Source organism: Leguminivora glycinivorella, chromosome 3 (assembly GCF_023078275.1).
Source record: "Leguminivora glycinivorella isolate SPB_JAAS2020 chromosome 3, LegGlyc_1.1, whole genome shotgun sequence".
Taxonomy (NCBI): domain Eukaryota; kingdom Metazoa; phylum Arthropoda; class Insecta; order Lepidoptera; family Tortricidae; genus Leguminivora; species Leguminivora glycinivorella.
Genome location: NC_062973.1, coordinates 14552366 through 14675243, shown reverse-complemented (window position 1 = coordinate 14675243; position 122878 = coordinate 14552366). Strand labels below are relative to the sequence as shown.

At 37.7% G+C, this 122878-nt stretch overlaps 7 protein-coding genes across 11 annotated transcripts; 3 read left to right on the top strand and 4 right to left on the bottom strand.

Moving 5' to 3' along the window:
* Window positions 1-3256: 3256 nt before the first annotated feature.
* LOC125242649 (bifunctional purine biosynthesis protein ATIC) lies at window positions 3257-17407 on the bottom strand. 3 transcript variants are annotated; one of them, XM_048151488.1, is made up of 12 exons: window positions 17268-17407; window positions 15556-15659; window positions 13321-13537; window positions 12742-13011; window positions 11071-11183; window positions 10060-10283; window positions 9089-9337; window positions 7772-7993; window positions 6804-6981; window positions 6165-6235; window positions 5860-5948; window positions 3257-3897 (listed from the first exon to the last, which is right to left on the bottom strand). In XM_048151488.1, the coding sequence occupies exons 2-12, from the start codon at window positions 15575-15577 to the stop codon at window positions 3774-3776; spliced, it is 1779 nt and encodes a 592-aa protein (XP_048007445.1). In that variant the 5' UTR covers window positions 15578-15659; window positions 17268-17407; the 3' UTR covers window positions 3257-3773. The 3 variants fall into 3 exon arrangements, with proteins under 3 accessions (XP_048007445.1, XP_048007444.1, XP_048007443.1); XM_048151487.1 differs by lacking the exon at window positions 5860-5948 and having other exon boundaries at window positions 3257-3423; window positions 3739-3893; window positions 6072-6235; window positions 17268-17404; XM_048151486.1 differs by lacking the exon at window positions 5860-5948 and having other exon boundaries at window positions 3257-3893; window positions 6072-6235; window positions 17268-17403.
* On the top strand, window positions 16316-45693 carry LOC125242650 (cell wall protein PRY3-like). 3 transcript variants are annotated; one of them, XM_048151491.1, is made up of 10 exons: window positions 16316-16683; window positions 23394-23476; window positions 26795-26950; window positions 28314-28413; window positions 36697-36829; window positions 37551-37644; window positions 38236-38395; window positions 39605-40111; window positions 40205-40594; window positions 44779-45693. In XM_048151491.1, exons 2-9 carry the CDS (start codon window positions 23444-23446, stop codon window positions 40540-40542), a joined length of 1521 nt encoding a protein of 506 aa, XP_048007448.1. In that variant the 5' UTR covers window positions 16316-16683; window positions 23394-23443; the 3' UTR covers window positions 40543-40594; window positions 44779-45693. The 3 variants fall into 3 exon arrangements, with proteins under 3 accessions (XP_048007448.1, XP_048007447.1, XP_048007446.1); XM_048151490.1 differs by lacking the exon at window positions 16316-16683 and having other exon boundaries at window positions 23215-23476; window positions 40205-40609; XM_048151489.1 differs by lacking the exon at window positions 16316-16683 and having other exon boundaries at window positions 23216-23476.
* Window positions 17997-20141, top strand: LOC125242651 (putative methyltransferase C9orf114). The gene is made up of 3 exons (XM_048151493.1): window positions 17997-18687; window positions 19192-19458; window positions 19733-20141. Exons 1-3 carry the CDS (start codon window positions 18134-18136, stop codon window positions 20121-20123), a joined length of 1212 nt encoding a protein of 403 aa, XP_048007450.1. The 5' UTR covers window positions 17997-18133; the 3' UTR covers window positions 20124-20141.
* Window positions 20133-22259, bottom strand: LOC125242652 (ribulose-phosphate 3-epimerase). Its single transcript, XM_048151494.1, has 4 exons — window positions 22012-22259; window positions 21320-21427; window positions 20691-20912; window positions 20133-20335 (listed from the first exon to the last, which is right to left on the bottom strand). The coding sequence occupies exons 1-4, from the start codon at window positions 22249-22251 to the stop codon at window positions 20222-20224; spliced, it is 684 nt and encodes a 227-aa protein (XP_048007451.1). The 5' UTR covers window positions 22252-22259; the 3' UTR covers window positions 20133-20221.
* Window positions 41362-47646, bottom strand: LOC125224653. The gene is made up of 4 exons (XM_048128081.1): window positions 47438-47646; window positions 47165-47341; window positions 45553-47067; window positions 41362-41375 (listed from the first exon to the last, which is right to left on the bottom strand). The coding sequence occupies exons 2-4, from the start codon at window positions 47328-47330 to the stop codon at window positions 41362-41364; spliced, it is 1695 nt and encodes a 564-aa protein (XP_047984038.1). The 5' UTR covers window positions 47331-47341; window positions 47438-47646.
* Window positions 47647-47732: 86 nt separating this feature from the next.
* Window positions 47733-56613, bottom strand: LOC125224839 (venom allergen 5-like). Its single transcript, XM_048128317.1, has 6 exons — window positions 56482-56613; window positions 54634-54792; window positions 53645-53741; window positions 50926-51055; window positions 49714-49798; window positions 47733-47890 (listed from the first exon to the last, which is right to left on the bottom strand). The coding sequence occupies exons 1-6, from the start codon at window positions 56584-56586 to the stop codon at window positions 47873-47875; spliced, it is 594 nt and encodes a 197-aa protein (XP_047984274.1). The 5' UTR covers window positions 56587-56613; the 3' UTR covers window positions 47733-47872.
* Window positions 56614-56692: 79 nt separating this feature from the next.
* Window positions 56693-58059, top strand: LOC125224979. The gene is made up of 2 exons (XM_048128497.1): window positions 56693-56834; window positions 56913-58059. Exons 1-2 carry the CDS (start codon window positions 56708-56710, stop codon window positions 58043-58045), a joined length of 1260 nt encoding a protein of 419 aa, XP_047984454.1. The 5' UTR covers window positions 56693-56707; the 3' UTR covers window positions 58046-58059.
* The last annotated feature ends 64819 nt before the right edge of the window (window positions 58060-122878 follow it).

Sequence of the window (122878 nt, the reverse complement as noted above, 5' to 3'; positions counted from 1 at the left end):
GAATGCATTAAAATAAGCATCTTTTATAAATTAAAGTTTTTTTAAAAACCTACTAATTTAGGAGTTAGAGTGGTCGTGCAAAGTTGCAAAATTTTCCCGTAGCATTACTAAGGCGCCAGAGACAGAAAGCGATATCGACGGAGCCCCGCTTACGCGGGGCTCCTATTCTGTGCAGTTTGGCCTTCGGCCGTTTGAAGATATCTAACGAACCTAACCTATACCTATATAAAAGTCGTCATTTTGTATCCTAGACCGTTTGCGAGACACGCGTTAATTTTATTAAAGTGCTAGTGCCTAATATCTCAGTAAATATTAATGGAAAAGAAAAAGTTTATATAACAAAACATCCTTATTTAAACGTGTTCTATATGATTTATCAATATTAACAAAGGTTATATTGGTAAAAAAAATCATCGTTTAGCTATGCTATAGACTAATAATAGTTATTTGTTTTACAAGGGGGCAAAGTTGTTGTTTAACCGCACGTGCCACGCACGCACGTGCGTGGTGTTGATACCCGAGCAAGCGAAAGATTCCAATATTGAACCGCGAGCGTAGCGAGTGGTTCAAAACGTGGAATCTTGAGCGTTGCGAGGGTTTCAAGGCACGAAGGTTAAACAAACTTTGCCACCGAGTGAAACACAAAATTTTTCACCACAACTACACTATGGAACTATGAACTGTAAAACATCAAAATAAATAAAATACTTCAATTTATTTAACGTTTAGGATTCAAAATCATCATTTATACGTGAATTCAAACACCCAGCTTTAGACATCAAGTTAAAATTTGTATGAAATTACTTTGCACTCTTGTGGATAAAATGAAATTTTGCTATCTGTTTTCAAATAGCAAAGAAAGCCTTTATCAGTTGGTGTGGTGAAAAGATATAAACGAATTTCAAGCGCGGATCCGGCTCCATGCCCAGGGCGGGTGGGGGTGGGGGGGTCACGTGGTCTTTTTGTATGGTCCAACCTAGGCTGGCTCCCTGTCACCCCGCCCCCCCCCCCCCTGGATCCGCGCATCGAATATCGTCCTCATGGTAAGCGAGAAATTTGGATATTTGACTAGCCTTCAACATAGACAGCTTATTCCAGCAATTAAGGAAAAACTAAATTTCGCGGTAGGCCCTCTGCCTTATATTATATCCTTTGTACCAATGTAAACAACTGCGTCAACTAACAATACATTAACATATATCTAGAAGTAGGAACAAAAACTTAACAGCAAGCTAGAATTTAAATTAGGCCCTTGAGGAGTTGTACCAAGGATGCTGGCGACTCCTCGCTATATCACCCCGCCTCGTTATTCAAGGGATTAGCAAGCTCTTGGTCACCAGTTACTTCTCCTAGAATACGAGACTTGAATAATAAATGTTAGTAAATTTGCTTACAACTGATTAAAAACAATAGAGGTCTACTCCTTTTTTGGGCAGTTATGTAGATCTTAAATGGTCGCAAGTCGCAACCGATAGGTAGTTTTTAAGAGGGCAAAGCTTGCAAAATGATCTTAACACCTAAGCATCATAAACCAAATCAAATTGTTCAATTAGTGCGTGTTTGCAGATAGTTTTCCTGTATGATTTAATTCCTTTGTATGATATCAATGTCAAACCGACCTTGAGTATGAACTTTTCCAATGCCATGATGATTCAACAATCAAAATAAAAAAGGAAGTCAGACACTTCCTAGTAATCCTAAAATAATTGTACGTATTATAAAATATGTACATTTAGTGACACTTTTCTATCCTAGAATTCCTAGGAACAGTGTTAGGTATTTTTCTTTCCATCACACTTACTGGTAAAGGCGCTCTTGATACTTCAAAATAGTTAATTGTTATACAAGGGGGCAAAGTTGTATTTTAACGCCGAGTGTGGAATTGAAAAACGAGCAAGTGAAAGGATTCTATAGTTGAACCACGAGCGAAGCGAGTGGTTCGAGAATAGAATCCTGAACTTAGCGAGTTTTTCAATACACGAGAAGTAAAATACATTTGCACCCGTGTGTAACACAAAACTTTTCCCCTCACTATAGCGAGGAAACTACAACGCAAAAAATGCGTTTATCACTGCTTCCAGTAGTTCCACAGGTGGTAAAATCATCTTCATTACTAGATTCACCTACTTTTATAAACTTTAAAGCAGTTAATTTGACAATATTCAAGGTCAAATTACTTTACCCACTAGTGGATAAAATGCGTTTTTACCCGCTGACATTAAAGGATAAAACACGTGTTTGCGAGGTAGTGAGGGGAAAATAAATAAACATGTTGCATTTTATCCACATTGTGTGCATGAAAAGTAAATAAAATAAATAAATATTAAGGACATTCTTACACAGATTGGCTGAGCCCCATTGGTAAGCTCGAGATGGCTTGTGTTGCAGGTACTCAGACAACGATATAATATATAATATACAAATACTTATATACATAGAAAACATCCATGACATGACTCAGGAACAAATAATATGTTCTCATCACACAAAACACACATAAATGAAAAAATAATAAAATTAATAAAATAAAACAAAAGATAAACGTCATACGTTTATTGAATCCTTAAAGTCTAACAAGGCACAATGTATACTTTTAACAAATATAAGAGATTCACAAAATACATTCTCTCAAAAAAATCTAACAATTACTTAGGTATTTAAAAAAATAGTAACAATAAAATGTGGAATGATTACTTTATTGTCAATTAAACTGATTGTATTTTAGTAAATTGGTTGGTCTCTTCTCTTATTGAACGCTTCAAATGTTGGTCCTTACGTGATCACAGTAGAAAACTCATTTTCTTAAATAGAGCTTAACCCTAACGGCTCAGCCACGACATTGGTCTAAGCGCGGCAGCGGCGAGCGGCAGTCATACGAGTGAATGAAAAGTCCCATCGCTGTGTCTCGCTCCAATGTATGGCCGCCGCTCACCGCTGTCGCGCTTAGACCAATGTCGTGGCTGAGCCGTAAATCCCAAGTTTTTCAGCCAACAGTTTTAAAGTTCAAAAAATCGATTTTTAGGTGGCAACAGTTTCCTGTGATTCTGAAGGGTAAAATGGCAGAACTATTATGAACAGCTGACTGAGGGCCGCCATCTTACCGAGCAAAATGGTGCGCGCATGAACACGGAATATTTGCGTGCGGGGCATTGCCTCGCGACGCTGTTTGGCCAGTGTGGACCCGGCTAATATCCAATAGGCTACCATCCTACTAGTGTTTCAGTGTCTTTTTAAGAATTGTCAAAACGATTTACTAATTATGAAATTAATATGGTAACTAACTTTATTTTTTTTAATATAGGAAAGTAGCATATTCGCTATCATGCAGTGCGAAACACTGAATGCGTATATCGCTATCGAGTTCGATGACAATTAAAACTCAAAGTCAAATTGAGTGGTTAAAGGCACTTGTGATTCTACCGGGTATTATGGTAGGTTTTGTAATAAAAAAAAAAATAGGGAACTTGATTGTAGTTAAAATAAAAAAAATATACCATGCACGAAATAAAGCATCAGATAATTATAAGAAAAACATGGACAGAAGTTATTTTTAAATGCAATTTCTATTTAATAAGTCAGGTAGAAATATATAAAGTAACTGAGTTGACCGTGACGTCACTCAATTCTATTTCATTTAAATTCTATATTAGCTAGTCGTTAAAATTCGTTTCGACAGTTATTAAAAAGAAGCTGATTTGACTAGGAGGCAAGAAATTGAGTGGCAAGTGATCCTACCGGCCATTAGGTAGGTTTTTTAATAAAAAAATAAAAGTTTAATGATGGAACAGTCTGAGGTTGGTGTGTGCGAGCGTGATCTTGTGCTCGTTGCAGGCGGAGATGACTTCTGCGTCGTTGTTCGAGCCTGACGGGCTGCCGATGTATTCTACGCCGCACTGTGAAACAAAATAGAAAACGGTCACAACAATGGTACAGGTTAACTCACAAGAGCATGTACCTACGGATAGCACAAATGAGTGAAAGAAAATATGCAAGGTACAGCGGGGCAAATCTCAACTGGGGGGCAATTGTAACTAGTACACTTTTTCCATTCTTATAGTATTATGTTGAGTTCTACATGTATCCACTGAACACGCTTACCATATATAACCGGTGGACACTCTATTTAATAATGCAAACATTCTGAAACATGGAAAAAATGACCAGTTACATTTGCCGCCCAGTCGAGAATTGCCCCGCTGTACCTCATATGAAATATATGGATCTAAATTCTGAAAATACAAATAACTAGAAACTAAAACTGAAAATGCAAAAAATGGTAGCTCAAAAGATATGACATGTGATAACACAATCTGATTAACTAACGGACTAACTTTTTTTTATCAAGTGATTAATGCATTTGTTTGTATCGGTACTTTACTTTCCTTCTTTATTATATCTAAAAAGAAATTAATGATATAAATATAAGCGACTCTTTATGATACTAATCTCCGCATCACCCACACTTAGGTTGCGTTTTACGTTCCTGCTCCGTTAGAAGAGATCTTTCAACTTGAAATAGGCAGAGTGCCTGGGAGGTGGTTGATAGATAGATAGATAGATAGATAGAATACTCTTTATTGGCACACCTCAGCAAGAGATACAGAAAAAAGACACAATATTATTATAGAAACATGGTAATCAGTGGTTGTGGATCAGGTGTAATCTTCTTGTAACAATCTCCCGGAACTGGAAGAAGGCAGATGCCAGGGCAACTTTGTCCAGGTGTGTGAGAAACTCATTGCGTTCCTAGTCCCTTAGGAGATAATCTATAAACTGTCTTTATAGACTGTCCTTAGACTTACCTTAGGAGAGCCAGCACCAGTCTGGAGAGACCATTATACTATCTGTGTAATACTGTCCTTAGACTCACCTGTACAGCGCCACAGTATAAGGATATATCAGTAGTTAATCTCCGGCAGCGGCGGCGCGGTCGTTACTACTGCGCAAGGTCACGCAGGGTTGTACAACGTTACTATAATCGACTTCGTACAATGTAAGTTGTTGTAAATCTAATAGGTACTATTAACTGTAAGTAGGTTTTAGTATAACAATACCACGTCATGACACCACATTAGTCAGTATTGAAGATACAAAAAATCATTATAAATATATTACTCTCATACGCGCAATAGTAGATTGTGTAACAATAATTGCAAAAGCGTTAATTTAAGTGTTCATTTTATATGTTTTCTCTAGAATACACCCAATCCATCACAATAAAAAAAAGATTCGTTTGAACTAGAAACGTAGGTACCTACTGTCCTACTCGTATTAGTAACTGTGTATGGCGCTATGCTAGTACCAACGCTCTTTCTACCTTTTTATCTAATAAAGATTCAAGTACGTATTTGTTTCTTAAATACTGACGAAATCATATTTACATAAAATGTTTGAATAGATGTTTGCACAATATTTAAGTAGGTACCAAACTTTCGAGCTAGATAGATCGCAGCATCTACCTAAATGTCGTTACAGATAAATCCTTATTGATTTTAATGTGTCATTCTAGCTTTAAATCTCACTTTTACGCCATTTACGTAAGCAATAATGTACCTAACACTGCAAATATATAACAACCACTTACTTTTCTGGGTGTCTAGGAATTCTAAAGAATGACATTTCCGCATTTTGAGAACTTTCCATACACCCATAAACACTACAGTAACGAAAATATGTCTTCGGTGCTGACGTCATTTTCTCCCGAACTCAACACGTCAACACAGCGCGCAAACGCGGCCCCGACTGTCCAGCCCAATAATCACCAGTTTCGCATGTTTTCGCCGCATGCGAGGGGAGGGAGGGGGACACACCGCGCGGCGTGAAGTTTGTAAGAAGAGTTATTACTGGTTTTATACTGTGACAGCGCGGTCGATGTTGTCCCGGAACGGGAAGAAGGCGTCAGAGGCCAGGGCAACTTTGTCCAGGTGTGTGAGCCACTCATTGCGTTCCTAGTCCCTTAGGAGATATCTATAAACTGTCTTTATAGACTGCCCTCAGACTTACCTTAGGAGAGCCAGCACCAGTCTGGAGAGACCATTATACTATCTGTGTAATACTGTCCTTAGACTCACCTGTACAGCGCGGTCGATGTTGTCCCGGAACGGGAAGAAGGCGTCAGAGGCCAGGGCAACTTTGTCCAGGTGTGTGAGCCACTCATTGCGTTCCTGCTCAGTTAAGAGTGCGGGCGCGGGCCCGTCGAATAGCGACTCCCATTGTGCTAACGGCATGTCAGTACCTGGGAGTAATCAATAGTTTTAGGAGTTAGTTTTTATGCATGGAAATAACAACACATTTAGCTGTGAGAGTAGTTACAATCAACATCAATCGTGACGGCCAAAATGATCACATGGAATATTATTATTTATTTTTAAAATCGTGCACCAAACTAACTGTTTCTGTTTAGCCCTGATGGTTGACTGGTCGAGAATGCCTCAAGGCGTTAGGTCCGCCATTTGTACTCTTTTTTTTTGTAAATGTGTGCAATAAAGTTTAAATAAATAAATAAATAATAAATATTATAAAAAAAGCTTAGTTTAGGTGTGTTACGGATGTTACGATAAACCAGACTAGAATTAGAACAGAACAGTGCAACTGTGATCTCTCCACTCGGCGAAGAAAATACTTCTTTTCGAATATTTGCAACGTGCATGAAGGCGTGGTTTTCAGAAATAGGTATCTTACTTAATCTTATGGGCATGATCAACAGTAACGCAAGCGGCCGTTGTAACTAATTTGATTTCATAAGATCCGCGAGAACAGCATCAGTCATGCCCGTAGCGAATAAACTTTGAAAATACACTAACCAATGGTCCCGTTGACGAAGTTGTCGATGGCGTTGGACTGCACGGCGCGCGTGACGCCGTGCTTGAACTTGAGGTCGCGCACGCGCGGGTGCGCGCGCGCCCACCACAGCGCCGCCTTGCCGCCCGCCAGCCGCGTGCAGTGGATGCGAGACTGCTGCCCGGCTCCGATGCCGATAACCTGGAAACAATCCACAATGTAAAAAAAAAAAGTAAAAATTGACACCTACGTACTTCCGACTTGACTTTCGATATGCTGCAATGACGTATTGTAATACTTTACCGCCACCGATCAGGATCAGTAACTTCATTTCGTCTATTTAATAGACTCTATTACACAGTACAGTACGTCCGCTTTTAGCGGCAGCTTTAGATATGTTGCAATGAGGTGTTGGAACAATTTACCGCCACAATTTACCCACACAAAAACAATTTAAAAAATTAAAAAAAAAAGCGCGCAGCGCGTTCGCTTTTAGCGGCAGCTTTAGATATGTTGAAACGAGTGTTGGAATAATTTACCGCCACCAAACAGGATCAGTAACTTCATTTCATTTATTAAACAGTACCTACACAAAAACAAAAACAATGAAAAAAAAATACAATTCGTAAATTGGCACCTACGTACTTCTGACTTGACTTTCGATATGCAGCAACGAAGTGTTGGAACAATTTCCCGCCACCAATCAGGATTAGTAACTTCAATACATCTTACTCTGCCTGTCTTAATGCTCTAAGGTTAACTGGAAGAAATCCCTTGATGGGATAAGTTCGCCTGTGGATAAGTTCGCCTTTGTACAAATGAGGCTATTCTCCTTATACTGATCAACATTTGTGTGTTATTTTTTTTTTCCTGTGTTTTTTCTAAAAGGTTATTATTGCATCCTATTCGACAAAGTCAATGTATTAGTAAAGTACTTGTTGCTTTTATGCCGAATAAATATTTTATACTATATGAAATTAGTCGTACTAACCTGTCCATCCCTAGCGAAGCACACAGAGTTACTCTGAGTGTATTTGAGCGCAATAGTAGCTACGATGAGGTCTCTCACAGCGTTTTCAGGCAACGCCTTCTTGTTGGTAACAATGTTCTTGAACAGGTCCGGGGAGATGACGGCGTCGTTCCTCTTTTGTTCCAGGGTTAGACCGAAGATGGTCTTCTGTTCTAGGAGAGCAGGGTCATAGGTGGGGTCCATCTGAAATAAATATATAAAATTAGTACATGTAATGTCGTCACTACAATGCAAAACGTTTGGCAGTACAGGTCTTGCCAGATCACACGTTTTCGTAACATTTATTTTATTTCTTAGCAAAGAGGATAGAGTATTATAGAGAGTTACTGTCAAAGTAAAATGTGTAATCACAGTGCATAGACTGCCATCTCTCGACACAGGCTTAAAACTTTTGAACCTCAGTTTTGACAATTTGGCCCATATTGTTAGCTTGATATGTGTTAAAATGTCAAATATTAATATTAGCGCTATCTAGCCGAGCGTTCCCCAAAGGTGTAACGCCATCTAGGCCACCGTACCTTTTTTTCTAGGGCTTTGAGGTACGTTTTTTTCTTAGACTTTATCCGTCTATAGGAGTTACATATGTCTTTGGTACATTATAACGAACCCCAGGCTCTCATGAGCCTCTCATAACGCAAGGAGGAGGAGTACATTATTGTATGAAACACAGATGTCATATAAACCATAGATCAAGCAAACGTATCTACTTAGCGTGTCAAATGAACTCAGTGAAATCCACTGAGTTGTCCGTCTTTAATCGCAGCTTGCAGCTTTCGGGCGTCAATTTTTGTAAGTTGAAGTCAACAAAAACATTAAAAATGCCTCGTTACATGATATTTAATTGCAACAACATAAAACTTATCAACACTCAAGGGCCTGAGACATATTTAAAATCACAGGCAAGTAACAACTTCAGTACAAAATCTGACACGCTCGGCCGCCATACAAATAAATGAACTCGTTTCTTCTATCTAAATCTAATTCTGTGGTATGAAACGAAAAATAGTGAACTTCATCACACTCAGCAGGCAAACGAAGTCTCCAAACCAGCTTTATTTCGATTTCGAACTTTATTTCAGTTACGCTTTTAGAACAAGACACAATAGCTGCCTCCCTTCTTCTTATTCAACAGTTCCAATGCTCCCTTACTGTAACCCGGAGCGATGACACCATCAGACACCTCCCTCGATATAATCCTGACAATAACTTCATCATACTCATCAGATAGTGCAAAGAAGTCTCCGTCTCGACTAGCCACTGATTTATATAGTGACTGACCTGTAGAACGCAGTAGCTGCCTCCCTTCTTCTTCTTCAATAATTCCAACGCTCCCTTGCTGTAGCCCGGAGCAATGACACCATCCGACACCTCCCTCGAGATGATCCTGGCAGTGACTTCATCACACTCATCAGACAGTGCCACAAAGTCTCCGAAAGAGCTCATGCGGTCCGCGCCGCGGGCGCGAGCGTAGGCGCAAGCGAGCGGAGTGAGCGAGGGGAGCAGGTCTGCTACCATGCATACGGCCGCCTGGAACATTTCAATGTTTAACGTGTACCACAACTGGACAAAATCTGGACGAATACTTTAATAGGCTAGTTTCTAGTAGTCAAATCAGCTTCTTTTTATGAACTGTCAAAACGATTTGCTAATATGGAATTACTATGAAATACTGAGGAGTGACGTCACGGTCAATTCATTTACATTATATCTTTCCCTTTGACTTATTAAACATAAATTACGTTTAACATAACTACTGTCCATATTTGTCTTCTAATTAGGTGGTGCTTTATTTCGTGCACTGCATAATTTTTTTTTATCTTAAGTATAGGAAACTAGCCTATTTTTGTTTCATAAAGAAAAAAAAAATATGATAATGACTTTTCTATGGATAGTTGACACTAGATCTATTACCAACACATGCAACATTGAAACTATAGCTGCCGGAACTCCAAGGGTTTGCTAAATTCTTGAAGCAGGACTTGATTCAGCTCTGGCACTAACTGCCACGCGTTCAGCGCGCCACAGAGGTAGATGCAACCAGGGAACATAAGGCCTGATTTAGACGGCGTGCAAACTCGCATGCGAATTTAGTTACACTGCGGGCTGTTTAAGTTACATACAATTTTGCACAGCCGTCAAATACCGCAATGTAATAAAACTCGTATGCGAGTTCTTGTACCGTCTAAATGGGCTCTAAGGCATCAACTACTTACTTACTAACAAAATGTCTATCTATACTAAGTACTAACCTCCTGCTCAGTAAGAGGTAGTCCAATAGCCGCGCCAGCAGGGGAAACGTGCTTGAAGCTGGTAGCTGCCGGAACGCCAAGGGCCTGCTTCAGCTCTCGCACTAACTGCCACGCGTTGAGCGCGTCGCAAAGGTTGATGAAACCGGGGGAACCGTTGACGGTTGTCAGGGGCAAGTGGTCGCGGGTTGTGAATACTTGGGCTGGTTTCTGGTGGGGGTTCATACCTGGAAGTTTCAATTTATATAAGTTGTATTATACAGACAGCAGAGATCGAAGAGTTTAATGTTTTTTTTTTTTCATACTACGTCGGTGGCAAACAAGCATACGGCCCGCCTGATGTAAAGCGGTCAGCGTAACCTATGGACGCCTGCAAATCAAACAGTTTCACATGCGCGTTGCCACCCCATTAGAAACTTGTACATTCCCTTTTGCTGTGTTAAGTACACAGCAAAAAGGAGTGTACAAGTTCTAAGGAGGGTTCGGGTTGCCGACGACTCAAAGGACAAATGTGGTGTGCACAGGCTTGAAAATGTAAGCCAAGTTACTTGGAAAAATTTCTCGCACGCTAGTATCACATCTCGGACACAGGCGATCAAATATATGAAAGAGGCGTGTTCCTAGCACACATTCTAAGCTCGTGTAGGAGAACGCGTAACCTGCTTGCATGAGTGAGATATGACAGGTCGAGAGGGGATGGGTGGCACTTTCAGCGGGGAGCGGGAGTGGCCATACTGTATGATAGTACTCTTTATTATAGTGTTCTAGTATAGTACCATCTGCAACACTGTTGTACATTTGTAATCCTTATCACAAGGGCATAAAGTCTACCGGTGGTTAGTTAAGAGTGTGTTAGTGTTACAAGTAGTACCACTTATTAAGATTGAATTAGCCATGAGCTTGGTTAGAGATTCAAAAAATAAGACGTAGGGTGAATTACTTATCGACTCCTCTCTATGCTCAATAGATGATTCCTACAAAGGAGTCCCTGACATTTATCAGTTCATCACTTACCATAACGCAAGGTCATCTGCGCCTTGCCGGCTGAATACTGCTTGCGGAAATAGTCAGAGATCGCCGTGTCGTACTCCGAGGTGTGGGTAAAAGCCTTCAGGGCCAGCTTTTGCCTGCAAACAGAATCTTTCTTTAGAATATTCGTTTAATTATTTGTTTGTACACTGTATAGCCACACCACGGACAGTGACGATCAAATGTATGAAAGAGGCGCGTTTCTACGCACACAGTCTAAGCTCGTGTAGGTGAACGCGTACCATGCTTATATCAGTGAGATAAGACAGGTCGACTCGGTCGTTTTTGGCGAAACTTTCAGCGGGCAGCTGTGTGGCCATACTGTACGCTAGTACTCTACTCTTGGGTTTAGCCACAGATTTCGGGAGATAGGTCATGCCGGGCGATTTGTATAGAATACGCCTGTCGCAAGGTCTGCGCAATCCACACAAAGCACCAGTAATTGTAAAGATAATGCACGCACACACCTAATCCACACACACTTGTAGCTGGACGCTCCTATTGCGCAATACACGCGCATCATTTCAATGTATGTGTACACGCGAACGATAAGCGAGCGCGATCGCGCACGCACACAATGATAAATAGCGGGAACGCCTCGCCTCGTTTCCGAGAAAAATGTCTCACTGAGTGAATCGTTTTGTACACCGTTCATTGCGGCGCAAAACACTACACTGTTTACAATATGTTCCTTGTGTAGCCGCAATGTATAATGAACGTTTTAAAGCACAAGCAAACGTAAGGTTACATGGTACAACTCGGAGTATTACGTTGAATTCGTGTTTTATGTGAAATAAAAGGAAATAAATAGTATTTACCTATGAAATGTTATCCTATCGGCTTGGAAATTATTCAGGTCACTGCGATGTTTGCAAGTTATTATTGCACACTTCGGCATTTTTGATAAAACTCGTTTTTCGTCGGTGAACAGCGCGCGTGTACACTCGATGACAGCGGACGGCGAACTGGCGGCGGTGTAGGCCCAATGGGCCTACATCTGCGACCAGGCCGCGCGCGGCTTGTCCTCTCTATAGAATTTTTTCCTCTGAGGGTTTAGCCCATTAAACAAAATCAAAGTTTGTTTTTAAAGAGTTCATTGTATGCTTTAGAAATTAATTCAATAATTAATGGTAAATTGGTAGTTAAAAATATTATTTTTAACTTATAAGAGTTATTAAATCACGTTGTAGAACATACATTTTACTTTATTTTTACGACATTTATTTCATGCATGCGTCTCGTGCGTTGTGTGCGTTTCGGTTCTGTACGACCGCCGCTCAACGAATAAATTACAAAGTAAAAAGTAGGTACATCAAACTTGTATAATTAATATTTTTTTGACACGCCTTCTAAGTACGTACTTTCTACGTACGGTACGTAAGAAATCTATTTCAGTCAGTAGAACTAGAATCCCACAAGACGACTTACTTTTACTGTACTTACCTAGTCTCCAAAGAAGTCTGTTTCTTCTGTTTCAACTCCTCAATAACACTGTTATAGTCACTAGGATCGCATAAAATCGTAACACGGTCGTGAATCTTTGCAGCAACGCGGAGGAGTGTCACACCACCGATATCGATGTTTTGAGCAGTGTTTTGAGCCACTTAGCTACATATAAAGAACTCTACAAGCTGTCTTTACTTTTACTGGACTTACCTAGTCTCCAAAGAAGTCTGTTTCTTCTGTTTCAACTCCTCAATAACGCTGCCGTAGTCACTAGGATCGCATAAAATCGTGACACGGTCGTGATTCTTTGCAGCAGCGCGGAGGAGTGTCACACCACCGATATCGATGTTTTCCACGGCGTCTGCGATGGTCACGTCGGGCTTAGCCACGGTGTCAACGAACGGGTACAGGTTGCACACCACTACGCTGATCATGTCAAACTTCTGGCGCTTCATGTCAGCCTGGTCGGAGTCAGTTAGCCTGGGGGAAAAATTTATGAGTACGAAAAACAAGGTTTGTATAGAGTGGTCAAAAGGAAACTGTAGGTAAATTTAGTTCGCCTTATGAACGCCATGTATTGAACTTACACGCTAATATATTTGGCACAAGCAGTACTAGAAATGATACCTATGATTGCTTCTTTAGCACCAATAGGTACTGTAAATATTAAAGAGTACTTTGACAACATTAACTATTTAGTAAGCTGCAGAGAAAACCACCTACATAAAACTTGGTTGATGGGTTAGAGTACCTCTACAGGTTTCGGACCAACACTTCAAATATATTTACCTTGCTAGGATCCCACCATGCACCGCAGGATGCAGAGACTTGACGCGCCCACCGAGCATCTCCGGGGCTCCAGTGATGTCTGCCACATCGCGAACCTGCAGCCCTGCGGCGCGGAGCGCGGTCGCTGTGCCTCCAGTACTGACGAGGCTTAGTCCGATCTCTGACAGACATTTGGCTAGAGGTACCAAGCCGGTTTTGTCGGAGACGCTGAGGAGCGCTGGAAAGTAACATTTTGTTGAATGACTCTTGAAGCGCAATATATAATAATATAATAGACAAGTCAATGTCAACAACACAAGCGTGAGTGAAACGTAAGCTTGAGTGATTATAAAGTAAAATCCATTTTGAGGTACGGATCCCTAAACAATATTGATAACAATGTAGACAGGACAATGACGCTCCGATAACTAATGCGGTGCTACGTCATAAGCGCCGACCACCATTATGGTACTTTTTAACCGACTTCAAAAAAGGAGGAGGTTCTCAATTCGACTGAATGTTTTTTTTTTTTATTTTTTTTTTATTTTTTTTTTGTATGTATGTTACTCGATATCTCCGAGAATCGTGGACCGATTTTCAAAAATTTTTTTTTGATCGATCGGGTATAACCCCGAGATGGTCCCATTGGCACCAAGTCAGGGTCTGATGATGGGATCTTGGAGAAATCGAGGGAACTCTTCAAATGTTATAGGCACATTTAATCGTAAACTAGAACTTTCCTTTGCTAATCCGCGAATAGATAACGTGCAAGTCAATCAGTGCTAACCTGTTATAATTACTTGCGTATTTTTTACATGCAATTAACTTTCCCACCCTCCCACCGCAAAAATAAAAATAAATACGCAAATAAATATAACAACCCACCACCAAAAATACAAAACTCGACACGTGTTTCGCCTCTCTACGAGGCATCCTCAGGAGATACTCCTGAGGATGCCTCGTAGAGAATACCTGCTTGTTTATTATGAAATATATTGAAAATTATGAAATATAGGAGATACTCCTGAGGATGCCTCGTAGAGAGGCGAAACACGTGTCGAGTTTTGTATTTTTGGTGGTGGGTTGTTATATTTATTTGCGTATTTATTTTTATTTTTGCGGTGGGAGGGTGGGAAAATTAATTGCATGTAAAAAATACGCAAGTAATTATAACAGGTTAGCACTGATTGACTTGCACGTTATCTATTCGCGGATTAGCAAAGGAAAGTTCTAGTTTACGATTAACATGGATTTCCGCAAAGTAACGCCTGATTCCATCGATTATTTGGCACATTTAATGTTTTTAGTGTATTTTTCAAAGGTACACCAGTATTTACGCCTGACGGTAGTAATTTTATGTGGCTGAGCTGATGATGGAAGGTCAACTCCTCAATGGTTAGGAGTTAAAGGATAATTCTTTCACTACTGTACATATATTCGGACTGATACATATAATATCACTAGGAACCACTAAAAATCAACAAATAAATTAACTTTTTAACAAAAAATAAAACCGCCTTCAAAAATAAGCGCGTTACAAAACACGGAAAAACTAAAAAGCAAAAAATAATAAACCTTTCAATTCAGATTTCTTATCGTATTGCAATAATCTAAACATCCAAATTATAAACAAATCAATTATTTTTGGAGTCGGTACCAGCCTGTGTATGGTTGGGTGGGGCAAACAGGCAATAGCAAGGCGACGAACAGGTCTGGTACCGACCACAAAAATAATTGATTTGTTTATAATTTGGATGTTTAGATTATTGCAATACGATAAGAAATCTGAATTCAAAGGTTTATTATTTTTTGCTTTTTAGTTTTTCCGTGTTTTGTAACGCGCTTATTTTTGAAGGCGGTTTTATTCCCTTGGAAAGTCCTAATTTCTCTTCCAAACAATAATTTTGGAGATATAATATTTTATTCAAATGTAGCTATTTAATTGATACTTGTTTGTGTCCAAAGGTTATGAAGCCCAGATGAATTAGGTAACATAACCAATTATTTTTTTAATTTATTAATTTAATTTTCTTAACAACCAGAAACATCTGCATCATATCGTATCAAGAGACCGTGAGTTAAAGTCTCAACAAAAGTTATATTATAATTATTTACAAGTGCAGTATTAACAGTTATAAATATGATACAATCATACTTTTCTTTTTTAAATTAAGTCCAATCACTTGATGAAACTGTCTTAGGGACTATAGGGGCCATTGATTGACTTATGTAATGCAAATAAAAAATATAACTTACCTAACTTTCCATTGGCAGCCATGTCTGTATGTTAGAAGAAGCAGAAATCAACTGGGAGTCCACAACAGTCTGTGTTAATATGGGATGACCTTTCGCAGGGGTTCCTGATAACAAGAGCTTGTTTATTACTTATTCGTAGGGTTGAACAAAATCTGTTTTTTAAATTTGTAGTTATATTGAATGTTTGCTAACTTTAACAAAAGAGTTTTGAAATTTTGCTAAGTTTATTTGTAGTTACTGTTTTTTATAAGGAAAATGAAGTAAAAATCATTTAATGAAAAAGATCAGTTCACAAATGCATTACTTAGACAATTTTTAATTTTAAAAGCATGTAGGTTTTTTACAATATAAAATATAAAACAGACCGAAATGTTATAAAAACAACTAGGTATAAGCAAAAAAAGAAACCTAATCTAGGATGCCAATGCTACAGCAGCTAAACAGCTAAGTATAATATGTTTTGTCCCATGGTTGACTGGTAGAGAATGTCTAGTGGCATCAAGTCCACTTGTACTTTTTTCATGTGCAGTAATTTTTAAATAAATATGCATTTTATTATCATAATCTACTGACTGCTTCATATAAATACTGATAACAGAGTTGCATTTTTGCCTCCACCCGAACCACAAAATTAAAATTTTGAAAAAACCCCTGACCGCAACATAGTGGTCTGATTTTCATGAAACATGACTAAGAATACTCCCGACTCACTCAGCTTTCAAACAAAAAAAAACTAAATCTAAATCGGTTCATCCGTTCGGGAGCTACGATGCCACAGACAGACAGACATGTCAAATGTATAACAGTTTTTTATCAAATCAAAGATTGATTGAAAATTATGAAATATTGCATGCATGTGACAACCCTAGCTGGTTTACGTCAAGTAACATTGTGACGAAAATATTATTGTTGTTGCCTTATGTCTGTGATGATATAACTGACAAATATTTCACTTTCCGTCAGTTGATAACTTAGAGCAAACAACATTATTACCGATTATCAATGTGAGCTGATTCAGTTATAACATTGGATATTATGGAAGATTCCCAAAAGGGAAAGATATTATGAAAATAATTTGAATTAGAGTTAGCTTAGATTTACAGATATATAAAATTTTATTATAGAAAGGTGAGAAAAGTATGTTGGTAATGGTAAACAAATGTATGTTATATTGAGCAACACCAGCTTTATGTTGAGAAAAAGGCCCAGCTAGACGTTATTAGCATCCAAATCAAATCTGTGAAAAGGTTATTTTCAATAATATGTTGAATACCTCCTTTGTTAGCTGATTATTTGATTAAATTGAGTAAATAAATATTGTAGATAAAAGATTTTAGACGGATGTTTTTTTCTTTAAGCCATCACCATCAATTAAAATAAGTTTAAAAGTTATTTCCATAGGTTTGTTACTTACACAAAATTAAACAAGACCATCTAAACTTCAATATTTTAAATTCTGTTGAGATCCTTAACATCCAGTAAAAAAGCACACTCACTATAATTTTAGGATAAGAACTGAAAGTGAAATAAACTCCGAAAAGAGTGTGAAGTTTCAACACTACAAACTTAACCACAACGCCTTACCACGAGGAACTTGATAACCCTTTTGTGGTTTAATATCTGTCGAAATCGAGCAGCAATATCTTCAATAACACTGTGCATCGACAAACTACTAAAATAATAAACGTATTATAATAGATTAATGAACTTACCTAGTGTTTGAAAGTTACTATTAGATAGTTTTATTAGTTGAGCCGGGTTTCACAGGCCAAGCAAGCTGATGCAAATGGAATCTGATAACAAATTGTGTCAATAAAGTACTGACTTTGCCATCATCCAAATAAGGACGAATATTGTTTGTCAGTTCGATACGATTTTGTTATTGACATTAATCAGGTGTTATTTTCCACTTATTCTTTTTATTAGAGGAAATTACTTTAAAAAAAACACCGCAAGGTCACACAAAAAAAAGTACTTGGTGATACCAGACCAAAATTATGAATTCCCGAAAAATCCAGATAATATTAAAAACAGTATTTCATTTTCGTAATTGATTTGAACTCAATAATTCCCATACACTTCTTTTATACAACCCTTTACAGTACGGAATTAGCAAAGAGGGACTCTAGATCATCTAATAATTTAAACCATATGAAACAAGTTTATCACGAGAAAAAGGGCACTAATTTAAAATTTTCTTTGGGACTATAAAGGCTCGAGCCTGAATTTTTTAATATTGCTGATTATTTGAAGTGACAAAGGTGGATTGGCTTAAGATGAAGTGGTGTTCGAAGTTTCTACTTATTGTGGTGGCTCCCAGGAAATAGGGAGTTTTGTGCTTTCCTGGCCACCCAGTTCTGTTTGAGTTGAGTAAAGTAACGCCGGATTCCGGTTATTTTACATGTCCAGCACGAAAGTACGAAAATACAGCTGCCAAATGTCTATACGTAATGTCAGTGAAACGTCAAAAATAAACTTCAAGATCGCGTGCGGTCATGTGCTGTAAGAAATTGTTTTGATAACTAAAAGTTCACGTGTTGCTAATATCGCTTTCCGATAAACTAGATTAATAAAGGGAATGTCCCAGCCTACCGTTCCCATAAAGCCCCCTGGGAAAACATGGCGAGAAATAAACCAGGAAAGGAAAGCTTCAAAGCGCCAGCGAAACGAGGAAAAGATTGTGAAGCGAGAAAAGCGTCAGGCCTTGGAGAAGGAGGCTGAAGAGAAAGTGCGAGAAGAGCAGGAAAAAAAGAAGAAATACGCTGAAATATCGACAATTAGCATAGCGGTGCCAGGTTCTATTATGGAGAATGCCCAGTCGGCCGAATTGCGAACTTATTTGGCTGGACAGATCGCAAGAGCTGCGTGCGTGTTCTGTGTTGACGAAGTTATAGTATACGATGACATCGGGGACAAGATTGACACAAAGAAATCCAAAGTTGAGGATTTGGATGGTGTAAAAGTGGCTCGTAGAAGTTGTGTTCAATTAGCGAGGATTCTGCAGTACTTGGAGTGTCCTCAATATTTGAGGAAACATTTCTTTCCTCTCCATAAAGATTTGGAATTTGCTGGATTGCTCAATCCTTTGGATGCACCACATCATTTACGATCATCAAATGACTTTACATTCAGGTATGTTTTATTTACATTCTAAGGTTGATGTGGCAATTTCAAAAAAATTCTTATACTTTTTTATTATTTCTAATTTGATGGTGTTATTCATTATTATTTATAGATTTCGCTGTTAACTTTTACCAAAATTCGTTAAAGTGACAGTCACACTGACAGATGACAAATGATTGACAAATTGTGAATGCTCAACTTTCATTACAGACTTAGCATTTGACCCCCATTTTAGGAAAATTGTGGAATGCTACATACAAACTTGCACCCCCCATTTTAGGGAAGTGGGGGGTTAGAAAGAGATAAAAAGTAGCGTATGTCATTCTCCATTCCTTCAACTATCTCCACTTAATTAAATCACTTAAATTTGTTGCTCTGTTTTGCCATGAAAGACGGACAAACACACACACACACTTTCCCATTTATAATATTAGTATGGATTAGAGATTATTATATTAATATAACTTTTGTAAGTCTATAATGCAATAATTATTTATGCCTTTAATTTTCCAGAGAAGGCATAACAATGAACAAACCAGTAAAACCAGGGAAAGGTTCTCAAGTCAATGTGGGCTTGCTGAAAGATATCTCTGTTGATGAGTTGCTGAACCCCGGGATCCGAGTAACTGTGAGGATGCTGCCAGAAGGAGGCAAGAAGCTGAAGGGGAAAATTGTGAGTCTTTCTACTCCAAGGGCTGAAACTGGCGTGTATTGGGGCTACACTGTGCGGATTGCACAGAACCTCGGTCAAATCTTCTCACAAAGCCCTTATAAAGATGGGTTAGTATTCAGAATATTTTCATCCAATTTGGCATAGGCTTTATCTACCTGCATAACATGTGAATATGTATATGAACAGGTTAAGACTAGTCCAAATTTTCTGCGTAATTCTTATGTACAAGTACACTTCATGAGTGTGTTGTCTTTTAACTTGTTTATAGATATATTACAGAATTAAGTTTGACATGGTGCTACATGTTCTTTAGAATAATTCCTGTACTGTCTCTATTGTAAATAAAGGTTAATTTTTAATTGAGCTATCAACTGTTTTCAGATATGACCTAACAATAGGAACATCAGACAGAGGGGAATCAATAGACAACATTCCCAACAAGGAGCTAAAATACAACCATGCACTCATAGTATTTGGCGGACTGCATGGTATCGAGGCAGCATTAGAAAGTGACGAACAAATGCAAGTGGACGATGCCAGTTTACTCTTCGACCACTACCTGAATGTCCTTCCTAACCAGGGCTCCAGAACCATCAGAACGGAAGAGGCTATTTTAGTCACACTTTCAGGACTACAGGGCAAGTTACAAGCTAAGAATGAACCCATGGTGTTCAAAGGGGAAGGTGTGGCTACAAGTTCTATATTTCCAGCAACAAAGCCAGAGAATACGCAAAAAGCTACAGAAAGTGATGATTTAAGCAGATTTGATTAAAAATGTATGTAAAAAATATTTTTTTATTGTATAACCCTTATAAAAATATCCATTTGGAAGGCTTAGTGTACTTTTAGTAGGAATGTGTTTAACTCTGACTATTGCTTCTTAGAAATAGCCTCTTGAACAGAGTTACGTAATAGTTTGATGGTAGCAGCCTGGTCTTGAGCACCTATCACAGCAGTACCAGACACTATCATGTTAGCTCCGGCCTGAAAAGTAAATAGATAGTTATTGTAAAAATACAAATATTAAACCATAGATTAGATATAAGAAGATCATATCAAAGCTACAAGACATTTTTTTTTGGCACCAACTATGTGTGGTGTAGTGTATGCACGTTCTTAGGCGGTCGCATTTTAATGTATGGGATGGATGGTATGATCTTATATTTAATCTATGATTAAACTGATGTTTGTTTTAGGAGCCAGTAGACAAACTATGTGTTTGGTGGTTATGTTATGTCACCTTTCTAGCTTAAAGTAAGTTTATTATGTAAATTAAGTAGTCTTCAACTATTTCATTATGATCATAGTAACCTGTAATATCATGTAGAAAATATCTAACCTTAGCACAGCAGTCAATGGTCGAAGGTCCGACACCGCCATCCACCTCAATGTCCAATAATGGATAGTTCTCTCTCAAATATTGCACTTTAGCCATTTGGTCCTGCATGAACTTCTGGCCCCCAAACCCGGGCTCTACTGTCATTATGAGCACCATATCGGATATGTTTATGTATTTCTCCACTTCAGCTACTGGTGTACCGGGTTTGATGGCCACACCAACCTGGAAAATAATAAATAGGCTTATAACCTTCAATAAATAAATATTGGGGACACCTTACACAGATCAACTTAGCCCCAAACTAAGCAAAGCTTGTACTATGGGTGCTAAGGGGCAATATATAAATAGAATAGATACTTAAATAGATAAATACATACTTATATACATAGAAAACATCCATGAGTCAGGAACAAATATCTGTATTCATCACACAAATAAATGCCCTTACCGGGATTCGAACCCAGGACCGCGGCTTAGCAGGCAGGGTCACTACCGACTGCCAGACCGGTCGTGAATAATATGTAATCTACCTATAAATTAATACTGCTGCTGATCTGAGCTTATCAGATAGCACAAGAGAACTAATTTTGGAGTAATTGACATATCAGTGTTAAATTCTATTTACTTGCCTTCATGCCACTTTCTTTAATTTTTCTGCAAACATCTTCTACATTTTTGACTGGCTCAATATGGAATGTGTACTGGTTGACTCCTGCATCAGCCATAGGTGCTATCCACTGTAAATTTTAAATTTAATTTGTCATATTGATATCAGAATCTTATTACGATATGCCACATGATATTATATTAAAAATTAGTTTAATGGCTACTATACTGAATTTATGTTGTATCCACCTAACATGTTGAACAATTGATATCAGATCTGGTTGAAAATAGGTGCGTAAATTTTTTTTTTGTTTACTCAGAAAAAGGTTACATGATATTATATTAAAAATTAGTTTAATGGCTACTATTATTCTACTTATTGTAGCGTTTTTTTTTTTACACAGTATTATTCCTTATTGTAAATGTATGACAGTTTGTTGGCGAATGCAAGCACTCACTATTATTTCCGTATCGTCTACTGTGTAAGGTAAGTAGCAACAGCAACACACTTGTCCGTCCAGCTGGTGGCCATTATCTAATTACAAAACAAGTTTTGAAGGTGGTTGGAGAACTGTGAAACCGTTGCACAATTTTGATGCTATTTCATATTTAAACTACATTACTTAGGTACTATAATTCTAATGTCTAATTGATACATTTACGATAACCCGTTTTCTGATAATTATGTTATTTGTGTTGGCATTGGCATACTCACTTGTTCAGGATTAGACACCATCATGTGTGTCTCGAAAAATGCATTTTTTATCTTAGAACGAAGGCACTTGACTATAGGATGGCCAAATGTTAAGTTTGGAACGAAATGCCCGTCCATTACATCCAAATGCAAATAATCTGCACCATTATCAAGAAGTTTTTGAGATTCTTCGTAAAGTTTTGATAAATCGGCGTTTAATATTGAAGGTCCAATTAACGCTTTCAAATTACGGGACGTCATGATTTTTAGTACACTTATAACTGATTTATTGTAGTAAACAGTACCCCTAAATAAGTAAAACACGATGAAGACCTAATAAAATATAGGTTATTTTTTTATCGGTGGTTGATATGACATTGACCTGACACTTGACAGGTCATGGCTCCGTTCCGTTTCGTTCAACGATTGGTGTCTAAAATCGCGTTCGGTGTTATTGAAAAATGTGTACCATTGTGGACCAAAAAATAGAAGGTTAAATATAATCATGAAGATTATACATCCCATACATTAAAATGCGACCGCCTAAGAACGTGTAAAAAGTAGATGGCGCCACCAAAAATGCTTTGTTGCCATCGGTTACTTCTAATGATAAATTGATAATACTCACTGACTTGTTGTGGACGCAATCGCAAGGGAATGCGTCGTTTCCCGACGAAAATCAAAACTTTAAGATGGCTGAGATTCTACACGTAGCTGCTTTCTTTCTTCTTCTCTTATCGTCTCAAATAAAATACCCCATAGTCCCCATAATTACCTCACGATAGGTAGAAGTTTTACGTAAGATAGGTAAGAGAGCTGCAAAAGTGCATGGCGAATTTATCAATGAATTCATTCATAATTTCTTTATGCAATTTCGCAGCTCAGGCCCCGTAGTCGAATGGCATTTCTGCGACGCTAAATGCAATACAGTCTGGCTCTGTCGCGCCAATACGCAAGATTGAAGCTAGGAACATACTATACGCGGACGTCCGCGGTCGCGCGACCGCGACCGCGACCGATCAGTGTTCACGGTCTTCAGGACGTGGCTTCGGCTGACCAAAACATCCAGCGTGCCAGATTTCGATCGGACGTTCGTGCGCTCAAGGCCACTTCCACGACCGACGACCGATATCGCGATAGTTTGCACGGTTAAGTGTATATTCATTGTCTAGATCCGCGTCCGCGGTCGCACGACGGCGGACAACCGCGTAATATGTTCCTAGCTTGACAGAGATAATATTATTTGTTTGTGCTAAAAGCGCCAAAAGGCTGCGTTGAGTCCCATAGCCACCTAGACCTCATTTTATACATTGTATACAGTTTTTGATTTGTTATGGTTATGTTTTATCCGTTATTTAATAGCCGAATGTGGTCTCATATATTTCTTTGTGTTTTGTTTTCAGCAGTGTTTCAATCAGACTGTGTCAACAAATATTGTAATTCAACCTTGTGCATGAACAACCAACACACCTTATGTAAATTTCAGGTAAGACAGACGTTTTAGAATCATGGACTTTGTTTGTATTCATATCCCGTTAAACTTTGTCCTTGGCAAATTAAATAAATAAATAAATATAGTACAATATTATTAACACACATTGTGGAAAGGGAATGGGAAACCTTAAAATAGATAGGTAATCTACCCACCTAACAGAAAAATACTGAAGCAGAAACTTCAATTTGAAGCTGCTCACATCTAGCATGCATTTGAAATTTGCGTCTTTATCGCTACTCAGCTCAACGAATCCAAATTGGCAAATGAATATATAATCAGCATGGAATGGGTTTCTTAGACAACTTGCTACTTTAAAGCCTCCGCCACATAAAGCGTTTTGATAGCGTAGCGTCAGCGCAGCGCAATTATAGAAGTGTGCCGGTGGAACGCTGGCGTTCCGCTCGCAATCCGCGCTCGTTAGTTCCCGCCAGCGTCCGCTGGGCGCAACGTCAGCGTTTCGTCCGACGCACCGCTATCGTTGCGCTCCGTTGACGCTCCGCTACCGCTTCGCCTACGCTATCAAAACGCGCATGTGTGGCCGAGCTTTAATCATACTTCTTAGTGTGGGTACACAGTTAAATAAGTAGTTTGAGTATTAAGGCGCAGTATATTCTGAACACGGATTTTAGAAAAGCTTTTTTGCATCATAATTATACTGCCTACGGCTGCCATAAATTTAATTAGAAATCTTGAAACCTTTCTCAAGGGACTTCGGCGATCGGATCCTGTGTTTGAATTTCGCTTTTTAGAATTAGATTAAATTATTCATTTCATTCCTTAATGCACAAAAGCAAGGATATTTTTTTTTAATATAAGATTTACAATGTTCATAGAATCGTATATATACCTCGATCTTTTAGCGCCACCTATTAAATATTATCATAACTAGTACACTTATGATGCCTACTAATTAATTTTTTTCAAAATGTGTATTGACGTGATATCATGATAAAATATTTGGGGAAAATATGATTTTGACCACTTCCAGGCTGCGAAACAGCGCCATCTATAACACTTTAAGTTCTCGCGCTTTGTACACATATTTAAAGTGACATCGCGCCACAAGCGCCATCTAGTTTTAAGCCTAAAAGGCGCATACATTTCAGGGGTACGCTTTTTTGTATGGGCTTTGTCTGTCCCGTATTATGTCGTCCTTGCACAAAAGCTAAACATATGAGAATTGCTCTTAAAAATCGAACCCACTTTTAATCTACCTATACCTTGTACTTTTGGCTCTTGAAAAAAGTGTAAACAAACCGGAGCTGTCAAATTTGAGGGTTGTTTATTAGGTAACGTTTGGTTCCTGATTTTTTTTCTCTATTTAAAAATAAATTGAGTTCACTACTATTTTCCATTTCATTCCACTCACATGTAATTTCGTTAAATTTGACGAAACATAATACACCTTCATGAATACAAGCTTATCGTCATTACATTTAATTAATATAATTATTTTCTTCAGGAAATCTTCAACCAAAAGGTACCCAATTTGGCAGAGGTTTAAAACTCATGGTTGCATTTTAATCTGGGTGTAACACTTACGCGATTTTTAATTTTATCTGACATTTTGACATTCTTGTTATCAATCATCATCATCATCATCATCATCTGTTCCAAATTTGATATTTGTGTTTTCGAGCTTCCGTTTCTCCGTATGAGATGATGATTGTTATATTTCTGTATTTTTTTTATACTAGATGGTAGTTTAGTTGATTCAGTAATATTTATAGGTACCACACTAAATTTTGATGAAAGACAGAGAAATATAAAAAAGCAATAGAAATATAATTAAGATTATCTGTGCATGAAATAATAAAAAAATATGAAAAAAAAATATGTCGTTCTATTCTATGTGTTTAATAGTGAAAACATATGTATATTTTTAAGTAAAACGCAATACTTTATATATACGTTATTTTATTGTGGTGAGGACGATGACGATGATGAGGATGAAGACGAAGATGATTCTGTCACATTTATTATTATTCTGTCGGCCAAATCGTCAATCTTGTTGTCTAACTCTTTCATTTTCTTCTCTTCCTTTATGACATGTTCTTCGCATCTTCTCCAGTTTTCTGGTTTCACATTAGCAATGTGCGTTTGCCGACCCATTATAAACTTGTAATTACACTCGTCTTGTCTAATTGTACATGTGTATTTGGTAAAATTAAGCGAAAGTAGGTATATGTTTTTGGAATGGAACGGACTATAGTAGTGAGCTCAATTACTTATTTTTAACCGCCTTCCAAATCTCAAAGGAAGGGGTTTTCAATTCGTCTGTATTTTTTAAATACGAATATTTTAACAGGAACCAAACGTTACTGATAAACAACTATTTGACGGTTCGTTAACAGTCTTTTAAATACCTATAAATACAAGGAATCGCATTGTTACTCTCACCTTACTTACTATTTATGCGTTTATAATCATTAAAATTGGCTTACCATGAATAAAAAGTACCAAGTAAGTAGCGACCTAAAATTTTGTTCTTCGATCTGGCCTTAAAAGGTTCACTACCCCTGGAACTGTCAAATTTGACGGCTCCGGTTTGTTTACACTTTTTTCAACAGCTAAAAGTACAAGGTATACTTTTATTCTGCATTTGTGTTTGCATTAGCCAAACGGCATGATGGTTTACATTGTACATACCATACCTAATACCTGCCTACTTATTATTTATTACTTTTTGATCCGGAGTAATTAGCAACACGAAAACTATTCCAATGAGGAAGGATGATGAATTGATGATCTGATCAAGATTGCAGGGGAACTTTTAAAGCCTGACCAGAAATATAATTATGAGTGTTGTTCCCGGCTTGTAGAATTGCGGAGCCCCCCCCCCCCCCCTTGTATACTATTAAGTAATAGTATGAAGAAAATAGTTCTAATGAAATTCTGCAACATGTCGCGTAGTCATATATATATGCACGGGAAGCATGGTCGCGCGATAGACGATAAAATATCAGGCCGTCCCTATCGCACTTACAAATAGTGCGATAGGGACGGCCTGCTATTTTATCGTCTATCGCGCGACTTGATGGCCGCGGGAGTATGTCGCCGCGAGATAGATGCCACGTCTTCTTTAACTGTGACATAGACGGGGTCGCGCGACACGCGTCTGCGTCTGGTGTTTAATCGTGCCCGGTGCATAGATAAGTTGCAAATGGATCACGCATTCACGCATCTCTATCGTTCTTCCGTATTAGTGCGGCAGTCTTTCGCGTCTAGTTACTCACAAAGCGATTGTGACTGGCTACACAAGCTAAAGTAACTCTTTCTTTAATTATTAGGTTCAATGTTCCATTTCAGACTCCAGGCCCTGCCGCTCACTGCCTCGACTACGAGCTGACGATAAAAAGCGACAACGACAAACAGTTAATCCTCGACAAGATAAACGCCCGACGCGATAAAGTGGCATCAGGCGATATCCGGTCATTGCCCGCCGCCGAGGATATGTTTAAAATGGTAATCTTTGGAAAGGGTAAATTTGGTACGTCCCTGGAGTATGGATGTTGACCTAGCGAAGAATTATGTTTGCTATTTTATCTGTGGCCGTACGATATCGAAATATAAAAAAGGGAGCACGCAAAGTCACTTTATCACGATCTCATAAATATATGTGCTTTGATCCCCAAAATTGGGATTCCTTGTCTCTTCATCAACGGCGCAACGGAGAGGTTGTACCTACCGTAATGCATAATTGGACGCAGAAGGAAAATGATGCGGATGATGAGAAATCTCTCACTCTAAATTGAATTAGCTGCCAACAGGAAAAGTCATTCAATATGAATGATAATTAAGGGGATGGATCTTTTTCCCTAAACTCTACGCCCAATTACCCTTGAAAAGCAGTAATTTACTTCGTGATTTAAGTACATCTCTTAGCTCAACGCGGTATAACAACTACTAACTAGCAAAACAAGTTAGTCGTTCGTTTTAAATACTTAACAAAACATGAGCTGAGTTGCAGTATGAAGTGGAGTTATTTAGGAATAACCTGTTAGAATTCCGTTCGTTCCGTTTGGAAACTTCTTAATATGCAGGCGTAAAACGTCTGTTGTCCGTCGTAAAATGCACTCTAGATCACAGAGCTAAATCCTTTGAGATAAGAATTTAGAAGTATCCAATAGTTACTATTTAAGTGTTTTTTATTTTTTTTATTTATTTTCCCCTCACTAGCTCGGAAACACGTGTTTAATCCTTTAATACCAGCGGGTAAAAACGCATTTTATCCACTAGTGGGTAAAGTAATTTGACCTTGAATAAAGTCAAATTAACTGCTTTAAAATTGATAAAAGTAGGTGAATCTAGTAATAAAGATGATTTACCACCTGTGGAACTACTGGAAGCTTTGCGTTGTAGTTTCCTCGCTATAGTGAGGGGAAAAGTTTTGTGTTACACTCGGGTGCAAATGTAGTTTACTTCTCGTGTGTTAAAAAACTCGCAAGTTCAGGATTCTATTCTCGAACCACTCGCTTCGCTCGTGGTTCAACTATAGAATGCTTTCACTTGCTCGTTTTTCAATTCCACGCTCGGCGTTAAAATACAACTTTGCCCCCTTATATAACAAATAACTATTATTTGGGGCACCAACAGCAATACAAGAAAAACAAATGCTTATGTTAAAATACAATACAGTAAGCCAATAAAAGATGTCCACAAGAATACAATGAATACTTTACTAGGTGAAAAAAAAAATAATTGAAACCTCGATTCTGGCCGGCCTTACAAAGTTCTAAGTCAGAATCTGAATTCATTGTAGCGACGTTAAAACTTACTAAATTATCTAAGCTTTATTATTATGTACTAGTTTATTTTGTTGATGCAGGAGTGGAATGAAGAGCTGGCCCAATCTGCCCAGCGCTGGGCCGACCAATGCGTGTCCAACAAAGATGTTGGAGAGATTGAAGATGACTGCCGAGATTTAGGTACGTAGATAGGTTACCTACTCACGTCTTCTGGGATTTTCAATCAATCATTTCTTATTTATTTCTCGGCTAGCGGCCGTTGTGGCTTTGCATGGGTAAGCTTAATTTATTTTATTTTAATTGTAGTATATTGCTATAAAAGGAAATGTACATAAAATAAGTAAGTCATTCCATGGAATAGGTATGTTTAGGGGGTCATTTGTTAATATAATTTTAATTATATGGAAAACCATGAGATCGACGCTCGCTCCGAGTTCCGTCTGTTCGATGTCGAAGAGAAGCTTCACCTTCGACCTCACTTTAAAACATACAAGGTACAATTATAACAATATTTTTGAAGATATTCGGTACAGATTTGTGCCGTTTTCAACGAATTAAAAACGTACTTATAGTCAGTTGTCAATAAGGTATTTTATTCCTAAAACTTCAAATAAATATCATCCTTAGCAACAACTGATAATGTGGAACCTTGTAACCTTGTAGCTGAAAACATTTAATGCAAAATATTGTTCCGTTTAAGATAATTGTTCATTGCCGTGATTTATAATAGAGGAGGAGGAGTAGTGTGCGTAGTCGAATGCACAAACGCTCACGATAATATCTCTTTCGTAGCTATCTATCTCTATCGCTCTTGCGAGTCTTGCGTATTGGCGTGACAGAGCCAGACTACATTTCTCCGGCGTTTCGGTGGCGTTTCGTGTCGCAGAAATCCCATTCGATTCAGTTGTAACATCCATTCTTGATAAAATAAGGCCTCGACATATAAGTCAGCTAACCCTCTACAGCACTTGGCTGGTCCATCGCATCTGAACCTTGTCCAGGATACTCTTAGCTTTCTTCTGCACCCCCTTTCTAGGAAATCTATCTTCTATTCCCTTGAAATCCACGTCTCAGCACCGTAAAGAAATATGGGAAAATTGGGAGATACTAATGCCCTGACAAGTCGCATTTTAGTGGCATTTGTGATGAAGATTCTCCATATTTTGCCGCGCCGGTCCATGGCGGACCTGGCGATAGCCAATGTGCCGCTTGATATCATCCACCTATCCTGTTATCAGTGCCCGGAGAGGGCCGAGAGACCACTGCTTCATGCCAAAAACAGGACAAAAAACCAAAGAAACTTGTTCCTTAGAAGGAAGTCGAGCGTCCAAAAAAATACCATAAGGAACCTTGCCTAGAAATTAAATGCCACGTCAACTAGTAATTTTTTTAAAAGAACTTGCTTCAATATAAAAACTTTTCATTAAGGTGGCTCGCCTAGGTTACCCGAAGCTCAGGCTGCGTTAGATGGCGTTAATCTGCAAATTACCAGTCTTATTTTTTTTGTGGAGTCGTACAGGCATTTATATACTTTCAATTATGCTTCGCGAACATTTAATATTAAAATTGACGTATTACAACAAACATTCAACTTCTCATTGTAACGTTAATCCCCTTAATGTAGATAAATTTACTATTTTACACTATTTTTAAGTACCACTCACACATACAAACAGTGTTTTTGTATTCCTTCTAGTCGATAATTTCACGCGGCGACAGCTTGTTTAAATAGCCTTGCGGTAAATACGTGCCATCGCATGATTTGCATGGAAGTACTAGGTTCGAATCCAGGACTTTTTCTCTTTTTTTTATACTACGTCGGTGGCAAACAAGCATATGGTCCGCCTGATGGAAAGCGGTCACCGTAACCTATGGACGCTTGCAACTCAAAGAGTGTCGCATGCGCGTTGCCGCCCCATTAGAAACTTGTACATTCCCCTTTGCTGCGTGTGCACAGCAGGAAGGAGTGTACAAGTTCAAGGGAGGGTTTGGGTTGCCGACGACTCAAAGGACAATAGACGGAACAAATTAGTTCCGTAAGTCCTCCCGTCGTCGGCACCCCGCACCCTCGTTGAGCTCTGGCAGCCTTACTCACCGGCAGGAACACAACACTATGAGAGACTATTTTTTGTTTTATTATTATACATACATGTATATGTAATCGTACAGTAGTTACTGAGCGTTTTCCACAAAAAAGATTAAAAACCTATTCTCTTACATGGTAAAAATTTTTGGGTTCGTCGAACTCAGCATTTCTAACATAATTATCCTAATCTCGTGGATACCATAAGTCTTTTGCTGTCCGTGCAGTGAAGCTATGGAATGAGCTGCCCGTCTCGCTTAGACAGGCACAATCGGTTGCGTCGCTCAAGGAGAGGCTAAAGAAGCTGTGGTTATCTGACTAAATTGCCTTTGTTGCTTTTATATGTAAATGTATTTTGTGTTTCTTTTCAACTTAGTGTATTTTTCTCATTCCTTTTTGTGTGATATAGTTATGTTTATCCTATAACTATATATAGATTTTTATCCATTGTCGTTATGGTACCTTGTTGTACAAATTGCTAGATTTTGTTACCCTCTTTAACTCTTTCCTCTCATTTACTCAAAGGTTAACTGGACTGGAAGAAATCCCTCTATGGGATAAGTTCGCCTTTGTACTTCGCATCTCAATGTATGTTATTTTTAATGTGTTTTTGTACAATAAAGAGTTACTACTACTACTACTACTAATCTGATATTAAAAAAAAAAATTTTTTTCTAATTGTTTATTTTCGATGGAGCAAGGGTATTCAAATCGCTTTTAAAATCTTAAATTAGTAATAACCTAACCACAAAATTAACATTTTGAAAAACCCCCGACTGCGACCTAGTGGACCGATTTTCATGAAACATGGCTAAGAACACTCCCGACTAACACAGCTTTCAAATAAAAAAAACTAAATCGAAATCGGTTCATCCGTTCAGGAGCTACGATGCCACAGACAGACACACACACAGACAGACAAACAGACAGACAGACAGACAGACAGACAGACAGACAGACAGACAGACGTTTTTGCGTCGGGGGTTAAAAAATGCAATAGTTAACTGAGTAACGTAATGCTTTAAAAACTCAAGTGGACTTTTTTTATCTAAGGAGTAATTTCGATAAAATATTATATTTAGCGAGGGTATTAAAAGTTGTGTTTTATATCTCAACTTAATAAATAGAAAATCAAAATGACAATAAAAAAATCAATATGTTCTCTAAGATAAAATTGATACCTTCGGCTCTCCATTCTTGCTCGGTCAATAAAAAATACGAAATTTATATCCAAAAAAATACAAAAAGTTTATAGAATCCTGGGAATCGAACGCACCTTCGCGGCGTGGCGGGCGACTGTTCGCCAGCGACGCCATTACATAACACGCTGCACAGATCAATACAACAAGATGGCCCTTACAGGGCGACTCGCGGTCACCAAGCATACGACAAATCAGGTTTATAAAAGTTTGAACGCGTGCGACACCGATCAGTAGCGCCCAAGTATACGACCCGCTAACAGTGTCCGTGTCCGCTCGGGAAAAAATCTTAAATAATCAATTTTGGTTGCAAACAATGGTCTCTTACAGCATAAAGTGGTGTGGCAAGTCTTCTAACACTTCTACATGTAAAAAAGATGGAACAACATTCCACAGTTAAGTCAAATTAATTATTTTGTTGAAGATTGTTTATTGTCCGCGGAGTTCATTTATACTGGTCAATATGGTTGTGCTGAGCGGCGCCGAGGCGCGTCCATCCCTCTTTACCGAGTTAACAATGTGATATGCTATCCCTTTCACGTAAACGACTAGGCATGGGGCCATGTTAGTTTATGTCTGTTGCGGGAACTTCGTACTGCCGTTCGTACCATGTGCTACCATTTTATGAAATATAAAAGAAAGCAGATTTGTAATAGTGAATAATTATCTAGAATCTGTAGAGTCTGTAGTGGTATTTAGTTCATTGATTAGTTTAGAATATTTAGTTGGTTACTTAACTTAGTAAACGTAAGTAAAAATGCACAGTTTAGTTATTAGTTACTAGAATGATTTTTATTGAGATGCTATCACAATTATCATCCTCCTTGCGTTATCCCAGCATCGGCATTCGCCACGGCTCATGGGAGCCTGGGGTCCGCTTTGGAAACTACTACCAAGATTTGGCGTAGGCACTAGTTTTATGAAAGCGACTGCCATCTGACCTTCCAACCCGAAGGGTAACTAGGCCTTATTATAATTTAATTATAATATTATAATTTGTTGCAAAACAAATTCACCACAGTACTGGTACCGGTACCATTGTCTATAATAGACATGTCCCATTCCCATCCCTACTGCTAATCATAAAGGCGCGCCATTATTTGAAACGACCAATGGCAGCACCGTGCGCGCCCGCCTCACCCCGCAAGGATTGGTGATTTGCGTCTCGAACAATATCGCTTGCATTTGGCTTCTAGTGGGGTGTTCTGTGCATAACACGCTGTTACCGACGAAATTGGGCTATACCACAGAACTTTATTTATATAGAAGAAACAAGTTCATCTATTTGTATAGGGGCCGAGCGTGTCAAATTTTGTACTGAAGTTGTTTCTTGCCTGTAATTTTAAATATGTCTCAGGCTCTTGATTGTTCATAATTTTTGTGTTGTTGCAATTGAATATCACGTAGCGGGGCATTTTTTATGTTTTGATTTGAAGTCAATCAAAACATAGAATATGCCTCGTTACTTACAAAAATTGACGCCCGAAAGCTGCAAGCTGCGATTAAAGACGGACAACTCAGTGGATTTCACTGAGTTCATTTGACACGCTTAGAGATGGGTAGTGAGTAAATACTCAAGAGTAAATATCGAGTAAATACTCAGTTTTTACTCAAAATACCCGTATTTACTCGTTTTTACTCAAATTGGTGGGTATAAACTATTTAGCGTGCTGAAATGGAAATACAAATTAGAAATAGTGGTGTATTTTGTTATCGGCTACTAAGTTAAGTAATCAAATTTATATGAATTTTATTTTATAGACGTGCTCTCCATACATGTAACTATTTTTCACAAAAATAAAATTCAGAAATTACCAGTGTGTTATACATCATCTGATAGGTCTTTAAAAATTAATTGAATGTTTCTAAAAAAGTTTTTTAATAATATGAACAGTTTTGGAATAAAACGATAATTAAGGCCGAAATAATGTTTATACCTTTATAACTTTCGAATTCGTTGTCCGAAAAATATCCAGAAACCGTCAAATTATTGTCCATATAATACAAAACACAAAACTTTTACTTTAAACGTCATCAGCTGAGCCATGTTTGAGTTTTCTTTAGAAAACCCTTAATAAAAGGTCGTAAGTGCCACATTAACAATCACTTCCGAACGTCATGCCGTTATCTAGAACATCAATTTAATTTAAGTCTCATACTTTTACTGTAAATACCTGCTTTTATAAAACAAAACTGCTAACTAAACATTATCACTATTTTTTTCTCACAATGTTTACCTCTTTTTCGACAAACTAAGACTCCCTTAAGCTTCTAATAATAATATTATTATTATAAATATTATTTAAACATGTCCACACAGTTAAAATAAACACGACTAATTACTTAAATCTCATTTTTTAAATTATTTTTAGGTAACAGTTTCTACTCACCCAAATGAGTAAATACGAGTATTTACTCGGTGCTTTGAGTAAATTACGGGTAAATACTCAGTATTTACTCACCCCTACCCATCTCTACACGCTAAGTAGATACGTTTGCTTGATCTATGGTATATATGACATCTGTGAGCTATACATATATAATTATTTAAATATAAATAATAATGTCAAATCCATACTAATAATTATTACAAATGGGAAAGGGTGTGTGTCTGTTTGTTTGTCCGTCTTTCACGGCAAAACCGGAGCGACGAATTGACGTGATTATTTAAGGGGATTTAGTTGAAGGGATGGAGAGTGACATAGGCTACTTTTTGTCTCTTTCTTACGCGAGCGAAGCCACGGTCAAAAGCTAGTTTATTATAAATGGGAAAAGCTGGTTACTCTATAATCTGAAGTGGAAGAATTCGTTGTTTCACCAAAGATAATATGTGTTTGTTTGTTTGTCCGTCTTTCACGGCCAAACGGAGCGACGGATTGACATGTTTTTTAAGTGGAGATAGTTGAAGGGATGGAGAGTGACATATTCTACTTTTGTCTCTTTCTAACGCAAGCGAAGCCGCGGGCAAAAGCTGGTACAGCACGGGTAGCATGGTCGCGCGATGGACGATGGAGTGTCGGGCCGTCCCTGTCGCACTATTAGTAAGTGCGATTATAGGGACGGCCAGATGTTTTGTCGTTTGTCGCGCGACCATAATTGCCTGCCTGGACCAGATTATATTGATGATAATTATTATTTGTAACCATTTAGTTAATATTGTCTTCAGTTACCGCGATAGTTACTCATGAAATAAAAACTATGAAAACGGATTTAATCGCGTATAATGAGTTTAAAATTCATCCCGATGTTTCGAACACTTTACAGCGTTCGTGGTCAACGGGTGACTGAGAAAAAATTACAATGTGCAAAAGCTACCCATATTCTTGTATATAACCATTTAGTTGTTGAAGAAAAACATTCACGCAACAATAACATAGGTCAACCAGCTCAGTAAATGCAATACATTACTAATACTATGCCCACACTATGACCTATGTATAATGTATTATACCAGACGTGTAATATTTTTAACCCCCGACGCAAAAACGAAGGGGTGTTATAAGTTTGGCGCGTCTGTCTGTCTGTTTGTCTGTCTGTGTGTGTGTCTGTCTGTGGCATCGTAGCTCCCGAACGGATGATCCGATTTAGATTTAGTCTTTTTTGTCTGAAAGCTGAGTTAATCGGGAGTATTCTTAGCCATGTTTCATGAAAATCGGTCAACTATGTCGCAGTCGGGGTTTTTTTCAAAATTTTAATATTTTATCAACAAAGGCATAATAAAGGATTGTATTGTATTTTTGTATGAAAATAAAAAATAGGAAAGCGATATAGTAATAGTCAAATATTCCATTTAAAAAATAAAAAAATTCAAAAAAAGTTCAAATGATTAATTAAAAAAAACTGCGGGATGGAACTCAGGATCTCCTGCTTCATAATCGGTGCATTTGACCAAGACGCCATTTCGATTTACAATAGCAGTGCCGAAATATACGATATGTATCTTTATTGACAAAATGCGTCATTATTTCTGAGTCTGCTTGAGTTAACTAAACCAATATCTTTAATAATTACTTGTCAAGAGCCAAGTGTCACTGATGACAATGTCAATTAAAAATGCGCGAAATATGACGGCTCTGTGTCTGTACACAAAATTTGGTACGCACATTTACGTAAAATTAATAAAAAAATCACATGGATTTGTCCATGATTTCTGTATGGAACAATGTATTTCATTCACTACCGCGACGACTCTACACAAAAAAGGCCATGATTGGTTACCTCTTGGCAGGATAGGCAAAAGTTCAGGGTCGAGCTCAATTACATTGAAGGCCTTGAAACTTGATCTTTGAATTGTCTACAAAACGTTTTCCTATACACCCTTTCAATGATTTTAATATCACATACGAGTCTCGCAAATATATTCTCCCAGTTCCCGGAACCATGGAAAGGGTAAGTCCGCTCGAGACTACCTCAATTGGGTATTAAGAGCAATGCACGGATTGCAGTACATTCGGGTTCAAGTCCCGCCGGAAGCGTACATTTTTCCATTTTTTCCTGTAATATAAAAAATGTGGAGATTCGTTAGCAGACTTTTCTGCTTAATGAAAATAAAAATTAATCTAATAGTAATAAAGTTGGTTCAAGGAAAGCAATATGAGAAATCCTGTTCATGGAAGCAGCTTATGACTTTGTAATCTTGCTAATGCTAATAACTAGTAATGCAACAGTTTCTTCGAAATAAAACTGTTAGTTTTTTGTGTACCTAGATTGCCCCGCGCTTTATGATTAGATTTTTCCGCGCTTTGAGATAAAGATATAAAAATAAGCTAATTGGTTATCTATTATATCATAAAACAAAAAGAGCGTAAGTTTTCTTATAGATACTTATAAAAAGCTAACATAATATTAGTAGGTACGAAGTAAGGTTCAATGTCAATTAACATCTCTTAAAATTGCAACTCCCTTCAGTTTCACCATGATTTAATTTATCACCACTCGTTTCGGTTACCTACTTTTTCTTTCCACTACTGTATCGTAATGTATCGTAAAACGTGTCTGTCTGTGTGTGTGCCTGTCTATGGCATCGTAGTTCCTGAACGGATGAACCGATTTAGTTTTTTTTTGTTTGAAAGCTGAATTAGTCGGGACTCGGGAATGTTATCCATGTTTGGTGGAAATCGGTCCACCAGGTTTTTTTTCATTTTAATTTTGTGGTTATTCTTGGGTTATTCTATTTCATAGAGAGCACGCGGGTCGGTCAAAACATTGGCACAGTGTACGGCGAAGCTCCAGGTCTCACACCGTCTGGTCTCGTCGACGTCTGGTACCTACAGCTGTTGAATGTGAACGCAAGCGTCATATCCAGATATCGCCCGTAAGTTGATATTATCATTATCAACTTATATTACTAATATAGTAATAGACAACAATTTATCTATTAAACATGTAAAATCGGGTCACTCACGTAAAATTGTCAAAGATCGCTCGACTCGTTTCGCTCCGTAACGAGGAGCATTTACATTGAGCGCGCGCGATGTTGATGGTATTCCGATGCAGACTCGCAGAGATATTACGTGAGACCCGATTTTACATATTTAATATGTCAGTGTCTCACGGTACTTTTATTAAACTTATATTGACCGGGATATAGACAGCGGATTGATTGTTTTTTAATAGGTAATCGCGCTCGCGGGTTATACCCCGGTCGGATTGATTGCAAATATTTTTTAATAGGTAATCGCGCTCGCGCTTAAAGGATATGCTTGTAATCATGGCCTATATATGCTCTCAAGAGTGAACGGTCAATATAAGTTAAATGAAACTAATCGTCAATCATTTAAAACTCTCACGGTAGTTTTATTATTAAAACAATTTATCTTTAATTATGTAAGTATGAATTGTCGCAACCTTGTATGGATTTTGTGGTCCGAAATAAATGATTTTTATTTTATTTATTTTATTTTATTTCGCATATCATAATAGCTAAATTAAATTATTTATGATAATTTGTAGAGATGTCATGAAATGTGGTTTTGGCCGAATACGCAACATTCGATAGACCAAGGTGCCTGTGTATTAGTACTTGTAATTTTCAGGTCAAATGAATCCGGACCCGCCAGTTACAACCAGTTCACACAACTAGTGTGGGCAGCGTCATACCAAGTGGGGTGTGGCGGGGTGAAATTCAAAGTAAGATAAAATACGGTCCAGAAAATCTTGATTGATCTATGGTATGATAAACCTTCAGCCCTTTTTCCAAATTTGCCGCCTTTATTTAGTACCTACCAAGATTTACTTGACTGTCTATAAGATTATTGTAGGTAAGATCTTAGAGCGTGTAATTCACATTACGAGTGCTCTGATTTGTAATGTTATGAATGACATTATTTACACATTTACGCATGTAAAGCCAGGTTTTTGTTACTGTGCGTCAATCAGAGATGGACATTAATCGAATAACTTTTTAATCGACTAATTAATCGATTAAAAAAATATCGTCAAATTAGTCGACGATTAATTTATTCGCGATTAAATTAGTCGACCTAACATACGAATGAAATTGATTTAATCCGTATCTTAAAAGAATGATTTCACGATTCATTCTCGATTGAAATATGACAGGTAGTCAATTTCTACGAAAAGTCAGGCTAAGCTGACTGGGTTTCAAGTTGGTCAACTAATTAATCGTCGTTTTCAATCGATTAAAACTAATTAATCGTCTTATTTTAATCGTTAGTTGATTACTTTTTGGCCAACTCTGGCGTCAATCTTTATTCGCAGGAGTATATACAGGATTCAGAGGAGAAGAAAGATCGAGTTGTATACAGATTAGTATGCAATTTCGCTCCATCAGGGAACCAACTGAATCAACCAGTTTATACAGCTGGGCAACCTGGCAAATGTACCTATGGTACCAGTGAAACATATAAGGCATTATGTAGTAAGTAATGTTAAACCGGTTTTTCTAAGAAGGAAATAAGTTTCTTGTAGAAGATAATATAATATTTTAGTTATTTTTTATTAACATAATATTCTGGTCATTTAGGCCCAGTTGCACCAATCACTTAACTCAGGGTTAGTGGGCTGTCATCTGTCAAATTCCATACAAAATGGTGGGTTAACCCTCGGGTTAATCCTCTATTTTCGTTGGTGCAAGTTGCCCTTAGAAAAGTACTTAGCAATTGGACGAATCAACTTTTTGACCGACTCAAATCTGTCCTACTCGTAGCTGTAAAATTACACCTTTAAATAATGAATATTGCTGGTATTTTTCACTTTATCCTGTATATTAAAACATAACCCTAACTGGTAGATCCAATAAACTGAAACTTGTTCATTAGAAGTTCGATTTCTTGGTAACTGCAGAGACATTTTGAGTAACGCCAGACACCAAAAATGTCGGTCAAAAATTTGATTCGCCCAATTATGGGTGAACAACGTCTGTAGGCGTCGTCATATTAAACTACAATTTAATTTGTAAATTAAATTGTACAGACGTTGTTCACCCATAATTGGGCGAATCAAATTTTTGACCGACATTTTTGGTGTCTGGCGTTACTCAAAATGTCTCTGCAGTTACCAAGAAATCGAACTTGTATACCTCGCACGAAAGGTTTATATCGAATACAAGGGGCGCGCCAAGTGGATGCAGACGTTATCTTATTATGGGACGCACGCAGATGAAGCACCCGGGCCATTTTTTTCAAAGTTGTCCACCCCACTTTTTTTTAGATTTGGAAATTTTTATGTGTTTTCCACTCAGAATTGTGAGCTCTTTCAATCCTAATAAGAGAAAAAAAGTGTCCCAAGGTTTTTTCCCATTCCGTTACCACTTTTTCATATATTTTGTATGGCGGTAACGGAACGGAAGGCTCGAAAAATGTATGGAAATCTTGGGACATTTTTTTATCCTATAGGATCGAAAGAGCTTTCGATTCTGAACATGAATCGCGTAAAAAATACCCATGTTACAAAAAAACTGGGGTGGACAACTTTGAAAAAAATGGCCGGTCCACTAGGCTGTTGAGACTGGGTATTAATAATTTGTGGCATAGGAAATTGCGTGAAAGCTATTGAATAGAGTAGTTTGTAGGATATAGAATTAACCAGCATGCATGCAATGAAATAAACATTTGGAACTTTGTTTTAGATTCTCAACCAATCAGTTTACATGGGATCGGTAATACCGACTTTGATGATTCTGAATCTGAAGATGCTGAAACTACGACAGATATTATAAGTGTAGACGAAGCAATAATAAATAACCAAACAACAAATTTGACTACAGATGACCCAAATCTGTACGACGACAATATGACTTTCGATTATTTTTCACATTTGTTTGAATTAACAAAAGAACATTTTTCGACGAGTACTACGCCAGGGATAACTAGATGTAAAAACGAATTAGCGGTGGACGAAATTGTTAAAATTGTAAAAAATAAACTGAGCGACGATCCAGCGTTGAAAGCTATTCTTGCAACAACTGTATCTACTTCGTCTGGAAATATTGTAAAAGATGAAAAAGTAGCTGAGTTTTTAAACAAAATTTACATAAAAGCAACTTCAACATCCAAACCAGAAACCTTCAGTACAGATTACGTTAATTCAACATTACTTGTTAATCTGGTGGAAGCAGTTATGTTTAGGCACACAGGTTACAAAACATTTGTTTATATTTTATCCGTTGTAATTTCATCGATTAAGAATATTTTTGTTTTAAGTCTACAATTTTTATTTTTTTTTGCAGATGGGGTAAATGACCAAGTGACGCAGGAAATACTGGGACCATTTGTAAATCCTATTAAAATTCAAGCGGTTTCTGCAGTTAGGCCAAATTATGACTTTACTGGACATTACTTTTTCCCTGAATACTATGGAGAAGAAACCACTAAAATAAGTAGCGAAGCTGATTACGATATTAATTATAAACCTTCGGAGCAGGACGTTGTAATGGAAATTGAAGAAATAAGAAAAAGTAGACCCACTCGAGATTTTATAGATGAAATACTTGAAACTGAATCTATCGTCGAAACTACAACCAGAATGAAACCTCTGTCACCTGATGACATGAAGGCTACAAACTAGTGGATATAGCAATATGAGGAATTTTTGAAAGATATCGCTGAAAAATCTGAAAGTAAATAATAAGCAAGTAATTACAATAACATTTTTAAAATTGTAATAGTTTATTAGCAGGGACCAGCCTCGACTTACAATTAGGTGCAAGCCGCCCGAGGTAAAAATCGGTATATTCGTAGTAAGTTATCCTTATTAAAAGATAGACAATTAGACATAGGTACCATATCTGACTTTTTTGTAGACCAATGATCGAGAGAATTTCTGTGATTCTCAGTTAGATTAAGCCAGCGTGATTTTTCCGACTTGGTTGGGTAATTCCATGATAACTTGCGTTACATTTAGAACGCAAAGTTGTCAAACAACGGTTATTTAATTCATACTTAAATATCTTTTTTTGCTGGTGCACCATTTAATACAGTTAAATCTCATTAAACTAAAGTGGAAATTATTTGAAACATAACCATTTTCTGGCCTCAGTACACTAAAATGAGGTGGTAACTTTCGCTACAGAAATTGGATATGGGTTTTTAAAGCATCATTTAAATACGATTTTTTTATTTCCATATTGGTTTACGAATTTTCTTGTAACTTAAATCGTGTCAGTCAAGAGTACAGGTATGTTTATGTAGCAAAAAGGAATCTTAATATTTTTCAATTATGAAAATAAACATGCAAAACATTGGTAACTTGCGTTTCAAGAAATCAGTAACTTTTGTTACGTCCGAATGAAACGTATTTTTTTATAGTTAGTAATCGAAATATGAAATAAAAGTTACAGAAGTAAAAAAAACAGGATTCCTTGATTTTCAGGGATATGAGGGAAGATTATATTATTTCCCCTAAAAAAGATATTCAGTTTTTAATTATTTTTTTGATTTTTTGAATATTATGTTATTTTAGTATTTTTCTAAAAATGTCAGCTACTTTTTATAATTAGAAAAATCCCTTGAATATAATGTGAGTCTTAATTAGTTCAGTTTACGCACGTAATTATCTTAAAAAGCACTCATTTTAAACTTTAAAAAAATTGGCATACTTAGTTAAACTCAGTTTATTAAAAAAAAAGTCGGTTCAAGTAAGGTCTAGAGCCAAAGAACATTACCCCATAACCAGATTTTGAAAATTATGACCTCAAAAAATTATTTTTCTCAAACATGCAATGAAATATTGTCTTTACGTTCCTTAAAATGGGCTGGGAAGTATCGCTTTTTGGGCGCAACAACTCGAGAGGACTGTAAAGGGATTTCATATTATTTTTCAGGCCTAGGCCTGCAAAGTAACTTTTTTTTATAAAATATTGTCCTTTAGAGCATTTTTTTTTATTTCATTGTATGTTTGAGAAAAGCACTATACATGCCTCGGCGTGAAAACGGATTCCCGGCCTCGTATCCCTATCCGGCCTCGCTCGCACGCTCGCTCGGCCGTATATACCCACTTGGCCGGAAATCCTCATTTTCCCGGCCTCTGATGTAATGTACTATTTTTTCGCTCTCTGACATGGAATTACCGGTAAGCACAATATCGCCATATCTCAACTAATTTACACATAACATTGACAACCTGCATTTTCCAAAATGGTGTCGGGCATTGACGTAAGTTTCCTTATTGTACGAAATTGCAAATGAATTATAACTCTTTAAACGGCAGAAATATTTTTTCTCAAACATGGTATGAAATATTGATGTTATACATGTGCCTTATAATTGGCAGCGAAGTATGACGTTGCAGGTGCGGCTAGGACGATTGATAGATAATGGAATTTCATACAAACCTTGCAGGCCAAGGCCGGCAAAGTCTTCTTTTTTAATTTCCAAACACAGATAATTGTGACATAACATCCAGGTATTTAGCCAATTAAAAAAAAAAACTATAAGGGGCTTTATAGACGTGCCAACTGCAACTGGTACGGGCCCTAGACAATATTTGATTTTGGGTGCGTTTTCATACAAAAAAAAATTTTTTCGTTTTTTTTTGAATTTTTTTGTAACTTTTCGTTTTTTTATAGGCGTATACGGGGTATCAAAGGGGAACGAAAATTCGATTATTTTTGCGCTACGACGCACCGTTTAGGAGATACAGCCATCCAAAGTTACTATTTTCAGTAGACTTTATTTATTTCATACCATGTTTGAGAAAAGCACTATACATACCTCGGCGGGAAATGGGGTTGCCCGCCTTTGTCCCTGCCTCTGTAGTAATGTACTATTTTTATACGTTGCCTTAGTTAGAGCAGACAGGTCGCCTGATAGTAAACTGCTGCCGACGGACACCCGAAACATCAGAAATAACATTAATCTCACCAACACTGGAATGAAGTAGTCTTCTAGGGTTGTAAATAGAAAAAAAACCAAATGTTTTTTTTTCAGAATTATGAAAAAAAAACATGAAAAAAAACCGAGCACCATGGTTTTTTTTCTAAATATGGTTTTTTTCAGATGAACAAATAATACGACAATAACGGTTTTTCGTGAGTTGTGTTTCAATAACAATAACGTACATTTTAATTCAATTAACATTCAGTATACAAACGTTTATTGGGGAATCCCCGATGCTGCGTGTAGCGTGGAGAGGCGGTGGTGTTGCCAACAGTAAATAGTGATAACTACCAACTACAGATTTCGTAAATGTTACTTTTATAAGACCAGAAATTAAAGTTATTTGATTAAATTCGTTTAATAGTTAACATTAAGTCTAAAAAACCGTATAAAAGTATTAGCTACTTTGCAAATTTTGAGATTTCGTACTTTAGAAAAAAAACATACTCCAGAAAAAAAACTGTTTTTTTTCACGGTTTTTTTTCATGTTTTTTTTTCAAGCCAGAAAAAAAACCGTTTTTTTGCAACCCTAGGCTTAAGTATAACATTCTGAATAATCATGATTGACGATTTGTAATTTGCACCCATCTCTCGAACAAGTCTACATTGTTCTGCTCGGTGTAGAAATAGTGTTAAGAGGATACGGTAGCGAAAATGCTAAAATGGAAAGAAGCCCCTCTTTCAACTTGGGAATTTTAGTTAAGTATACAAGTGTTATATTAACTAGATTTATCGAAAAAATATTGTCCATTAACAACAACTCAGTCAAAAGATGATCATTCGCTTGCCCTTATCCCAGTCATTTGGGGTCGGCGCAACATGTCCTTCTCTTCCATACCTCTCTATCACCCGTCATCTCATCAATCTCATCATTCACTTGTTTTCGTTTCATATCATCTTTCACACAGTCCGTCCACCTTTTCCTCGGTTTTCCTCTCCCATTACTTCCTTCAACATTCATTCGTAATACCTTTCTCGTCACATGAAAAGATATTTCAAAAAATTCTTTAAAATCGAGGTTCCGCTCTCGACTCTTTCCTCCTTCAAAACTTAATCAATCGGAACGAAATTTGAGAATCTGAATAATAATGAAATAATCTATGTCGGACCGTTTAGCTGTTTTGGTTAATTGTTACCAATCTTGAGTATCACACCTTTTTTTGCGCCACAATGAAAAAGGCTTTTTTTGAAAATTTTTGATTGGCTCTAGAGTCTTTAAAAAGCAGAATATCAAAAATAATCAAAACGGTCCGACACACATAAAAATAATAACAATCTGTGTTGAAAAAACATTGCTTTATCTTCAAAAACCAGGGAGGAAACAGTCGAGAGCGTTTGTATGGAGAATTGACCCCTACCGTATCGTCTTAACAACAACATTTCCATCTCCATCATTTAGATGGTTGGCAGTCCTCAACTGTGCGTTTCTCCAGAAACTTCCTGCCTCGCACAGCTAAACTGTGGAATTAATTGTCGCCAGCAGTATTTCCGGACCGATACGACCTTCAAACCTTCAAGAAAAGAGCGTACACCCATCTTAAAGGCCGGCAACGCACTTCCAACACTTTTGATGTTTCGGGTGTAAAGGCGACCTGTCTGCTCGTTTGCCTCCTATCCCATATTTAAAAAAAAACTGGATACTTAGCCAACGTCACAATCGCTTAGGCTTCGTAATCGTATCGTTGCTTGCTCTCCTTATCGCTCTTCTGAATTCTGTATTGACGCGACAGAGCCAGACTGCGTTTCGGTCGCCCCGTAGCGTCAAAGATTGTCATTTCGGCTCGGCTAGGCCGGTTGTTATAATTATAGAAACGGGGTGTTTAGTAGATATGTAGACATTATCAAAACCTATGCCATAGACAGAGAGTCACTTCAATAATTAATGTATTATGTACCTAACCTAATAATCAAACATTTTATATTTTAGGCATGAGTCATATGACTATGAGAAAAGAAACGAATCCATCAAAAAGGAAAAAACGAAGAAACAAAAATGTTAAAAAACATAACATTTTTGGGGACTACGATATAAGTATGATGTCGCGATTTTATGAACACCCTAATGGGAAACATATTTCATTTCATAAGATTCAGTCACCGGTAAAATATAACAGTGAAGTGGAAACATTTGTATTAGAATATAATAACATTTTTTCCCGCAGTAAATGTATTACATTGGCCCCTCTAGTATCAATGCTTATATTTCCCGTTGTAAATTGTTTATGTTATAGAACACAAATAAACAAGTACAGGATTTATAAATTTGTTTAATTTAGTAAGCGTGAAAAAACATAAAATATAAATATGAAACTTCTATACACACATGTCGGTTCTGCAGTTGCATTACAATGGCACGCCGCACTACGAGTCTTTTTGTGCTTGTTATTACGAATATTTTCCCACGATTTTAAGATTTTACTAACAGCTAACATCAATAAATTTTCAGGGACCTCTTTTTTCTTCGATTTATAATCTTTATCTTCTTTTAGTTCCTTGTGTATACATGACATGACATTGTGGCTCCTTTTTATTCTTGGTTTTTGATCGGTGCATGGGCAATAGGCATACGGTTCTCCAGTAATTCCATGTTTCATTGAAGGCGTAACCAGAGAAGGCTCAGAGTGTTTAAAACGATGTAAAGGTTGCAGAGTTTCGGTCTCGTGCAAATCTTTTTGTCTAACGTCGAGTGCTCGTCGCTCACAATAATCTTCGTCTGGGAGAGTGGTGTCCCCGGCAGCAGTATCGCTTGCTTGTACGTTGCGGTCGTAGAACATGCGACTACAAGTGTACCTGCGGGTACAGTTCTCGACGTGTCCCCACGGAGTCCTGCCGTTCGGGAAGCCTCCGCCTCCGCCTCCGCCGCCTCCGCCGCCACCTCCTCCGCCACCTCCTCCGCCACCGCCCCCACCACCATTATTAATGATATTACCATTCGCGTCAGTAATTTTTGGCATCGTCCACGTACATGTAATTCTACGTGTACATGCGCTTTGCGGAGAAAAACTACCGATTATAGTCATTTCTATACTTGGTGTAGTTGGTATGGATTGAGTTGTATTTGATACATCAGCGAGTTTACGTTTGGATTTAGTAGTTTTGGGTTTAGTGGTTTTAGGCTTCGTAGTTGTAGGTTTAGTGGTTTTAGGCTTCGTAGTTGTAGGTTTAGTAGTTTTTTTATCGTTTTTTCTTCTTATGCTGAAGTTAAATTCCCCACCGTAGTTTTTTCTAAAATTCAGTAACTCCTCAAACGATAAAGATCTGTCTGTACTTTTATGATGATGTTCCTTGAAATCTTTTCCTGGTATTGTTATGGTTTCTGCAGTAGTTTCAATGTTTCTGAATTTCTTTTTTAGAATGTTTCGCAGTGTCGTATATCTTGGATTTCGTTTTGATCGTTTTGCCGAAACATCTATTTTCCAAAATTGTGAGAATTCTGTTTTCACGTGTCTTTTTGGCCTAACTTTAGGATTTACAAAATAGAGATGGTGGTTACGATAATTCTTTCGTAACGGTTTTTGTGTATTTGTTATTTGCTTATGTATATTTATGTCTTGGGTAAAGTAATCTACTTTATGGTGGCCAGTAGTTTGGTCATTAGGCAACGTCGCAATTGAGTTCCTATGATACTTTACAGGTACTTTACCCTCGAAGTCTTCCCCACCTCGAAGAGCTAAGCTGGGAAGGTAATCGTAGTACATATATTCTCCTGGAATTCGTCGACGATTTTCTAAGCCTGGATTCTCAATGTTAAGACAATGACAATTGTAATTGCAATTACTTATAGTGGTGGCTGGATTCAGCAAGCAAGTAATTTTTTGTGAGTCACATTCATTCATAGTTGCATGGTCTTTTTTCTTGCAGGAAGGTGGAGATGTTAGTATGTATTCATTTCTTTCTTTGGCTTTACGACTACATTGCGGTTGGCCTGTTTCACTGGCATAATGGCACGCGTTGTTATTATGATCAATTCCTGCCTTACGAGTACAATGCGCATCAAAATAATTAGGGTTATCATAATAATCAGGATTGACCACGTCTTTAATGTAATAATTCCTTCTGTAATGATCTATTGGAGGTCTCGTCCTATAGAAGGCACCGTAAATGTTTTGAGAATGTCCTAAAAGATTTTGACGAGCTATAACATCATGCAAAGGAACTCTATTTGATAGTCCTTGAATATTTGGTTGCTTTACTGCTGTTATATGGTGTATGAGTCCTGGAAACGAAAACAATTATATTCTTTTATTACAAAAGCAATGAAAATCATGAGAAGAAAAATAAACCAGCAGGATCTGTCTCTAAAATCTCCTTACCGCGTGTGCTATTGGGGATATGTCTTAAATTCTGATGTCTCATAAAATTCAATCTCTCTTGTTTCACCTCTCGGTTTTTGTAATCTAGTCGAAGTGGGTCGATATCCACCTTCACTGGATTTTTAGTTAAGTTAATGATTCTGAGCAGACTTTCTTTTGGTGCCATTGCTCTCTTAGCTAAAATAACACAGATGCATTATTTATTATCTCGAAATGCTCTTACTCATGCAAATTTAAGCGTCAACATTTATATATATAGTTAATGAGATATACTTAAGTTTAATTTATTTTTAGCCTCGGTTATGGGCCATGGGCCATACACTGTAAATGTACAGATGCCCCAAATGATACTTTTGTACGGAAAACTCGGCAAAAAGGCCGAATAGGCCAAATATAATTAAATAGTTGTTGAATATTCCGGACATCTTTAATACTTTCTGAAATTCCAAAAGAAATTCTATCTCCATTAAGGACTCTTTGACCAAGGAACGAAACATTTAGACCAAGTAAACTTTTTCTGAGACGCGTTCCAAGAATTAAGTAAATATCTGAACATTTTACGTGTTTCGATCACAGATTTACAAAGGCCGGCAAATGTTTCATCTTTATGAGAGTTTTCTTTGCATTGCGTGGCCGGGTATCCAATTGTGTACACTGGTTTCCCTTGTACGTTTCCTTTGGGAGCAAAGTTACAAACGAATCTGTCTATCATCGTGCCTTTGTCGTCTATCTGAAAAGTATTATTATGTTAGTTTAATGGCCACATTCACAATTTATTCCAGCCTTGTGATCTTAATTTTATTGATTAATAATCATCAAATATTAGATACATGATGAAGTTTTAAAAATCTTGCAACTTTCTCCTTTTCGTCGCCAATGGCTTGGTATAAAAAATAGTACAATACGTGCCTCATATTCTACTACTTGATATGTTATATACATTATAACGTTATAGGTTCTTACGTTGTTTAGGTTAAATTTTTGGCATGGTTTGATGAAACTATGTGCATCGTGCAAGGAGTACGGTGATTGTAACAAATCGTCACAAAGTAGGTACTTTGAAAAAATCTCGTATAAAAAATCTCGTTTTTTTTCGTACTCCTTCTCAAAGTTAAAAAGCAGTAAATCTAATATGCATTCCATACATACTTTCAAAGAGGATCAAGTATTATAGAGAGTTACTGTCAAAGTAAAATAATTATGTAATCCCAGTGAATAGACTGCCATCTTTCGACACAAGCTTAAAACTTTTAAACCTCAGTTTTGACAATTTGGCTCATATTCATACCTTGATATGTGTTAAAATGTCAAATATTAATATTAGCGCCATCTAGCCGAGCATCCCCCAAAGCTCTAACGCCATCTAAGCCACCGTACCTTTTTCTATATGGTTCTAAGCTACGTTTTAGGGTTCCGTACCAAAAAGGTACAAAAGGAACCCTTATGATGCCGCTCTGTCCGTCTGTCTGTCTGTCACATTACTAAATATCTCGAGAACTACTTATGCTATCGATTTGAAATTTGGAATAGTTAAAAACATAGTTAACCTCTACAAATTGAAGGTATATTTTTTTTAATTTATTAATATGAATTATAGAAAATTGCTAAAATGGAAGGGGCAAACTGCAAATGTAGAGTTACTAGATAAAGTGGGGTAAGTATCGTTAGAAAGAGCTTAAACTGTACATATCAAAACAATTTTTTATATATTTTTTTGTTGTGGGAAAAAAACAATTTGAAGGAAAATGTGGAAAAAAATACCGCCCCCCCGCTTATCTCCAAAGTTTACCAACAAAAATTATGAAAAGTTTACGAAACATTGGTCATAGGGCTAAATATTACAGGAAAAATACAATCATGTCTGTATTTTGAATTTTTTTTCTTTTATTAACAAAAAGCATTTCAAATATTAACTTTCAATTTAAACACTCTTACGGATGTATATCGTTCTTGAAATTAATACGAGATTTAACGTAAAATATCTTCTTTTAAAATAAAATAAAAACTGCCGAAATCGGTTAACATTATAAAAAAATATCCCTGAAAAACCAACATACTATACAGGACGCGCAAATTAGTTAGCGAATTCACCGAGAGATGGCGTGTACACAATAATACTTATCATTAGTACATACTGTATACAGTCTTTAGAGTTATCTGAGAAACTTGAGATTTTAACCTATTGAAAGTATGTACGGAACCCACGGTGAGCGACTCTGACTCGCACTTGCCCGGTTTTTTTTTCTTTAACTGTAGCTGTCTATACGGAGTTACATTATGTCTTTGATACTTGTTAGGTACATTTTTTCTTCATTGACAGAAGAAGATACAAGTTTTTTCAAATTAGTGACGAAATACAGCTCAATCTTATGGGTAATTATGCTATAGCGGCGGCCATTTGAAACTAATTTGACGCCATAAGATTTGCCATAGGAAAGGCAACAAATTGAGGCCAGCATCAGTCATGCACAAAGGTACCGAATAATATTTATTTAAGGGGCATATTTTGAGAAACTGAATGATAAATTGTTCAGTGTTGCTATACTCACACTAAATCTTGCTTTACCACAACCAACAAGCGTCGTTTCTGCCCAGATTAGTTGTGTGAAATCATCAGTTTTTCGACCCTCTGACCTGAAATTTCATATTTATATGGTTTCTTAAATCAATTAGGTGCCCAGGGTGCGTAGCCGAATGGCACAAACGCTCACGAAACGAAACGCTCGTATCTATCTCTATCACTCTTGCGTATTGGCGCGACAGAGCCAGACTACCTTTCGCGGCGTTTCGTTTTCGTGTCGCGTCGATGCCATTCGGCTACGGGGCCTGTTATTGAAAGTTTTGTGTATGTAATAAATAAATAAAAATAAAGCAAACACAGTCAATTCAAAAACTTCAGCCATGCAGACAAGATCAAATAAAGTAGTAAGAATGATTTGGCAATATTTTGTTCCTGAATTTTAGTCTTTTAAAGCTTCAAAATATGTGGTAACAGGAGATTTTCACTACCCTCTTTCCCCCTTGATGTTGTAGAAGTCTATGATAGTACTGTGGATAGTTATGAGTAGACTACTATATAGTACTATCACAATGTTTGCTTTCTTTCAACCCCTTAGTTGCTAGGAATAACAAAGAAATTTGATCAGTTTCATGTGATATGTCTATTCCTTTTGGGAGTGCAAGTACGACTACAAATTATTAATAAGTTACTAACGTACTAGATCCTTCACTCACCCGCAAAACGACAAATACCTACACTTTATTTAAACTAATACTAAAAGTAACTTTATTTAAACTAATACTAAAGTTACTACGTAGGTAAAACTTAACGCACGACCGCGAGCGAGTGACGTAGGTATGACTTTATATATAAATGTAATAGTTATTTGTTATACAAGGGGGCAAAGTTGTATTTTAACGCCGAGTGTGGGATTGAAACACACGAGAAGTTTTTTTAACACACGAGAAGTAAAATACATTTGCACCCGAGTGTAACACAAAACTTTTCCCCTCACTGTAGCGAGGAAACTACGACGCAAAAAATGCGTTAATCACTGCTTCCAGTAGTTCCACAGGTGGTAAATCATCTTTATTACTAGATTCACCTACTTTTATCAATTTTAAAGCAGTTAATTTGACTTTATTCAAGGTCAAATTACTTTACCCACTACTGGATAAAATGCGTTTTTACTCGCTGGTGTTAAAGGACAAAACACGTGTTTCCGAGCTAGTGAGGGGAAAAATAATTGCTACATACTTACTGGTTGTAATAGGTGACGCTTCCGTTGTAGTCTAAAGCTTGCATGTACCACATTTCCACGAAACTTTTTACGCTTAAACCAGGCGATAGACCCATCACAGTAGCAATACTTTGACCGACTTTGGAATCCACTGTAACATCAGTAATTTTATTTATTTTCTAAATACATTACTTTGTAACTAAGACTTAATTTTGCTTGTTGTATAACAATGCTCACAGTCGAGCACAATTTAAAAGTGTCCAATTATCGATTCCTCGAATGAATAAGTACCTACTAGCAAGAATGATTTAATACTGGACTGACAAAGCCCATACAAAAAAGCGTACCCCTGAAATGTATGGGCCTTTTATGCTTAAAACTAGATGGCGCTGTCCGCAGCCTGGAAGTGGCCAAAATCAAATTTTCTCCAAATATTTTTGCGTGTTTTTATGTTTTATAAGAACAAATGATATATTTCTTTATTTAAAATCTGTAACACATACAAAGCATGCAGCGAACGCAGACCTACTAGCGTCCAAGACGCCGAGCGGAGACACCGGTTTAGTTACCAAAGAACCCGCTAGATGGCGCTGACCGCATCCCATAGAATTCGTACATCGCGGTGTTAAGATTTTTCCCGATTTGGTTAGGCTCGCCGGTTGAAACTTGATATGTATCAACCAGTCCATAAAATGACTGGTAACGCCCGGCCCATGGTAATGGGACCGCGCCAGCCACCGCCTCAGTGGTGATTAATGCACCAGGGAAGGCCGCCCCGTCGCTTTTGCGGCAGAGGAAGAAGTCGAACTGATATGTATCGAATCATAGTTACGGACAATACTTTTCTATGGTCCCCTGCTTCCCTCGTGGAACTACGCACTATAGAAAAGTAACGTCTAGCAAACGTGCTTCCGCTCCAGTTCACACTCTCACACTAACTGGTTGGGGAACGAGCCGAACGCGTCAGTTTCGTCGTCATTGTAAAGGCTCTAACAATATAAGTCTTTCTATACCTCGGTTTGGGTTTCCCTTCACTCCCCGCGCACCCCCGCTACAAATCATGATTTCACGTCAATACACATTTGAAAAAAAAAATTGTAGGCGTCATGTGGCGCTAAAAAATCGAGGTACGATTCTTATAGTATGAAGTATGTAAATCCTATATAAATGTTCCTTGATACTGGGTAATGACAGGGGCGGCTCACTCCGCGATTCTATAGCCGCGCTACAAGTACATGCTGGCGGCCGCGAGTTCGCGGCCTAATCAGGGGTGACGCGCGTTCTCACAGAACGCACGTTCGGACTTTCTATTGTTACTTTACATCGCGATTTATTTTTTAAGGTTCATATGCGACGTCCGCGTGTGGAATGCTTAATGCTTAGTGAAATAAACGTCATGAATAATAAAGGACAATCTTACACAGATCTACTATTGATTAAGTCCCACGGAAAAGTTCAGTAAGGATTGTGATGTTGGGACAAAAATATATAAATACTATATATAGACGTAGAAAGTACCCAAGACTTGAATATAATAGTATAACATTTTATTTGAGTATTAATTCGTTTTAAACCATAGGCAACCCTATCGTCCGACGCAGCGCACGTGCGGCTCGTTTCTTTGTTAGAATTTTGTAGGTATTTAAAAAGGCGCCATTTCGTGAACATCAAAGCAGTGGGCCTTCTGTACTTGTACTATTATATATTCTGTGGTAATGATTCAGTTTGACACAATTTAAAGATTTTAAAGTTATTATTAACGTTACAAGAGACAGCTAAAAGACTGACTCGACTGGAAGTCACTGATTTGAGTGACTATTCAGTGACTAAATATAAATGCGTTTTGATCAATTACCAGCCAGGATCAGGAAAATAATAATAATAATTAGAAAAGAAGAAACTGACTGACTGACTGACATATCAACGCACTGCCGAAATCGCTGGTCCTAGTTTCCATGGCACGTAGGTTCCGTATACATGCGTTTTCACATTATCCGATCCGATATCGGATGTCGGACCGATATCCCATACATTACAGGCGCCATCTTGGATTTTTTCTATTGAAATCCTTCCGATATCGGATTGGATAATGTGAAAACGGTCTTAGGTGTAGAGGAGCACTAAGACAGGGTTTTTCAAAGTTCACATCCTAAGAGAGTGGGGATCAAAGTTCAACGTCTGAACGAGATTACTTTTAGTACGCGAGCGAAGTCGCGGGAAAAAACTAGAATAGTTATCTACGTTCGACTGTTGTGTACAGGGTACGTAGCCGAATGGCACAAACGCTCACGAAACGAAACGCTCGTAGATATCTGTCTCTATCGCTCTTGCGATTGGCGCGACAGAGCCAGACTACCTTTCTCCAGCGTTTCGATTTCGTTTCGCGTCGCAGAAATGCCATTCGACTACGGGGCCTGGGTACAGTCCAGTTCATAAATATTTGTACATTTCTTCACTTTAACTCGTTGCAATAAGGTGAAAAAATGTACACATATTTATGAACTCGACTGTACGTAGCCGAATAGCTCAAACGCTCACGAAACGAAACGCTCGTAGACATCTATCTCTATCGCTCTTGCGTATTGGCCATTCGGCTACGGCACCAGGCCTCCTCTCACGCATGAGAGGGCTCGGTCTAGTCCTTCGTAATGTCTTCGCAGAAGTTTGCAGCTTTCTTTACGATGTTTTCGTTCACCGAAATAAATAGGTACTTATCTACTTAATGTAAATTATTGTTTACCCAAATCACGACAGAGGTCCTTCCTGTCAGGGCGGACTGCGGAGTCACACTGGTCTGCCCACCGTTGGGCAGATATGGCAAGCTCTTCAGACCAGCGCTGTAATAAAGAAAATAGTTACTGATTATCCCTTAAATGCATGATCTTGACAAAGATTGATTCATATATACATCAATACACTTTGTAACCGCTGAAAAAAGTGTTTGAAAATAGTAGGTAACTAAGTGGAAAAATTAAATTGGGGACGCTTTTTTCTGCTTAGTAGGATCGAAAGGGCTCGTGATTCTGAGTAGGAAAAACATTAAATTTACCTAATTTGGAAAAATACGTTTTTGAATCTTTTTTCGCGAAAATGCCTAAAGGTATGTGAAACTGCCGTTTGCAATTTTAAATGTGTATAAAAATTGTGAATGTTTAAATCAGTGTTTGATATGAAACTGACTTCGTTTCAGTCCCACTCTTAGCAATGAAGGTGTTGAAAGAAAACGAAACCGAGATATTGCAGTGACAGGTTCCTAGCCCAATTTTAGCCACTAATCGTTTAATTTTCTCTATTTCTAAATTTCCGGTTATCGGAAGATGAATCGAGAAAATATTTACGTGTATGCTTCCGGGTTAAGAATTTAAATTATCAGTATGCCGCATACAGGTGGTGCGGTTTGATCGCATCGCATCGCTTAACATTCGCATGTTCATCGCTAGTTCGTCGCGTCGCATCGCTGTGGCGTGCCCGTCGCCCACCTAACGCCGTGGCTTGCGTCGATGCGTGCGATGGTCGCGCGATGGCGATGCGACGCATACGAAATCAAACCTTATCGATATGGAAGTATGAGACGTAACGGCGACGGTCGCGCGACCGTCGCCCACGCAAGACACGGCGTAAGACACGTCCATAGATATCGAAGGTTTGCTTTCGTCGCGTCGCCTCGCATAGCATCGCCATATATTTTATTTATACAAATAACCCGCATTTACTGATGTATGGACTGACCATGTGATTCATATTGGCCGCACTAGGCAAGTTCCTGGCCAAGCCGAGAGCGACAAAATTCCTCCTTTGGTTGATTTTGTTGATGATCGTTTCGACATCTTCTTTTGTTATCAAAGCCGTCTTGTCGTACGATCTGCAATGTGGACCGGGTCCGGGTCTCTGTGGAAATAAATAAATACGTATAGGTCAGGAAATGAATGATTGATAAGCGGTGTAGAGGGAAATGTTGGGAACAAAACTTCTGACCGTAACTTTGTTTAGATTAGTTAGAAGCTCCCAATTTATACGAAAGTGATACTAAATACGGCATGGAAGCTTGAATGGTGTAGATATCAACATTAAATTTTGACCCCCAATAAAATTTTCAATAGTAGATATCTCTTAAACTATACAAGGTGCTCGCGAGGAACCCGCATAACTTGAACCACACGTTTCTGAGGCCAAAAGAAAGAATTTTAAAAAATTTCGCAAATTTTTTTTTTTACTTGTTTGGACGTATTTTCACATATAAAGTATTTTTTATCCATGAAGTTGGCAATTAAAATGAGTTCCTTAATTTATTTTTCTAAAAACCAAATTTTTTTAAGTTTTTCTTGTCACATTTTGACATCTATCAATGACTACTGTGAGACTATGCTCCACAACTGCGCATCAGCGCCGTTAAGAAGACCTTTTCTGAGTAACAATATGGAAATGTTTTTTTTTTATTGGCAATAACTCTGAAACTAGACGAAATCTAGAAAAGTTTATATGAAATTTTAGTCTTAAAATGTGACCAAGAATATGCCGTTAAAGTTATATGGGTTCCTCGCGAGCACCTTGTATAAGATATCGAAAATTTTACAGAAACAAACTTGTAGCAAATTCAATCAGCTTTCATTCATTTATTACATGTCACTAGAATGCATAGTTTTCAAGATATAAGCAAAACTCGAAGAATGGAACCTTCAGACCCGCCTCTCGGCAGTCGACTTGGGATATGTTACGCTCCCATACAAACTTACAAAGTCAAGTTTTGTTCCTTGCCCTCTAAACCTTTTTATTGCATGGCCTAATCTGCATGAATCAACTTTGACATCCGGAACCTGAATCTGAGTCAGCACATCCATACTAATATTATAAATGAGAAAGTGTGTATGTCTGTTTGTTTGACCGTCTTTCACGGCAAAACGGAGCGACGAATTGACATGATTTTTTAAGTGGAGATAGTTGAAGAGATGAGAGTGACATAGCCTACTTTTTGTCTCTTTCTAACGCGAGCGAAGCCGCGGGCAAAAGCTAGTTGTTTATAAGACGAATGCGGGCATATAAGAATGCAGAGGTTTTTGCATCTATTCAGTGTTGATGAAAGATAAATGAAGAAAGTGTTCGTTTTGTTTGGTTTCCAAATGAAAACTTTCTTGAAAAGGTTCTTCAGTACAAATTAAAACCACGAGTCTTGCAACGTGAGTTTTCTGAAAAGCCAGGAGATTAAGAAAGTTTTCAGTTCGGGAAACTTGAGGTACCTACCTACGAGAGCGTGGTTGTGTTTCCTAGTTATTTTTAAATATGTTTTTTTTGAATCAATAAAAATCAAAACATTGCTGCTCAACAGGTGAAACACCAGAAGAAAATGTTTAATTACGCTATACATTTTACTGTAGCATACTTACATACTCGTAAATCGAATTTAACTGTAATTTACTTGACTTTCAAACATACCTACAAATATTCATATGCATTATGTTAACTGTTACGTGACTGCATGATGTGCACATGTGACGTTATATGAAATGCAGGGTTTGGCTGATACGGATACCCCGACAAGCCACTACCTATTTAATCAAGTAATTGACCCAGTTGACCCACCTTATACATGCACAGCGTGTGACTCGGACATACCCTGCAGTAGTCACAGAAACACCCACCAAAATTACTAACACAAAACAACACGAGTAATTTTACATTTATCATAATAAAATATCCTAAAACCAAATACCTTATCCAAAAGAATTGTCAAACACGGCCTAATAGATTCCCTTTATAACGACGTGCCAGCTTTCAACTGGTGTCAGTAAAATGTCCATTTTCTGTTATGTTTTTTGTATTCTATTTTTTAGTGTTTGCATATTTTACGCATTCGGAGATAAACTGTTTTACCCACAGATCCATAAAGAGTACGAATTATGTAGAAGAACACGAAGAAATTTCCAACTCAAAAGGTAAACTTGATGTAAATTTCCTCTCACGTTCCACATTTATTAAAACGTTACACGGTCTGTAATATGCGTATTTTTCAGTTGCTGCTCAACTTGAAGGAACGATCCATAAAACAAGCAATCTTCATAATGATTTAAAGTCCAATTTTTTTGATAAATTACTTAGCGACGAAATGCTACTTTTAGCGGAGCACAGGCATGACCAAAGAGACAGTTCTAAAACGCCTTTAACCCATTCAAGTAAAAGTCATTTGATTACTCCTGCTCCCGAAATAAAACAAAAATGGCCTATCTTGAAACACATAAATAACGTAAGGAATGTTGACATAATAGATCAAAATAAGCTCATTAGTATCGAAACAAAAAACAACGATGAATCGGATGAATACTTAGATCCATCAGCGATATCGGACAAAGCACTGCTTAAATTGAACGCAAATCAACTGGCTGAATATAACAGACCAAATCGAAATAAAGCGGGGTTAAAAAAAGAAATTAATAAATCTTCAAAAAGTATACCAATTAACAGCAAAGTCAACGGGATGAGAAGTTTATCTGACCCTGGAGTGAAAGAAAAGCGTAAGTGTAAAACTAATCCATCAAGTCCATGCAAATGCGCGGGCGCCAGCAATAATAAAAAGAGATGTACCCACGCGACTCCGAACGCCAAAGCGCACGAGTGTTCTCGCTATGGCACTGCACCTGTAACGAACCACTCTTGCAGTCAGAGTCAGCCATTGCCAGACTTTATAACGTCTAATCCATACAGCTTCTACCCATTTTATTTACCCTATACATATTTTGCTAGTGAAGCTCCGTTGGTTCCATATACAATTAGCTATCCGCAACCGATATTCAGCGATTTGAAAATTCCCCGCAAATACAAACACAAATGCCGTAAACTCACGACGCGTACAGACGACGATTTATATTATGAAGATAACAGCCGTGAAAGAAGACCTTACGATGATAACGAGTATTATCACGACAGTAAGAAAGATCCTACAAAAGGGATCGTTTATGATGTTAATCAAGATGCACTTATTAAAGAAATTGTAAAGGATTTGAAAATTCATAATGATAAGGATTTCATCAAGGAGTGCTACTGTGATTCTTCTGTAAGCTCGTGTAGATATAATATTTTTATACTCACACTCATTATATCACTTTTAAAATTGTTATCGACAATGTCGTTATGTTTTGGCTTGGAATAAACTTTCTCTACAAACGATTTTTCTTATATTGAGATAGGATAGGTAAAACCTATAGACGTTTTTCGATGAGTAATTTTATTATAATGCTGCCTCGCTTTGGCTTTTATCTTACGGTGATTAAAAAAAACTTGGTTTAATGCAACGGAGAAAAGTGTCTGTTTTAAAAGGGCTTAAAAGCAATGGCAAAAGCTGTTCCAAACTTACAAAATGGTGCTGAAGTAAGTTAACTTGAGTTAATAACATCCACAATTACTCCATCCATCACAAATAGTCATAAACTGGTTACTGGTAATGAGTCGCATTGTATCAAACACGCACGAAAATCATGTACCTAAATTATGTTATGATCATATGCCGGGATAACGCAAGGAGGATGATGATTTTTTTATGATAGGCGTCTTTGGATATTTTTGTTCACATGTATAGATGTAACTGAACGCGACCAAAATCCAATGATAAAACGAGAAGAAGCAAAGGGGCAACATTATTGCCACAAGCCTATGAAGAAGGTGCTTGAATAATTCAGTGGTTCCTGCATAGATATATCACACCGAGGAAAGAAACAAATTGAAAGTGAATACTCTGCTCCCCTGCCGGTCTAGCCGAAGAGACAATCGTTGATGCTACGTAGTGATCGAAACGCAGTCTATCTCTGTCGTGCCACTTCAGAAGAGCGATAGGGAAGTCTACGCTTATAAAGCGTAAGCCGAGCGATGTTGACGTTGGCACACCTCGGACACTGGCGATCAAATATGTAAAAGAGGCGCGTTCCTAGCACACAGTCTAAGCTCGTGAGTGAACGCGTACTATGTTTGTATGAGTGAAATATGCCAGTTACACTGTTCGCGTTTTGACAGGTAGTAACTGTGAGGGTTGTGCGGCACTTTTAGCGGGGAGCGGGAGTGGCCATACTGTACTATAGTATAGATAGTACTCTTTATTATACTGTGACGTTGGCTAGGTACCCTGGCATATTTTCACAATCCTTTGGCTTTATTTATTGCATGTCAGTGCGACTGAATGCTATTCACTATATAAATCTTTCGTGTCACCACTTCGCGTGAATTATATTAATAAAAAACAAGTTACCACGAACACCGCATACAAAAGAGTTTTCGTTTTATTGTTTTGTAAACTATGGAGCTTTTTCTCCGAATGTTCATAAAGTACAAAAAAAGCAGACTGACTTTATTATTTTTTTCATCACATTTGCTGTTTAAAGATCTCATTGCGTCTACGTGTACTGAAGAATAATGTACTATTTTATTCCCTAGGGAGTAATGGATTTAGTTTTAAAAATTAATACAATCCGAAAAATACTTCAGACAAAAGATATGTCAATCAGCCAAGGATTTTTTTGCACAACTAAAATTGACTGACTATTAAGCTATAAAAAAATCTTATATGGTATGAAAAATGTATTTTATTTATGTTTTACAATTATTTCAGTGTATTTTACATTTATTTTGTAAATTTCACGTAGATATATTTTTTTTTTGACATGTTAATTAATTATATTTAAGCTATGTTTACCTAATATTGTTCAATACGCTGTTTTAAATCTGTTATACATGTGTTTGTAAAACATAAAATTATCTTACAATAAAACTAAACTATTAAATCTAAAATTAAACTTAAAATAAAATTAAAATTAAATTAAATAAATCGTTATAATTTGCAATCTGGCAGAAAATTGTGACGGCCATCTCGATTTGCGCTTGACCGCGTTGCCATAGCAACGGGCAATACAACACCGCCATTCATTGAAGGTTTTGCCTTATGATTTTTTTTCTCTGTGTTTTCCTCTCAAATGTGATGAAAAATATTGTGTGTAACTCAGGAGGTAAAGATTTTGTAAACTCGTGTCTATAACTCTCTCCAGCCTGCGGCTGTCGCGAGTTATTAACACTCGATGACAAACTCCCCCTTACCTCCCTTGTTGCACAATATACTATTATTATATTATAACATCCATGCCTATTGTCATATATTAGCATGTGGAGGGTGGTTGCATAAAAAATAATAAATCAGTCTGAAAGTGCCAGTGCTCGTCTTTGATTCACGTTCCCTAAGTGCGTTTTCACATTATCCGACCCGATATCGGATGTCGGAACGACATCCTATACATTACAGGCGCCATCTTGGTTTTTTTTATTGAACTCCTTCCGACATCCGATATCGGATCGGATAATGTGAAAACGGACTTAAGCATGGCGCAGCCGGTAGGATCCGAACCCAAAGGGAATCTGATTTCCAATCATTTTTAAATTAGCCATGATAGATGTCACACCAGCCATCCATATTAATACTAAAATTATCTATAAATGGGAAAGTGTGTGTGTCTCTTTCTAACCCCCACTTCCCTAAAATGGGAGGGGGTGGAATTTTGTATGGAAATTTCCGCAATTTTCGAATTTAACTCGAGCGAAGCCGCTGTCAAAAGTAGTATGTTATAATATTTATGATACTCGTATTTTTGGAAGCGAAAAATATTACCTTAACCACTTGACAGTCCAGCCCGCGCGACCATATTCCGGTCAACCGTCCGGGTTTTTAAGCGACGCGCGCAGCGCGCTGCGCATTCACAACTTTTTACAAAAACGTCTGTAACTTCTAAACTACACGAGGTATAGTTCAAAAAAAAATACTTCGGTATAAATGAACGTACAGTACTTGAAATAAAATTATAGTGATAGTAAAATATGTATGATCATATACTATAAATCAAGGTTAAACTTATGTAATCGAAAAAAAAATGAAGAATTTTTTTATTTGACTATTACTTAAATTACAGGAAATTTTGAGCGATGACCCCCTTTTTTTATTACGTATTAGAGAAATATACTATTTTACCTTTATAATGATACCACAACCAACACATACAGTTCTCATGAAGATATCCAAAAAAAATTAAACAAATTCAAAATCAAACACAAACATGCGGAGTTTGACAAGGCACTGCCGAATTTATTTTTTCATTCACTAAGTAACGAGCGTACACTGCCATCTATACTTTTTGTAGCAAACTATGTAGTTAGGCTACGTTATTGTATCAAGAAAATAAGTAAATAATGCCGAAATATTTCGCTAGATGTCACTTTAATCAACTGTGTCTCCATCCCCTCTTTTGGATAGTAAGGTATCGTAGGACTGTCTACCGGAATTTTTTTTTGGATACTATGCTATCGTAGTAGACTGTCAAGTGGTTAATGACATTTTCAGTACAGATGGTGTTTTTTTTACGCACTAGTGCGAGGAGTGGTTCATTAATTTCATTATATGTCAGGTCGAAACTTCGGAGGTCCATCTGTACTGAAAAACGTCGTTCGATACACGTGCGAAAAGGAAATTCGTAACTCGTGTCGATTTAAAACACTCCCTTCGGTCGTGTTTTAATTTATCACCACTCGTTTCGAACTTCCTCTTTTTCGCACTTGTATCGAAATGTACTATTTCGGGGAATTACAATAGGTCTTTAATGCTATTTGTAACATTACAATACTACATTTTCGGCTGTCGATAAAATCCATTTCATATTGAAGTTATTTCTTATTGACAACCGAAATTATGTACCCTTTTGATTGAAGATGCCATATTTCTAGAATTTTTCGGTACGACTGATATGTGAATGCGACCACAGAAAAAGACAGAAAGACACGGAAGGACATTGCAAAAATTTGGCTAACATTTGCGGGCTGGACGCAAGTGGCTATAGGCACACAGTTGACCAAAAAAAAGTACAAATCAAAAAGTCACAACATCGTTGTGTCGTCCCGTTTTCTCACACATATTGTTTAGAAAGGGATGACATTACAATGTTGCCACTTTTTAATATCTACTGTTTTTGGTTACACTGTACGTCACGACAAGCGCCCAGCCACTCCAGCCAGTACCGATAAAACTATTTATTCTCTTCTTTTCTCGTGTGCGTGTGGATTGAGTGAGCACCTTCCGAAAAAAAAAATATGCTGATCATTTAGTAAAAGTTCTAAAACAATTGTAAAACAAATCCCTGAATTTGTAAAAAGATAAATCAAAAGATACAGTCATTAACATGTGCTCACTCAGTTCTCACAAACTACCAACGAAAACAGTGAATGTATTCATTTAACATATAATATTTATATACTAACATTTAGTAAAAAATATACCAACTTACCCCTATACATTTTAGATCACCTAGTGACGTATTTAATTTTTTACAAATAGTTTCTTATGCTCACTCAATCCTCACATTTTTGAAAAGCCGAATTTTGATGAAAAACATAAGATTTAGACCGCTATTATATGTGTATAGTTTAGTAAAAGTGTTTTCGTTGGTAGTTTGTGAGAACTGAGTGAGCACTGTATCTTTTGATTTATCTTTTTACAAATTCAGAGATTCGTTTTACAATTGTTTTAGAACTTTTACTAAATGATCAGCATATTTTTTTATTTTCGGAAGGTGCTCACTCAATCCACACGCACACCTTTTCTCTTCTCGGATTTCTACGCCATTTAAAGAAATAGGTACTGTTGTGGTCCTCTTCATACGTCATCGTTAGTGAAAGAGTGTCTAAATCAGTTTTTGGCATTTTACAACAGGTAGGTTCCGCGACTTACGTACATTAGCAAACGAATGGATGGAAACGAACGATGTAAAGAAGTTGAAAAGTTTTCCGTATTTTTCTATGGTATTTCATGAATTAATAATAAACGTTTGTATTTTAACTCCAAACACCAAACAAATAAGCGATCGTCAACTCTTGAGAACATTATATTGTGTAATTAACAAATCATCATCATCATCATCATCACATTGTTCGACAACTTGTTTATTGCTAGTTCTAACTAGATGGCAACAGGGTGGCTAGCCGAATGGCACAATCGCTCACGAAACGCTCACGAAACGAAGCGCTAGTAGATATCTATCTCTATCGCGCTTGCGTATTGGCGCGACAGAGCCAGCGGCGTATCGCTTTCGTTTGGCGTCGGAGAAATGCCATTCGGCTACGGGGCCTGGACACTATGAAATATATAATTACGATAAGTACCAGTTTTCACGTAAAATATTTGTTTTCGCAACAATTTGTAGTACCTGCTATTTCTTGAATTGATTATTGCGCGAAAATAATTGAAAATTGTTGTAGTCCACTACTCCACCACTTCAAAAATATTGTTATTTATTTTAGGCGACAATGTTAGTAACATCGGCAATATACATCATAATTTGTCAGGAGAAGTGCCAGAAGGTGGAAGCCATATTGCTCGCAAGACGTTCCTTATTGTGATAAGTCACTTCCATTTTATCGGGCCAATTTGGCCGCCTGTTTATCACTGTCACACTGTGTGTACTGTCATATAATTACATTAGTAGTCTCCGCTCTGCTCGCGATTTCGTTTGCGTCTTTATAAATATTGAATGTTACTTTCACCCCAAAAGGAGGTAAACTAACAAAGTCAGTGGATAAAAGCGCGGAACTAAAATTTTGTATATTTAGCTAAACCGGACCGTCGCTCCTACATTTATTTTTTTCTACTGAAAAATTTATCGCACTCTGTCATTACCTGGCAGAGTTCTTTCAGTTATTAGATTCCAGCTGTTTCAAATTTTTACCATTTACGGCCCAATTTAAACTGGTTAATCTTTAACATAGCTTTAGATTTTTTTTTACTTTTACAAATTTTTTCAATACTAGTTTTTGCCCGCGGCTTCGCTCGCTTTAGAAAGAGACAAAAAGTAGCCTATGTCACTCTCCATCCCTTCAACTATCTCCACTTAAAAAATCACGTCAATTCGTCGCTCTGTTTTGCCGTGAAAGACGGACAAACAAACAGACACACACACTTTCCGATTTATAATATTAGTATGGATATGGATATAAAAAGTTACACTAGAGTCTGGCTAATGAAAGTTGATCCCGAAAAAACGTGGCAATTTCAAAAAAATTGGAGCTGGCAACACATTGATAACATGGTTTCTTTTTTATTATGTATTTCTAATTTATTTACAGCACTTACTTTACAAATTTTTATGGCGTTATTAATTATTATTTATAGATTTCGCTGTTAACTTTTACCGAAATTCGTTAAAGTGACAGTCACACTGACAGATGACAATCGATGATATGACATCCAGAGTTGCTGTTTAAAAAAAATACTGGGTTTAACTTTCATTAGCCAGACTTCTAGTTTAGATTGGATATGGATCGGATTTTTCAGGGGCAAAAATTACGTTTTCTTTCTTTCGATTGCTGTGTTTTCCAGAATTACAACGTTGTATGCCTGGTTTTAATGATTAGTAATTTTCTGTAGATATTTATAAATAACTGTATATTTTATTTTTGTCGCAATTGGCACGTTACCAAAAATTCGGTACTCGGTAGGTATATCTGCGGAATATCTGTTTTTTTTTATTTAAGAAAAAGTGAATTCACAGACATAAAAATCAGCGATTAAAAATTATAATGAGGAGTGCTTTCTTAATAATATGAAAATAAAAGGGAACCCAGTGCGTAATGTAAATTTTACTTCAGATCTTTTGAAGTCGTTTTACATTGCTTTGTCTTTGAACTTCTTTTAGGACGAAACCTTACTTGGGCAACTGAGCGGGATTACCATTATCTTGCATAATTTTTTTTGTCATATTTTACCTTTGCATAACAACGCTTGGCAGAATCCTCTTTTCGCAGAATGACTTTTTGCATACATTTCTTGGCGTACTGTCATTTTGCAGAATTATTTAAAGCAGAGTAATACAATGGCATAATGGTAAATTGTATAATATTCGTATAATCGATTAATTGTTTTGTCGAAAATTGTGTCGCATTCTATTGACTTGGCATTCTGTCATTTCGCACAATTGTCTTAGGCAGAATAATACATTCGCATAATTTTCATGCGCAGAATAATGTCACTTATGTTTTATTTATTTTTTACATTAAAGAGGATTTTCTGGTTTACTCACTGTCAACCTAACACGCTCCTCCTCGCTTCGCTCGTCGTCGCACCTAAACCGACTCTGTGACATATAAGATTTCTGTGTCGTGTGAGTATTTATTCTGGATAGGGTTTCTAACCTAATCTACATTTCTGGCAACATTTTTTCTGAGTAACTATATAGTGGGTGATAGACGTACGAGCTAGTACGCGTACTTAAAGATTTCAAACCGGTCTTCGAACCATACATAAGTACGCGTGATTGCTTATCAACATAATAACATAACACTGTCAACTTAACACGCTCCTCCTCACTTCGCTCGTCGTCGCACCTAAACCGACTCTGTGACATATACGATTTCTGTGTCGTGTGAGTATTTTGTCTGGGTGGGAGTTCTAACCCTACAATGTACATTTCTGGCAACATGAAAAAATAAATTCTGCGGAAAGTCTATTCGGTGCAAAATTACAGTCAGAAACATGAGTATTATGCGACATAAAATGCTGCAAAATTAAAGTCGACGATATTAGCAGTATGCTATTACTAATTCGGTGAAATGTAATGTATACTATATACAATTCTGCTATATTAAAATCGACAATATTAGTATTCTGCTATCCAGAATTCTGCCAAATGAATGATATGCTATATGACAGTTATGCTATTTGTACAATTATGCAAAAGTATCATTCGAGTAAAAATGTTTCTGCGAAAGCTGCTATGCCAAATGTATTTCGGACAATCGATATTCTGCAAGATAAAGGGAACCCAACTGAGCGATCCTTGGTTAGTAGAACTGTGCGGAAATGCTTATGAGTAAAAATAACACAAAGTTGACTGAAAATTGCACTTGTTCGTTAATGGGAAGAATAGCTTCTATGTAGTCCGTGATTTTTCATGTAAAACCTTTTTTTAAACTATCTAAGTGCTATAAACTGAAATAGATAACATACACTAAAGAAAAAGCGATCAAGCCCACTGGTGGCGAAGCCGGGAATCGAACCCGGGTCTCTAGGTCGCTATCATCTAAGTGCTTTTATGACCTTGATGAAAATAAAGTTTTTTGTTATTTACTAAATTCTTGAGATAGGTACTCACGCAAATCATTTTTATGAACAAATATTTCATACTCGTACGTAACATTTGGTAGGTGGGCATTTTCAGAATTTGGGTCCCCCCAATTAGCGTAAGTTGTTAACAAAAATTCTCGCTGTCAGTTATGTGACGACAGTTAAGCATAAAATATGTTTGAAAATTTACTTGTTTTAACGGATTATGCGACGTTCTTGCCAATGTCACTTCTTCCTGTTCGCAATTCTGGACAATCTGAATTCTACGCAATTAGTATTTCACCTCATTCGCTATTGTGCACAGTTATTACTTGTGGACAGTGGCGATTCTTCCTGTTAGCAATTCTGCACATTCTGAATTGCACACAGTAGTTTTTGACCTCATGCGCTATTATGTGCAGTCATTATTTGTGTACAATAGCGATTCTTCCTGTTCGCAGTTCTGCACAATCTAAGTTCCACACAATAGGTATTTCGCCTCATTCGCTACTGTGCACAGCCATTATTTGTGTACAGAATAGTTTCTTCTTATTCTCAATTCTACGCAATCCGAATTCGACGCAATAGGTATTTCACCTCATTCGTTATTGTGCACAGTCATTATTTGTATACAGTATAGTTTCTTCCTATTCGCAATTCTACACAATTCGAATTCCACACAATAGGTATTTCGCCTCATGCGCTATTGTGCACAGTCATTATTTGTGTACAGTATACTTTCTTCCTATTCGCAATTCTACACAATCTGAATTCGACTCAATAGTATTTCACCTCATTCGATTTTATGCACAGTCATTACTTGTGTACAATCTTGTTCTGCACAATCTCAGCTTCGTCAATCCCCGCAAACACGTACACATAGAAACGCAGAAATCTCCTAACATGAGCTATACGTCGCGGAGGAGTTTCATTATAATCTATTATCAGCAGTTGTACTTCATGAAATATCACAATGTGAACTATTATAGCATGACAAATACGAACGTTTCCCGAAAAATACTTAGTAAATAGTAGTAGTAATTATTTAGCAAATATTGGCCTATACCTATAGTCAGCAAAGGTTCGATTTTAACATTTTGTTTACAAGATATTGATATGGTGACTGGTTAGATTTAAATTATATTGAAATTGGGTGTCAAAATTGAATACAGTGCCTGTAACAACGCCATCTGACACCTAAATGTTATTTTTGCTGAATATGTATAACGGTATAAGTTAATATTAATAATGCTATTTGAAACTTTGCCTACTCTAGTGCGCCGCGGAAATCACTTTCTGCGTTTCTATGTGTGCTTATTAGCGGGGATTGAGGAAGCTGAGATTGTGAAAAACAAGATTGTACACAAGTTAGACTGTGCATAAAATCGAATGAGGTGAAATACTATTGGGTTGAATTCAGATTGCGTAGAATTGCGAATAGGAAGAAAGTATACTGTACACAAATAATGACTGTGCACAATATCGCATGAGGCGAAATACCTATTGTGTGGAATTCGAATTGTGTAGAATTGCGAATAGGAAGAAACTATACTGTATACAAATAATGACTGTGCACAATAACGAATGAGATGAAATACCTATTGCGTCGAATTCGGATTGCGTAAAATTGAGAATAGGAAGAAACTATTCTGTACACAAATAATGGCTGTGCACAGTAGCGAATGAGGCGAAATACCTATTGTGTGGAACTTAGATTGTGCAGAATTGCAAACAGGAAGAATCGCTATTGTACACAAATAATGACTGCACATAATAGCGCATGAGGTCAAAAACTACTGTGTGCAATTCAGAATGTGCAGAATTGCGAACAGGAAGAATCGCCACTGTCTACAAGTAATAACTGTGCACAATAGCGAATGAGGTGAAATACTAATTGCGTAGAATTCAGATTGTCCAGAATTGCGAACAGGAAGAAGTGACATTGGCAAGAACGTCGCATAATCCGTTTTAACATTATGAATGTAGATTATAGCTTAAATTTTATGTAATTAACACAAAAACAATATTTTCATTGAAATTTCAGGCTTAAGACGATACGGTACGATACGATTCTCCATACAAACGCTCTCGACTATTTCTTACCTGGTTTTTGAAGGTAGAGCATTGGTTTTTTCAACACAGATTGTTATTATTTTTATCTGTGTCGGCCCGTTTTGATTTTTTTGATATTCTGCTTTTTCAAGACTCTAGAACCAATCAAAAATTTCCACAAACGGCCTTTTTCATTGTGGCGCAAAAAAAGGTGTGATACTCCAAATAGGTAACAATTAACCGAAAAAGCTAAACGGCCCGACATAAATTATTTCATTGTTATTCAGATTCTCAAATTTCGTTCCGATTGATTAAGTTTTGAAGGAGGAAAGAGTCGAGAGCGGAACCTCGATTTTAAAGATTTATTTGAAATATCTTTTGACTGAGTTGTTCTTAATGGACAATTTTTTTTCGATAAATCTAGTTAATAACACTTGTATATTTAACTAAAATTTTCAAATTCCCAAGTTGAAAGGGGCTTTCCATTTTAGCATTTTCGCTACCGTATACTCTTAAATATCGTCATAAAACTGACAGTGAGTTAATTTGTGTTAACAACATACGCTATTTGGGGGGTCCCAAATTTTAAAAATGCCCAGTTACAAGATACCTTGACAATTTCCTAAATAAGAAAAAAACACTGCCTTCAAAGAGAACCATGCATTGCATTTGATAAAGTTTTGAATGAACTTTGTGCTTCTCTTTACATCACAGAAAGCCAATTAACTTCACGAGGGTCTTTATGATAGACTAATTTACTCTGTGGATAAAACACCTGCGGGACGAGTCACACAAATAAATGAGCTCTGACATATTCAGAGCTCTATATTGTATCAAAACCCTTAATTACTAAGAGTGGCACTGAAACTTTAACAGTTGGATGTGGTCTGCGTATTTAAGACGAAAATGCTAAAATGGAAAAGAGCCCCCCTTTCAATTTGGGAATTCTAGTTTAATATACTAGTGTTATTAACTAGATTTATCGAAATAAAAAAATGTCCATTAAGAACAACTCAGTTTATTAATAGTTAAAAATATTGCGAAAAAATCTTTAAAATCGTGTTCCGCTCTCGACTGTTTCCTCCGTCAAAACTTAATGAATCGTTACGAAATTTGAGAATCTGAATAAAAGTGAAACAGTCGGTGTCACACCGTTTAGATTTATTGGCTATTTACCACCAATTTTGAATACCACGCCTTTTTTTACGCCATAATCAATAACGCCGTTTTTTAAATTTTTAATGTTTTTAAGTAGTAAAGTAACCCCACTTTTTTTTGCTGGCAAAGAAAAGTTGATTCACCCAAATGGTCGGACCGGCGTTATTGATTATGGCGTAAAAAAAGGCGTGGTATTCAAAATTGGTGGTAAATAGCCAATAAATCTAAACGGTGTGACACCGATTATTTCATTGTTATTCAGATTCTCAAATTTCGTTCCGATTGATTAAGTTTTGAAGGAGGAAAGAGTCGAGAGCGGAACTTCGATTTTAAAGATTTATTTGAAATATCTTTTGACTGAGTTGTTCTTAATGGACAATTTTTTTTTTCGATAAATCTAGTTAATAACACTTGTATAAATATACAAGTGTTATAAACTAAAATTCCCAAGTTGAAAGGGGGGCTCCCTTCCATTTTAGCATTTTCGCTACCGTATCCTCTTAAATATCGTCATAAAACTGACAGTGAGTTAATTTGTGTTAACAACATAACAACATACGCTAATTGGGGGGTCCCAAATTTTAAAAATGCCCAGTTACAAGATACCTTGACAATTTCCTAAATAAGAAAAAAACACTGCCTTCAAAGAGAACCATGCATTGCATTTGATAAAGTTTTGAATGAACTTTGTGCTTCTCTTTACATCACAGAAAGCCAATTAACTTCACGAGGGTCTTTATGATAGACTAATTTACTCTGTGGATAAAACACGTGCGGGACGAGTCACACAAATAAATGAGCTCTGACATATTCAGAGCTCTATACTGTATCAAAACCCTTAATTATTAAGAGTGGCACTGAAACTTTAACAGTTGGATGTGGTCTGCGTATTTAAGACGAAAATGCTAAAATGGAAAAGAGCCCCCCTTTCAATTTGGGAATTCTAGTTTAATATACTAGTGTTATTAACTAGATTTATCGAAATAAAAAAATGTCCATTAAGAACAACTCAGTTTATTAATAGTTAAAAATATTGCGAAAAAATCTTTAAAATCGTGTTCCGCTCTCGACTGTTTCCTCCGTCAAAACTTAATGAATCGTTACGAAATTTGAGAATCTGAATAAAAATGAAACAGTCGGTGTCACACCGTTTAGATTTATTGGCTATTTACCACCAATTTTGAATACCACGCCTTTTTTTACGCCATAATCAATAACGCCGTTTTTTAAATTTTTAATGTTTTTAAGTAGTAAAGTAACCCCACTTTTTTTTGGATTTGGAAATTTTTATGTGGTTTCCACTCAGAATCGCGAGCTCTTTCAATTCTAATAGGAGAAAAAAAGTGTCCCAAGGGTTTTTTCCCATTCCGTTACCATTTTTTCATACATTTTGTATGGCGGTAACGGAATGGAAGGTTCGAAAAAATATATGGAAATCGTGGGACATTTTTTTTCTCCTTATCAGGATCGAAAGAGCTCGCAATTCTGAGTATTAATCGCGTAAAAAATACCCATGTTACAAAAAAAGTGGGGTGGACAACTTTGAAAAAAATGGCCCAGTCACACTACTATATATAAATTAAAAATCGAAATAAGATGCCATATGTTAAAGAAAAAATGACGGACACCACCAGTGGCGAACGCCGGATTCGAACCAGCGCCTTTAGCAATCCGGGCTAACACCATGAACCCCTAGGCCAACCCGTCACCATATTTTCGGGTCTAAACTATATTCCTATTTGGCAGAGAACTATTTCAAGGTAGTCGTGAAATTATTACCACCATTGTAGACACGACGGTTTTGTATGTGGCAGACTCGATTAAAGGAGTTTATTGTTATGAGGCCGGGTACCGCGTCTTTTCACAGGCAACCGTAAAGCCTGCGGCAAATGGCCAATTCGGGGTGATAAAATTAGGGTGCGTATCGATCGATATAACTTTTTTTGATATATTTTTAGTCGTTATAACGATCATTTGATATAATTATTGAATCATATAACAACAAATAATATACTAACAAATTGTATAATTGTTATTTAATATAACGATCGTTTTTTCGAATAACATTTATTATAACATACTTTGAGTATAATCCTTATTTTCGATAATAAATAAATTGTATAACACAAATTCTCTAAAGCACAGTTAGAATAAAAAAAATGTACAATAAATTAGATCCATCATTTACCAGAAAAGCAGATTAGGTTAGAACTGTGTGAACCCCTACACACAACGCGCTGCTACCAGAAAAATAGGTTAGGTTAGGTTAGAACTGTGACCCTTAAACATTTGTACTGCCATCAGAAAAGTAGGTTAGGTTAGGTTAGAACTGTGATCCCTTCAAAAAATAATAAAATTAATTCATGAAATGTTTTATGCTGTTTGCTAGTTATATTATACTAGTCGTATATCAATATATAGTTATATAGTCGTATACCTACCATATAAGGGTTATAATAAATAAATGTTATACAAAATAATGATTATACAAAATATAATTTTTAAGAAAAAAAAACCGTCGCCTTTCGGGTTCTGGTGAAAGCTACTTGCGAATGTTGGATTATGTAGAAATGTGTAAGTATTTTTTAAAACTGCTTTTAATGCTTTAATTATTAGATGGCAACACAAATGAATATACGTATAACGTTAAGGTTTGAGGAGTTTCCTCAATTCCTCATGAATCCGATTATATTATAAGAAATCGAAGCTTGACAAACTTTGACTTCAAAATTTATGCTTAACAAACATAACTAAATAAATGTCACTGTTCTGAACTTAAATGCATGCTTTTCTTACAAAAATACCAAAGTCACTATGAGTGTGCCGTTCAGGTTTGAGGAGTTTGGTTCTGGCCATCATCAGCAGTTCCACTGCACCAAATGTCACTGTTCTGAACGAAAGTGCATGCTGTTCTTATAAAAATACCAAAGTCACTATAAGCGTGCCGTTCAGATTTGAGGAGTTCGGTTCTGACCATCATCAGAAATTCCACTGCACCAAATGTCACTGTTCTGGACGAAAGTGCATGCTGTTCTTATAAAAATGGCAAAGTCACTATAAGCGTGCCGTTCAGATTTGAGGAGTTTGGTTCTGGCCATCATCAGCAGTTCCACTGCACCAAATGTCACTGTTCTGGACGAAAGTGCATGCTGTTCTTATAAAAATACCAAAGTCACTATAAGCGTGCCGTTCAGATTTGAGGAGTTTGGTTCTGGCCATCATCAGCAGTTCCACTGCACCAAATATCACTGTTATGGACGAAAGTGCATGCTGTTCTTATAAAAATACCAAAGTCACTATAAGCGTGCCGTTCAGATTTGAGGAGTTCGGTTCTGACCATCATCAGAAATTCCACTGCACCAAATGTCACTGTTCTGGACGAAAGTGCATGCTGTTCGTATAAAAATACCAAAGTCACTATAAGCGTGCCGTTCAGATTTGAAGAGTACCGTTCTGGTCATCATCAGCAGTTCCACTGCACCAAATGTCACTGTTCCGTACCTAAATGCATGCTGTTCCTTTAAAAACACAAAAATCACCATATGTATGCCTTTCAGATTTGAGGAGTTCCCTCGATTTCTCCAGGATCCCATCATCAGAACTGGGTTCTGAGAAAAATGGGACCAATCTGTATGCATATACATTCAATCAAAAAAAAATTTTTAAAAATGGGCCCATAACGACGGAGATATCGAGGAACAAACATAAAAAATAAAAATAAAAAAAATAAAAAAAAACATACAGACGACTTGATAACCGTCCTTCTTGAGATATGAGGCGACGGTTAAAAAGTAGAGATTTTGTGGTTATACCAAATGTTAATTATGTCAAATGAGTGATTATATTCTTTGAATGTATGCCTAATGTTGTTATATCAAATGTTACTATACCAAAAAAAGTTATACCAATCATTACACACCCATAAAATTAATAGGGGCTTTTGGCTAAAGAAGGAATTGAGGGCGGAAAGTGAAGGATTACGAACGAGAGGCTGTTTGAAGCCCGACGCCGAAGTAGTAACACAATTTTTAAATTAAATGACACCTACACTGACATTTCGAACATTCTTCCGCCATCTTGTAATTTTTGACAGGTCGTGGAAGGCCCCACCCAGGTATTCATTATACCGCCCTAGGGCGGTAAAATGGCTCATTATGTATCAGTATGCAGTCATTTAATAACACCGTTTACGAGCGAGTGTGATGAAAATATGTATTTGAAAATATTACAATTATAAAGGACCTTAAAAGGTACGTGCATAATTTTGAATTTTTTTAAATGTTTTTTGCTAGTGATTTAATTCATATTCTTTTTAAGAACAGAGTACCTAATTAGGACATAGTATTTGATGTAGATAAGATAAGATAAGATATCGTTTATTCAAGTAGGATTTTACAACCTCTTCCGAATCGTCAAAATTACATTCGATGTAGTCGAAGCAACTACTCTACTCTCAGAGATTGTGTTCCCCGCGGAATGGTACCTCGTCCCGAAAATGTTTAACATTTTTCGTAGCAGTGGTTGTATGTACATAGTTGGATACCTACTGAAGTTCTGGCATTTCCGACGAAGGTCGTGTAGACATACACTCACGCCTGTATTCCCAAAAGGGGAAAGCAGAGCACATGAAACATCTCAATCTTCAGTGCCACTTAAGCCACTTTTAGCATTGAAGGGGTTGAAAGAAAACGAAACAGCTCATGTAAAAACAGTAGAAGATTCGTATTCTTATATGCACTACACGGTAAATATCTACTTGTTTCTTCGATGTAAACAATCATGTTGTGTTTTAGATATGATAGAGTAGAGCGGCAGCTTTTCAAGCCTCGATCAATATATAACCCCCTTTAAAAACATTAGACCATTGAGCTAAATAGTGCGGCTGCCCTACGCAGAAATCAAGTATCTCAATTTTTTCCAAAAAATGGTTTTTTACATCATTCGATTCATTTTTTCAAAATACATCTTTCAGTATTTTTTTGAAATTTTTATAATGTATATTTTTCAAAATACAGAACATTAAAAAATTCAAGTATCTTTTTTTAACGGGGTATTCTACGCTAAAGTCAAGTATCTACCCTATTTCTATCTTGAAATCGAGTATCTTGCGAAAGATACTTGCAATTCATATTAGATGGCTAAGTTACTTGACTTCAGAGTTGAAATATTGATATTGATTGCGAAGTTACTTGACTTCAGCGTAGAAATATTGATATTTATTGATAAGTTACTTGACTTCAGCGTAGAACTATTGATATTGATTGCGAAGTTACTTGACTTCGGCGTCTATCATTTTGTGATGATGTCAAAAGCTTGTAATTACTTATACATGTATTAATTTGGGTTTAAGGTAGAAATTGTCTTAGTATTAAAAACAACCAGATGTAAACAGTAAAAGCACGAGGAACTTGTCTTTTTTAATATGTAACTTCTTTTATACAAAATACGAAAATACATATAACGAACATACTTAATAATTATTGCATGTTGGTTAGTTGATCAATAGGCTACTTGCCTCCTAGTCAAATCAGCTTCTTTTTAAGAACTGTCAAAACGAATTTGAAGGACTTGCTAATATAGAATTTATATGAAATATAATTGAGTGACGTCACGGTCAACTCAGTTACTTTATATATTTCTACCTGACTTATAAGTAGAATTGGATTTAAAAATAACTGCTCTTCTCATAATTATCTGATGCTTTATTTCGTGCATGGTATAAATTTTATTTTAACTACAGTTCCCTATTATTATAATTAAGGAAGACTATAACTTTCATTATTTTTTTCTGTCTTCGAGTATTTAGGCACCTACCTACTTAATTAATATTGTGCGTTCCACGGGAAATCGCTTTCGACGTTTTTTTTTTGTTATTGAAATAGTCTCCTACAACGTAAGTAATTCATTAAGTTTAATGAGTATTTTTGAACTCTTCGTGATAAAAAACCTCTTAAACCTATACCTAATCTTAAGACAACTTGCATTCAAACACAACCAGAGCTTCTTTTCCGTGGATTACTCCAATTTTGCATTTATATTAAAACCTAATTTACACAAGCATGACATACACTACATTAAAGGCATCTATCTAAAATGTATACATTGTATACATATACTAGCGGTCCGCTCCGGCTGCGCACGGGGCTATCATAAAAATGGTTATAGTAATTTATCCTTAAAAGATAGACATATGCTATTACGGACTTTTTTGTATGTCTATGAAAGATACACAATTTTGCCATACATTGTTTTGATATAGCTCAAACAGTTTGGGCAGCGTTTTCGATTAAAGCTCTCAGCCAGCAGAATTTTGTCCGACTTGATTAGCAAAAATTGACATATTTCAACCAATTCAAACATGATCTCAACAAATTATATATCAAAACCTTTCCCAAGAATCATTCTATTCATTGGTGAAAACCGCATGAAAATCCGTTCTGTAGTTTTTGTTTTAGATACAGTTAAAAATAACAAGCCTACCAAAGCTAAATGAAAACAGTCCAAGATACTTGCTTTCTTGTAGAAAAGCTTTAAAATTTTCTTATCGCATTCTACGCAGAAAGCTGTTTTTGTATTTTAAAATGACTGTGCTAATATTTTTGAAACAATAATTATAGTACACTATTAATGATATCTAGTATAATAAAGTTCGTCTGTTTTAAAGGCTATCAATTAATTAATAAACATGTAATCAGGAAAAATAAAAAAAAATCGTTTTTTCGCTCTACTGTAAAATTTGACAAAACCCAGATACTTGATTTCTGCTTAGGGCAGCCGAGTGGGGTATGAATAGATACCGCCTGGCACGGTTGTTACTCGTACTTAGTTAAAAATAAAGCTGATATAGCTCGGTAGGGCATTTTCAGAATTTGGAACCCAAAATTAGCGTAAGTTGTTAACAAAAAAAAATTAACTCACTGTCAGCTTTGTGACGATAAGTAAGTAAGCATGAAATTTCAATAAAAATATTGTTTTTGTGTACATTACATAAATAATGGGAAAAAAGTCAAGTTTTACACAGATTTTATGCTTAATTGCCGGACAATTTTATTTTTCTCCCCACCAAAAAGAGGGGTGGGAAGCAAAAAAAAATGTCCGGCAAATTGGTCATCTGTGCCCCTTGAGGACCCATTTAGACGGCGAGCGAACTCATATTACGCGATTTTATATACATTGTGGACTGTTGAGGTTATATTAAGTTCAGCTCATCAATTACCGCAATTTAATGAAATTCGCATGCGAGTTCCCGGACCTTCTAAATGGGCCCTTAGAGATTTCTGTTATTCCCGAAATAATAATACTGTCAGAGTCACGATTTTATCACATAGACAAGTCATTTATTGGTCCATTATAAGGTATACGGGTCTCCTAATGACTTCCATTCTTTCTTGATAACGAACGAATGTCAGGGGCAAGCATACCTTTGACGACCGTGCCGAAGGCCAGTGATTAGATTTGCGGAATCATTAGTGATAACATACACGACAGCGAACTAAGGTACATATAAAACAAAACTCAGCCAAATAGACTATATCTATTTCTAATTCTACTGGTAAGTATGTGTTGTTCTAATTATTGTATATTTATTTATACGTATATACATAGGTATATGTATCGGCTATCTCGAAAACAACCCTGACAATTTCGCAAAAATTTTCAGGGTGAATTTTAGAGTTTTCACTAGTTTTTCTTTGTATAGTACCTATATCATTTAAAAGGGTAGACTCTGGATGGAGCAAAAAGCTAGGGAAGCTAGGCAAAAGACAACTCCAAATTATAACGGGGGTGTTCACAGGCCATTACGGGGTCAAAGGAATTTTGGCCAAGATGGGACACGCCGACAACACTGATTGTCGCATGTGTGGCGAAGAGGAAGAGACCTCTCTCTCTTGGCCTAGCCTTATCCCATCATTTGGGGTCGGCTCTCCTAGTCCTTCTTCGCCAGGACGCTCTGTCCCGGGTTGTCGCAGATGTGACATTTGCATCCTTCATGTCCTTATTTATGGTAGCTATCCATGTTTGGGGGGGTCTTCCTGGTCCTCTTTTAGGCGCCGGAAACATTTCGAGTACTTGTCGGGTCATGTGTTCGGGTGGGCGACGCATTACATGCCCATACCACCTGAGTCGGCCTTCCACTAGCTTTTCTTGAATTGGTTTTACCCTGAAGCTACCACGGATGAGGGTATTCCGGATGCGATCTAGTCGCGTTACACCCCCGGCCCAGCGCAGCATTCTCATTTCAGCGGCATGTAGCCTATCTTCTTGTGGTTTTTTGAGAGGCCAGCACTCGGCGCCATACGTTAGAGCTGGTCGTACAGCGGTTTTGTAGATTTTGCCTTTAATGTGTACAGGCATTCTCCTGTCGCACAACACTCCTGACAGCTCTTTCCATTTCACCCATCCTGTGTTTATTCTTTGGGTTATGTCAGTGTCGACAGTTGCATCGGTGGTAACGACTGAACCTAGGTATTTGAAACTATCTACTCTATTCAGGGGTGTGCCTTCAAGACTGATGGTGCTGGTGTTATTTTTGCCGCTGAAATTGCAGTAAACATATTCGGTCTTTTGTTTGCTGATTCGTAGACCGGCTTCCTCTAACGCGGCTCTCCATTGCTCCAGAATTTGCTGTAGGTCTTCCGCATTTTCGCTGACGAGTGCTATATCGTCAGCGTAGAGCAGGTCCCGGGGAGGCGGTCGTTGTAGCTTTGCAGTCAGATGGTTCATTACCAAATTAAATAGCAGGGGACTCAGCGCTGACCCCTGGTGAACACCAACCCTTACTTCGAATTCATCACTTACACCGGCCGGGCAACGTACTCTTGTTGTAACGTCCTTATACATATCTTTGACAACGCTGATGTAATATTCTGGTACGTTATGTCCTCGTAATGCCCGCCAGATTAAGTCTCTTGGAACTCTGTCGAAGGCTTTCTCTAAGTCGATGAACACCATATGTAGATCAGTTTTTTTATCCCGATATCATTAAGATTCTTATGGTATGGATGGCGTCTGTGGTAGATTTTCCTGCAACGAAACCGCACTGGTTTTCTGTGACCTCTGTGATTTCAAGCAGTCTCCTATTTATTACCCGTTCCCAGATCTTAAGGGTGTGTGATATTAGTTTGATTGCGCGATGATTTCCACACAGCCTAATGTCTCCCTTGTTTTTGTAGAATGGGATTATGTAGCTTTTCCTCCACGCCTTTGGAATACCATTGACCAGAAATTTATTAAACATGTTAGTCAGGAGCGCTATACCACCCAGTCCTAATTTCTTCCACAGCTCCGCAGGAATATTATCGGGTCCCATAGCTTTGTTGTTTGCCATTGCTTTAACAGCTGCTTGCACTTCGGCTGGTGTTATGCACGGAATTGGTCCTGCTGTTTCAGGCGTAAGTTGGGTGGGTTGTTTACGGGGATATGTTTCATTCAGGAGCTGACAGTAGTATTCCTTCCATCTTCGTTTAATGTCCTTATCTGAGGTGAGTAGCTGGCCGGTTCCATGGTAAATGAGCTTGTACTCGTTTCCTATTTGCCTAGCCTTAGACCCCTTCCATTTCGTCTCTTGTATACAGCAGATGTTTATGCGTCTTCTACGTAAGGCTTCACCCAGTTCTGCGCTGCGTCCTGTCATCGAGCCTACGTTCCAACTAGCGATTCGCAATTTATGATTTTGGGGCGTAGACTCGCTGCTTCTTCCGTCGCTTTTGGGGGACGCCCTAGTATTTCTTGCTTCCATATTTTTGATGCCGTCGCTTACGGGGGACGCCCTAATGTTTATACTCGGTTCTTTTTGTGACTTTTTCATGACTAGGAGTAGTGTTTTGGCTTTAGTTTTACGGCCGGCTGCCACCAGACGCCAAGGATGTAGCCCTCCTGGAGGACCTGGGCGCTACCGTTGACCTTTTGGGGTTCTTCCGCTACCGTCCCTTCTGCATACTCCATCCTGAGCACGCAGCACATCACCAGGCCTCACTACTGGGTCCCTGTCCGAACTCCGCCACCCACACACCCCGGCCTACTGAGATGTGGAGTGCCCACCCCCGCGGCTAGGACGCGCCGAACAGGAGTTACCCCAGTGGGTTGCAGAGAAGGTGACTCTGCCTCCCCTGGGGCCGGGTTAATGGTCTTGTTTGGGGCCAAGACCAAGGGCGAAGAGGAAGAGACCGTCAGACATTTAATATGTGAATGTCACGCCCTCGCCAGACAAAGAATGAAGAACTTTGGAGCAGGCTACCTGGCACCGAAGGACTTCAGAGAGCTACCCATGAGCCTCATCATCCGATACGTGGAGATGGTCGAGAAGCTCCTGAATAGCTGAAGGATCTTAGGATCGTAGGGGGTAATTGCACAAAAGATCCCGATGGGTCGAAGTGTATCCGTAAGGGCCCCCGCAGATTTAAGATAAGATATCATTTAAAAACACGATATAATAAAATAGAACTCTACTGCTATTTATAAAAGACCAATTCGCGATTTCCCAGTTCTCATTGTTGATTTTGTTGATATAGCGCGTGACTTTCTCTTTCACTATCTACTAATATGTATTTTTCACGTGCCATAAGGACTTTTCCATCAATAATTCCAACATAAATTTAGTATATAAGGTTCTTATTTCACATGACTATGTATGTATATGTAGGGTCCTTAAAATAAATAGCAGGTCACAAATGCCCGTTTGAAAATATTTCATGATTAGTTTAAATTTTTTTTCCCCTCACTAGCTCGGAAACACGTGTTTTGTCCTTTAATACCAGCGGGTAAAAACGCATTTTATCCACTAGTGGGTAAAGTAATTTGACCTTGAATAAAGTCAAATTAACTGCTTTAAAATTGATAAACGTAGGTGAATCTAGTAATAAAGATGATTTACCACCTGTGGAACTACTGGAAGCAGTGATTAAACGCATTTTTGCGTTGTAGTTTCCTCGCTATAGTGAGGGGAAAAGTTTTGTGTTACACTCGGGTGCAAATGTATTTTACTTCTCGCGTGTTAAAAAACTCGCAAGTTCAGGATTCTATTTTCGAACCACTCGCTTCGCTCGTGGTTCAACTATAGAATCCTTTCAATTGCTCGTTTTTCAATTCCACACTCGGCGTTAAAATACAACTTTGCCCCCTTGTATAACAAATAACTATTAAACGCATTTAAATAAAAGCTTGTTTTAAAAGGTTCTTTTCTTTTTCTTTTTTTGGCTTATTCTCAGCCAGCCCTCTGATTTGATACCCATATTGCAGGAATGAATTATGAGTACAATCCAGGTATCTTTAAAGCAAGAGTAAATAGGTAGGTATCTCATAGGTAAGCGTGCTCCACCGTAGACCGCATCATCACTTACCATCGTGTGATCGTGGTCAAACGTCTACCTATTCAAAGTAAAAAAATAATAATTAAAAGAAATATCCGTCATCTCGGCTGTTCCGCCATGTGGGACTTAGAATAACTTCACAAAGTTTACCATGCTTTGTCATCCAAACTGTCAATACAGACAAATACATATACAAAATTTTAGTTGAATTAGTTAAGAATATACTAATATGTACTTCAAAAATACTTCAAAATTTTAACCATGCATTCAAAATTGAGTTGCAAGCTTACAACCGTACATACTTTGTATTGCAAGTTAAAAGCTTGTAAAAATAAAATAATAATAATACTACCTAGGGCCAGATGCAGAAGGCGGTGATCTTGGACACGGCGCGGATAGTCCGACGGTTCCTCTCTTTGCAGCCCTAACCACCGGCAGCTTGGGCCCTGCCCCGCTGCTGGCGGCACCCTAGGTTAAATAGGTTTTTTATAATGTGTTTATATATTTTGTATTGTTTTGTAAGTGGTTTTGTATTTTACTTTTATAATCATATTATAAAATAGCCTAGCCTGAGAGTTAAAATAAATAAAGAGAATACAGCCAAGCACATGAATTTGAAGCCAGATAAGTGTGTAATAAAAATTCTTCGTTTTATACAATAATATCTTTGTCTTGCTTGAATACCTAGGTATTCAATAGAACTTGCTCCGAACACCTACCTGTAATATGGGTAAGCAACATAAAATAAACGGAAAATTATTATTAAGATAAATAATGATTTCTTTTGAGATTGATCCATTGAAATCGTATCAATTAAGGGGTGTCGCCTTGCATCAAATGAGGTAGTTCTAATTTGTATTATATATTATTAGAGATGAAATAGTGATGTCAAATCCATGTTTTCCACCTCGAAAGCCGATGGGGTCGTAATTAAATTCATGAAAATCCATAAAAGTTTGGGACCTTTCTAACTTTTGTTAAATTTTACCACCAAGAACCTTTTTAACGGCAAAAGTGGCTATGAACAATTTGATGTCTACTAAATTATCGTAATTATGAATATAATTTTGTCTTGGTAAGCCATATATTTACTGAGATACGGTCATTGAAAGTTTTGTACAATTTCGACAAAAGGGAAAAGTAGTTGTAGCTGTTCGGAGGTGTATAATCTTTTTTTCCCCTCACTAGCTCGGAAACACGTGTTTTGTCCTTTAATACCAGCGGGTAAAAACGCATTTTATCCACTAGTGGGTAAAGTAATTTGACCTTGAATAAAGTCAAATTAACTGCTTTAAAATTGATAAAAGTAGGTGAATCTAGTAATAAAGATGATTTACCACCTGTGGAACTACTGGAAGCAGTAATAAACGCATTTTTTGCGTTCTAGTTTCCTCGCTATAGTGACGGGAAAAGTTTTGTGTTACACTCGGGTGCATATGTATTTTACTTCTCGTGTGTTAAAAAACTCGCAAGTTCAGGATTCTATTCTCGAACCACTCGCTTCGCTCGTGGTTCAACTATAGAATCCTTTCACTTGCTCGTTTTTCAATTCCACACTCGGCGTTAAAATACAACTTTGCCCCCTTGTATAACAAATAACTATTAATCTATACTGAATATGATTTTTTACGGAGTCCACAAGGCTTCATTTCTGAACCGACGTTGGAACCACCAACTCCTCAGGTTCTGCTTAAAATGAACAATTTTCAGTACTTACAAAGAAGGTAGTACCAGCAGTTGTGGTTGCGAGAAAGTAGGTGTCAACAGCTCAGCTGTTTGCACGTACTGCAGTGGACAATTCTGCGGTAATGTACCAGGTCTGGTGTGTGCCAATGTTGATAAACCACTCGGTGATGATCCACCATCAGATGACGATTTTGACCTTCCTGATCAGTTGACGGAGACATATTACCTCGGTAAGCTTTCTCCTAAAGGAGTGCTGTAGATTCGAGCCCAGTTTAGTTCATTTATCGTTAACTATGTTTAGTTCACTAACTAACCCTACTTCATATTGCAAACCTTTGAGAAGCCGAATCTTCGAAACTATTTGACGTACCAAGACCAAATTAGTCTCATTTAATTACAAATTTTGTCTACTTAAAATTGTGCATAGTTACTTTTGCTGTACCATGGGTCCTTTGTTGAAAAAATCGTAAATGCTGAAATTTTCTATGGTTTTTCGTGTATTTAATAATGACCCCATTGGCTTTCGAGGTGGAAAACTTAGATGCCGCATCACTATTGCATATACAACAATATGAAACACCAATTAGAACTACCTCATTTGATGCCAGGCTGAATGTACGATTTCAATGGATCAATCACCAGACCACACAATTTCGGAAAGGGGCTTTTTCTTCCCTGTTAGAAAGTGACTGTAGGCCTAGCACATGATGGCCGCGGGAGTATGTCGCCGCGAGATAGATGACACGTCTTTGTCTAATTGTATTAATGACATAAGGACAGGTAGTCTATCTCGCGGCGACATACTCCCGCGGCCATCATGTGCTAGGCCTGCAGGTGACACTTTTCTGTTTCATATTTTTTTTGTTTCAATAAATTGTCTTGTAAGTGATGTGAAAAGTAGATGTGACATGATTATGAGTGACATGATAGCAAAATATTTTGATCTCGGGCGTTTAGATTTCAATCCAAGGGTTGCCAGATCAAATGGTCCCAATTAACAGGTCAGGACAAGTATTTTTTTTTGCGATTTTTGGACTGTTGTCGGGAAAAGCAAAATTAAATCAAATTAAAGTTTTTTTTTCAACTCGATACCTCAAGATTGCAGTTGAGTAAAACCTTCAAGATTGGAACACGTGTTCATCACAACTAAAACTTAGAAGAATATTGGAGGGTTTTTAAAATATGTAAAATTGATAATGATTAACAAATTTAGTTATTAATCTAAGCAGTGTACGTGTTATACTTTCCATTCATAATACACTAGCTATTGCCCACGGCTTCGCTCGCGTTAGAAAGAGACAAAAAGTAGCCTATGTAACTCTCCATCCTTTCAACTATCTCCACGTAAAAAATCACGTCAATTCGTAGCTCCGTTTTGCCGTGAAAGACGGACAAACAAACAGACACACACACACTTTCCCACACAATCTGGCAACCCTAACATTAACTTACAAGTAGCGGCACATATGTTTCGGGCTGGGTGAAATGTTTCATTTCATTTCATTTATTATTAACCAACTTACACTAACAGATAAACGAAACATGTAAGTTATAGGTTACAGGTAAAGATTACAACACAGGGCTTTTTACAAGCCAATTTACAAGCTAGACAGTACTACGGAACATAATACACTATTTAAACATAACAAACTATTACGACATGTCACTTACATTATATCAAATAAACTTATATCTTTAATACATAATAATATTCTTAAATGCTATGACTATATTATAATACTTGTGGGAGTAGAGATCGACTCCAAATACCGAGTAGTAGTGGCTAGAAGTTTCGGTTCCCCCTGTGAGAATATGTCAGCCTGGGGGTCAAACAATAGAATATTATGAATGTGATCTAGTGCTACATACAGATGGCTGGTATCTAAAGATGCTGAGTTGGTGCTGGGGACAACAAAAAGAGGTGTGGGACGAGGCCTAAGAGTAGTTCTCACAAAAGGCGGTGGTACTTTAAAAGAGACATTTATGTGGAGGGGATAGCTGCGCATGGGGACGCATACGCATACCCTTCGCCCCCTGTAATTCCCTGAGAGGCCTGTTTTTAACCCCCGACGCAAAAACGACGGGGTGTTATAAGTTTGATGTGTCCGTCTGTCTGTCTGTTTGTCTATCTGTCTGTGTGTGTGTCTGTCTGTGGCATTGTAGCTCCCGAACGGATGAACCGATTTAGATTTCGTTTTTTTTGTCTGAAAGCTGAGTTAGTCGGGAGTGTTCTTAGCCATGTTTCATGAAAATCGGTCAACTATGTCGCAGTTACAATACAATACAAATACTCTTTATTGCACACCTCAATACACGAAACAACATAAACAACAACTTAAGAGGTAAAACATAAGAGGCGGTCTTATCGCTAAAGAGAGCAGTCTCGCAGTCGAGGGTTTTTTCAAAATTTTAATTTTGTGGTTAGGTTACTGACTTCTGCGCAATAAAGGTCAGCGCTAAACTTACGTGCCACTACTTGTATTAATGACACATAAATACTTGGACTAATTCCAATGAGATCTAGTTTACCCTTTGGGTTGGAAGGTCAGATGGCAGTCGCTTTCGTAAAAACTAGTGCCTACGCCAAATCTTGGGGTTAGTTGTCAAAGCGGACCCCAGGCTCTTATGAGCCGTGGAAAATGCCGGGATAACGCAAGGAGGATGATGACTTGTATTAATGACACACCAATACTAACGTCGACGCAAGTGCCGACCGCCATAACTTACGCCATATCTTTTTCCCTTACATTTACAAATTTTATGAATAGCATAGTAATCACTGCCTGATATTCATTTGTCTCAATTCTGCGGGAGACAGGATAATTTATTCCCGGTCAATAAAACCAAGGCAAAGGCACCACTTTTTCGGCTTCGTGCTGCCATTTAAATTAATAAATTTATTACGTAAGCCATGCCGCCAGAATAGCTAAGTCTTCGTAATTACAAAATATTTTGATATCCATTTACAGTAAATTGCTGTTTTAATGTCCGGCTCAATGTTATAATAGATGTATTTATAAGATACTAAAATTTAATATGGCGTAATGGTCGTGCAGCTCACGGTGTTTTCAGTCAAAGGAAATAGTAAATCTGATGTACTTAGGATATGTTTAGGAAACTCAACGATAGAGGGCGTGACAAACAATTATTATATGCCGTAGTGCGTTGTTCGCTAGATATCACTGTTACCCCCGCAAACTGGTTAACGACTTGTTGTCGTAAAATGTGTAAGTATTTTTTGATGTCCAAATTTTAGTTACTTTTTTAGGAAAGTTAGTGTTAAAACCTTATAGCAAAAAAATAGCCGACGGGCCGAACTAGGTAATATGCAGACATTAAACGTCGATACGAACTTCTACATGGTCCCAAAGTTTCATTCTTGAGAATTTGAGGAAGGTCTGGCGGCTCTGGGCTCTTGTCCAACACTTTTAATACCCAAAATCTATAAATATTGTTTTTTTTTTATGTCAAATGTTACAACAATCATTTACTGTGTCAAATTCGATATTAGTCTAGTAGCCTATTGAGCGTAGGTAGTCTGTTAAATCAGTGTTTTCATCAGTAACGGAAACAGCGATATTCCAGTAATGAGAATACGCATATTTCGTAAGATATTCAAAAAACGCGTATCCGGATACGTGAGCTCGTTCGTACCTTCCAATTATTTGACATGTTCGTATATGCAAGAAAATACCAAAGGCATATCATTACCGTGTTCGTGTTCCATTTAACAATTTTCGGATTCTATGAATATCACAGGTACAGTCAGCATCATGGTCAGATTCAGATGAAACAACGCAAACGTAAGCTCACTATCTGAATAGGTTTTCCATATACTCGTACATTACATACCTATGCATATATAAACTCACGTCGGTAATACCAGAAGGGGACAACAGAACACATGAAGCTGCTCGTTCATATTAGCAACTATTTTTGGGCTTGGAAGAAAACAAAAACTGTGATATTGCACTGACAGGTTGATAGTTTATGGCCCACTCCACAATTAAACCCATATCCCACAGTTGACTACTACGCCACCCACGGGAGGAAGGGGTAGGTTAAATTCGTAACCCTAAATACACCGGCCTAGCGCAGTCGGTAGTGACCCTGCCTGCTACGCCGCGGCCCCGGGTTCGAATCCCGGTAAGGGCATTTATTTGTGTGATGAGCATAGATATTTGTTCCTGAGTCATGGATGTTTTCTATGTATATAAGTATTTATATATTATATATATCGTTGTCTGAGTACCCACAACACAAGCCTTCTTGAGCTTACCGTGGGCCTCAGTCAATCTGTGTAAGAATGTCCTATAATATAAAAAAAAAAAAAATAATAATAATATGGCACTAGTTTCCTATAGTTATAGTTAAAATAATTTCTATTTAATAAGTCAAGAAAATGAAAATGAAATGAAATGAAAATGAAAATGAAAATGAAATATTTATTTTTCAATAGGCATATTACAATGCGCATATTTTTGAACGTCAAATAAAGCTACGCCGGCTCTAACCCTACGCCTCAGCCTCAAGAAGATTTCAGAAGAGAAAGATATAGTAAATGAGTTGACCGTAACGTCACTCCTCAGTATTTCATAGTAATTCCATATCAGCAAATCGTTTTGACAGTTCTTAAAAAGAAGCTGATTTGACTAGTAGGAAACTAGCCTATTGATATATGTGATATAATATAAATAAATAATAAATAAATATCGGGGACACCTAACACACATCAACTTAGCCAAGCTTGTGCTATGGGTGCTAAGCGACGATATACATACTTAAATAGATAAATACATACTTAGATACATAGAAAACATCCATGACTCAGGAACAAATATCATCACACAAATAAATGCCCTTACCGGGATTCGAACCCAGGACCGCGGCTTAGCAGGCAGGGTCACTACCGACTGAGCCAGACCGGTCGTCAATATGACAATGGTTTTATGACTCTAGGAAAAATAATATAAAAAATATTTTACATAGATTTGAATAATAAATCAGCGTAAGATGTTAAATAGGCTAAATCTTATTTATATAAATACATATATCATTATTGGTAAAATGTATACGAAAAGTTTGACTACTATTATTAGAAAGGTACACTATTTGTGAAACCCCTAAAATAAAATGTTTAACATAAAAAACTACTAACAATTCTTAAACGCATGATTTTTTATTTTTCGTTGGAAATATTTAAAAATATATACCTTGTATCCAAATGGCAACACTATGCATTTAAGGGTTAAGGCATCATCACATGGGAAACTTTTCTAAATATGGATAAATGTGTACACTACCAGAAGTATAATATTGTAATTATTCCATTACATATATTATTTAAATTTATTTATTTATTATTTTAATTTTATATTTATTTATTTATTTTATTTTTATTCTGTATACATATAACATGTAAAATGGTGCCATAAAGAATATTTACTTACTTACTTACTTAAATTTAATAAACTCAAATCTGTTTTTGTTAACCTTTTGAAGCGTTGTTTGATACTCTGACTGTACACTCGTTACCACAGAATGTATGCCTGAGGAATATATACAGGATGAATTTAAATTAAGGGCCAGTGCCTCCCATTGCTTCAATTCTTAGGCCTGTGAATCCTGTGACGTTCCGAGAAACATATCCGACCGATTTTTGACGACCGGTCTGGCGCAGTCGGTAGTGACCCTGCCTGCTACGCCGCGGTCCCGGGTTCGAATCCCGGTAAGGGCATTTATTTGTGTGATGAGCACAGATATTTGTTCCTGAGTCATGGATGTTTTCTATGTATATAAGTATTTATATATTATATATATCGTTGTCTGAGTACCTACAATACAAGCCTTCTTGAGCTTACCGTGGGCCTCAGTCAATCTGTGTGAGAATGTCCTATATTTATTTATTTATTTTATTTATTTATTTATATGTACCTAAGCCCAGTTCGTAGACTTCTATGAACTGGCCCCGTAGCCGAATGGCATTTCTACGACGCGAAACGAAAACCAAACCTAACCTTCAAATCTTCAAGAAAAGAGCGTATACCCATCTTAAAGGCCGGCAATGCACCTCCAACACCTCTGGTGTTTCGGGTGTCCATGGGCGGCGGTGATCGCTTACCATCAGGCGACCTGTCTGCTCGTTTGCCTCCTATCCCATAAAAAAAAAAAACGCCGCGTAAGGTAGTTTGGCTCTGTCATGCCAATACGCAAGAGCGATAGGGATAGATATCTACGAGCGTTTCGTTTCGTGACCGTTTGTGCATTAACGCTGGTCTTACATACGTCAAGCGGCTGATTCTTCTAAACTAAACCATGCGTCGCTGTCTGTTTTGATACGACCATCATTATTGGCGATTGAATATGTATCTAAAATACTTTAAAAAATGTTAAGCTGCAGAGTTGCAATCTTAAAAGTAGTTCAAAGTAGTTCCAGTTCATCTAGGTCCTAGATGAACTGGAACTACTCCTAGATTCTAGGAGGTCTAGTGGTCGGTCTCTCCCGCTCGGGGATTCAGGTTCTATTGGACTAACATTGCTACGTAGCAATTATTATGGTTAGTACAACTTGACGTTCTTGTATTTACAGTACATGCTACCACTGATAAGACGTCGAAAGAGTAAGAACTCTGTACATTAGAAAGAGACAACTCGATTCGACCCTGAACTGTTGTCGAACTTCGGTTTTGTAATAATTAATAAATGTCCTTTCTGTAAGTTAGTACTAGCAAGAACGATATAATACGGGACTGACAAAGCCCATAGAAAAAAGCGCACCCCTGAAATGAATGGGCTTTTTAGACTTAAAACTAGATGGCGCCGTTTCGTAGCCTGGAAGTGGCCAAAATCATATTTTCCCCAAATATTTTTGCGTGTTTTTATTTTTTATAAGAAGAAATGACATACCTATTTCTTTATTTTATTCACTTATAGTGACTTTCGTATTTTTATAATAACAGCAAGCATTTAAGTTCAGAATAGTGACATTTATTTGTTAGGAGATTTGTTCTCTTTGTTATCACGTTCGCGGACGCTCAGTCACCCCTCTGGGACACCAATATTTTGTATGGGAATTTTTCGACTGCTATAGCATACCTGTCCTTAGACAGTTTATATTAGGGTTATTATGTGACGAGGAACGCTATAGCATTCGGATGCTATAGCATACCTGACAAAATACAGAGGTAAAATGTGATCTTACGTGACACCGTATGCTATAGCATACGATGCTATAGCATACCGTGACACAATACTGAGTCAAAATGTGATCTTATATGACACCGTATGCTATAGCATACGATCCATAGATGGTGATACAGCAGATTCATTCTGTAGAATCATATCAAATAAAACATTTAGTGTTTCTGGCTGCGGGGATGATGCCCACAAATAAAAGTATAAAGCTTGTTCACGAATACAGAGTTTTTTGGTACAAGAAGAATTGTCTAAATGTGTATCTCCTACAGACTCTTTTGGAGTACCTAACCTTCGTTTGGTGCGATGATTTCTGTGTAGAACTTATCCACTACCTCTCACTACGCGATGATTCGCCCAGCTTTATATACTATTTTACAAGCATCTAAACCAAGTTCAAGTAGTTAAACACCAACAAAATTCACTCAAAAAGACACAATTTAACGTAAACAGTCAGTATCAACCAGAAATAGGGTTTATTCACAATTATATGAGCAAAGCAATGACTAAGTACGAAGGAAATTACTCAAATAACAGGTATAAACATGCCTCGGTTTTCTTAATTTATCGTAACCAAAATCACGGTGTATTATTATAAAACGACAGTGGACATGTTTGTTAACAAAACCGCAACACAAAAATATATATATATACTGTAAAAATAATTACTTATGATTTTTTAAACAATCCGTAAAATTGCGTTTGCGCTCGAAATTTGGCCACATTTCACGGGCCAACTCCCGGTGACACTCGTGGGGCTACTGCGCAAATTTCCATACAAAGAGGTATTCTATAGCATACGCGTCACAAAAAGGTGAACTCGATCTGTGACGCCACAGCATATTTTTTAACTGCGATAAAACTATGTAATGTTGCAGTATGCATACTATGATTCTAGTGAATGGTAGAGGAAATGTTGGTGAATAATATTATACTGTGAACAAGCAGATTACTAAGCAAACAGACGCAGAAATTCAAACCAAATAACGTATTCTATAGCATACGCGTCACCAGAAGGAGTACAAAAACGTATGCTATAGAATACGCGTCCGCGAACGTGTTATGCTTCCATATTGAGTTTTCAAGTCAAATTCTGTTAAGCTCGATTTCTTATATGTAATCGGATATCGGATTCATGAGGAATTGAGGAAACTCCTCAAACCTTAACGGTATACGTATATTCATTGAATTTGTGTTTCCATCAAATAATCAAAGATTTATATTAGAAGCAGTTTTAAAAATTACCTACACATTTCTACATAATCCAACATTCGCAAGTACCTTTCACCAGAATCCCAAAAGCGGCGGTTTTTTTTTAATATATATCAGGATATCATGTCAATACACATTTTGGAAAAAAAATATTATAGGCATCATGATATTTCTTTAAAAACATGGTATTATGTACCTGTGTCAGAAGTTGGTCAGGAGTAATAATATATTATGATAGTATTTAATAGGTGGCGCTAAAAATGGATGTACGATTCACAGTATAATAAAGAGTACTATCACCATGATACGATTCTCAGTATGAAGATTGTAAATCCTATTGGGACCGTGCGCGACGACACGCCACGTGACAGGTGACCGTTATGGACAATATTGTCGCCGCTGTTAAGCGAGAAGTAAGTAAAAATTGTGAAAAAATTAATGAAATCTTGTGTTATTTTACTATATTAGACAATTTTGGACGATGGTGGTTACAACATTATCGCCAATAACATTAAAATTGTTGTTTTCAGTGAGAAATTAACAAACTGGTGACTAAAACGGGGTTTCGTGCCATCGCTCACGAAATCATTTTCCAACCTAAGACGATGAATAAAGACAAGAAATAGGTGCTAGCTGGGCATTTTCTATAGATTGAAGACTTTTTTCCACCATTTGTACCTATGTGCAATAAAGTATAAAATAAATCATTGGTTTTTGAAATTGTTGATCAATTCACTGCTATGCTATGTCATTTTCATAGGCTAACTATAGGTATTATAAATATCATTTACAGGGTACAGGGTTTATTGTAAAATAAAAACAAACTAGCTATACCTAATAACTTTTAATTATAGTACCTATACATTACAAAAACTTGTTTCATTTACTTGAAAATATTGGAGGTTTAGCAGATATCACATCAAATATGTAATCATCAATGCGATGAAATAAGTTCTCAGGAATTTTATTTAAAATGTGATAAGCCTTCAGTGGATGGACTACTTCTGCTTTTCTTGTTCTCGTGCTCCTTCGTCCGATTGAAACGTCGATATTTACGCATTTTCGTCAATCCGTTTCGATTTGTACACATGAGCACACTTAAGGAAACAAATAAAATGATTTTGGAACATAACTGGGATTGGCTTCCACATCGGCTTTTCTACCTCCAATAAAATTTGCACTATAAATTCACCGTAAATTCAATTCAATACTTGTATCAAATGATTACGCACTTTAAGTAAAACTTCAGAGATTGGACGACACTTTTCTTCTTACGGCAACTATTCACTTAAACGCTGGTTTCGTTTCCACCACGGTCTTGGAAATAGCTAGAATTTAGTCGCTACTTTTCTTGGAGTTATTACAATTCGCCATAACTAATTTTACTGGGCCCGTATTCAATTTATCTCAAAAACGACATGAAAATGTTTACTGTAATATGGATTTGACAGCGAAAGTCAGCGACTAAGATGTCAATTTTGGCCGTAGTGAGCGCTGTGATCGTTTTAGCTACCCCTTCCACCCTCTTTGCACCCTGCCCTTGGAACTATAGCCTGTCAACCAAATTTTGGCAGTAGCAATGTACATCAAACTAAAGTATGGCATCCCTATGAAACGAACAAAAACCAGCAATGTACGTCGAACAGCCACAGATATTTTTTTTTCAAGGGGCTCCCTCCTTCTTTACGAATTAGATAATGTATTAAAAAGGGACGGATATGTGCTAGTCATTTCTCTTTTTGCTAGGTTGGAGATTTCCACAGATAAGATACAAATGACACGCGAATTTCCACCGATTTTCAAAACTATTAGTGTTGCTAGCCCGCGATTTTTCAAATTTGCCGCTTTTTTCTAGTGACAAGATTTGGTTGACGGTCTATAGGTATTATTTACTCTGAGGTGAACTAATTTCGATTGAAGCTTTAACGTCGCTGGTAGTTGAGAAAAGTCACGTTTTTGCCAATCGGATGAGAGCTCAGTGCTCAGAGTCGTAATTTGTTATCGATTACTACTTAAGTATCTTGGCAACTTTACCTTCTGAGGTAGGCACTCTATCATGTTACACTCGTATTTCAATTATGCAATACATAATTTAGGTTTTTTTGTCTGAAAGCTGAGATAGTCGGAAGTGTTCTTACGCCGTGTCTTGCGTGGGCGACGGTCGCGTGACCGTCGCCGTCGCGTCTCATACTTCCATATTGATAAGGATTGATTTCGTATGCGTCGCATCGCCGTCGCCGTCGCCGTCGCCCACGCAAGCCACGGCGTTACGCTCCGTCTTGCGTGAGCGACGGGCGACGCGACGCGACGCGACGCGATGCGACGCGATGCGACGGCGATGGCTCAAGGTCATCGCGTATCCATCGCGCGAAACTTCGGCACTAGCATTTTGGTGATTAGAATCACAAGATTCGCCGTCTTTCACAATGTGCAAATGGTCTAGCGGGTTTGACTTCTAGGTGGAATCGTTTGCGCCATGAGTGTCGTGAGTTCGAATCTCGGCTCACGCAATCTTTTTGCATTTTTATTTACTTTTTTTCTTTTATGTTCTACTAGCTTTTGCCCGCGGCATGGGGTCTCATCCGGAACAGTGCAAAATTATTTCCAAATAGAAATCATAAATGGCGCTAAGTGTCACGATTGACGATTATTATTTTTTTATCAAATAGATTTAAAGGTATTTGAAGCGTCATAAATTAAGTACATTATAAATTAAATACAAACATCGATGACAACACAAATTTAATGCATTATTTTAGAAATTTTCAAAGAAATAATATCACGTAATATATTGCTACTGACTATGACGCAACAACGTGAACAACCTGCGCGCGACAGTATCGAGCTACCTAAATTTTATTGCATATTGTCACTAGATGGAGCTGTCACTATCTACAGTATACTGCCAACGAAACGGTGCGATTGTGTGCGTTCCGTTCATTGAGATATATGTACTACGTACTATAGGCGACGTTGCCAGACGGAAACTCTGCACAAGCTGACAAATGCGCGGAGTGCGCGAAGCGGTAATTTACGCGTAGAGTAGTAAGTCCACCATCAGATGTGACACATTATTATATTCCGCCTGTCAAAATTATTTATTTATTTATTTACAACTTAAAAAATACAAAGTAAGCGATCACTGCCGCCCATGGACACCCGAAACACCAGGGGTGTTGGAGGTGCGTTGCCGGCCTTTAAGATGGATGTACGCTCTTTTCTTGAAGATTTATCTTCTTCTTTAAAATACAAATATATACTTATATATAATAATATATATATAGTGCGGTCAGTTTTTTTGGACAAAGCGTAGGTATCCATTGTTCTCTTTTTTCATGACCAGGCCAAAGAAAACAGCAAAAAGTGAGCGTGCTAAAAATACAATTTTACTCAATAACTGTTAACAATCAATAAACAAATTAACTTTTTTTTTTATATTATAGTAACATAATTCATAAAGTAGTAAGTAGTTACCTAATAATTTTCCAAATTGAAATAAATATATTTCGCAAATCTATTAGAGGTGAAACACATTAATTAGTAGGAACAATGAAATAGGCACATCTGCGCGGTTAACTTTTTAGTCTATGATTGCGTCACCAAAATCGCGCAGCCTCGCTCCCGCTCGCGTGTTCGTAGAATATTCAGCTGTCAGCCGATAATATTTGTTTGTTAAATAATGTAGGTATACGTTTGTAGTAGTGTGCGTGACAAAAATGTCGTCTATTTCTATTAAACAGCTGCCAATGATCGAAATTCAAATTAGTTGAACAATTTCCATTGAAAAAAAAAAGTTTGTAATGCATCGGTCCGAATTGTGGATACTAGTTTTATCATCTTTTAGTAGATACAATTGAATGTAAAATTATTTATTTTGCCTGACACTCTTGAGTATTTTTTATGCCGTTATTTTAATTTTACAATATAATATTTGGAATATAGTGCTTATAATTATTAAATATAAAACATTTTTTAAATACTTTTTGATACAAAATCATACTTCATTGATTTGGAACAATGCTTTTTATCGGACCTACAGTCAACCAATTGGAACCCTAGGCCACTATAGAACTATGTCATAGTAACGTTATAAATCAGATTGTAAGAAACCTCTTACTGCTTGTCATTTTGACATGGTTGTAGAGTGGCCTAGGGTTCCAATTGGTTGACTGTACATCCGACACTATCGGAAGCGTTTATCGGATGTAGGATGTCGATCTGACACCCGATATCGGATCGGATAATGTGAAAACGGCCTAAGCATTAACCGTTAGTGCGTTTTCACATTATCCGATCCGATATCGGATGTAGGACCGATATCCCATACATTGAAGCCGCCATCTTTGATTTTTGCCTTTGAAATCCTTCCGACATTTGCTATATGCACGACCGATGCGATGCATGCGAAATCAAACCTTATCGATATGGAAGTATGAGACGCGACGATTGCCGACTGGCTAGGATTTCCGAACGCACACGAATGCGCGCTCGGTCGCCGATTTGCGGCGGAGTGGGCCTAGACTGGCTAGACCTCGACGCGACGCCGCACTTGCGTCGCGCGAGGCGCAACAGCATTTTAAAATCGGTGCGACTCTGTCCGTCTGTCTGTCCGTCTGTCACATTCCTAAATATCTCGAGAACTACTAATGCTATCAACTTGAAATTTGGAATAGTTGTGAACATTGTAAACCTCTACAAATAGAAAGTATAATTTTTTTAAATATATTAATTTTAATTGTAAAAAATGGCCAAAATGAAAGGGGGCAAACTGTAAATTTCAAGTTACTAGGTCAAGTGGGGTATCGTTGGAAAGAGCTCAAATTGAACGTAAATAAACTATTTTTTATAATTTTTTTGTTGTGAAAAAAAAAAAAGATTTTTGAAGGAAAATGTAAAAAAAATACCGTTCCCCCCCCCTTATCTCCGAAGTTTACCAACGAAAAATTATGAAAATTTTAGTAAACATTGGTTTTATGCTATATATTACAGGAAAAATATAATCGTGTTTGTATTTTGAATACTTTTTTTTTAATTCACAAAAAACTTTTCAAATTTTTACTTTCAATTTACCCACCCTTGCGGATGTATATCGTACTTCAAATTAATACGAGATGTTACGTAAACCATCTTCTGTCCAATAAAGTAAAAACTGTTTAAATCGTTTAACATTATAAAGAATTATCCCTGAAAAACCAGGTCGCGCAAATTAGTTATCAAATTGACCGGGAGATGGCGCTATACACTATAATACTCATTAGTGCCTATACTTTTGTCTTCTAGTCAAGTCATTAGAGTTATATGAAAATATTAGATTATTTTTACTAGGTAGTTTGAAAGAAAGTTTGTACGGAACCCTCGGTGGGCGAGTCCGACTCGCACTTGGCCGGTTTTTTTATGTAAAAACGATAATGTAAAAACGGCCTAAGGGTTACCAAGGCTCGATCGGCGCGCCTAGTGGACGCCAGGCTTAAATTGTCTGGTCTTGGTGTTTTAATAATTTTATGTGTTTATAGTCGTAATTTATTTGCGAAGTATTAATTTTATATCTGTATTTTTAAATTACACTATGTTGTGGTACCGGGAAGCATATTTTAACTTAAAAGGACGTAATGACAACATTTCATACCATGTTTCAGAAAATAAATAGTTTCGGAGTTTAAATTAAGTTTGCAGTGTTTGCACAATTTTATGAATAAAAATATTACTCTCGAAAATGTTTTATCAAATACGTACTTTACATTTTGTTCATTATGTTTACTACATGTACATTCTTAGCTATTATACTTATGTATTTCTTACATAATAATATTCATTTCCATATTTCTAATTAACTACGCGCCTGCTTTAGAGTGCTTTAAATTTTAACAAATCAATGCATCCTTTGGTCGGGGGCTGGGGCCTTTCAACTCAAGGTCGCCGGCGCCGTGGTCGCGGGGCGCGGGGCGTGGGGCGCGGGGTGGGGCGCCGCGGATCTCGTTCATTCAATTCCGCTTGCATGATGTGTTGCGGACAGAGCGAGTATATTATACGTACGCGGCGAGCACACATACAAGCCGCACGGCAACGCCATCTAGTAATGTTCGACTTTAAACGTCCATGTGACGTTATAGGTTTAGTGCGTGAAAGCTAAAACAGATGTCGCAAGATGTTGCAGTTTGATGACTATTTCGACGTAGGATACTGATAAGAGTTTTGTTGGCCACGCGTGGCTACTGGCGCCATCTAGCTCTTTGAGTGTGGATTAAATTTAGCCTACAGGTCTAGAATACTTAGGACGGCGCCCATTTTTAGTATGGGATTAGGTATCTGTACTAGTATTATTTGATCTGTGGCCGGACTATCGAACGTAGGTCCACTGTCTATGAGCGCTGGGCGCAGCGCAGACTGAACTGAGCAGTGAGCGGGCCCGTGTCAGCAGTGTAGTGGGGACGTTTATCGACAAAAAGAGGCCAAACCTTCTTTTTCTTGACCAAAGCATGAAACTTGGCACAGTTGTTCCTTATATCAAAATAAGCCGATTAAGATCGGGAGCCTTCGGGAGCCTCCCCCCTGGGGCTCGGGAGGGGGGGTCAAAGTACCGCTTCACCCGGCTTGCTTTGAAAAATTCTAACATAGCCCGTTTAGTTCATAGGTCATGTTTGGTATCGTTTTCGAGTAAATCAATAACGTAGAATTTATTTTTGGTACTAAAATTATGATTTAATGGTAAATAAAATAAAAAAAAATTAAAAGTTTGAAATTTTCATCTACGATTTACAAATTCAAGTCATCATAAATGTCAAACTGTTTGCTTTTTCTACAAATAAAAAATATGATATGAAAGCCTATTTAATATAGATTATGAATAATATAACTTTTACCCACCTTTACTAACGTTAAGTTTCATAAAAAAAACTTTAAGCCGCGCGGCGTCGGGACGCCGCGAGCGTAATTTTATAATACCTTTATTTCAAAAAACTCTATTAGAACCCGTTTAGCTATTAGGTCATATTTAGTATCGTTTTCGAGTAAATTAATAACGTAGAATTTAGTTTTGGTACTAAAATGACCATTTAATGTTAAATGAAATAAAATAAAAAAAATCATTTTCTGTGAGTTGCAAATTCAAGTCACGATAAATGTCAAACGGTTTGCTTTTTCTATAAATATAAAAATATGATATTAAAGCCTTTTCACAAAGGATAGTACGCGTTCACCTACGCGAGCTTAGACTGTCTGCGGGGAACGCGCCTCTTTCATATATTTGATCGCCAGTGTCAGAGGTATGTTAATGCATAAATAGAAAAAGATTCATTATTATTGACGTGTCGACAACGGCAACACTCGGGTCGGACCACACGATCTAAAGACCGACTGTACCTGTTATTTATTCATTGTAGTGAATCCTGAAAGAAATTTATATAATAGTATTTTATACAATCGTGATATAATACAAAACTTTTCAGTCGAGTACCATGTGTAGTACGGTACGAGAGTGAAAAGCTTAATTATATCACTATTGTATACAATACTTTTTCTACGAGTCATCATCTTCATCATCAATGGACGGAAATATCACCATTCATGCAAGTTAAAATGAATGTCAATAGAGTCGTTCACCGTTGTATCAACATCGAATTACCTAGCAACCAATTGTTTGTAATAACCGTCTCTGATTGGCCGATAACGCGACAGATAAAAAAAATGTGTTTCAGATGCAGGAAAATTTGCCAGGTATCGCAAATTAGTATAGAAATTGTATGAAGTTCTATTTTTGAAATTATTATAGTTAACTAAAGTCAATTATAATGAGCTTATTATAATTGAGTCGGAACTGCCATAGAGTATCCAACACTGAAAAGTTAGCACTTATAGTTTAGTCTGTGGTGTCCTAATTGACAGATTACTCATACTCATACTATACATTCCCTTCACAAAAACATAGCTGGGTACATATGGAACTGCATAAAAAAGGCTCTACCCTCTTTATGCAGTTGCATCGGTTTTTGCAACCTGATTTACATTTACATCTTGTAACTTCTAAGCATATACTGGCCACTTCAGTGTTGTCTGACCAGTGTGGTACCCATTCGTCTCCTTCTTCCTTCCATCCCCAAGAAGACGGACTTGGCAAATTTTGGTGTGGCACCAACGCCAACGCCTGACTCCAAACAAGAACGCCCTGAGTCCCATTTCTCAAAACTGAAAGTTACAAGCGGAAGTCTCTTTCCAACTTGTCATATTAGACATTGACAACCAGTTGAAAATTGTAACTTGTAGCTTCGAGAAATGGGCCGGGCCCCTGGTACACTGTGCGCAGTATATGCTGATCCAAGGCAGCCTCCGAAGGAGGTATGTTCTCCAATTGTCGATCTTTTTTGGTACCTAGAGAGGTAGGTACTTCGACCACTCATTCACCGTTGCGCAACGACTTGGTCTGAAACTATATGTGCATTATCATTTTAGAGTCTACAACTATCAAATTACAACTTTTTGGTGGATCACGTAACCTTCAATATTACCCACTTACGTTACGTATCATAGAAAATTATTACAAACTTTAGTAGAATCTGATTTGCCTCTGATATTGCTCCATCTTGTAATAGTTTGACACCTTGAGTGGCCTGGCTAAGCTTCAAAGCCAAAAGAAAACGTTTCTAGATTAGACATAGTATGGGATAGGTACGATAAACGCAGCTTGAAACGATCAATAAGGGAGAAAAATGGCCACCCGAGGCTTCAAACTATTACGAGATGGAGCAATATCATAGATAGGCTAATCAGATTCTACTAAAGTTTGTAATTATTTTGTATGATAGGTAAGTGTGTAATAGTGAAGGTGATCCACCAAAATGTTGTAATTTGATAGTTGCAGAATCTGTTTAAATAAAATGACAATGCACATATTGTTTCAGATCAAGGGTCCTTACACAACAGTGAATGAGTGCCGGAAGAACCTCTTTACTAGAAAAGATCGACACTTGGTGAACATACCTCCTTCCGAGGCTGCCTTACTTCATCATATACTGCCATTTGTCTAAGACTGGGGCTAAAGACATGCCAACCACACCCTTGCTGCCGACGCATTAGGACACCACGGACTCCACTGCCAGTCTATTGCTGGCCGAATTTTGTGACACACTGCACTTAACGATTTAATCCGCAAGGCTCTCGGCACAGCGAACATGCCGACAACCCTCGAACCTGTCGGCTTGTCAGCAGCAGACGGAAAGCGGCCTGATGGTTGCTTGCTTTTGCCTTGGTTTCTGGGACGACCCTTGGCGTGGGGCGTGACCTGTGTGGATACCTTGACTCCGTCCAACGTCTAACGCTCGGCCCAGAAACCAGAGACTGCTGCTGCAAAACGCCCAGTTTAAACGCGCAAATATGCATTTTTAAAAAACAACTACATACTTGCGGCAATTGCATTTGAAACATTTGGACCATGGTCATCAGACACCAAGCAGTTCGTGAAGGAAGTTTCCACCAAACTTGTCTGGGTGTTTGGTGACATAAGAGAAAAAGCAAACGGTTGACATTTTTGTTGACTTGAATTTGCAAATTATAGATGATTTTTTTTTAATTTATTTACAATTAAATTATAATTGTAATACCAAAAATAAATTCTTTGTTATTAATTTACTCGAAAACTATATCAAACATGACCTAATAGCTAAACCGGGTCTAATAGAGTTTTTAAAATAGAGGTACTTTAAAATTACGCTCGCGGCGTCCCGACGCCGCGCGTCTTAAAGTAATTTTTTAGTGGAACTTAACGTTTGTGAATAAAAGTTATATTTTTTATAATCTATATTAAATAGGCTTTCTTATCATATTTTTTATTTATAGAAAAAGCAAACATTTTGTCATTTATGATGACTTGAATTTGTAAATCATGGATGAAAATTTCAAATTTTTTAATTTTTTTTAATTTTACTTACCATTAAATTATAATTTTAGTACCAAAAATGAATTCTACGTTATTGATTTACTCGAAAACGATATCAAACATGACCTAATAGCTAAACGGGGTCTAATAGAGTTTCTAAAATAAAGGCAATTTAAAATTACGCTCGCGGCGTACCGACGCCGCGCGTCTTAAAGTAATTTTTTTGTGGAACTTAACGTTAGTAAAGGTGGATAAAAGTTATATTTTTATAATCTATATTAAATAGGCTATCATGTCATATTTTTTATTTATAGAAAAAGCAAACATTTTGTCATTTATGATGACTTGAATTTGTAAATCATGGATGAAAATTTCAAATTTTTTAATTTTTTTTATTTTATTTACCATTAAATGATAATTTTAGTACTGAAAACGAATTCTACGTTATTGATTTACTCGAAAACGATACCAAACATGACCTATTAACTAAACGGGGTAAGTTAGAATTTTTCAAACCAAGCCGGGTGAAGCGGTACTTTGACCCCCTCCCGGGCCCCAGGGGGAGGCTCCCGAAGGCTCCCGATCTTAATCGGCTTATTTTGATATAAGGAACAACTGTGCCAAGTTTCATGCTTTGGTCAAAAAATTTAAGGTTTTTCAATAAACTCCCCAACTAGTGTATTTTATTCGAATTTTATGTGCTTTAAAATAGTACATTACGATACAAGTGCGTAAAAAAGGAAGTTCGAAACGAGTGGCGATAAATTAAAACACGACCGAAGGGAGTGTTTTAAATCGACACGAGTTACGAATTTCCTTTTCGCACGTGTATCATACGACGTTTTTCAGTACAGATGAGCCTCCAAAGTTTCGTCCTGGCATATAATGAACCACTTCTCGCACTAGTGCGTAAAAAAAACACCATCTGTACTGAAAAATATCTATCGACACAAATGTATGTCTTATATGTATTTTTTTTTAATATGGCAACAAGAAGTTCTGGTTTAGGATTATATCTCAATAAATGCAGGAATCGCAGGAATTACAATGAACGCCCCTTAAAGAGTAGTCTAATTATATTTTTTTTGTATGGGTACCTTTCCTTGTTAGTATAAAAGCCGGAGTTATTAAAAATAAAATAAAAATAAGAATGAAGATTCTTACAGAAAGAAAAAAGTAAACAATCAATTAATAAAAAATAAAAGAAACAAAAATAAAACTGCAAAAGCACGCCTCAGCCGAGGTTCGAACTCACACTGCTGGCGCGGCGTCCAGACGTCGAAACCGCTAGGCTACGAGCCCGTTGTAATAACTAGTTAATTTTGTGATCCTATTCACCAAAGTCAAGTGCTAGTACATATATCGTAAGGTCATCGCACTAGTGTTTCATATTTTTAGTTCACACTTAAATTTTAATATTTTACACAGACAATCTCGTATCACCGTGCACATAATCAAAGGCTGTCAATACAAGTTACAAAAGTTGTAATTTCCTTACTTTTTAGGCACATTACTCCTTTGGTCAACTTATGTTAATTTGAATATTTTGAATTTTTATTATAAGAAAATATAAAGAATGAAATGTGAGACTAGTAATCAATCGTTATTTCTCTAGTCCGACCTCTCTACGTATTGAATTTGCTTCTAAAAATCAAATAGCTTGATCGCGCGCCCATCGCCATCGCATCGCGTCGCATCGCCGTCGCGGGCCGTCGCGGGCCGTCGCTTACGCAAGACGCTCCCATATGAACACAGCGGTTTGATCGCATCGCGTCGCATCGCGTCGCTTAACATTCGCATGTTCATCGCTAGTTCGTCGCGTCGCATCGCCGTCGCGTTCCGTCGCCCACCTAAGACAAGTCCATAGAGATAGAAGGTTTGATTTCGTCGCATCGCATCGCATCGCGTCGCCGTCGCGGGTTCGTCGCTCACGCAAGACGCGGCGTTAGCCATGTTTTATGAAAATCGGTCTACTACGTCGCGGTCGGGGGTTCTTTCAAAAAAAATTACGTATTTCTTAAAAGAACAACACATTTCTACATAATACAACATTCCTCCCTCATCAGCTTCCCTAATAGAAGTCGGTTATTTTTCTCTAAAACATACCTTATATATCTATTATATTCAATAATGGTGGTTACCATACCATACTCAGAAAATAAAGTTACCACGTCTGGCGAGACAACTAAATAAGAAAATATTATGAACTAGCTTTTGCCCGAGGCTTCGCTCATTCGCTCGCGTTAGAAAGAGGCAAAAAGTAGCCTATTTCACTCGTCTCCATCAATTCAACTATCTCCACCTAAAAAGTCACGTCAATTCGTCGCTCCGTTTTGCCGTGAAAGACGGACAAACAAACAGACACACACACTTTCCCATTAGTAAGTATGGATACCTATTCATAAATATAATCAAAATGGCGCGAGGAAGCTCTTAAAAGATTTGTCTCACTAGTCTGCCTGCGGAGTACCCAATAATTGGGTGAAGTGCGAGCGAGATCTCTTTTGTCGGAGGCCAAGATCTTTTTTGGGTCACTGAGCCAGCGTCACTAGTGAAGTAAGTATAATGATAAACAAAATGAGGTAAACAGGTTTTGCCAGGGATCAGGTTACTAATTAATGTTTTTAAATACACTGCGAAAATGTTCATTTTTCCATTTCCTGCCTAAATGTTTAGGTATTCTTTTTTAGATTTTGACTTCAGTTTTTAAAAGATCAACTAAAACATTTCTCACCTTAACGATTTGGCACGAAATTAAAACGGGAATGTTTGGTACCTAATGGCAACATTGCTCTCGCAATATTTTCCATGTTTAGTGAATGTTAGCAGTCAAATTGAAGCCATCCAAAATGAAATCCACCAAGTTAGATTGAACAAACGAGAGGTCACACGAGCGGTGTAAGTGGATGTAATGTAAGTAATGAAATAGCGTCGTTACACGCATATCGAATCAAACAATCCGATCATACTGCGAATAGTAAAGTTCAAAACTCTGAGATGTTTTCTCCGTCTCTCTTATCACGCTATAATTCGAGCAAAAGAGAAAGATGACAGCAATCTGCAAATTTTGGCGGTTGCGGCAGACCCTGCGTTGTCAAATCATTCCTAATTAATTAAAACAGATGGAACGAAACATTGTAGCACATATCAGAATTCGTATTCTAAAGACCGTCAACCAAATCTTGTCACTAGAAAAAGGCGGCAAATTTGAAAATTCGCGGGCTAGCAACACTAGTTTTGAAAAACGGTGGAAGTTCGCGTGTCATTTGTATCTTATCTGTGGAAATCTCCGACCTACCAAAAAGAGAAATAACTAGCATATATCCGTCCCTTTTTAATACATTATCTAATTCGTAAGGAAGGAGCGAGCCCCTTGAAAAAAAAAAAATCTGTTGCTGTTCGACGTGCATTGCTGGTTTTTGTTCGTTTCGTAGGGATACCATACTTTAGTTTGATGTACATTGCTACTGCCAAAATTTGGTTGACAGGCTATAATTAAGGCCGGTATGCACGTGTACACGTGAGTGGTAAGTTGTCGAGATTTTAGTCACATGTTGCACATAATTACCTACAATTTACTCTTTCGTTTTAAATTGAATTTTTAAAAGGCTGTTCGTGTTCAATGAGCGCTGTCAATATAATACCTGGCACCATCCTGTGCACATGCCCCAACCAGCCGTCTCTGTTTCAAGACTGCTGTTATACTAGGTAAACGTGCGATGCTAAGTACCTTCTCGTTTGTGACTCGATCCTTTCACGTGATGTTCATAATTCGCCGTAGGCACCGCATGTGGAAGTTGTTCAATTTCCGTTCCTGCTTGGCATACCTACGACGTCCAAGTCTCAGCACCGTACAAGAGTATGGACAAGATACATGTCTGGTAAACAATCGTTTTTGTATTCTACAGAGAAGGAAAATTAACCCGGCTCGGTGCCAGCTGTTATGCACCTGCAACCGAACCGGCTCCACACGTACTGACTATGTAATTCCTGTGGGTTCAGTCGGCAAGGTCGAGAGAGTGATGTGGGTTTTGGGCATGCCCGCATTACTTAATTGCATCCCAGGCATCTTCTAAGTTAGCTACTTACGTATTTTCATTCACTCATTCGTTCCATTCGTGTCAGTTCTTGTACATGAAGGTTATAAATAGCGTGGGGTGTATTAGGGGTAGACTTCCGGTTCGAACGCCATCTTAGCGGTATCGTGTCGTGAATTATTTATTTTTCTTTTCCTCATTAATGTTGTTTAAAGTGTAATATCGATAGCTTATTAAACAGTAAACTAATGTTCTAGTGAGAAGCTGATGAAAAATTAATCTCGAAACGCGTATAGCCACTTTTTTGTCGTCAACGGCCGGTAGTCCACGTGCTCTTGTAAAATCTAGCTATCAATTTACAGGTCAATTTATCAATTCACCGTACACTGTCATATTTACCGTACAACAATTATTAATAATTACCTCATATCACTTTGACATTGGCGAAATAGTCCCAATGGACTGAAGCCATTTAATTTAAAAAACTGAACTGTATTTATAATTTCGAACGTGCGTACGTGTAAGGTACTTATAATTTCGAATGTTGTCTAATTTCAAAAGTCACATCAAAATCACCATTATTTCCATAATATCAAGATTCCCCTTTCGAAATTATCCGAGCATTTCTGTGCTTCGAAAATACCTCAATTAGAACTAGAAACCATAATGATCTTTCTTCAGCATGCTGACAATAAAGTTTTTTTGAAGTTTCGTGTGTTTCTGAAGTGAACGTTTCATCTGGTGAACAAAAATATGAAGGGAATATTTCATCCAGACGATGTAGTCTCTGTTTTAAGCACGCTCTTTTGATTTACATGACTCCACCATAACTTAAAAATGTCAAACTCGATTTGCCGTCCGGATAAATTATTATTTGCTAACACCCTGATTAAGTGCACGGCAATCAATGAATTAAGTAATTCATAGTTTCTCCATAAAATTTCGCAGCTCAATATACCTACGGGTAGAAAAAATACTTATGATACTTTAATGTTTACTACTTTAACTGTGAGTGTTTGCATAGTTTGACGACGCTCGTGACTTTGCCTCGAAACTTATCTTTTCCGTATCCTCTGTAGGTGTTCGGAATTTCATATTTTCACTTGCTTTATATTTTATAGTAAAAGGTCATAACATACCTACGTTATTTTGTATGTCACATAAGTAGAATATAATTGAAATATGTTCAGAGCCTTTATTTATTTTGACGCTTTCCGGCAGGACATAAAACTACGTTTCTTAATATCAGTAAACCGTAATAACATTACTTGCTGATAGTTCCACTTAATGGAGCCCTCTCTTACGAATGATTTATTTGTGAACTGAACCCAAAAACATGTAAAATGTTGAAATAACAAGGCTGGCGACGCGACGGCAATCTACCGAAAACATTCAATAAATCAGGGACTTTTGAAAACGACTAGTTTCCCTCAGTAAATGTTGTTTGATCACTCGAGCGGTGCACTTATTGTCTAATGAAAGACCAGTCTAGATAAAGGGCAGTGACCGTGTTTGTTACAACATTGGTCCTGGGTTAAAATCCCGGTAAGTTATCGCATAAAATGTTATGTGTAACGAGCACAGATGTTCGTTCCTGAGTCATGGATGTTCTTCAGTGTAAGAATGGTTATACATACTTATTATATAAATGGTTGTGTGAGTACCCATAACACAAGCGTTCTTAAGCTTACTGTGGGACTTAGTTAATCTGTGTTAAGAGCGCTATGACAAAAAAAGGCGATATATTGTAAAATGTACAATATTTATCGGCAAAATTGTACACTTTACTCATACTAAAAGACAGTAAAAGTACTTGTTTCAGTTAGAAAATCTAATTAACTGTCGGTTCATTAAAAAACATATGGAAGAAAAAGCTTTTTCAATTAGTAATGATTTTTTTTCTGATGCTCGTTTAGGAAAAACCGCGCGAAGCACAGATTTCGGAGCTCTTATTATGTACAATTTGATAAGCTCACTCTCATAAATGCGGTAAATTTAAATTCCTAATATCTTGTACTTTAGGCCCATTAAACAATATTTATCATTTAATCCTTTGAAATTGAGAAAGTGAAAGTAAAACGAACTCAATTTTGTCTTGAAAATACATCGAAACAAGTGATCATTTCTCCGAAAATCTATATGTTATCGAAGTTATTTTAGTATATAAATAATCTGCACAATGTGCTTAAATAGCTGTTATCCATTTGTCGTTATAATATTTTATCATTATTTTTTGCCAATTTTTTGAAAACTAGCCTTCCTGTCGCTATTTTACCGGCGACGGACGCCTGCGATTTCAGTGCCGCGCCGGAGCTCGAGGAGGTGAGACGTATGTCGCTTCGCTCTCCGAGTTTTCATCGCAAACGTCGAGAATATTTATCGTTGTGTGGGTCGGACGCCTTGTTTATACACGGGCTATCCTCGCATTGTGTGTGTGTAAACAGCGACCAACGAATTTGATCCTAGATCCGTAAATATTTGCTTTTGTAATATTTTGTTATGTTTGAATGTTAAAGTATTACAACGTTATGATGATAAATATGCGAAAATTACAATACGGTCAAGATGATAAGACACATCAAGATGGTACTCGGGATCTGATGATGGAGCCAGAAGGTGGTCACCAGTACCAGTGAACCATGTAAGTAAACGACTTCGTGTTTAGGCTCGTTGGGTTCGTCTCAACAAGGCCTTTGACAAGAGGTGGTACTCAGGGTCTGATGATGGAGCCAGATGGTGGTCACCAGTACCAATGAACCATATGACTAAACCACTTCGTATTTAGGCTCAATGGGATCGTCTCAATAAGACCTTTGACAAGAGGTGGTACTCGGGATCTGATGATGGAGCCAGAAGGTGGTCACCAGTACCAGTGAACCATGTAAGTAAACGACTTCGTGTTTAGGCTCGTTGGGTTCGTCTCAACAAGACCTTTGACAAGAGGTGGTACTCAGGGTCTGATGATGGAGCCAGATGGTAGTCACCAGTACCAATGAACCATATGACTAAACCACTTCGTATTTAGGCTCAATGGGATCGTCTCAATAAGACCTTTGACAAGAGGTGGTACTCGGGATCTGATGATGGAGCCAGAAGGTGGTCACCAGTACCAGTGAACCATGTAAGTAAACGACTTCGTGTTTAGGCTCGTTGGGTTCGTTTCAACAAGACCTTTGACAAGAGGTGGTACTCAGGGTCTGATGATGGAGCCAGATGGTGGTCACCAGTACCAATGAACCATATGACTAAACCACTTCGTATTTAGGCTCAATAGGATCGTCTCGATAAGACCTTTGACAAGAGGTGGTACTCGGGATCTGATGATGGAGCCAGAAGGTGGTCACCAGTACCAGTGAACCATGTAAGTAAACGACTTCGTGTTTAGGCTCGTTGGGTTCGTCTCAACAAGACCTTTGACAAGAGGTGGTACTCAGGGTCTGATGATGGAGACAGATGGTTGTCACCAGTACCAATGAACCATATGACTAAACCACTTTGTGTTTAGCCTTATTGGGTTCATCTCAATAAGACCTTTAACAAGAGGTGGTACTCAGGGTCTGATGATGGGACCAGATGGTGGTCACCAGTACTAATGAACCATGGAACTAAACCACTTCGTATGTAGGCTCATTGAAATCGTCTCAACAAGACCGTCGACAAGAGGTGGTACTCAGGGTCTGATGATGGAGACAAATGGTGGTTACCAGTACCAATGAACCATATGACTAAACCACATCGTCTTTAGGCTCATTGGGATCGTCTCAATAAGACCTTTGACAAGAGGTGGTACTCAGGGTCTGATGATGGAGCCAGATGGTGGTCACCAGTACCAGTGATCCATGTAACTAAACCATTTAGTAATCAGGCTCATTGGGTTCTTACTTCTTCTTAATAAGACCTTTGACAAGAGGTGGTACTGAGGGTCTGATGTTGGAGCCAGATGGTGGTCACCGGTACCAATAAACCCATGTAACTGAACCACTTCGTTTTTTAGGGTTCCGTAGTCAACTAGGAACCCTTATAGTATCGCCATGTCTGTCTGTCCGTCCGTCCATCCGTCCGTCCGTCCGTCCGTCCGTCCGTCCGTCCGTCCGCGGATAATCTCAGTAACCGTTAGCACTAGACAGCTGAAATTTGGTACCAATATGTATATCAATCACGCCAACAAAGTGCAAAAATAAAAAATGGAAAAAAATGTTTCATTAGGGTACCCCCCTACATGTAAAGTGGGGGCTGAATTTTTTTTTGATTCCAACCCCAACGTGTGATATATTGTTGGATAGGTATTTAAAAATGAATAAGGGTTTACTAAGATCGTTTTTTGATAATATTAATATTTTCGGAAATAATCGCTCCTAAAAGAAAAAAAAGTGCGTCCCCCCCCTCTAACTTTTGAACCATATGTTTAAAAAATATGAAAAAAATCACAAAAGTAGAACTTTATAAGGACTTTCTAGGAAAATTGTTTTGAACTTGATAGGTTCAGTAGTTTTTGAGAAAAATACGGAAAACTACGGAACCCTACACTGAGCGTGGCCCGACACGCTCTTGGCCGGTTTTTTTATGTTATTCAAATATGCGAGTTGATTTTTGATGACCACAATCTCTCTCCATCATCAGACCTTGAGTAACACCTTGAAGTAATTAGAATTATATTTGACTTATTTTATCATCATATTAATATATACTTTACTCTAATACTTATCATATAACAAAAGCAAACATTTGGGATGGGATCTACTTAAATATGACCACAGTTTATAATTATTACTTTAAATTTTTAAATAAATTTTAACGTAATTAATATTATTTTGCGCTATATTCTAGTCTTTTCGTACAAAATAATGTTATTAGAAATCAAAAGTTTATATCGAGATAGTAGATTGTGGTTGTTATCAAAATTCCATAGGAAGGATCAAGATTGTTTTGTCCATTATTGTAGTGCGAGCGAGTGATAAGACGTGCTAGAAAGGGTCGGCATATTGGGCTCGCGCGGCGGGTAAAATACCTAATTTCGCCGGACGCCGAAATGTTATAACGCTCTTAAGTATAATATTTTATACAAGTCGAACACTCTGAGACACTGTCTGTATTTAACTACACATATTACGTTGACTGTACTTAAGTAATTCTTTATATACTAATACATTTTATCTTTGCTTTTACACTGAACTACGATCTCAGATCCATCCTATTTAAATATTCCTTCAACATAAAGATATTAATTTATTCAAAACCAATTCATTAATTACATAGTAAAAATTTACAACTAAACACTTATACGAATAAAAATCTTACAAATAAAAACTTATACTACTTACCTACAAATAAAACATTTGGCTCAAATCGTCGCCAGTGGGTAAGGTGCCCAGAAGCATCTATGAGGCGCTTGGACAGCTTCTCATAGAGGCAACGCGCACTAGGCCCCCACGGCCCCAAGGTTTCAACCCTAAACGCCGCAAATATGTAGCTACTGCCGAGGTCGGCATACTTGCGACGTTTGAGGTCTTCAGCCGAGGATGCAGCCACACCAGCACCAACTTTAGTGCTTGGAACATGGGACGGAGCTAGGGTGTCTACACATGTAGCATCCCAGATGAGCGGCCGACCCATACTTCAAGGCACCAGCGTCATCTCATCAGGCCGCTTGCAACCAACCCTGGCCAGGCCGTTGGGTTCGAGGACGGCCGGCACTTTTCCGCTAGCAAGGGCCCTCCGGATGACGTCGTATATAGAAATTTCCGTAATTTATATGTGTCGGTACGGTACCCTGTTCCTCATCATCATCATCATCATCATATCAGCCGAAAGACGTCCACTGCTGGACATAGACATACCCTGTTCCTCAATTGGCACAAAAAAACAAAATATACGAAGAAGTACTCTTAAGTGTGTGACTGACTGTTAATACGTTTTTCAAACTTTTATGTTGTATAATGATATAAGCATTAAGCACTCGACCCTTTTGACTCTTTTGCAGCCGATAATAACACCTTAATTCCGAAAAGATTGGACTTCTTAATATAGCTCAACCTCGACATCGGTGTTATACTGCTATTCCTAATACACCATGTACATTCGCTATTCGCTTCGTCTCTCATTAAAATGTTTGATTTAGTACAGGCCCCGTAGCCCAATAGCATTTCTGCGACGCGAAACGAAATCGAAACGCCGCAGAAAGGTTGTCTGGCTCTGTCGCGCCAATACGCAAGAGCGATAGAGATAGATAGAGATAACTACGCATACAGATGTAGTGCGAAAAGGTTTTCCTTCGTATTTTTGCGGAAACGTTCGTTTTTAACCCCCGACGAAAAAACGACGGGGTGTTATAAGTTTGACATGTCTTTCTGTCTGTCTGTATGTCTGTCTGTCTGTCTGTTTGTCTGTCTGTCCGTCTGTCCGTCTGTCCGTCTGTCCGTCTGTCCGTCTGTCCGTCTGTCTGTCTGTTTGTCTGTCTGTGTGTATGTCTGTCTGTGGCATCGTGGCTCCTGAATGGATGAACCGATTTCGATTTAGTTTTTTTTATTTGAAAGCTGTGTTAGTCGGGAGTGTTCTTAGCCATGTTTCATGAAAATCGGTCCACAAGGTCGCGGTCGGGGGTTTTTTCAAAATTTTAATTTTGTGGTTAGGTTATTGTCAAGCTAAATTAAAACGGGACTTAATCGCGTAAAACTTACGTTTTATATTTAACCCGACGTTTCGGACATGACCTTACGTCCGTGGTCACGGGTAGACTGGCTGGGAGTTGTATCAACATCTTCTAGCTGTACGAGTTTTTCGAACTACCCGCACTTGATTGTCATCAGTCACTTTTACGCTAGGGTTGCCACTCTGCCTACATACAACACTCACGACATCCGATGGTATGGGACGGGAAGTTTTCTCACGTTTACACTTGCCAATCACTGGATTCCACGAAGATGAAATCCCTTGCCCTTCATTTTGATTGAAATTACGATGTTTTCTGATTTCAATCGCTTCACGTACTTTCCTGCTATAGTAAAGACGTTCAGTTGAAAGGACTTTGGGATTATGCAGTTCAATCCAGTGGTTCGGTCCTGACTCTAGCAAATGCTCGGCAACCGCAGACTTATTTATTTGTCGTTTTTTGATGAGTGAAGATCGTGTTAGTTTAAATCAATATATTGTCAAGCTAGTTCAGATAAGTAGTAAATCTTGTACTGAGACTGACTGAAATGTCATGACACGTTTCCGTAAGAATACGGAAGGAAACTCTTTTCGCACTACATCTGCATTTGGTGAAATATTCGTGCAGTTGCAGTTTCCATATAAACTGCAGTCAATTTAGTATAATATCGTCGTGATTATTATAAAGACTGTATCGTTAAGTATGAAGACAACTTTGAGTAGCCGTATTTATTTGCTATTATATTTTTTTCTTATAACAAGCCATGGGCTTAATAAGGCACATAATAAGGTACACATTTTGTCCTAGAAACTCGACGTAAAGCATATGGTTTAGACAGTATTAACTTAATCCTCCCGAGTACCAATTACGATTCCGGACAAATGCTACTAGAAAATTCACAAAGTGCGTAAAAGACGATACGATTGCGAAAAAAAATTGTATGGTGCGAACCTCAACGACACATGATCCACAAAGCAGAATATACTGTTATTTTAAAAAAATATAGTTCAGGATCTGTGTATGGCGGCCATTTAGAGAATGTGGCATGGTGCTTACTCTAACTCCGACTTTGATGTCGAATTTGACTATCATACATTGTTTATATCGATCTGGTTTAAGCACTGTTCAAACACCATGAATGTCAATTAGACTTTGGCCTATGGCTAATTTTTTTATCTGTTTCTCTCATCCTGCTAGCATCAAAAATTTACGGCAATCCGGAACGTTGCTCAAAATTGCGTTTTTTTAAATTATATAAATTCGCCGCATTTATTCTACAAGTACCCAATTGGAAAAACCATAAAGAGGACTCTTAAAAAATATATTTTGGCAGCATATTAACCTTTGTTTGTTGAAATCGTACAAAGAGTCATTGAAATATTCTCAAATTAAGCCAGATAGGGGTTGTCCGAAATTTATTTGCTAGACCTTAATGAAAGTACCATAAAGTCCCTAAAATAAAAAAATATCAGACCTTCTTATATCAAATAGTACTTACCAATACCTTAAGATCATACTCTCGGAACATAATAATACAAAATTATGCACATGTCAACATTTAGACGAGGTTTGTTTTGTCCTTATACTTAACGATACAGTCCTTAATGCCCTATTTGCCCGGAGCGTTACCGTTCATTCGTTAAGCATATATAAATTCTGACCCATCGAAATACTTTCCCTGTAACGACATCTTTGCTTGCCTTAGCAATTCCTAGAATCGTGTAAAATTTCTTGTTAATTCCGGATTTTTAGGGTTCCGTACTAAAAAGGTACAAAAGGAACCCTTATGGTGCCTTTCTTTCCGTCTGTATGTCGGCCCGTCTGTCACATTCCTAAATATCTCGAGAATTACTTATTCTATCGCTTTGAAAAATCTGGTAAAGTTAACGAACTTGTTCAAATGTTCACTAACTAATGATGCATGTGCTTTATGTGCAACCCTATTAAGGCACTGGTTCCACCGCGAGCTAGTAAGCTATGAGCTATCGGCTATAAAACCGAACAAAAGATAAGCTTTTGCTGTGTACTTAACACAGCAAAAGGGAATGTACAAGTTTCTAATGGGGTGGCAACGCGCATGTGACACTGTTTGAGTTGCAGGCGTCCATAGGTTACGGTGACCGCTTTACATCAGGCGGGCCGTATACTTGTTTGCCACCGACGTAGTATAAAAAAAAAAAAGCACTCTCGTGCAAATAAAAGAGATACGGCGATTTTAATAGCTCACCGCTGGGCGAGTAGCTATAAATATCGCCGTGTCTCTTTTATAGCCGATAGCTCATAGCTTACTAGCTCGCGGTGGGACCTGTGCCTAAGTACCTACGTCCTAAAAGGTGGATACTTACTAATTTGGCATTCCATCAGAGATGCTCGCAACTCAAAGTGAATTACAGGCCAGTGGGCTTACCAACTTTGCTATCATACTTACACGACCGATGTATCAACAAATTGGGTAACCATAATATTCTGGGAGTGGAAAGTTTTCGCGAATAAGATTAGGGTAGATACACGTACCTTATCGAAACTATAAATAACGACGTAATTACTAAACGAACTAAGTCGTATTTCTAAAGTGTGGTATAACTCAGTTCCCTAGTTAGGTAGATCAAATTCCCTACTTCCGTAAAAAAAAAATTGGGGACACCTTACTACACAGATCAACTTAGCCTCAAACTATGCAAAGCTTGTACTATGGGTGCTAAGCGACGATATACCTACATACTTAAATAGATAAATACATACTTATATACATAACATCCATCAGGAACAAATATCTGTGCTCATCACACAAATAAATGCCCTTACCGGGATTCGAACCCAGGACCGCGGCTCAGCAGGCAGGGTCACTACCGACTGAACCAAACCGGTCGTCAAAAGTTCTATTTTTCAAGATAAGTCTGTATTATTGATAGATAATAATAAAATAATACATATTATAGGACATTTTTACACAGATTAACTGTGTCCCACGGTAAGCTCAAGAAGGCTTGTATTGTCAGGTACTCAGACAACGATATATATAATAGACAAATACTTACGAGTATATACATAGAAAACATCCATGACTGGGGGACAAATATCTGCGCTCATCACACAAATATATGCCCTTACCGGGATTCGAATCCGTTCGTGTAGGTATTATTCCCCAAAAACGCATTCGTCGAATGGAATTGTTACAAAAGGTGTCTTTCTAGTATTCGCTACTTATATTGAACTGAAGTCGACACTCACTTGGCGGATTTTATTTACTTACGTTAAGTAGATTTTAATTTGTAATTAAATAGTGCTATTTTATCGCAACGTTTGGAAGAATCTTCATTAATTAATTGTTGTAGAATAACATTGGTTGTATCTAATTAAGTTTGTCCTTATTTATTACATTTGTCCTTAGTGAAAATATCAAACAGGAAAAAATACATCATGGTAACTGATACGACACTGACAGGCGTTTTATGATTAATTTAATATTGGCTAAGGTTATTAAGATAACGTAAAAAATAAAATAATAAAGATTATTAATTATATATTGATTTATATCTTACAATTTTGGTTGAAGAAAAGATATAAGTTTTTTTTTTTTTTTTTTTTAATATCATGATTGAAATTCATTTATTTATAACACTTAAATAAAAATTTGGTACAATAAATATTATAAACTAGGCAATAAAAAAGAATAATAATAAAACTAAAAATCTAAGTCTAAAGAGGGCCCCTGAGGCATAGTGCCCAAGATGCTGGCAGCATTTCCTCGCTGAATCGCAATACTTATACGTTGAGCGAGGAAGCTGCCAGCTCTTTTGTCCCCCGTAGTCTCAGTCAGCCGCTTCGCCAAGTCCCTGTATAAAATCTGGGCGCCCGGACCCCACGGACCGAGGGTCTCGACGCCAAAAGCAACAAAGTTGTAATTGGCGTCGAGACCTCCGTATTTACGTCTTTTATTCGTCTCTGCAGCCTCTGCAGCCGCGCCCGCTTTAATAAGTACATAAGATAGATAGATATAAGTACATAAGTTAGGATAGAAATGAGCGGCATTATGTCAGTCGAAATGTATCATCATCCTCCCGGCATTTGCCAAGGCTCACGGAAGCCTGGGGTCCGCTTTGACAACTAATCCCAAGATTTGACGTAGACACTAGTTGGAAAGCGACTGCCATCTGACCTTCCAACCCGAAGGGTAACTAGGCCTTATTGGAATTACTCCGGTTACCTCACGATGTTTTCCTTCACCGAAACGCGACTGGCAAATATCAAATGACATTTCGAACATAAGTTCCGAAAAACTCATTGGTACGAGCCGGGGTTCGAATCCGCGACCTCAGTGGAAATGTATGAAACAGCTAAATTCTTTTTCGCGATTTCAGTATTGGTCCATAAAATTGTTCATGATGACCTCAAAAGTCACTATGGTTGTCTGGAAGAGATCGCTCTTAAGCGATAAGACCGCCTGTTATTACCTATGTTTAATTTGTTTTTGTTTTATGTGCATTACTTGTAAACTATGTGAGGTGTGCAATAAAGAGTATTGTATTGTATTGTATTCATGTTCATGGCGTAGTTACTAGTTTAGCTTTAGTTTAGATTAAGTCGCAAGTTTTGATTAAATGTATTCTTCTGTGTAGTGTGTGGCACATGATTGACGAGGCAGTATTTCGCCGCGACTTAGATTTTTCTAATTGACATAGGGATGGGTACTCTATGTAGCGGTGTGATAATCTCGCGCCAATTTATGCTAGCTTCGGTCAGGGCAGGTCGTTGTCTGTTGTTTTTTTTTGTTCTGTTCCAGGGTACGTAGCTGAATGCCCAAACGCTTCACGATTCGCTCACGATTTGTGAGCGTTTCGTGAAGCGTTTCACGTCACTAGATCGATAAGCTTTATATCTAGAGCTGTGCCTGCTCGTTCACTGAAAAGATCGCTCCCAACTAGTACGATCTCCGAAGTGTACTAGTTCGTTCTTTTAGGACATTTAGTACTACTGCACTAAGGGCCAGTTGCATCAACCACATTTGACAGACACATCATCGTCACGGAGCAGACGTTTATGGAACTTCCCATACAATAAAATTTAACGAATGCTTTAACGGTGACAGACGGTTTGGTGCAACCGACCCTAAATGTCCTAAAAGTACACCGAGAGAGCGAGAGACAAATTGTGCATATGGCGTACAGAGCTGATCCGTCCGAGTCAGTCGGCTCTAGTTCGGTTGCGGTACTTGCGGTCGGATCACACGGATCGCTTTGCTGTCATTGTCACTTCTCGGCTCTTCGCTCCTTTCGCTCCCATACTGTTGCGCGTGTGTGAGTGTACTAAATGTACTAGAGAGCAGAATCATTTGGGAGTAGTTCGGTCTAGTACAGTGCAGGGAATCGTGTCTTTTGTACTATTAGTACATGTACTACACAAGCCTAGTTATATCGTTTAGCACGGGACCACGCTTGCCTGCCTGGAAGTATTCGGTGTTCGAAGAGAGTGTTTCAGCAGGAGCCTTCATGGGCTAACTTTAAAGATGGGTTGGTCATAGTGGCACACTTAAACATGCATTTGTTGGAGTACGTCTTGCCATCAGTGCCGCAGAAGGGCATGTATTCCCTTGTACAGACGCAGGAGTTCGCGAAGGCTGCAGTGCTGCATATGTTTAATGCGACGAGCAGGATGACTGTGGACAAATAGAAATAGAAGATCAATACAATTGTACATTTGGGTAAAATTGACAGCCCACAGCAAGCTTGGTTCTCCAAGTGAAACAAATTTCACTCTTCCATGTAGGTAATGGAAGTTTCTGTCTCATTTTAAGACTAGGTATAGGTACCTACCTATTGGATTGTAATGGAAATTATTTTACCTAATTTAAAATTACCACAGTTAATATAGTAAATAAGTACACAGCAAATATCATACAAATCTTGTTTTTGCTCTATTATTTCGTAAGTTGGTAAGTTTGTTGAGGATTACTGTATCTTTATGTAAATACTTAATAATAATTTTAATTATAATAATTTTAGATGCTAACAGATATTAGGGCGAATCAACTTTTTGACCGACTCAAATCTGTCCGCACATTCTTAACATAGTTGTGAAATTTCACCCTTAAACAATGAATTTTATTGGTATTTTTCACTTTACCCTGTATATTAAAACATAACCCTAACTGTTAAATCCAATAAACTGAAACTTTGTTCATTAGAAGTTCGATTTCTTGGTAACTCCAGAGACATTTTGAGTAACGCCAGAGACACCAAAAATGTGGGTCAAAAAGTTGATTCGCCCATTATAGAAACACAATCTGTAGCAGGTAATTGTAAACCTACGCGATGATGATTCCTACAGATTTTCCGGCCCATTACCAATCCGTTAGATTAGATAAAATAATGGCGCGGTGATGAAGGCAAACGATACAAGGATAAACCTCAGGAGTATTATCCATTATTAAACCGACTTCAAAAAAACCGGCCAAGAGCGTGTCGGGCCACGCTCAGTGTAGGGTTCCGTAGTTTTCCGTAATTTTCTCAAAAACTACTGAACCTATCAAGTTCAAAACAATTTTCCTAGAAAGTCTTTATAAAGTTCTACTTTTGTGATTTTTTTCATATTTTTTAAACTTATGGTTCAAAAGTTAGAGGGGGGGGGACGCACTTTTTTTCCTTTAGGAGCGATTATTTCCGAAAATATTCATATTATCAAAAAACGATCTTAGTAAACCCTTATTCATTTTTAAATACCTATCCAAAAATATATCACACGTTGGGGTTGGAATGAAAAAAAAAATCAGCCCCCACTTTACATGTAGGAGGGGTACCCTAAGAAAACATTTTTTTCCATTTTTTATTTTTGCACTTTGTTGGCGTGATTGATATACATATTGGTACCAAATTTCAACTTTCTAGTGCTTACGGTTACTGAGATTATCCGCGGACGGACGGACGGACGGACGGACGGACGGACGGACGGACGGACGGACGGACGGACAGACAGACATGGCGAAACTATAAGGGTTCCTAGTTGACTACGGAACCCTAAAAAGAGGAGGGTTTCAATTCGACTGATTAACTGGTTTAACAAAGGCTAGAGGAAAAAGAAGAAAGAATTTACACCACACCAACTGGTAAAGGTTCTCTTGATACTTCAAAAACAAATGATTATAAGTTGCATTTAATCCACAAAAATACAATATGATTTCATACAAATTTTAACTACCATATCGCTATTTGCTAAAGTAATATATTTATTTCATAATCAACATAAAAATAATATAATAAACACTTAAATTAAAACTTACAATAAAACTTATAAATAAAATATTTGGCCCAGGTCTTGCTCGTTGGGTAAGGTGCCTAGAAGGCTGGCCGCATTGCCCCGCTGGATAGCAATGCTGATCCGCTGAGCAAGATATTGACCAGCGCTCTGGTCACCAGAAGCGTCTATAAGGCGCTTAGATAGCTCCTTGTAGAGGCAACGCGTACTTGGCCCCCACGGCCCCATGGTTTCGACCCCAAACGCCGCAAATATGTAACTACTGCCGAGTGTGACATACTTGCGACGCTTGAGGTCTTCAGCCAATGATGCAGCCGCCCCAGCACCAACTTTGGTGCCTGGAACATGGGACGGCGCTAGGGTATCTACACAAGTAGCATCCCAGACAAGCGGCCGACCCATACTCCAAGGCACCAGCGTCATTCCGTCAGGCCTCTTGCCGTCAACCCTGGCCAGTCCATTGGGTTCGAGGACGGCCGGCACTTTTGCACTAACAAGGGCCCTCCGGATGACATCGTTGAGGCTGGCGTGGCGAGGAATTCTCCCAGCACTTCGGCTGCATGAAAGGCCGTGGTGGCCAAGATTATCCACCATAACTCCGCACTGACACCGATGGGGCACATTTGTTGATGCCCCTATTCTGAGGCAGGTAGCCAACCGGAATATGGTATTGTCCAGCAATGTACCTATTGTGATGGATGGTAGTGTCTGCAGCTACAGACCCGACTCCCATTCCGCAGTAGCGAGGAGGCGAGCCCGATCTGTCGAATCAAGAGCCGTCTCTAGGAGGCGGTCCCTTGTTAGACGACAGAGAGGTTCGTCCCATTGCCTCTGCGAACATGGGTTGACAGGCGGGTCTGTGTTGGGGCATGTTAGCTGCCAAACATTCTTGGCCTCGGTACAGTGTGCAGCCTCCAGGACCCCAATGGAAGGGGCTAAAATTTTCCCGATGAGGATTTGAGCACCGTGTACCGAAGCCAAGAAAGCAGGCAGCGCCACACTAGAAATTTTTCGGATGCCCAAGCCGCCCAACCTGATGGGTAGACTAGCCTGGGTCCATGTTCTTTCGCCAAAGGATATATTGAAGATGGTGGTGAGAGTTTCCAAAACTAAGTTATCCAAATTTGAGATCAAAGAAGGGTGTTTCCAGAGGTGTGAACCACGGAGGATGTATGTAAATTTTGGCACAAATAAACAGTGTTTTATGATGCAATATGCCGAATGTATGTTAATTTGAGCCAGACGATATGTAGATGCTTTAAAATTTTCGATTTTTGTGTCTATGAAATTATTAAATCCATCCATCCATCCATGATGATGATGATGATGGTCCATGATGGGGCAGGTGAAGCGTTTCTTTGTTAATAGTTTTTATTCCAGGAGGAGCTACTTGTTCGAACTGTTCAAATACGCAAGTATTACGCAAAGAGCAATCTTTGTTTGGACAAGTCTCTGAAACAAAGAGTTCGCATTTCGAAAAGTTGAGGGATAAGCCAATGTTTTTTAAGTCAGTTTTTAATTTTTCTAAATCATCAAGAACTGAAATTGCTTCACCACCGAGGGTGCCGTCATCTAGGTACCATATGTTCAATTTAGAATTTAGATTTTTATTATGGGATGAATGGCGAGACTGAATATTGCTGGACCGAGAGGGTCGCCTTGTTGACAACCTACGGAAGAAAACAAAGGGTCAGTTTGGTAGAACAATTTAGAGGGGGAACTGTAGCAATGCCAGAGAAAGTTATAAGTAGATGGAATTTTATCCTTTATTTGTGTCAACAAGGCGCCCCTGTCTACTGAATTAAAAGCATTGGAGACATCCACCTTCAGAATAACATCTCCTGCTTGGCGCTCTACATATGTCCGTACAGCGTGGACAGCAGCTTCGCAGCCGCTCTTGGAGCCGAAACCGAGCTGTATAATTTTAACTTGATGTCCAAAGTTGACGACGGTAGAATAATGTCGTTTAAATCATGATTTTGAATCATAAATTTAAAAAAAATATGTTTTTTATTTACTTTGATGAATTAAAGTTCACATTTTCCTAGTGTTGGTGTGTGATTTCTTTTGTCACTTAACACAAATAAAGGACTATTGTCAACCGGTCTGACCGGATATTAAACATAGCGCTTTTTGGCGACACGTTTTCATATTACATGTGCAATGTGCAGTTTTCATTCGGTTTTCGGTCGAGAGATCGGGTTGAATATTCGGTACTCGGCTAAAAGGTTACCACTATTTTTGGCATCACTATTGCCGGTGTCGTAATGTATGTATCAAGTATTTTCTCAATATTTTTCCAATGCCCTAAATAAGCAAAAAAATTAAAATTGGGTAGTTTGGGCATGGATTTAATTTACACTAAATATTAATAATTTGCAAATATTCATTCTAATATTGGTACTAACTAGGTACCTACCTGCTATGAAAATAAGTAAAGAACTCACCAAATGTATACATCTTGACGATATAAAACACAATCAAACAAGTATCGCGCCAACGGTTCTTTACAGAATGATGTCGCTAATTGCAATCCATCCAAGAAATAACAATCGAGACTACGAATTCCATATTTTTTTTATACCAACGACGGTGGCAAATAAGCTTACGGCCCGCCTGGTGGTAAATCACCATAGTCTATGGACGCTTGCAACTACAGAGCGATGTTACCTGGGCGTTGTCGATCCTTTAAAAATCTGTACTCACCTTTTTTGAAGAACCCAATGTTATCAGAGATTCGAGAAAACCGCACATACACCGCTACATATTTATGTATCATATAATACATATAAATAACGTCATATCTGTCATGATGTTGTATACACCGTGGCCTTGAGTAACCGGAAAGATTTTAACAAAGCATTTTTTATGTAAAAACAAACAAAAAATATTAAACGATAATAATATATTGCAACACAAGCTTTCCGTGAGACAGTCAATCTGTGTAAGAATGTCTTAGGCACTGGTGTCATGACGTACGTCCAAAGCCTTTATTCAAATAGGTTCAATACTACTACATCTTCCTTCTTATAACGGATTAAGTAACAAGTACAAGAACAACATTAAACAAGAAAATACAAACATTATAAAAATACAACATAACATCTTCCTTGATACTTAGTAAAATACAAAATACAACATAACATTATATACTTATCTCCTGTCAGTAAAAATAATTCACATGGAATATCAAAAATTAGTCAAAACTAAATCATTGTGGCGGACGAACTTGTCTTCCACTTCTAGTAACGATACCACTACCACCTGGTTCGCGTTCACCCTGGGGGGATCTAGCAACTGGACTTAGATTAGGTGTCGCGTCTTCGTACTCCTCGTCTGAGTCTGTAAGAACAAAATCTAGATCACTATACCTTTGAGTGACCATCGGTGCTGTAGTGGGAGTTGCTGTAGACGCACGTTCATTCCGCTGTAAGATTTGAGCTCGATTTCTCCGATATGTTCGACCGTTTTCTGTGGTGAGCCAGTAAGAACGGTCTCCGCGAGCAACTCCTACGACTTTGGTGGGAACCCAGACTTTGTTGTCACGCATGCGCACGGACTCATCTGGTCTGAGCTGGGGAAGGCTCCTGGTACCACGATCGTAATATTCCTTGATTTTAGTAGTTTTTTCTTGCCGTATTTTTTTTATTGTAGCATGGTCCGCTGTTTCCGGTTTTAAGCTGTCGTCTGTACCTGGAAGTCGTGTTCTGAGCCTGCGACCCATCAACAGTTGTGCTGGCGAATACTGCTCTCCAGATATTGGAGTGTTTCTGAAATTAAGCAACGCCAACTGCCAATCAGTGTGATCCTCTTGTGCCTTGGTAAACAGTTTTTTTACCGTTTGTACGTTGCGTTTAACCAATCCGTTAGACCTAGCATACAGCGGCGAACTCGTCACATGTTCGAATCCATAGTGTCCAGCAAAGTTACTAAATTCTTGCGCTGAAAATTGGGGTCCATTATCAGACACTACCTTCTGTGGTATTCCAAACCGCCCAAAAAAGTTTTTCAGCTGATTAATTATAGTTCCACTTGTTAAGCTATTCAAGGACGCCACTTCGATAAATTTCGAGTAATAGTCTACGACCAGTAAATAATGTTTTTGTTGGAACTCGAAAAGGTCAGCAGCGACCACTTGCCATGGCAAGCTCGGCACAGGATGGGGGCACAACGGTTCACGAGGCTGTGCCGCACGATGTCGCTGGCAAGGCTCACAGCGCTGTACCATCTGCTCTATGTCAGCGCCCATGCCCGGCCACCAAACTAACTCTTTAGCACGCTGTTTGCACTTTTCTATTCCCAAATGTCCTTCATGTATGATGGAAAGTATTTCTTTCCGTAGTATTTCGGGAATAACGATTTGCTGATTCCGAAATACTATTCCGTCAATGACGTGAATCTCATTCTGAAAAGTCCAATATGGCCCAGTGATAACATTAGTTTTATTTT

What these genes read in the sequence shown, in the direction of transcription:
- LOC125242652 (XM_048151494.1), bottom strand. Translation starts at nt 22,251, where the DNA reads ATGACGTCCCGTAATTTGAAAGCGTTAATTGGACCTTCAATATTAAAC. An exon ending in TGGTGTCTAATCCTGAACAA is followed by an intron (nt 21,428 to 22,011) that starts GTGAGTATGCCA and finishes TAAAATTTACAG; the next exon opens with TGGATAGCACCTATGGCTGA. An exon ending in TTAAAGAAAGTGGCATGAAG is followed by an intron (nt 20,913 to 21,319) that starts GCAAGTAAATAG and finishes ATTATTTTCCAG; the next exon opens with GTTGGTGTGGCCATCAAACC.
- LOC125242649 (XM_048151488.1), bottom strand. Translation starts at nt 15,577, where the DNA reads ATGGCTGCCAATGGAAAGTTAG. An exon ending in GCAGCTACTGCGTTCTACAG is followed by an intron (nt 7,994 to 9,088) that starts GTCAGTCACTAT and finishes TATTTATTTCAG; the next exon opens with ATGGACCCCACCTATGACCC. An exon ending in CCGCACTCTTAACTGAGCAG is followed by an intron (nt 5,949 to 6,164) that starts GAACGCAATGAG and finishes CTAAGGGACTAG; the next exon opens with GAACGCAATGAGTGGCTCAC.
- LOC125242651 (XM_048151493.1), top strand. Translation starts at nt 18,134, where the DNA reads ATGTCCCAGCCTACCGTTCCCATAAAGCCCCCTGGGAAAACATGGCGA. An exon ending in TCAAATGACTTTACATTCAG is followed by an intron (nt 18,688 to 19,191) that starts GTATGTTTTATT and finishes TTAATTTTCCAG; the next exon opens with AGAAGGCATAACAATGAACA. An exon ending in CAAAGCCCTTATAAAGATGG is followed by an intron (nt 19,459 to 19,732) that starts GTTAGTATTCAG and finishes AACTGTTTTCAG; the next exon opens with ATATGACCTAACAATAGGAA.
- LOC125224979 (XM_048128497.1), top strand. Translation starts at nt 56,708, where the DNA reads ATGTTTTTTGTATTCTATTTTTTAGTGTTTGCATATTTTACGCATTCG. An exon ending in AGAAATTTCCAACTCAAAAG is followed by an intron (nt 56,835 to 56,912) that starts GTAAACTTGATG and finishes CGTATTTTTCAG; the next exon opens with TTGCTGCTCAACTTGAAGGA.
- LOC125242650 (XM_048151490.1), top strand. Translation starts at nt 23,324, where the DNA reads ATGGTTATGTTTTATCCGTTATTTAATAGCCGAATGTGGTCTCATATA. An exon ending in GTCATATCCAGATATCGCCC is followed by an intron (nt 36,830 to 37,550) that starts GTAAGTTGATAT and finishes TGTAATTTTCAG; the next exon opens with GTCAAATGAATCCGGACCCG. An exon ending in AACATATAAGGCATTATGTA is followed by an intron (nt 38,396 to 39,604) that starts GTAAGTAATGTT and finishes ACTTTGTTTTAG; the next exon opens with ATTCTCAACCAATCAGTTTA.
- LOC125224653 (XM_048128081.1), bottom strand. Translation starts at nt 47,330, where the DNA reads ATGGCACCAAAAGAAAGTCTGCTCAGAATCATTAACTTAACTAAAAAT. An exon ending in TATCCCCAATAGCACACGCG is followed by an intron (nt 47,068 to 47,164) that starts GTAAGGAGATTT and finishes TTTCGTTTCCAG; the next exon opens with GACTCATACACCATATAACA.
- LOC125224839 (XM_048128317.1), bottom strand. Translation starts at nt 56,586, where the DNA reads ATGATAAATGTAAAATTACTCGTGTTGTTTTGTGTTAGTAATTTTGGT. An exon ending in ACACGCTGTGCATGTATAAG is followed by an intron (nt 54,793 to 56,481) that starts GTGGGTCAACTG and finishes TTATTTCCACAG; the next exon opens with AGACCCGGACCCGGTCCACA. An exon ending in GGACCTCTGTCGTGATTTGG is followed by an intron (nt 51,056 to 53,644) that starts GTAAACAATAAT and finishes CTGATGTTACAG; the next exon opens with TGGATTCCAAAGTCGGTCAA.